Genomic DNA, 121,896 nt, shown 5'->3' with positions numbered 1-121,896 from the left:
GTGTGCGGCCGCAGCCCGTGCTGCTCTCCGCTCCGGGTGCCACCCCGTGCCACCCCGTGCCACCCCGTGTCACCCCGCCCTGGCCGGGGGTCCCGTCCCCGCGCGCGACCCCCGCCCCCATCCCGCGCGCGGGGAGGGGGGAGGCCGCGGGCGCGCGCGGGGGCCGCGGGAGCGCGCGCGGAGCGGGGGCAGCTGAGGACAGGGGGGAGGGAGGGGAGGGAAGGGAAGGGGGGAGGGACCGCGGGGCCGCGCCCGCCCCTCTCCCCGCCCGCCCCCTCCCCGCGTCTGTCGCGTCGCTCGGGCCCGGCCCGGCCCGGCCCCGGCGCCTCATTGTGCTTCGCCTCACGCCGGCCCAAGATGGCGGCGGCGCCCGAGAGCCCCGCGAGCCGCCAACGACAATAGAGGGAGGGACGGGACCCGCCGCCCCCCCGGCACCGGCCGCCCCTCCCCGCCGCTCCCGCCGCCCCCCGCCCGCCGCACCGCGCCCACGCCCCCGGCCCGGCCCGGCCGCCGCACCCCGCCCCGGCCGGCCCCTCTAGCATGGTGCGGGGCCGCCGCCGCCTCGTCCTCCGGCTGCCGACATGGGCGAGAGGCTGGAGCTGCGGCTGAAGTCGCCCGTGGGAGCCGAGCCCGCCGTGTACCCCTGGCCGCTGCCCGTCTACGTGAGTATGGCCCGGCCCCGCACCTGCCCCGCGCCCTGTCAGCGCCCCCGGCCCTGCCCCGGCCCTGGCACCCGCCGGGCGATCCCGCAGCGCCGGCCCTTCCCGGGATCCGTCGGGATGATCGCCCCCCGTGCGGGAGCCCTCCCGGAGCCCCGGCCCCGGGTGCCGCCGCTGCTCGCCTGGAAGTCAAATCCCCAATTTCATTTTATAATTGGTTGACTAAACCGAAGGGCGGGGAGGAGGAGGACTGGTTAATGAAAAGTTTTCGTGTTTTCCTCGCGCTGGGCTCGTGTAACTGGTTAATAACCGGTGCTGCTGCGAGCGGGGTGGAATCCAGGGATTCTGGATGGGGGAATAGCGCTTAAATTATGGACGGCCTCGGGTGGTCGTGGGGACCCCAGGACCAGCCGCAGAGTGGGAATAAACAGCGGCCGGCGGCGCTTGTGGGTCTGGAGGCAGCGCTGGTGGCTGGGGCTGCCGCCGGTTCCCCTCCAGCCGTGCCCTTGGAGCTCCCCTTTTATTTATCCCGAGTAGAATTGGAGCCAGCCGCAATCCTCGTGCTTCCAAATAAAATGTCACTTGTCCTCGCTTAGCTACCGAGCGGCGTTTTTCCTTAACTTGCCTGACTTTCTCCCGAGCCCGGACGAGCGATGTGTGACCTTGATAACAATGTCCATGTTCAAATTAGTGACAATCCCACGAGAGGCGAAAGGCTCCGGGGAGGGTATTTTTGGATGTGTGTAGGCTTCCTATCAACCCTTGAGCGATTTCTCTCCCTGACTGCGTGTAGCCCCTCGGAGCACAGTTTGCAAAGGCAAAACATCTCTCTATATGTTTACTTGGCGCAGGCACTGTTGATTATCCCTGCGTTCCAGGCTGTGCTGTTGTACGTGAGCCGTTTCCCGGCGAGAACACGCTGGGACGCCCAGGCTGGGGCAGCTGATACTGCTGATGTTGTTGCTCGCTTTGGCAATCGCTCGTTGTGTGAGCGATTAGGAATATATCGCTCGTGGCAGGGGGAGACGGCTGCCTGCTCCTATCTGCCGCCTGCCTTTCGGGGCTGCTGCTGGAGCCGTGCTTTTCCAAAACATCCTCCATGCAGTGCTGTTCCCGGCGTGTCTCCCAGCACACACTGGTTAACGCAGCCTTTCCTGTTTGGGCAGCTCTGTCAGTGTTGGCGGGAGCGCGCTCTGCTCAAATTGTCAGAAACTGAAAGTACAAGCGATGACCGGGTTCGGTTTTCCTCGCCAAATATTAACTCGTGTCCGTCCCCCCCCACCCTCCACCTCCCTCTCCGAGCGGGTTGTGTGAAGCGGAGGTTAAAGATTACGCGGGGTAGGGATTGTTCTGGGAGGGAGGGATGGTTTTATGTCCGTTCACAGAGATTCCTACGGGCTTAAAAACCGAATAACCGAACCCCCCGCCCTTTATTTTAAGGGTGAAACGTGTGTTTTGCAGCATGGGAAATAAGGATTTAGTTGATTTGGGAGAACTTGAGCAGCTGTTTTTGAGGATGGCAGAATAAATAGAATTTCTTCTCAGTTAATCAGAAATGCGGATGGTGGTGGGCGGGGGATGTGTGTGTGTGTGTGTGTGATCCCCCCATGTACTGAGAAATACCACAACCCCCAAACATCCTGCTCTTAAACCGTCCGCTTGGCACTGCCAGCCTTCCCAGAGCGATTCCCGAGTGGGTGTTTCACCCGGAGCCGAGCAGCATCGCGCCCCGGGAGCTCCGGGGCAGCGGAGCGCTGCGGCGCGGCCAAGGCGTGCTCGCACACACGCACGCCCCGGCGCTGGCCGCGGCTGCGGCTGAGCCCTGGGGCTCTGCAAACAAATCCCCGTGTCCGTGGCAGCGCTTGGCCTGCTGACATCGTGCTCTGCTGAACTGCAGCCGCGCTTTCCCCGCGCTGGCGCGGCCCCGAGCTGCCGGCAGAGCTCGGCTCGCTTTGACGTAAGCAGAACATTTCTTAGTTTCACCGCCCGTGGTTCCGAGGAAGCAAGGTGGGATAGCTGAGGGAAGGGAGAAGAAAAAAAAAAAACAACAAACAAAAAACCAAAAACACACCACGCTGATTCAAGGAGTTTTATTTAGCAGCGTTCTGGTTGCTTCCTGTTGTACTCTCGAGATGTGCTTTCCGAGGAGGGCTGTAGGGAAAGGGAACGGGAAACTCACGGTGCCGGCAGGTTATTTTTGGTGAGAGCAGCGGCAGTGGCACGGAGTCATCTTTCCCAACATCCGAGGCTCTGTAGTGTGAACCTGCTGCGTGCCCGGGCTCCGCGGTGTGATGTAACCGTGCCTTGAGTAACTTGGCTATTTTTATGCTCTTACTACATCTTAAATTAGCGGCGTCAGTGTTGCTGCGTTGAAGGCTGATCTCTCCTATTAATGGACGCCTGGGTTAATACCGCGTCTCTATTGCTGGGCCGCTGCTTATTTCGTGTATAATAGGAAAAGTGGGGTCTCTCCAGACTGCTGAGTCCGGATAATAGCCCGGCTGACAACCCGGCGCTTGTTGGGATGCTAAAAGAGCCGGGGAGGCTGATGTGAAACATGTATTTCCCTCCGAGTCTAATTAGGGCCGTGGGAGGAGAGAGAGCGGCGGCGGTGGTGCAGCTCCAGCCTCCCACTGGCTTCCACACAAAACTGAAAGTGCGGCTCCTTCCCCCGCCTTCCGCCGCCTCAAAGGAAAGGCCACGGTGCCCTAATGAAGCCGTGGTGAGCCGTGCTGGCCGTGCCACACTGTGATGAGTAAGTTGAATAGTGCATGGTGAGTAATCTCTCCTCATGACTCACAAAATATTTTCTGATGTTGACCTCTGTTTTTGTGACTGCCCCGCTTAATCAGAGCTGAAGTGAGTGTACTCTTTTGTGTGCTGGTTAACTCCTCGGCTCCCACGTATCTGCCCCACTTTTTGCTGGTGCCAGGTTGTCAAGAGACCCAGGGATATGGTGTCAAAATTTTAATTTTGGTACTACGAAAGATACAGGCCTGGATAAAGGAAGTATTTGGGTGAGAGACTAGAGTTATTGGATCTAACCGGTCTTAAATAGGCCGCTACTAGTGGAGGATGGCATTTTCAGTCATACTTCAAGTGTTGCTAAGCATAACTTGGTACTCATCATTTAGATCTGAAGGGTACGAGGAGGAGTGAAGTCCCCTTGTGTAGTTTTAAGACTTGGAGATATTTAGGTTTTTTTCCCTGAGAATCTTTCCTAAAATGGTTCATTCTCTTGTCTCTGACTTCTACTATAGTTAAATTTGAATATGGATTAGGTTTAAATGTGGAGATTTTTCGTTTTACTCCACAGTAAGGCCTGCTGATCTGTGAGATGTCTCAGGTTGTACTTTGAACTCCTGACAAGTTCCTGTGTAGAATGGCAGGCTGTTGTGTGTGCGGGAGGCAGAAAAGGGTGGGGTGTTGTGGGGTGGATCAGCTCTACAGTCTGGTCTGGGAGCGTTCTGCTGATATACTTGTGGCACCAGAGAGAGATTGCTTGCACAGAGAGCTGAGCAACAGGAGGTTCAGAGCTGCTGAAGCTGATAATTGTCCCCAAAATCGATGTTTGCTGGGCTGCCCCCTATTGCTGCAGAGAGTTGGTGAATGTGGAAAAGCCTGTTTGCAGTGTGTCAAAGAGAAGAAGAACACTGTGCTTCATTCATTCGCTCTCCTTAAGGCCCTCACTGCAGGTTGGCAGTGCCAGTGTCAGTGGGGACAGGAGGCACAGCCAGGTGCTGAGGGAGGCCCTGCCCATGCAGGGCTCTTGTGGCACCATGTCCTTGGCCCTGCTGGCTGCAGGTGACTCGCTGCCTGCCGTGTTCAATAGGGTGCAAGTCCCTTCCAGGTGCAGAATGAGCCATCTGCCTCTTGTGCTGTGATCCCTGCTGGGTGGCATTCCCATGGAAGGCCCTGCAAGTGTCTGTGTCCATCAGGAGGTTGTGGGTTGTGTTCCCCTCTCCCAGCTGGACTTGCAAGGGCCGGGGGGCTGAGTTGTGACAGCATCTGGGAACTCCTCCTGCAGCCCCTGGGGATCCCAGTAGGGTTGGGATCACAGAAACATGGAATGGTTTGGCTGGGAAAGGACCTTAAAGCCCACCTTGTTTCACCCCCTTCCACTGCCCCGGGTTGTTCCAAGCCCTGTCCAAGCTGGCCTTGGACACTTCCAGGGATGGGGTAGCCACAAGTGCTCTGGGCAACCTGTGCCAGGGCCTCACCACCCTCACAGGGAACAATTTATCTTCTGCCCTAGTTACCATATGGTAATACCATCTTTTTTAATACACCAATTTTATTCCCTTCCTCCAGCCTTTGACTCTGTCCAGGAGGGGACAGTCCTGGTTGAGCCACTGTGCACATCTTACCAGGGTGAGGTGCCTCTGCCCTGAGCTGCTGGAGCTTAAACCTCCAAACCAGCACCTGCGATGAGACGTCTGGCTTGAATAATTAATTAATTTGTTTGTGTTCCTCATCGTTACTGCTGACTTTCCACTCAGCTGTGATGGCAAGAAAATTCTCATTTTCTAATTGAGTGTTGTCAGAGCATCCCCCTGCACCTGGAGGTGTGTGTGTGGCTGCTACTGGAAGTAATGGGATACAATCTTACTACTAGATTTTGTACAGGTGGGAGGGTGCAGGGTGTGGGGTTTGGGTTTTTTTCCCTTTACTGTCGAGATCCAGCTGATACCATTCTGTCACCAAAGGAATGTGCTGTGCAGGGAGACCTCAAGGGCAGGGAGTGTTAATGAAAATCACAGCCCAGCGGGGATTGTCACCTTTGAAATTAAAGATCAACGGTGGAGATGAATAACAAACCTTGTCTGAGAATGTAATCCTCTTTTTTGTGCCTGTCACTCAGCTTTCCTGGGAAGAGTTTCTGTGATGCCTGGCTTTGACTTCCCAGGCATTGAAGCAGGTGTGGGAGTGCTGTAGAATGGTGCTGTAGGTGATTTTGGGAAGGACCTAAAGAGGACCTAAATTGTTCCCTTGGGGTTGGAGCTGCCCTGCTGCTGAGGGTGGTCCTGTGCATCCTTCCCTCTGCCACAGATCCATCCCCTGGGGTCCTTTTTCCATACCCCACTGCCCTCCTGTGGGATGTGCTGATGGAAAACACGTTTTGCATGCACTCCTGGCTTTTCCCTGGGATCAGCCTGAGCCGGAGGCAGAAGGTGAAGCCCCCCTGATCCTCCCTGCGGTTGGGAGCGTTGGTGCCTGTGGAGCTGCGTGTGAGGCGGCTCTGGGAACAGGATCGCCTGAAATATCTGGGCTGGAAAAAAATGTTGCAGTGTTTTCAGAGGCGGCCCCCCGCCCTGCTCTGTGAAATGTGAGTCAGGTTCTGCCCGGGGCAGCCGGCCCTACAAAGGAGGCAGAGGAGGAAACTGTTGCTCTGCCTTTGCCAGGCAAAAACCTCCTCACCCCCTGAGTAATCACCCAGAAATTCGGCAGCCGTGGCTGAGTCCGGGGGGTTTTCCCTGTTGCTTCAGCTTGTTGGGAAATGCTTGTGGGGATGACTAATCACTTAGAAAAAGCTTGTCTGGGGAAGGAAAGGTTTGAACGCTTGAGCACAGTTCCGATTTCTCAGCACCTCTCTCTCTCTCTGCCTGCTCTCCCCGGTTGTAAAAACACCTGGAGTGGGGAGAGCACCCAGCGTGAGGCTGGGAAATATTGACTCAGTCATTTCAAAAGCACCCGGCTTTCTCTGCTGCCCAGCAGATCACAGAGCTGGCACAGTTACATCATTTTTCCTGCCCTTTTCCCCAGTGCCAGAGGGACTCAGGGATGTGCTCTTGGGGGGCACAAGAGCCCTACAGCGTTAATTGTGCAGCACGTGGGCAGCACAGAAGAGCAGTTTCCTTCTGGGCTTTACCCTTTGAAGTAGAACTTGCCCTGAGTGACAATCGGTGCTTGTTCAGTTCTCAAACTCCTTTGTTCCAAGCCCTGACCCGCTGGAAACAAGATAAATCATGAGTTCAGTTAGCTGACATTTTTTTGCCCAGTTTGAAAAGTGAAAGTTGGTCTCTTGTCTCGCATCTTAAAGACCACACTAGTATTTATTTTTTTATATAACTGATTTATCTGAAAGGCAACTGTTGAAAGACAGAGTAGCTGTCCAAGATTGCTTGTTTTCCCCCTTTCATTCATCAGCAGATGAGTGAGGATTAATGTTCCTGTCCAGGCCAAAGTTCCAGCCCAGGCAATTCAGATTTATCTACCTAAAAATTCACCCATCAGCTCCAGTTGGACACAGCACTGAAAGCTTTCAGAGTGCCAAGGGAAATCCATGCCTCCACATGCAGCTCCAGCTCTTGTCCTTCATGGCAGCCTTGTTATATATGGAGATGATTATCCTTTCAAGTCTCAGATACGGGACTGAATTGTGTTGCCTCTGGGAATTTAGGCAAAATATCTTACCTCTTGGTATGTGAGATTTATGGGGGATTTAATCACCCTTTTCCCCAGGCATCCATATGTCTACTTTTGTACTCTTCCTTCTTTCTTTCCCCCTTTCTCATTGATTTGCTTTTTTTCCTTCCTGCTTCAAGTTAACCTTTAACTGTCTGATTAAAGTTTTGCACTGTAATGATCAACACAAGGACCAGGGGTGGGGTGAATTTTTTTGTCCATTGCAGTGTCTTTTATCACAGATTGATAATCATAAAGTGTCTCAATGTGTTTTTGCTTCAATTATTTTCTCCTCCCTAACAGAAGGATCCACAGAAGGAGGAAAGGTTCATGTTAGGAATTGTGAACATATTTACTTTCATGGTAATTATTAAAGACAAAACTAACTCTGAAGAGGAACAAGAAATAAAACTGAATAGAAAAGTTGGCCAAATGCTACTAGAGCAATCAAATCAAATAGGGACTATTTTTAGAGCATAGGAAGAGGGTGAGTATTTTACAGCAGGAAATGATGGTTTCATAGATAGGAGCAGATCAGTGAATAACGAAAAAGTTCCTGTTCAGAGTATTTTGGTTTGTTTCATTTCACGAGTGAATGAGAGTTTTCTAAAAATTTACACTGAAAGGACTTTGTAGTGTTGGATGAAAAGTCTAAGGATCTACTGAAGACAGATAAATGAAGCATTGGAAAACATTTCTGAACCAAATCCTACAAAAAGTTCTGAATTAAGTTTCTTAGTAAAAATGGAGTTTAATAGTGTTTGTTATTTTCTGTGTACTGTGAAGGCAAATTTCCTGAGGTTTTGCCATTAATGTGTCATTTACTTTTTGGAGCTCAGCAATATTATTAGTATTTGACACTTGTAAAATTCTAACAACTGTGAGCTTTTGAGGCTTCTCATTTATTCCTCAGCTGGATTCCCACTGGGCTGCAGGTGGTTCCCTCTGGTTCCCACATCTGTTGGCAGCAAGACCTGGGAGATCAGGTGCTGGCTCAGGGTGGCCTCTGACCTCTGGAGCTGGGTTTGGAGTCTTTGTGTATCTTGGCTTCCACCCCTGCTCATTACAGCAAACAGTCATTTGAAGTTCTGCAATCTGTGAAGAATGCATTGTAATATTGTAGGGCCATTTATAGGTCTTTAAAATAAAATGGCTTGTGGAAATGGTTGGTGGCTGGAGGTTGATGTCTGCTGTTCAGAACCTCCTTTGGATCACTGCTCTGCTCCACAAGTTGAAGCTTATAAAGGAAGACCTATATATATATATATATATATATATATATATATATATATATATATATACACATACATGCACACATACATATTTTGTACCTAACAAAACTCCATGCCCAGTGAGCTTCAGAAAGAGTACAAAATTTTAATGCTAATTTCTGGTATGTGGAATATTTATGTGTGTTAAGTAGGAGCAGAATTTCTGAGCTGTCCAAGGCTGAGTTATCTGTACAGAATATAAAGTGGTTATTTAAGCTGTTGTCTCTCCAGTTGTCCCTGCAGGAGATGGGGCTCGGGCTGTGCCATGAGCTTCCTCCCTTTCCTTCCCCACTGAGGGTGTGGGAAGACCCTGGGCTTGGGAAGGAGATGGTGGCTGCTTTCAGCACCAACAGTTTTGGGGCTGCGTGTTGATTTCTTGCCTTGGGTTCTGTGTGCAGGGTTGTTTCTGGCAGTGTGGATGATCAGAGGGGTCTGGTGCTCTCCTGTACTGCAGGGGTGGGGTGCCCTGCTAGCACAGCTGTGGCTCCTGGGGAGGTGCAGCTTCACAGCTGGGACATCTGCAGGTGGAAATGACTCTTGTCATCTCTGTTCCCTTGTGCTGAGCTGTTCTCACCCTTGGAGCAGTGTTTGTGAGCTGGGCTGGTTGAAAGGGAACTGAGCCAAACTAAAAGCAAACCTTTGTGGGGTTTCAGGCCTCCCCTGCCTTTGCTGCGTGTGAGCACAGGCACTGCTGGCCCACAGCAAGAGGTGACTTTTGGGGAAGTGGTGGCAGGGCAGGTGGCTGGGTGGGGTTGAACTGGCTGTGAAATGGTGGCAGGGCTGCCTTCCTCTGCTCCAGGGAGTGAAAGCCCAGCAGTTCCCTCTGTCCCAGAACAGGCAGTGCTGGGTTCTTGTGCATGGGCACATGGGATCACCACAGCATCTGCCCCCTGCCTGCAGCTGCCCTGGTGTGGGCGAGGTGTGCCACTGCCTAAATCTCACCTGGGAGGGCAGTGGGACACACCAGTGAATTGCTGTTTTACCAGAATCATTGCATTCCCCTATGTTATGTATTCTAACATAAACATCATTTTAAACTGGCTTTTTGCACAGTGGAATTGCTTCTTTTGTCTGGCTCATCCTGCTGTGCCTGTCCTGTGTGCCTCCAACACTCCTGCAGGCTGATTGCATGTTAATGGATTGACCCAGCCCCTCCTGCTCTACCAGGGGAACCATTCCCTCCTGCATCTGTGCAGTGTCCGTAGCAACAGTTGGGATTGCTGTGTGCAAAGGCAAAACTGTGTGACTGTGCTCGAAGCAGCAGCAGTGAAAGTGTAATCCCTGTTGCAACCATGCTAAATGATTATCCAGAGCAGATTGGATCTTTCTCAATGCCTGTTTCCTTTGTTAGGTTTTTTTTTGGACCTTGGACCAACCTTTTTATTTAAATGTCCTTATGTAGCCGTTAAGGAGGCCATGGTGACCACTATGTTTTCCAGTTGGTTTTGTGTGACAGTAACCTAGAAACTACTGAAACTACCTCAGGCTTGTCTGCCTCCTGCTGTGTGGGAGATGGGCTTCCAAATGCAGTCTTGGGAGCTCTTCCTTCCCTTGTTCTTTCTTCCCTGAAACTGGAGGCAAAGATGGTTACAAGGTGTTCTCTGCAGGAGATCTCTTTTTATACATTCTAATAAAAATGTATTCTTTTGAATGTCCCTATGTTTTCTTGATTAAGGGAATGAGAGTAATTGGGTGGTTCAGGAGAGACTTTTGGTCCTTGTCTCTTGGTAAGAAAGATTGTGCTATGGTTGTTGCTGTGGAAGCTAAAATGGCACCATCTTGTTTTGGGAGAAAATCTGGTAACATTAAACAGAGTCCAGCTATACAATATGGAATACTGCATGGAGCAGGCTTTCCCTTACTCAAGGCTTAACTGGCATTTGAACACGAGGCAAACACCTGAAAATGCAAAGTGGTGGAAGGCAGAGCTGGCAGGACTTGGAGCCTGAGCTCCTCCCTTCGCTGAGCAGCTCCTGGCTGCTGCAGCGGCTGCAAGTGCTTTGGCTTTTCAGAGACTCTCATGACCCTCTTGTGCTCAGGTGTGTTGGCCATGGAGCTGCCCTGGGTAGGGGGACCGTGCTGGTGGGTCTCTCTAGGTGGGTTAAGTGAAATTTAACCCTGTGGGAGGAGGAACACAAACTTGTGACAGGCTGAAATCCCTGGTTTGCGAGGACATCCCTGTGCCGTGCAGAATGCTGGATCTTTCCTGGCTCCCGGGGAAGCTGCAGCTGCAGGGGCTCTTGTTGCCTTTCCTGGTGTCCAGAGAAGCCCTTATCATCCTCCCCAGATGGAAGGAAGCAAGGGGCTTGAAAGAGGCACTTGTCCCACCAGCCTTCTGCAAGATTGATTGGCTTTTCCTAATCCATCTTTTTGATCTCTGCTAACCATCTTGTCTGCAGCTGTAACATCCTCTCCTTTGGATTTATGGACTGCTGCCTGGGGAGAGAGAGCTGCCACTGCAGGCAACCAAGCTGTTGTTTAAACCCAGGGGCTGGTGGGACTGACCTCTTTTGTTTTGCAAGTTAAATGGGTCATGTGGAGATCAGAATTTGGCAAATCCCTATGACTTCTGTTAATCCCTGAGTGGGGTCAGTGTCCAGGATTTGGGAGGAGCTGCTGTTACATTGGAGGCTGGAAGTGTATCCAGACGGGTCATTAAAAGGTGCACAAGGTTGCCATTGAATTATTTGTAACTGGCTTGTTTCAGCTTTGGTTTTCACACATCTGGTAGACAGGGGAGAGCTGTAGGAGATCTGTCCTTCCCGCTCTGCCCCTGCTTGACCACAGCTGCTTTTCACATTTCTGAAGAGCTGCTTTGGTCACCTGGCCTGGTTTTAGGGGAGGAAGCATGGTCTGGTGAGCCAGAAGTGGCTCTGAAAGGGCAAGGGTTGCTTTGCTGCTGGACAGTTTAGTCTGGGCAGCCAAAGCTATGCCCAGAAATGTTCCTGCCTATGAAGAGGAGATAAGGGGTCATAAAAGTCTCTGTATAGTGCTGGGAGAATGAAAGATTGAAGGGGCCTGGGCTATATGTGTGTGTGTATATATATATTTTTTTTTTAAATTTTATTTATTTTTTTTCCACAATAACTTATCCAGGTTTTCAAACCATTTGTTTGGTGCTCAGGTCTGCAGGCTTTTTGGGCTGCCTCTTCACTACCTGTGCTGTGTAGATGATCAGATCTCACAAAGATCCCTCTTTCAGAGAATCATGGAATCCCAGATTTGGGTTGGAAGGGACCTTAAACTCATCCAGTGCCACTCCCTGCCATGGGCAGGGACACCTTCCACTATCCCAGGGTGCTCTGTCTAGGCCCTGTCCAGCCTGGATGAGGCGTAGCTTGGCATATGGGAAAATAAAATTTAGAAAAATATGATGTTCACCCTCAAGCCCCATTTGAGGCTTACCCCTAGGCTAAGCACAGTTTTGTAAGAAGAACTCAAATAAAAAAAGATGTAAATCTGGAAGGGCACTGGGGTGGTGTTTCTTGCCTCCAGGCAGTGCTGGCTGCCCAATTTAACTGAACAAATTCTTTGTGTTTGAGGATGGAAACCAGAACATTGAAAACTGCTGCTTTAGGTTATAGATTCACTTTACACATGGATTGTTGCACTGGGGGTTAACTGTTCTGTACAAACACACCCAGGAGTCTGGGATATGGTACTGGAACACAGAATTAAATCAAAATCTTGCCCTTTAAGTATCTTATGGGATGTTAGTTTGAGGATTTGATGTAACCAAAGCAGCCACACCTGGAGGAGGAGTGTAGGGCTTTGTGTTCAGGAGGAATCACAAACTCTTCCAACAGCTAACTTGTGGCAAAAATGTTGCCAACTCTAATTTGTACCTTACCTTGCTCTTGAAGAGTGTTCTGTAGAAATGTCTGATTGGGCTGTTTTTAGTAGGAATTTGGTGCTTTGTAAAAGAAAGTTGTGCACTCTTAACTGAGCCGTGGCTGGTGCTGCTCGTGTCATGCACACTGTGATCTCTGTGTGCAATGTGTGTCACTGCGGCTGCTTTAGTTTGCTCACCCTGGTGGCAGAGGAAGAGCTGTGGGTGCTGCTGAGTCCTGGAATATCCTGAGCTGGAAGGGACCCCCAGGGATGATCAGCCCAGCCCCTGTCCCTGCACAGGCACCCCAACAACCCCACCCTGAGCCCCCCTGAGAGCTCCTGGAGCTCTGGCAGCCTCAGGGCTGGGACCATTCCCTGGGGAGCCTGGGCAGTGCCCAGCACACTGAGTTCTGGTCATACTGGTGATTTTAAAATTTGATTTAACAAACAAAGAATGTGATTATAGAAAAGGATAATGATTGCTTCAATATACATATTTGGAAAGAGCTTTTGGGCACTGTCTTGTTTGGCTTTCAAATGACGTGTTAGGGCTTCTCATATCTTCAAGATACAAAAGGTCTTTTTTATGAGGAGGTGAAGGGAAAGATCGAACGCTTAAGAATTGCTCTGTGGTCCAGCCTCTGTGGCCTGAAGGGTGACAGGAGTTGGTGTCTGTAGGAGAACTCAGATCTGTGTGTGTGGGACAGGAGCTCTGTGTGCTGGGGGCTCTGGTGTGCTCAGTTAGAGCAGTGGGGCTGTTCCTGGCTCCAAACTCTGCTCAGAGTTGTAGGAATGTGTGGCTGGAGAAACCTGTTGTAAGAATCAGAAGGGTGAAGCTGTTCAGTCCTGCTGCCTGAAACTGTGCTCCACTTTTCCATAGAACTTGTTGGATGCTCTTTGACACGACTTTTGACAAAGTGTCTGCTTTCTTTCTGTTATTTTTTCCAATGAAATATTTTGGCAAAAGCTATCAAACTTTCTCTGGGAACTCACGTTTCAATTTAAAATTCAGCGTTTATGCTGAAGACCAGAACTCTGTGAAAAGTTCAGCTGGAGATGGTTGGCTGCAATAACTCAGTGTGTGTTTAAGTTTGGTTTGTTTAAAACTTGTTGTGAAGAGCTTTGGGCAGTCTCAATAATTACTGCAGACTGCAACTCTTTACTTTAAATACTTTCCACATTAAAGAGATAAGGTTGATTGTGAAAAGCTTCCATTTATGTGGCTCAGAAGATTCCAAGGGCCCCTCAGACAACATAAGTACGGGAACATTGGAAAGTACACCCAGGCTGGGAGCAGCACGTAGTGTGCTCCATCCCCTCCAGTGCAGGGAGGAGGGAAGGAGGGAGAGCAGCCTGGAGCAGGAGGAGGGTGAATGGAGCTGCTCTTTGTGACAGGGAGCACCGTGGTGGCATCATCTCATCTCGTGGCTGGGAACAGAACACAGAGGCTGCTTGAGCCTCGGCCAAAAGGCTCCTGCACACGGGATTCCAGCAGGGATGGAGTGTGTGGGAGGCTCTTCCCCAGGAGCTTCCACTGCCAAAGCCCTGTGGGTGTCAGAATCCAGCATGACACACGAGCACGACCTGCCTGCAACCTGAGTCATGGGCACTGCAGCTGGGAAAAATAATATCAACCCTCTGAACTGAGCCAAAACCCCCAAACTCAGACCCCTGGCTGATGGGGAGAAGCTTCAGGCCAGCTTTGGGGCTGCAGGGGCGGCTGTTGGCTCAGCAGGGTGAGGTTGATCAGCAGAGCAGGAGTCACCATCCATCCTCCCGAGCTGCTGGGTTCAGTGTTCATCATCCCCTGGGGCTCCCAAGGATCTGGGTTAAAGCTGCTGCTCCCAGCTCTGCTGGGTGTCTGCCCTGCACCCCTGCATCTGCTTGGGGTGCTGATGCAGCAGGGTCAGGATTTGGGGGGGGTTCTGTGGAAAATGGATTTGCAGAGAACTTTTGAAGTTTGATAGAAGGTTAATGTAGTATGTATTTGTATGTAAACTTTGAGATGAGAAATGCTGACTTAGAAATGCCATGGGATAGGGCAGACATTGTTAGGAGAGAAATGGAGCTAGAAATAAGTTTTAAAGGATGGCCTTATAAATAAGACTGGATACTTTGGAGAAATAGAACTGTGAAAGATCCATTGTAGTGGCACCCACGAGGGGTAATTTTAGATTGGCTTTAAGGCATTTACAGCATGGTATGACAAAACCTGATAAGTCAAGAAATGTTACTAATAAATTGTAATTAGGAAATAGTTGCTTTCTAATTGTGATGAATCATAACATTTGTATTGTCTCACCCTTCACATGAGACCAAAAATAGAAAAAAAGTTTTTAAAACACCTCTCATTTGTCTCATCTCTGGGTCAGAAAAGAGCATAATCCAATAGTTTCTATCCCATTTGCCTTTTGGTTGCCTCAGACTCCTTGCCAGTGCCATAAGCAGTTGCCTGAACACAGATGTGATGCCTGTTGCTGTTCAACGTCTTTTCTGATTAAATCATACAACCATAATGATGAAATGGGGCTGGAAGTTTCTCTAAGAAAAGGGAAGTTGCTCTGTATTCCCTTCAGATATGTTCCCCCTTCCCTCAATTTTCCGCAGCCAGCTCTGCTTTGAAGAAATGTAGGCAATCCTACTGGATTTTTAAAAAAATATTTTATTTAATTTTTTTGGGTGAGATTTGCTTGAGACCTTGGGAGCTTTTCTGCTCAGCCAAAGTCTGTTAGACAGTGAAGTAAACTTGGGGAGTGTTTCAGCATGGGGGGTTCGGCAGCAGTAGATGTGGAACAGGCTTGGATTTCTTTATTCCTACGTAATGTCACAAACTAAGCTCAAAGGCCCCTTCTGCCTGGAGTTTCCACATGAGGTTGTGCAAAGTCACTTAAATTGGCTGATCTGCAGTTGTAGATGTGAATTGTGACTTATTATTACTAGCTTTTAGATTGAAGTTTTTACTTTTTTAACCCAAGACAGAAGAATCTGTTAATTAAACCAATTTTGTCACTTAGAGGGGTGTTTGCATGAAGATCTGTAGGACAAGGGGTCTCTCATGTGCTCTGCTCTCACTGTAAGTGTCCAACCCCAGCAGTGGGGAACAGAACTTCCTCCCAGGAAATGGTTATGCCAGAATAAGCCTGAATTCACTTTTCTGGTGTAGTGTGCTTGTGTTGATAAAGGAAATTGTGACTCTGCAGGAACACAGTTTACTGGGAGAGCTGGATCAGCCCAGGGGGGCTCTGCTGGGATAATTCTGCATGGAGTGAAACATGAACATTTCTGGGAGATGTTTATGGATGAGCTGCTGTCCTGGGTTATTCTTACACTTGGCAGATAAGAAATGAGAAGAAAGAGAAGTTCTCCTCCCTCCTTGTCCCCTCCTTTCAGTGCAGAGAGAAAAGAGAGCACATTCTCTTTTATTTGTGCACTGAGAGACAGGAGCAGGTTTTAGTTTGGTTGTTTCCTTGGTTTCTAGGCCAACATTTATGAAAAGAATTACCTGACATTCCTGGGAGACTGGATTATGGATGCTGCTGTTTTCTGGAGGGTTTGGGCTGTCCCAGCCCAGGAGACTGAAGGAAGCACAGCCCCAAATCTGTTCTGTGGTGTTTGGGGTGCTGTTTTGGCACCAACAGGTTGTTAAATGTGGCCAGGGCAGTGCTCAGCTCCAGGCTCTGTGTGTTCCAGCCCAAGTGTCCTGGCTACTGTTGTTGGCTGTTCTTCCTTCTCTGTGTTGTAACTGGAATAATTTGGTTTTCTTGGATTAGCCTTCCGTGTGACTTCTAGATTTGGGGTTAACTTTTCGTCATCTGAAAAGAAGAGCTTTTTTTTCTGGTAAAATAGTGTTCTGTCATAGCTTTAGTACAGAATCCCAGACTGGTTTGGGTTGGAAGGCACCTTAAATATAGTTTAGTTCCATCTTCCACTGTCCCAGGCTGCTCCAAGCCCTGTCCAGCCTGGCCTTGGGCACTGCCAGGGATCCAGGGGCAGCCCCAGCTGCTCTGGGCACCCTGGGCCAGGGCCTGCCCACCCTGCCAGGGAACAATTCCTGCCCAAGATCCCATCCAGCCCTGCCCTCTGGCACTGGGAGCCATTCCCTGTGTCCTGTCACTAACTCCCCGTATTAAAATTTCCTCTCCCTTCTGTTTATGAGCCCCATTAAGGCACTGGAAGGATGGCAGACCTCAGAAATTCTTGCCTATTTGTTCTGAGATTTCTAACTTGGCATTGAAAGGGCTGTGTACAAATTTCTTGGCATGAGGACTTCTGCAGACCTGGCTGATCCCAAGTGCATGGAGTGGTTATACAAGGGAAAACGTGTTTCCTCCTGAAAATAGGAAAGCTGAGATAATGATGGAAAACGGCTCCATTTGACTCAGATCATGTCCTTCCATGTCTTGAAAATGAGATAATCCAACCATTTTCTGTTACCAACCATCAGTGGTTTTCTTCTTGCCTTCCCTTCCTTCCCCTGCCCCCAGTCCTCTGCTTTGTTACCTGTCTCTGCCCTTTGCTACAGAATTTCCCCTGGTAACTCTGCAGAAATGACATTTCTGCAGCACAAAGCAAGGGAAATGATTTGAGGGAGCCTTTGCACTTGTATTTCTGGAAGGGCTGTAGATACAAGACTCTTAATTAAAAGGTCAAAGCCACTTGCAGAAACAAATGTCTAAATATAACCCCAGCTTTGTGCAGATGGACTCTGGTAACTAAAGCTGGACACATCAATGTGTATGAGGAACTCCTGTGGCTTCCCTAAAACAGAATGGTGCATATAAATGCAGCTCCAAGAGCTCTTTCTAGCATGAATTTGTAATAATTTGCTAAATCCACTTGTGCTTCTGTTGCTCCTGAGTAAACTCCCAAATGAAATCAGCAAACCTCGGTGTCTCGCCCTGGTGTGGATGTGTAATGCTCAGGTTTGGTGTGTTTTGGCTTTCAGTTCATGAGCAGGGCTGCACATCCAGCCCTTTTGCTGTGTGCTCTGAGGCTGTTTTTCCTGCACTGACATCTGCTCCCACTGTTTATTGGATGCTTTCTTTTGGAAAGCCATTCCCTGTGCAAGCATCTCACTGCCCATCTGGAGCTGGGAGCCTGTGCCAGATGCTGGGCCAAGGGAATCAGCTGTTCATTGGGAACTTGCAGGCAAGTACCTGCTGCATCCCAACAATCCCAGAGGCTTCAGTCCCATAATCCCCAGCCATACACTCCCTGACTGCAGGGAGCGACAGAGAAATTAGTAGAATGGCAATTCCTTCATAACAATCAGAGATACTTGAGAAATTTATTTCCTTAAGCCTTATTTTTCCTTAGAGGGCTCATTTTGATGGCTTTAATGGGTGGAATTCAGACTCCTTTCCCTGTATGTTGGCACCTGTATCCTAAAAACCCCAGTGTGTTTTTAATTTCTGTAAACTCCTGACAAACAGCACCTGATGTGTCTTTTTTTTTTTTGTTTTTTGTTTAATTTCAGGACAAACACCACGATGCTGCTCATGAAATTATTGAGACAATTCGGTAAGTGCTGGGTGCAGCCTGCCTGGGACCCTTCCTGTGCCTCACTGCAGCTCTGGGAAGGGATGGCTGGAGTCAGGGCACACAGGAGGGCAGCAGTTACCATTTAGCAGCTCTGAGTTATTTTTCTAAGCTGAATTTGCTGCAATACAGAGCTCCCTGCCAAAGAGATTTTGTTTTATCTTGCCATATTCCATCCTGTTGTGAACAGAGTTAAAAATGAGTGGTGGTGCTCAGCTTTAATACTTGTGGCAGTTGGTATTTGAGCTGGTTAAGGGAACATCCTTGGCTTGATGTGTTATGTCCTGATCTTGCCTCTGCCCACCCTCTCTGTTTCCCCTTTTGCTGTGATCTTGCAGCATTTGGGTTGTTTGGCAATGATCTCCCTGTAGCATTGCTCCTAATCCTGCTGATAGAGTTGGAGCAGTGTAGGGAAAATGGGAGGATAAAGGTGAAAGACAACTGTGAGGAGCAGGAAGTCAGAGGATTTCCCAACACAGGCTCTCAGGACGTGACTTGCTGTTATTTCAGCAGGATTAGGAGGGCACTTGCCAAAGAACAACTTTTAATAAACGCTACACGAATTCCCCAAACACCTGAGGGATGAGGATGAGTTATCCCCATTACAAAGCTGCTCTTGTTAACTGTTTTAGATCCTCACAGGCTGCCCTTGGCTCAGCTCAGGGCTGTGTCTGCAGCAGGTTTTAGTGCTTGGGTGGTGCAGATACGGGTGAGGGAGGAGGTGTTCTACCTGCTGAACCACCTGAGCTCAAAATCTGGTCACAGATGGCAAAGAAAAAAGTAGCAGTGAGCCTTGTGTGATCCCAGTGTGAGTGTGAGAGAGCCAAGTGCTCGGTAACATCACTCACATGCATGAAATCAGAGCATTTCCCATGGGCTGGGGGGCAGAGGATGTGGAATGAGGCTGGAGCTGAACATTTTTCTCTTAAAGGAGTTTCTTTTTCTATCTACAAAACACTGCCACTGGTGCTGCCAGTTTGCTTGGACTGGTGGAGATAAGATCCTGTGTTTTGGGGCTTTTTGGCATCATTTATCAGTGGGGTGTGGAGAAGGCCCTTTCCAAGGGGATCAGAGGAGGTGGCTGGAGTGGCTGGAGGCAAAGGGAAGCTGCCTTAGGAAGCACTTGGGTCAACAGTTTCACAACTGTTTTCAGCAAGGCTGGAGTGAACTCGGTGTCAGAAGCTCTGGTGCTGCCTTTGCCTTGTGCAAAGTGCCCGTGGTGTTGTGAAAGTGGCAGTGAGAATGCAGGGGAGCCTTTATCTCATCAGGCAGTGGAGTCATGGAATATCCCGAGCTGGAATGGACACAAGGGTCCAGCTGCTGACTGCCTATTCCTGGGATTTAAGAAGTTTGCAGGGAGAGCCCTGGTGCTTTCAGGGGAGATGTGAGATACCAGAGGAGGGCCAGCCATGCATGTCCAAGTTCTGGTTTTCACTGGCATGTGTGTTTATTAACCATGTGTCAATCAGCCAGAAGGAACACAACGGTTGGATCTTCAATATTTTTTTTTCACCATTGTAATGGTGAAGAATGGAGGAAGAAATTCTGTCATTCCTATTGGAATTCATCCTGTGATGTGGGTTTTTCTGATGCTGACAGTGCTTTGCAATTTGATATTTGTGGAGGAAATTTGTGTGCAAAGCTTCCGTGGCTTTTAAATTGCCTTTGAAGGGAATTAATCTTCCTCCATTCCGCAAGTGAAGCTCTCTCCTGTGAGCTGCCATTGTTGGATGCACTGCAAGTGGGCATGTGTTTCCCCTTTCTGATGGCCACAACACACAGGGCTGTGTTAATTCAAAGTATCAAAGGGGTCTTTTATCAAAATAACTTCTAAAAATCTGGTTTGGTTGGGTGCTAAGGTGTAAGAGCAGTTTAGGCACTCCCCAGAGGAGAATATCCTGGCACTGATGGGTTGGTGACAGGGGTTTTGGGCTGCTGTGGGAAATGGCTTCTCCACATTCAGCCTTGTCAAAGCTTCCTGCAGCATCAGAATTCTTTGGAAATGCTGTACTTCTGCATTTTATGTTAGATTAACATCAGACATGCCTTTGAGTATTTTTAGACACGTGAAATGCATTTATCACCTCATTTTGAAGCTTTATGCTCCTGCCAGTGTCTACAGGCATCTTGCTGTTTATTCAGTACAAATGTGAACTGTTGCAGTTTCCCATGATGTCTGCCTTATTCCTAACAATACTGGGAGCTCCCAGGGCTGCTGCAGTATCCTCCCTTCATGTAAAGCAGTCCAAATTGAGACAAACGACCTTATTACACTTAATTGGCAATACCTCTGTTCATTATTTCTTCTCTCCTTCTAGGTGGGTCTGTGAAGAAATCCCAGATCTCAAGCTTGCCATGGAAAACTATGTTTTAATTGACTATGATACAAAAAGGTGAGAGGAATGTTTTTGTTCCAGCAGGAGTTGAGGGTGTAGTGAACCAGTGTGTAACTGGTTATTCTTAGACACTACCAACTGAAGTTTTCTCTCAGAACTGGCTTCAGACTCTGCTGGAGTTATTTTGGTAGGAAATGTGTAACAGCAACATTGGCAAAGGCAGTTGGATTAAGGACATAATTGGAAACTCCATGAGCTCCAGTGCAGCTCTGCTGTACATTGAATTACTCACTGTGAAACAATGATTGGTATCTGCACCCTTGGAGCTGGGCCAGGCTGGGAATCTCAATGGTTCCTGCTCCTGTAGTAGCCAGGAATTCCTGTTCTCAGCAGGCCATGGCAGAGCTGGGTGGCAGAGGGAGCTGCACCTTCCCCTCCTCCCCTTCCTGCTGGCTGGGGGCTGAATTCAAAGGTGAAATTCCCAGGAGTGTTGTGGGCAGTTGGAGGGGTTCTGAGGTGCCTCAGTTCCATGGAGTTCAGAATGAATGTCTCTTTTGGGACATTCCCCTCCTGGCTGGGAGAGGCAGATCCTGACCTGTGGTGTGTCTGTGGAGACTGCTGAGGTTCTGAGCGTGGGCTTGGCTCCACTGACACTGGGAAAAGGGAGGATGCTCAAGCTGCAGTTTACAAAAACCTCCCTGGTTGCCTTCATGGGAAAGACTGAATTTATCCAAGTCCACAGAATGATTAAACTGTTAGAAGAAAGTTTACTGATGAAACTGCATTGCTGTGAGTAGAATCCCAGAATATCCTGAGCTGGATCCCACAGGGATCATCAGTCCCTGCACAGGCACCCCAACAACCCCACCCTGAGCCCCCCTGAGAGCTCCTGGAGCTCTGGCAGCCTTGGGAGCATTCCCTGGGGAGCCTGGGCAGTGCCCAGCAGCCTCGGGGGGAAGAACCTTTCCCAACCTGAACCTCCCCAGCCCTAGGTATTTCTGTCATGATCTGCTTGAGGTATCGCTTCCTCTTCTCTCAGTTTTCAATTGTTTCATTGAATGACTTGTTAGTCCCTGCCTTCCTCCTGGAAGGTTCAAAAGGAGTAATCAAGGTGAAGCATCCCTTGCCATTAAAATCCATTAGTTTGGATTAGTGGATTACTCACAGCAGCTGCATTACTGTATTTCTGTGGTTCTGGCATCCTCACTGGGTGTGTTTCACTGGGAACCATCAATGTGGTTGGCAGCAATGCTGAATAAAAGGGAAACCCCTCTGCTCCCCAGAGTCACCCCCACTATCTTCCTGCAGCTTTTCCAGAAAGTAATGAACTGGAATTCTGGTAATAATTTCAGTCTTTTTCCTTCCTTTGAAAAAAATTGTTGGAAAAATCCCTGGCAGCAGATGGGCTGAGCCAGGGATGTGAAGGGGAAGCAGCAGGTTATGGAAATGCAGACAAACCCCATTGCAGCCTTGCTTTTTCCAGCGTGGAAACAAGCACAGGCAGCTGGGAGAGCTCGTGGGAGTGGTGTCCTGGCCAGTGTAGTGACCCTGAGGATCACAAGAGACTGAAGTGTCCCTTCTGATGTCCCCTGGCCCACCCCCCATCCCTTCCCAGCTTTGGGAATGCCTGTGGTTTAGGGGGTGTCACTCCTGTAATTCCTTGTGTTGTTTTTGCTGCTGCTCTGTGGGTCTGGTTACGTAACCATTGATGTTCCCAGGAATATACTTTCTTTCCTGGCCTGAGATGAATTGATTTAATCCTCTCAGCTTGTGTCATTAGGGCATCTGCCTGGGCTGACCATAATCCCAGGAGCCCATGGAGCAATCCCCAGGCTTTCCTGATGGGTGATGGTTTGGGCTGTGTGCTGGCTCTGTCTGCATTTTCAGTTCCAGGGTGAATTTCTGGAAAAGCATCTGCTTGTCTCAGGACTGATTATTATGGAGAGATGACAGCAAAAAGGAGAAGAATGTACAGAGCTTTTAAATTTCTGTGCAGCTGAAAATATGGAGAAGAGGTTCTGAGAATACAGAACTTTACCAGGAAAAGGGTTGTACTCAAAGTATGACTTAAAATAAAGGAACTAATGTTATTTGTCATGTACTCCTGGTCTACTGGGGATTTTATTTAAAGGAAACAAAGTCTTAAATCTATGTGTGTAATTACATATCCTGAGAGAAGCAAACCCTAAATACCTACTAGCCAAAAAGATGGAAAAGCACAAGGTTTTACCTTCAAACCTGCCTGTTTTGAGCTGCCCCTGTGTTCTCCCCCCAGCTTTGAGAGCATGCAGAGACTGTGTGACAAGTACAACCGAGCCATTGACAGCATCCACCAGTTGGTAAGTATTGAATTTGGCAAACACCTGCCACGGTTTTTGTGTGCCACCTTTGAATTCACAGCAGCAGAAAGTTGACTGACTCACTTCTGCATCATTACTCAGTTCAACATCAGTTAAGTGGGGATAGCAGAGAAAAAAGGAGTGAACAAACCTTTACACCCACCCCAACTCTCTTCAGTGTTGTGCTTTACATTGCCAATTGTTTTTTGCATCTCTTTAAATTCGCCTTTTTTACCTGTGAAATTACCTGTTCATTGAGGTGTGACAAATGGGATGTTCCAGCATGTTCCAGCAATATCCAGCACTTCCAGATTTTGGGGGGCACGAGCTTGGTATTAAACTTATTTTCTTGATCACATCTGGGCAGTCAAGGAGAGAGTATTGGAGGGATAGTCCTACAGAAAGAAAGGGAATTAAACACCACCTTTTGTTCCCAAACTCAGAGCTGCTGCTCTTCCTTGTGCACTTCTGGCACTGTTATTTTGGCACTTGGAAACAGCTGACTTGCCTTTAGGGGGAAGGAAAGGTTTATCTACATTTAACACAGGGCTTTCTCATATAGATTGACTTTTGCACAGGGAAATCTGTGACTTATGGGTACTTAAATAATCCATATGAACTCTCCTGTGTGTTGTGGAAGTGATCCATGGCTTAGGAATTTCCTTGCCACAGTTCAGCTGCTCTGACCTGTGGGATCACTGGCTAAAGTAGAATGTAATCTCTTTTCAGGCCAATTTAATGAGCCTTTTGGTTCCCTTACCCCCAAAAAACGTTGAACTGGAGGAAGCAAAACCTGAACAATGAATAATGTTACTATTCTTCTTAATTTGAAAGCATAGGTGGATTTTTTTCTCTGCTGTGCTTGTGGGAATTATTTGAAATATGCAGTATTATGGCAACAAGCTTTTTTGCTGGGATTTTCTTAATATTTTGGGCCATAAAAACTTGTGTTTATTTGGATTCAGGCACCTTCATGTCTGTGTTGGTTAATAGCTAAATAGTAGCAGCTATTCAGTATTTGCAGTTGCTATCTGAACTGGCAAACCTGATGGGTTTAATTTTTTCCTTCCCATCTGAATCTCACAGAAATGTTTAGGAGGGGTCCTGCAATTGCCCTTTTTTGGTTTGTTTTTATCAAGGGAGAGGTAGACATTTTAAAACTTAAGAACTTTTTTGCTTAGGATGGGTTTTTTTTCTGAAGAAGAAAGGAAGCTTGATTTCCATCTCTTTCCTGCCACTCCCTGTCTGAGTGCATCTGATCCCTCCCATGTGACAGCTCCTGGAGCAAAATTAACCTGTTCTTGTGTTGACAGTCAACATCAGTTTGGAGGGGATAGCAAAGAAAAAAGGAGTGAACAAACCTTTACACCCACCTCAAAGTGCTGTGCTTTACATTGACAATTATTTCTGGCATCTCTTTGAGTTCCCCTTTATCAGCTGTGCACTTCCCTGGTATTGGAGGGATGACAAAGTGCAGAGCATTGCTGCTGTGTAATTTCTGCAGAATCCCAGACTGGTTTGGGTTGGGAGGGACTTTAAAGCCCATCCAGCCCTGCCATGGCAGGGACACCTTCCACTGTCCCAGGCTGCTCCAAGCCCTGTCCAGCCTGGCCTTGGGCACTGCCAGGGATCCAGGGGCAGCCCCAGCTGCTCTGGGCACCCTGTGCCAGGGCCTGCCCACCCTGCCAGGGAACAATTCCTGCCCAAGATCCCATCCAGCCCTGCCCTCTGGCACTGGGAGCCATTCCCTGGGTGCTGTCCCTGCAGGCCTTGTCCCCAGTCCCTCTGCAGCTCTCCTGGAGCCCCTTCAGGCCCTGCCAGGGGCTCTGAGCTCTGCCTGGAGCCTTCTCCTCTGCAGGTGAGCAGCCCCAGCTCTGCCAGCAGAGAAACAAAGCAGATGATTTCAGTCCCCAATTCCTGGTTCCAGCCCTGCTTCCCCAAGGACTGAACACATCTGAACCCATTTCTGCTCTCACTGAAATCAAGGGCACTGCTCAAAGACCTTGGCTTCAAGTCACAGGGCTTGGGATCTGCAAGGGGCTCTGAGCTCTCCCCAGGGCCTTTTCTTGTCCAGGTGAGCACCCCCAGCTCTCCCAGCCTGGCTCCAGGTCCATTCACTGTTGTTGTCCTTAAGCAGCACCTGCAGCCCCAGCTGAGGGCGAGGGGCTGGGAGGGGCCTGTCCCTCATTTCTCAGTGGGTTTGGTGCCAGGTCCTTGTCCCCATGGTGGGTTCACCCCCGTCCCCCTTGTGAGAAACAATTGCTCACTTTAAAAATTTTAAAAAAAGTTTATTAAACCTTGACAAAGATACAACAAAAGGACTATATAAGGAAAAATTTGCAGCACTGGGAACTGCCCTTGTGGATACCACGTGGCTGGTTCATCTTCAAGATGGATGCTCAGTCTTTTATACCCCTGTGGGCTGCATCAGCCAGCCCTGGTCCCTCCCAAAGTCTGTCAGTCAGCTCTTTGCCATTTATCAGTGGAAACTGCTTTCCTGTAACTAGGTTGGAGGTCAGGTGTTGCCATGCTGCACCCCCTAAGCAGCAAGCTTTTCCAATCCCAGCTGCCCCATGCAGGGGACAGATGTGCACACCTTCCACACCTCCTTCTACCTGTCCTAGACAGCCCCGGCTGTCTGATGGTCACAATACAGGGCACGGGGGGAAGGTAACTATGGGGAGAACAGAGGACATCTAAACTGCAATAACATAACTATACACCACTAAAGCTTTTCTTAATAATCACACAATAATTTTGAGAGCCAGCCCTCTCATGATCCACCTCTAACACCCTGTCCCTGCAGTGGAAGGGGACGACGCAGCCCATGAAGCTGAACACGCGTCCCTCCAACGGGCTCCTGAGGCACATCCTGCAGCAGGTCTACAACCACTCGGTCACTGACCCTGAGAAACTCAACAACTACGAGCCCTTCTCCCCCGAGGTCTACGGAGAAACCTCCTTTGACTTGGTGGCCCAAATGATCGATGAGATTAAAATGACAGAGGATGATTTGTTCGTTGACTTGGGCAGTGGTAAGTGAGCAATAATTCATTTTTCTCCCTTGCTTTGCTTTGCTTTCTCTTTTTCTTTATACTTTAAAAAGCCCATATTTGGGAAGCCAACCAGGGTTGGGGCTTGTGTTACAGGATAAGCATATTTTCTAGATAATCCCCAAAGATGCTCCTGCTTTTTATGCCAGGATTAAATGGACCAGACAAACACCCCAGACCTCTTCTCTGGTGGCAGTGAAATACCAGCCTGCATTGCAATAAACCCTTGTTACAAACCCCTTTGTTTGTGTTGGTATTGTTGGATACACTTGTGAAGAAGAAGCAATGTTAAAAATGATGTTTGACCCATCAAGTTGCATTCCTAAGGATTCATCTGTTTTCACTGGATTTGCTTTATGCCCTTCATATCTGAAAATTGGATTTCTTGACCCTTCCCATGTGAAACTCTTGGTGTGGAATCTGAAAATAAAGGGGGTTTTGCCTCTGACTTGTCAACGTGTCAGAACAGCTTTTATAGTTTACTTGAACAGTTGTGAAACCCCACAAAATCTAACCCACATCTGCAACAGAGTCCAGTTTTAAAAGGAAATTGATGTGTCTAGTTGGTGAGGAAACCAGGTATGACTCAAGCACATGGGCAACACTGAGTAAGAAAATGTTCTTTTTCTTGGTAAGTCTGGTTCAGAACAGGAAAGGAGTAATAAGAATTTCCCCTCTTGCTTGACGTGTTCTGAAGTTTTAACACATTTAAACCCAAACAAGTATGGGTGATACAGGACTTCTGGGGAAAAATAGATTAAAAAAACCTATATTTTGAATTTTAAAGTATATTTAAATATTAAACAGGTATATATAAATATTCAATATTTATGTATGTTATACGTAGTAAAACAATAGATTGTAGAATAATTAAATACTAAATAGCATACTATTAAAGGTATAATAATATATTAACATATATGATAAATTTAAAATAGATATAATGTATTATATAGCATATCTATGATATAATATCTTAATAATATAAGTATATATAAATATACATGAGTATATATGGATATATATGAATATATACACATATGTATATACATATGTATATAAATATATATAAAATATAAACAATACATATATAAATAACATATACACAAATTATATATATAAAATATATAAAAATTATATAAAATATATAAATAAATAAAATATAGAAATATATATATAAATATATAAATATAAAATATATGTATAAATAAAATTTATAAATATATACATATAGGCTCTTCAGTGATTTTCTTAGTCCTGCTTCATTTCTCAGTGGGACTGACTGAAATTTCCTGTCAGGGACTGATGCTCAGATGAGACCTTTAGAAAGACATCAGAGCTGAGAAACTCTTTTCCATCTGGAGGGAAACAAAACCTCCACAGATTCTCACAATTGTTTGTCCAGGAAGGTTAAAGAAGATCATATCTGGGAGTGCTGCAGGCTGGGTCCCAGGCCCATGACAGAGACTTTAATCTGCTATCCCAGGAATAAATCAGGTGTTTCTCACTCTGTTCTTGGGGCTGAGCAGTCCCTGGGCAGTGGGAAGCTCAGAGCCCTGCCCAGTCCCCCAGCTCACCTGCTGGTTTTGTGTGCTCTAAAAGCCTCTCTCCCCTGGCAGTGGCTTGTTTCCCTGAACTCTCAGCTCTGGGGTTTTTGTTCCTTCCCTGCAGGTGTGGGGCAGGTGGTGCTTCAAGTGGCTGCAGCCACAAACTGCAAACATCACTACGGAGTGGAGAAAGCTGATATTCCAGCCAAGTACGCCGAGGTGAGCGAGCTGGGGGTGCTGCCTGGGGCAGGGGCTCTGCTGCAGGACAGGCACAGCCCTGCTGGTGTCTGCTTCTCACATCAGCCTGTCCTGGAGATGTGAAATATCCTCCATGCAAGGATGGGCTTGAGGAAAGAAGTGTGTCCAGTCTGGAGTGTTCAGAAGCATCTTTCTGGAGTGATTTCAGGCCTTGAAAGCTCTTCTAACAATAATGCCAGGGTCTGTTCAAAAGGGAGTGCAATGTAAGCTTCACCCAAATACCTGCAGTCACTCCATGCCTGGAATGGCTCTAATGCAGCTCCCAGAGGCCACAGCAAATCCAGGAATTCATTCACCAAACAATTAGTGTTAAGTATTTTAAAGGCCATGTCTCTGCCTGGGGTGGTGATGCCCCTTTTTTCAGTGATTAAACCACCAGAATTCCTCCTGAGGCCTGTGCTGGGTGTCTGCTGTGGAACTGCTTAGGAGGCACCTTAGTGAGGAAAACCATCAAATGGCCTGGAGCTGAAAGAGGGCAGATTTAGATTAGAGATTAGGAAGGAATTCTTGGCTGTGAGGGTGGCACAGGGTGCCCAGAGCAGCTGGGGCTGCCCCTGGATCCCTGGCAGTGCCCAAGGCCAGGCTGGACAGGGTTTGGAGCAGCCTGGGACAGTGGAAGGTGTCCCATGGTAGAGTGTGGAACTAAATGATATTTAAGATCCCTTGCACCCAAACCATTCCATAATTGTTTGATAATGTTTAGTCAGGCTTCTTTAGTAAAGTTTAATATTTATGTTAAGGCTTCTGTAGTGAGGTTTCTTTACATTTCTAATTCTGTGCCAATGGGGCACACACAGATGATGAGGTCAAGGCAGACCTGGGAGGCCACAAGCAAACAGGGATGGTCAGTCATGGCTTACCACAAGAAGTTTGCTTTCTTCAGCAGCCTGAACAGAAACTGATCCATCTGAATTGTCAAAACACAGATTCAGCCTGAGCAGGCTGTAAAGTTATCTCTCCTGGAGGGAGGGAATAAATAAAACTCCTTGATCCTCCTTTTCAGTGATGTGGGCAAAAATGCATAAACACAGTGGTGAGGACCATCAGTCAAGGACCTACAAATCCACTTTGTGTCCCCTGCCAGGACTGAGTGGAAGTTTTTACCTGGAGGGCTCTGCAGTCCCTCTGTGTGAACATCCTGGTTTTGCTTTGGGGCATTTACGAGGGCAGAAATCCCCTCTGTGTTTACCATTAAATTAGAGATCAGCTTTATGAGGAAAAGTTAAATTCTCACTTTCGCTAATGCCCCTTCCTGTCACTGTGAAAACACAAGCTTTGGTGCAAACAGCAAACAAAAGAATGACCCACAAATTCAGAATTAGAGGTAATCACTGCTGGGGTACCTTCATTCTTCCATGAGATTACTGGGTGAACAAAATATTCTGCATTATTTCCCTGGTTAAATCCTGTCAGATTTAACAACCAAGGAGCTGCTGCAGTGTCAGTGTGTGCAGCTGCCTTATGCCTCTGTTAGGGCCCAGTTTTCCTCCAAATATTTGTGGAAGAAGTTGGGTTGAGTTTCCAGTTAAACTGGCTGTGGCACCACATCTGTGGGTACCACGATAATAGATGGATAATAGAATTTGAAAAGCTTCACCTAAAGAGGAAGAATGTTACAGATTTGTTTTAGTGAAGTTGCCTTAATAAATTAAAATGGAACTTCCTACATGAAAGCACTGAGGATTTTTGAGTTATCCTGCTCAGCTTTGGAGTGCCTTTGAGCACAAAACATGCCTGTCCACACACAGAGTTTTGTTGAGCTGTTGAGGGAGCAGCTGCTCAACCATCAGCTTGAGTTGTCAGTGGGATCAGAATTTCTACTGGGCTTCTCATACAGAGCCACAGAGTATTTGGAAGGGACCTCTGGCAGGGTCACCTGGAGCAGGTGACACAGGAATGTGTCTAGGTGGCTTTGGAATATCTCCAGGGAGGGAGATACCTCCAAACTTGGGCCAAATCCTAAAGATCAGCTGGGCCAGGCTGCTGGCAGGGTGGTGTGGGGAAGTGTGAGGCACTGAGCTGCCTGGATATGGAGTTTTGCTCCTTTCTCCCTTCTTTGGACGACAGAAAACAGCAGAGCCCTCCCTGCTCTGCACCCTGGAGTGTTTGGGTGCAGTGTGAAGCACTCCAGTTGCTGTGGGGAGCAGATTTGCTGCACGATTCTCCCTGTTAGCTGCTGGGATGCTCTGCCTGCTGCTTTCTGCCTCCTCAGTGACCCCAGCAGTCCTGGCCTTGTCCTGGTTGTCCCTTTGCTCCCTGGGCTTAGGCTGGGCTCACCCCCCTCCTCCTGGTGGGATTATACACCACAACTTAAGCCTGGGCTATTTTTAGTGCTGAGCAGTGTAAGGGCTTTTCTTAAAACGTGGAACTTCCATGGAAAGGGAGGATGAAAATGCCAGCTTTGCCTTGGCCCTAAGGAAGTGAGAGTTTGGTTTTTTAAGGCAACTGAACAGCAGGAGCTCTGTGTCTGCCTGTCCTTGGAATGTTAGTGGCAAAAAAGCTCCAACCAGACAGAATTCTTGGGGATCAATGAGTGCTTCAGAGCTGTGTCTCCATTGCTGTGATGGAACTGGAAATGTGAGATGTCCTAATGGCTGGTTTTGGTTTTCTTCCCTCTTGCAGACGATGGACAGAGAGTTCAGAAAATGGATGAAATGGTATGGGAAGAAACATGCAGAATACACAGTGAGTGACACTCAGCTGCAGATTGGGATCCACACCCATGTGCAGAGTTTGTAAAGTCCCCTCCAGCCTTTCCTCAGGCACCAGCAGCTGAGGCACAGCTGCTCCCTGGTTCTTGTATTGATCCTGGGGATGGTGTTTCCAATACATCCTCCCAGACCCCTCCCTTTGTCTTGCCTGATGTGGGGCATGGTGTTATTTGGAGCACTTCCAGGTCTTTCCAGAAACTCTTGGAAGATTTGTTCTTCTAAAAGGTTGCTCTGACTGGGGCTGCCATGAGTCTTCTGTTGGTGTTAAATCCTCTTTCCCTTTCCCCTCCCTCTCCATGGATTGGGGTTTCTGTCAGGTATGGCAGCTCCTCCTTGGGGTTCTGAACTCTCCTGCTGGAAATAAAAGCTGAAGCTTTGGTTCTGCAGGCAGGGGAAGGTGGGGCCACCTGGGCCCAGTTCTGGAAGGGATGGGGTGGCAGGGGGGAGGCTCTGGGTGGGTGGAGATTGGAGCAGGAAGCTCCAGGAACAGGTAACAGGCTGGATGGTTCTCAGGGGAGGGTGGTGGGTGGTTCAGGTTTGGAAGGGTTTGGAATTGGATGCTCTGAAGGTGGAGCTGGAGCAGGAGGAGTAATTGGGTCATTGTGGGGGATCTTCCTGCCTGGGGCAAGGGTTGTGTTGAAATTCCATGTTTCTTTATGTCTGAGGATGTTTTGCTGTCCAATGATGGTGTGAGGCGTGTGCAAATCCATGCACTGTCCTGTCCATTCCTTCCCTTTTGCCTTTCTTCACCTTTGTAATGGTCATTAAGAAAATCTGCTCTCTGCTTAATCACTTTCCAGTCAGAAAATGGATGTACAATAGGAGCTCACTGGGATTTTTGAAAACACATCTATTTCTGCTTCTGCCACTTTCCTGTGGTCGGGGAAGAGCTTGGGTGGATCAGGGATATCCCCAAATATCCCAGGGAAGCTAGGTCACTGCTCAGAGGTTGCAGCTGGCCACGTGTCCTGCATCCAGGTGTGAGCAAGGATTGGGGAACAGCCTTCTCCTTCCCCCCCTTCTCCTTCCCCCCTTCTCCCATCCCTGCCATGTCCCTGGGCTGCTGTGATCCATGTGTATCCCAGCACTGTGGGATCAATTGGAGCTGACCAGCCTTTATTTCCCAATTTTCTGTCTGCTGGGACCCTTGGTGCCCTCGTCTTGTAGAGCAGATGCTCCAGCTCTCCCTTGGCTGGGAAGGTGATGGTCCCACCTGCCCCTGGCAGGTCCCTCCTGCAGTTCCTGCTCTGGACAGAGGGATTCCCTTCCAGGGATGCTGGGCCTGCTCTGCAGCAGGATTGATAATTCCTTCCTGCTGTGGAAGCACTGGGAGTGCTTTCCTTTTCCTGAAGTGGCCATATGGCATTTTTCCATTGTGTCACCCAGCTGGCATGACTTGAAAGGAATTGTTCCTGAGGATGCTCTGCTTCTGGGCTGGGTAATTTAAGGAATAGGAGAGGAACTTGGAATAAAATATTGGAAGCATATTGCTTGCCTTAGGCAGCATTTCCATATTGAGCATTCCAAGTGACAGAGTCTGGTGCTATATTGAAACAAAGCTATTTATTTTTGCCAGGTTCTTTAGCTTTTATAACTCTGTTTTCTGCAGAGTTTAGAGTAAAATTCCCCTGAATATGCAATCTGAGGTTTTTTTGGGAAGAGTTAAACACTTGCAGCACTTCTTGTGTGAAGGAAAGTTGGTTTCCTGTCACCTTGGAGTGATGCTTGAACACAGATTTTGGGCTTTTACAGGAGGCACACAGGGCAGACTTTATTTAGGTTTTATTCATCAAACAGACTTTTGCCAGGCAGTTTCTTTTCTTTAGGAACTCTTTTGCAGCATCTGCTATAGGTGACTGTTAAACACAGAGCAAACGTGCTCACGATGCAGCTGGAGGACACAGGAAGATGTGGAATGGAAAGCCTGGCATCTTTGTCTTTCTGGAAAACAGCTTTGTTCCTGCAAAATGCTTTGTGAGGTCCCAAAATTCCAAATGTTGGAGACAAAATAAGCACAAATTGAAATAATCTGTCATCAGCAGAGCTCAACTTGTGAATTCCACTCCAATATTAGAGGCAGTCATATGAAAAATCAATGTTTTCAGAAGAATCAAGTGCTGGAGGATGTGGTGGGAGTTCAGTGGGAAGAATTTTGGGTCCCACCTGCAGCTCTGGCTGAACTTTGTGGGTGGTGTTTCTCTCTTGCTGTAAAAGTAAAAACTGTGGTGCATTAGGCAGCAATGAATCCTGGAGATGGCCCTGCAGGGTCATGCTGGGTTTTTAGGTTGTTTTAACAGCCAAGATCCCAGCACAGTTAGAGATTTCCAATTCAAATGGCTGGAGGGTTCTCCCTGACAAGTGATCTGCTGTGAAGTTGACTTTTGCAGAGTGTTGCATGCTTGTTTGGGATTGTGCATGTCAACAGTTCCTTCTTACTTGGGAAATCATGATCTCTGTAGCTTTTCACCACCTGCAGCCTTCCCACCTGGTAGAATCTTGCTGAGAAATGTTTTCTGTCCTTTCTGCCTGTTGCAGCAGTCCAAGGCACTCAGAACCTCGTGATGTTTTTGTAACCTGCCCCAAATCCTCCCAAGAGGATTTTTTCAGATTGCCATGAAAGGGAAGTTGCTAGGAATGTAAACCAAGAAAACCCCAGGACCCCCAAAACTCTGCAGACAAGGAAGTTGTGTTTGAGATGCCTTGGAGAGAAGGGCAGTCAGTGTTCCCTCAACCAGATTGTTCTGCAGCCTTGAAATTCAGCTTCTGGCCTTCCCCATGGGATTGTTCTTGTTAGTGCTGGATGTTCTGAGCTTGGACATGAATTCTGGAGAGCAAGGCCCAGTGCCTTTATTTAAGATAAACCCCAGTTGTCCAGGTGTGTATGTCCACAAATTATATAAAAATATATATTTTGTCCTCAATTGTACTAAAACAGCCTCCTGAGCCATATTTCCACACAAAGTTGCAGCCTCATTTGTTCTGTAGTCACTTGGTGAGAAAAGGACATTAAACTTCCCCAGCTGCAGGTGGCAGAGTGTCCTGGGGGTGTTGGATGCCCAAGGCTGCCGAGCCACAGCTGGAGGGGGGAAGATCCATGTGGGGCATGAGAGGAGTGGGAGGGATTTGCTCCTCATGCTTTGCCTTGGGAGGCTCCTGATCTCCAGCTGTTGTTGGTCACTGAGTCTCCTAATCCTCTTAAATGAATTTTACATCCCCTGCTCTTTGGGAATGTGCAATTCCTGCTCATTTAGGGAAAATCAGATTCTTTGTTGCTCTTCTCTCCTGCATTGTGGAGCTTCTCAGCATCATCATCTGCCTCCTTTTTGGACTAGAAACTTCCAAATGTTCCTTTGTTGCTCCTTTTATCTTCTTTCTCTTCCCATTCAGGTTTCCAAGTTTCACAAAATTTGTCTGAAGGAAGCACAAATTGAACGAGTCTTTCTTGGGGAATCTGCAGCCATCCAATTAAAACCCTCATGGCAGCAGAGCTCTGTAAATACATGTGGCCTCAGAATGCCATCTCAATTCAGGAGGCACTCCAAAATATCTTCCTGGGCTCCCCTTGGAGGAAGAGGCAGTGCCTGTGATATGCAGGAAGATGTGGAATCAATGTTTTGCAGGAAGCAAAATCATCCCAGTTGAGCTCAGAGCAGGATGTGCAGTGGGAGTTCAGTGGGAAAGAAAAGCTTCTTTTGGCAGTGGGCATTCCCACTGCTGCAGGAGCTACTGGCTGAGGATCAGGGGTGAGTTTTGAGCATCAGTGGTTTGGGGGCCTTTCTGCCCTGCTTCTCGTTCTTACAAGCAGGGAGCTGTGTGGGAGTTCAAGGAGCTGCTTTGTGAAAATCACTGTGAAAACCTCCTGCTCTAGGAGCTACTCTCAGGGCAGGATAGGACCTCCCCATTTCAGCAGGAAATTTGCTGTTTTGGTGTTTGAAAATCCCTCCAAACATCCGATGCCACATTTTAGAGATTCGTGCCCTGCAGGTGTACTTTTCCAGGCAGAAATGCTGGGTTTTTGGGAGGTGTTTTGCAGTGAGGCATCCTGAATTTGTGAATTTATGGCTCCAGCCAGAGATCCCCCAGCTGAGAACAGTCCTCCCCAGCACAGACCTTCCCAAATTCCTGCTCTGCTTTCCATGGGAAGTTATTAAGCTTTTCAAAGCTGGTGAATCTTGCTGAGAATTATTTTCTGGCCTGTTCAGTCCCTCAGACAAGTGAGCTCTGCTGTGAAGTGTGATGGTGTTTCTTTTGCAGACTGTGATGCATTGCATGCTGGAGATTGTCATGCTGGGATTGTGCATGTCAACAGTTCCTTCTTACTTGGAAAATCATGATCTCTGTAGCTTTTCACCACCTGCAGCCTTCCCACCTGGTAGAATCTTGCTGAGAAATGTTTTCTGTCCTTTCTGCCTGTTGCAGCAGTCCAAGGCACTCAGAACCTCGTGATGTTTTTGTAACCTGCCCCAAATCCTCCCAAGAGGATTTTTTCAGATTGCCATGAAAGGGAAGTTGCTAGGAATGTAAACCAAGAAAACCCCAGGACCCCCAAAACTCTGCAGACAAGGAAGTTGTGTTTGAGATGCCTTGGAGAGAAGGGCAGTCAGTGTTCCCTCAACCAGATTGTTCTGCAGCCTTGAAATTCAGCTTCTGGCCTTCCCCATGGGATTGTTCTTGTTAGTGCTGGATGTTCTGAGCTTGGACATGAATTCTGGAGAGCAAGGCCCAGTGCCTTTATTTAAGATAAACCCCAGTTGTCCAGGTGTGTATGTCCACAAATTATATAAAATATATATTTTGTCCACAATTGTACTAAAACAGCCTCCTGAGCCATATTTCCACACAAAGTTGCAGCCTCATTTGTTCTGTAGTCACTTGATGAGAAAAGAACATTAAACTTCCCCAGCTGCAGGTGGCAAAGTGTCCTGGGGGTGTTGGATGCCCAAGGCTGCCGAGCCACAGCTGGAGGGGGGAAGATCCATGTGGGGCATGAGAGGAGTGGGAGGGATTTGCTCCTCATGCTTTGCCTTGGGAGGCTCCTGATCTCCAGCTGTTGTTGGTCACTGAGTCTCCTAATCCTCTTAAATGAATATTTACATCCCCTGCTCTTTGGGAATGTGCAATTCCTGCTCATTTAGGGAAAATCAGATTCTTTGTTGCTCTTCTCTCCTGCATTCCAAGGGGAGGATCCTCCTTCTCTGGAGCTTCTCAGCATCATCATCTGCCTCAGCTTTTTGGACTAGAATGTCCCACTTCCACCACATGTTCCTTTGTTCCAGCTCCTTTTATCTTCTCCTTTCTCTTCCCATGGAACTCAGAAGTTTCCAAGTTTCACTTTTCCCCTCCCTTTCCAAGTAAATTTGTCTGAAGGAAGCAGGAGACTTTGGGAAGGTCATTAGGCCTGGCTAATTAGCGAGTCTTTCTTGGGGAATTCCTGCATATGTGCAGCCATCCAATTAAAACCCTGCATGGCAATTAAGAGGCAGATGGGTTTTCATGGTTTCTAACTGTAAATATCCTCATGTGGCCTCAGAATCTGAGCCATCTCAGGTATCTGGGGCAGGAGGCTGAGATTGCTGAGTGGCACAAAATTCTCTTCCTGGGCTCCCCTTGGAGGAAGCTTTTGGTATTTTTTTGGTTTTTGTTGAGTTCTCAGTGCCTGTGGCCTCTTGTTGCCTTTTCCTGAGAGAAGAAAACACAGAACAGACTTGCTGGAGGACGCAGGAAGATGTGGAATGGAAAGCCCAGCATCTTTTGTCTTTCTGAAAACTTTGTCCCTGCAAAATGCTTTGTGAGGTCCCAAAATTCCAAATGTTGGAGGCAAAATAAGCACAACTTGAAGGATCCCAGTTGAGCTCAGAGCAGTTGGGAGTTGGTGCAGTCCCATGTTGGACTCTGCTGAGAACCAGGCTCAGTTTTGTGTTTATTTACTCAGGGTTGTTATAACAGAATTCCTGCCCTGCTCCAGAAAAGCTTCTTTAAGAGGTGGCAGTGGCTATCAAACTCAGCATTCCTAAAGGTGGAATTTGGGCTGGATGGATGCCTCTCTCTGCTCCCAGGAAACCCCAGGAGTTTCTGGTGGCTACAGGTGGTTCAGCCCTGAGGATCAGGGGTGAGTTTTGAGCATCAGTGCTAAGTTTGGGGTGCCTTTCTGCCCTGCTTCTCCCGTTCTGAGTACAAGCAGGGAGCTGTGTGGGAGTTCAGTGCCCAGGAGCTGCTTTGTGATGGTGACTGACATCACCTGCACCTGAAAACCTCCTGCTCTAGGAGCTACTCTCAGGGCAGGATGAGCCAGCTGTTTGCTCCTGGTATTTTTGACCTCCCCATTTCAGCAGGAAATTTGCTGTTTTGGTGTTTGAAAATCCCTCCAAACATCCCCTGTGGCTTTGAAACGATGCCACATTTTAGAGGTTTGGATTCGTGCCTCTGGTTATTTTTGAAAAGAACAAGGACCTAAAAATAACCATGTGTACTTTTCCAGGCAGAAATGCTGGGTTTTTGGGAGCCAAGTGTTTGCACGGAGGCGGCTGCAGTGAGGCATCCTGAATTTGTGAATTTATGGCTCCAGCAGCAGAGAGCCTCCCTGGCCAGCCCTGGGCTGAGAACCCAGCCCTCCTCCCCAGCACAGGGGCCTGACCTTCCCAAATTCCTGCTCTGCTCCTTCTTACATGGGAAGTTATTATCTCTGTAGCTTTTCACCATCTCCAGCCTTCCTAGCTGGTAGAATCTTGCTTGAGAATTATTTTCTGTCCTTTTTGCCTGTTGCAGCAGTCCAAGGCACTCAGAACCTCGTGATGGTTTTGTGTTTGGGGAAGAATCAAGAGCTGGAGGAGAAGAGGGCTTGGTGGGTGTTCAGTGGGAAGAATTTTGGGTCCCACCTGCAGCTCTGGCTGAACTTTGTGGATGGTGTTTCTCTCTTGCTGTAAAAGTAAAAACTGTGATGCATTAGGCAGCAATAAATCCTGGAGATGGCCCTGCAGGGTCATGCTGGGTTTTTAGGTTGTTTTAACAGCCAAGATCCCAGCACAGTTAGAGATTTCCAATTCAAATGAATGGAGGCTTCTCCCTGACAAGTGATCTGCTGCAAAGTTGACTTTTGCAGAGTGTTGCATGCTTGTTTGGGATTGTGCATGTCAACAGTTCCTTCTTACTTGGAAAATCATGATCTCTGTAGCTTTTCACCACCTGCAGCCTTCCCACCTGGTAGAATCTTGCTGAGAAATGTTTTCTGTCCTTTCTGCCTGTTGCAGCAGTCCAAGGCACTCAGAACCTCGTGATGTTTTTGTAACCTGCCCCAAATCCTCCCAAGAGGATTTTTTCAGATTGCCATGAAAGGGAAGTTGCTAGGAATGTAAACCAAGAAAACCCCAGGACCCCCAAAACTCTGCAGACAAGGAAGTTGTGTTTGAGATGCCTTGGAGAGAAGGGCAGTCAGTGTCCCCTCAACCAGATTGTTCTGCAGCCTTGAAATTCAGCTTCTGGCCTTCCCCATGGGATTGTTCTTGTTAGTGCTGGATGTTCTGAGCTTGGACGTGAATTCTGGAGAGCAAGGCCCAGTGCCTTTATTTAAAATAAATAAATTTCCCACTGTATTTTGAGTGTATTTGCACTCTATTTTGTCCACAATTATAAATATAAGAACCCCTTTTGAGCCATATTTCCACACAAAGTTGCAGCCTCATTTGTTCTGTAGCCACTTGAACTCACACCCTCTGTGTTCCTCTGGCTGCCTCCCCCAGGCTGGGACCTGCTGCTTTCCATCCAGTTGCAGGAAGAGTTACATGAATCACATGCTGCTGAGTGTATTCCTGCAGTGGCTGTTTGAAAAACCTGAATAAAAACCTGGTCTGGTTTCTAAATTTAGAAGCAATGCAGGCAGCAGCTCTGGAAGCGATTTCTCTGAGCTAATTATCCTGTTAGATAAAGCATCTCCTGCATTGTCTAATCAGATGAAAATATCTGTGTTACAGATGGTCCCTTCCATTCATTATTCACTAAGGAGATTAAGTTTCTGAGAGAGGAGGAACGGGGTGAGGGAGGGGACAGTGGAGGGAGAGATTGAGTGTGGCCCTGTGGCTGTCACTGTGTGGATGTGTCCCCTTCTCCCTGAGTGACCAGCATGGATGCACCACTTCTGCTGCTTCAGCAGACTGGACTTTCCTTAATCAGCTGGATTTTCCTTCCCAGTTCTTGTTTCACTCTCAAAGTTACTACAAACCACTGAGCTGAGTGGGATTTTGGGGGGATTTTTTTTTTTTTTTTTTTGGATTCTCTGTGTCAGCTGATGGGTGAAGAGCTCCTTTCCTTCTTTTAATGATCATTTATTGGTCAGTGCCCCAGCACAGTGTGCAGGAAGCTGGTTACAGGGTCAGGCAGCTCAGTCCCTGCTGCAGGGGAGCATCCAGCAATCACTGCCTTGCTTCCAGAGGGAAAAAAGAACCCATTTTCTCCCAGCCACAGTTGCTCATCTGATTATTTCTGAACTCCAGTGTTTTTCCTGGTGAAGTTTTTCCCTTGACTCTTGGCTAAGCATGAGCTGGGGAAGCAGTGCCACACAAAAATAGATGTGTTTAAGCTGGGCTGTGCTTCATTTGAATTGTTAAATGGCTCTGGCTTGCAAAGTCTTCATCCTCCATGGGTGATATCAGGTTAAAACCTGGAGATTTTGGTTATAAGTGCTCTTCTAACCACACAGAAGAGCAAACACACAATGAAATGGGACCCAAGTGAGGCCTAACAGCCACATAGGCTGGATTTCAAGACCTTTTATGAAGTTCAGCATTGCAAAATTGTTTCATGTTACACTGCTTCTCTGTTCTCCTGCAGACTGTGATGTTTGTGGTTCCTGGTTTTCCCAATGTTTTTCTTTCCCTGTTAGCGTAGGAAAACCCTGTGGAGACTTTAGAAACTGGTGGTGTGGAGGATGCCATCGAGAAGCTGACTTGCAAAAGCTGTTAGAAAATAAACACAGTTGCCTGTCATGTGGGTTTTCTTTGACTTTGTCTTGGTTACTCAACCATGGAACTGTTCACTACAAGAATAGATGAGGCTGAGACAAAATTATCTCTTAAAGTCGATCTAGAGGCGGTGTCCACATATAGGCATCCAAAAAAAACCATCTCTCCTTAGATCAGAAAAACTCTTCTTAGAACTTTTTTGGTGTTGAGTCTCTGGTTTAGATTCTGACAGTACCAGCAAGATGTCCTTGGGTTGGATCTTTGAGTTCAGCTTCCAGCTTACCCTTTGGTTTTATTGCAGCAGGGATGTCAAAGGTGCTTCCCCTCCCAGCAGGTGGGAGATCACAGGTAGCAATTCTGCTTTAGCTCAGATTTCAGCCCAGCTGGTGGAACAGGTATTTCTGAATAATTTGAGCTACTCTTACCTGCTCTCTTCAGTTTCTAGCACTTCAGGCTCTTGACAAAGTTCTTGATCTCTTGCTTGAGAACCCTGAATGTCCATTTTTCTCAGCCCTTTTGTGCAGCAGCAGGACATTTTGGTGGTTTTCCCCTTCCTTTCCTCCTGGAAGCAGCCCCATTTCTGATGGCACCTGTGGCTCTGTCCTTCACAGTGGCTCAGGCAGGTTTGTCACCCTCCTCTCTGTCCCTGCGTGGCACCAGGAGCTCCCTTTGCATGTTCCCAGCCTTGAGGGATGGAAGTTATTCCAGTGTCTGCCCTGCAGTGCTGGCACCTTGGAGTTGTCACTAATGAGAATTAGTGCTGCCATGTGAAATCCTCACTCCTTCCCAGACAGAGAAATCAGTGCAGGAAAAGGATCCTCAGCGGCTGCTTTGATGTTCCTGAGGTTCTGGCACAAACCATCATCTTCAAAGGGTGTCATCAGCATTAATTAGAGAATTACACCTAATTTTTTCTCTCCTCCTCTTATCTTCCTCCCCCAACCCTCCTCCTTCCTGGCTCGTGGCCCAACAGAAGAGTGTGGCCCATGGGCTCTCCTCTCATTTCCAGAGCACTGAGGAGCCATCAGTCTGTGCCAGAGCTCTGTGCTCACCTGGGGCTTGATGTGGTGTCACCAGAAAGGTGCTCCACAGCCACTGAAGTCATAACTGTACTTATTTTTGAACAAGGCCTTTATGTTACTTCTTTTCCAACTTGAACGTGTTAGAAGTGCTCAGGGTTTATATTTAGAGCACAGAAATCAGATTGTTGTTTATGCAGTGCAGCAAGAGCCTGAATTGGGAGCCAGGGCTCCCGGCAGGAGCTGCTCTCAATCCATGCTCAGCTCCCTGTGCTCAGGGGGGATCACCAGCCCTGGGGGCCTTCAGGAGGCATTTCCTGGGCAGTTCTGCAGTGAGTGCCAGCACTTCTGGCTTCTCCATGGAGCAGAACCCTTCCCTGCTCTTCCCATGCCGGCGAGCAGCCGAGGGTGGGAGCAGGGAGGGAGAAATCTCAGGGTCAGCTTTTCCTGCTCCACCTCTGGCTTTCCAAAAGTTTCACTCTTCCCTGGTTGTTGTGGGGTCAGGGAGCTGGTGCAGCCTGTTTGTCCCTCTCTGGAGGGAGCCCTGTTAACCCCTCTGTATTTCTGTTCTTTGTCTTGTTTTCAGCTGGAAAGAGGTGACTTCCTCTCAGAAGAATGGAGGGAGAGGATTGCAAACACAAGGTACAGTGCAGCACTTGAATGCTGCTTTCTGAGCTGGATATTTGGGAGTTTGTATAATGGAAATTGGGAGGCTGGCCAGCTTTTTATATAGAATTTCCATAGCAAATACCCAAAGTCTATCTGCCAACTCTTACACTGGCCTCTTTAGATCCTGTTTTCTGACTAGAAGAATGGCTTGGAGTGCACGTCCCATGATATTCCACGCAAGGGTGTATCCAAGATAAATTCTGCTTATAGGAGGAGCACAAACCTCCATTTGTTTTGCATATCCCTATAGTTCATGTCAGGGATTCTGGCAAAACACTCCTTCTCTTGGCTATTGGGGCACACAGGCTCACTTTCCCTCTAATGAAAAGGAAAAGACCCAAGTGGGTTTGTTTCAACTTAAATTGAAAGTTCATTTAAACTAATTGTCTTGAAGATTTATTTATGTGGAGTACTGCACAGAGGGTTGGGCTCCTTTCTGAGGGAGCAGAAAGGGAGTAAATTTGTGCTTTAAAAGCAATAAAAGTCGTCTGTATTTTTAAAGCTTTACATTCTTTCAGCCTTATGGGTAGAATAAACCTCTTTATTTTTATATGACCTTCTGGGCCACCCTGTTATGTGGGGGAATGGAAGGCAGTTGTTAAAGAGAGCTCTGAAAGCCTTCAGAGTTGTGGCAATTTCTGGATTGCTCCCAAAGCTCTGGTGTGAGAGCCTGGAGGAGGCGTCTGCCAGGCTGGTGACTCCTGCAGGGTTCTGTCCCTCACTTTATTCTGGAGGTGCCTTTTAATTTGTGGACAGACTTATCCCAGCCTTGCAGCACACTTGGGTTTGGCTTTGTTGCTTGTTGTTCCGAGTGCACGATCCTCTGCTGCCCGGGAAACTTTCCTCGGAATTAATTTAAATTTTTTTGAGAAATTTTTGGCTGCAGGAGCTCTGGCTGCACCCAGAAGTGCTGGGAGATGTTTGGTTTGTGTGGCACGGCACTCACTGTGTGTCTCAGTGCTGCTTCACCTCTCTCTGGGGCAGGATCAGGGAATTCTGGAATGTTTTGATTTGGAAGGGAGCTTAAATTCCATCCAGTGGCACCTCTGCCATGGGCAGGGACAGCTTCCTGCACCTCAGGCCCTGTTCAGTCTGGCTTTGGGCACTTCCAGGGATGGGGCTGCTACCAGGACATGGTTCCCTGTGCGTTCCAGGGGATCCTTGTGCCTGTGGCTTGGCAAAACCTCCTGGAAGGAAGGCTGAGCCCAAGGGGCTTCGGGGTTCCTGTGCCCTGCACGCACTCACAGAATCCTGTGCCAGAGTGAACACTATAAAAACACATCTGCAGGCTCTGGCTTTCCCCCTTCCTCTCCTGGATGTTTTCTAGTCCCATTAATATGCTTGGCTCTTTTGCAAGGCCTTTTTTTTTTTGGCTCATGGGAAGGAGGAGGAAGAAACCCCTGCTAGCTTTACTTGCCAGGCAGGGTTTCCCAAATTTCCAAGAGCAAGGCGTAGCAAGAATAACTTTTTTTTCCCTTGGTGCATAAACATTATTTTCATTCGTGGTTTTTAATAGCTTTGAGTGCTGCTCTTAAACTCCCTGTGTCCTTGTTGAACATGTTTCATGTGTGGAGGCGCTGGGAAGGGAGTTTTCCTGCAAAGAAATCAGTTCTTCATGTGGGAACAATAGACCAGGATGGCTTTTACACTTCCCAGAATCCTGGAGTATTCTGAGCTGGAAGGGGCCCCCAGGGATCATCAGTGCAGCCCCTGGCCCTGCACAGGCACCCCAACAACCCCACCCTGAGCCCCCCTGGCAGCGCTGCCATCGAGGCTGGAGAGGGGCTGGGAACACAAACCCTGTGAGGAACAACTGAGGGAGCTGGGGGTGCTCAGCCTGGAGAAAAGGAGACTCAGGGGTGACCTTATCACTCTGGAGAAAAGGAGACTCAGGGGTGCCCTTATCACTCTCCACAGCTCCTGGAAGGTGCCTGTGCTCAGCTGGGGCTGGGCTCTTTCTCCAGGCAGCACTGACAGAGCCAGAGCACACAGCCTCAAGCTGCCCCAAGGGAAATTTAGGTTGGATATTGGGAAAAGGATTTTTCCAGAAAGGGTGACAAAGTTCTGCAATGTTCTGCCCGGGGAGGTGGTGGAGTCACCATCCCTGGGTGTGTTTAACACAGCCTGGATGTGGCACTGGGTGCCAGGGTTGAGTTGAGGAGCTGGGGCTGGGTTGGACTCGATCTTGAAGGTCTCTCCCAACCCAGTGATTCTGGGATTCTGTGTCCAAATGCTCCTGGAGCTCTGGCAGCCTTGGGGCCGGGAGCATTCCCTGGGGAGCCTGGGCAGTGCCCAGCAGCCTCGGGGGGAAGAACCTTTCCCTGAGCTCCATGGCAAGCCCTAACATGTTCATTCAGCAGGGAGCTCAACCACTTCCGAGAGGTGTTGAGGACTCTTGTTGCAGCCTGGGCACCCAATGGATACCAGGGACAATTAGGCCAGGCTGATTAGACCTTTAAACTAAAGGGGTGTTTATTTTTAATCTGTGGCATGTTCTGTTTCTTTCCCAAGCCCTTTTATCATTTGTGGGATTCTACCTCTGTGCACATTTCTTTGTTTCCATATGGTTGTTTTTTTTCCTGGAACAACCCTTCCCCTCAATTAATTTCTTAACCCAGAAAGAAAGCTGCAACTCCTCTGTGCTGGGTTTAGGACAGGGAAATGTCCTAAGATGTCACTTTCTTCTGGCATTACAGGGAATTTGGAGCTGGAAGAGAAACAGATTGCCCAGAGCAGCTGGGGCTGCCCCAGATCCCTGGAAGTGCCCAAGGCCAGGTTGGACAGGGCTGGGAGCACAGTGGAAGGTGTCCCTGCCATGGCAGGGCTGGCACTGGATGAGCTTTAAGGTCCTTTCCAACCCAAACAATTTTGTGATTCTAAAATACATTTTGATATTTTACTGTAAGATTCTAAGTCCCCACCAAGAGGTAGCAGGATGAAGAGCTGAGTGTTGCTCTCCTTGTTTTGGGTGACAGGAGCTGTGGAGTTGAGGACAAGCAGGTTTGTCCATGATGGGAGTGGCTGGGAAGGCTCCAAGTGGCTGTGGTGTGACTGGGGGTCCTTGTGGGGTGTTCCTGGCTCCCTGATCTTAACGTGGTCATTGTTTTGCAGTGTTATTTTTGTGAATAACTTTGCCTTCGGGCCCGAGGTGGATCACCAGCTGAAGGAGCGCTTTGCAAACATGAAGGAAGGTAAATCCAACTGGAAATGTTTTCCCCTTCTTTCCTGATTCCTGTGGGAGCTGAGGTGGGAGGGGGGCTCAGTTCCAGCTGGCAAAGCCAGGCTTTGGGGTTTGTTCTGTGCCTTGGGGCCAAGTGGCTGCACCACAGGGGAATTTCTACTTCCCTCCTTTGTGTCTGCCCACACCTGCCTGGCTCCTTGGAGCATCCCCTCTGCTGGGAGAACTCTGGAGCAGGGCTGGGGTGGGAGGAGCTGCTGGCCCATCCTTCCCTCTTTTGGGAGCCCTCAAAACACCCAACAACCAAGGCCAAACTTTCTGGATCCCTGGCAGTGCCCAAGGCCAGGCTGGACAGGGCTTGGAGCAGCCTGGGACAGTGGAAGGTGTCCTTGCCATGGCAAGTGTGGCACTGGGTGAGCTTTAAAGTCCTTCCAAGCCAACCCATCCCATGATTCTTGGCTGCAGAGGCACAGCTTTTGAAGGCCAGTCTGTAATTCCATGCAGAATTCACTTCTCCTGTTCAGAGTTGGCTCATTTAGAGCTGGGTATTGACTCCTGATTTTGGAAACGCTCCAAACCTGTGGGGATGTGGCACCTGGGGACAGGGTTTAGTGGGATGGGCTTTGATGGTTGGACTTGATGATCTTAAAGGTCTTTTCCAACCTTAATGGTTCCAGAATTCTGGGACACTGTCACTGGGTGCTCCTGAGAAGCCACACTGCAACCTGGGGACACTCCCTAACCCCATCGTGGCCTCTCCACTGCCCTGGGTGTCTTTTCTTTGTTCTTAACCACTGGGAAAAGTAACAATTTTACTTGGTTGTGGCAGAAATGACAGAAATAACAATTTCTGAAAAGAAAAATATGTGGTGTGAACAAAGCAGCTGTGGCTTCCCATGGCACAGCTTTGTGCTGAAATAAATAATGTGACTTTTGGGCTCTGCTGCAAACCATAAAACCCCCAAACTTAAGCTGTTTTCTTTAATTTAACTGGATTGTTATTTAGTTTTCAAACTTGTTTAATGGTGGCTTGAGAGCAGTGGGAAGGTGGACATGTTTCAAGAACCCTTTACCATGATGAAACCTGATTTCTCTTCCCAGAGTGTGCTTCAGGCTCTGCTGAATGACCCCAAATACCCATGAAATGGAGATTAGTGGCCTCTAAATTAAAGGGCTTTGGGGGCTTGTGTATAAAAGATCCCAAGTAGGATGGAGATAATTGAAATTTCTTTAGATTGCCACTGAGAATTAACACGCTCTTTTTTTTCCAAGTGTTTCAAATGTGTCAATTTAAATGATCCTTGAGGTGTCACCTGGCAGGAATCATAGATTGGCTTTCGGGGGCTGTCAGAAGGAGAATTAAGGGATTTATTTATTTTTTAATGCTATACCAGGGGCAGTTTTATAGGACTGCTCTTTAGGGCTCTGTATGGGTTATATTTAATAAGTAGTTACTTCTAGAACAAATAATGGAGCTGACTGTGCTCTTTGTTTTGTTTTTTTTTCTCCTTTTTCCAGGTGGGAGAATTGTGTCCTCGAAACCTTTTGCACCTCTAAATTTTAGAATTAACAGTCGAAACTTGAGTGGTATGATTGCCCTTTTTATTGTTCATTACACTTGTGGATGTTCATTATCTGAAAATGTCTGGGGGGTGTTACTGCTTTTTAGAGTTGTTAAAGTAGAAAATGCTGTTGGATTGTTAGGGCACACCAAGTGACAGGTACTTAAAATCAATTTAAAAAGAGGAGAGGACAATTTAAAATCAATTTAAAATTGATTTAAAGAGAGGAGCAGACACTTTTGATGGGGTTTGTGCTGCTGTGTTTTGGTGTTGGTTCCATCAATGTGTCCCTGAGCTGCAGAGAAATCAGGAGTTCAAGGGTGTGATTCATTCCTTCAGCCACAAAGAGCAGCCCTGACTCACAGGGGAGTTCCCTACACCCTAAATCCAGGCAGGTAAATCCCACCAGGCAGGATTCCTAAGGCTTAGAGGCTCTGGAGCCAGGCTGGCAGAGCTGGGGCTGCTCACCTGCAGAGGAGAAGGCTCCAGGGAGAGCTCAGAGCCCCTGCAGGGCCTGAAGGGGCTCCAGGAGAGCTGCAGAGGGACTGGGGACAAGGCCTGCAGGGACAGCACCCAGGGAATGGCTCCCAGTGCCAGAGGGCAGGGCTGGATGGGATCTTGGGCAGGAATTGTTCCCTGGCAGGGTGGGCAGGCCCTGGCACAGGGTGCCCAGAGCAGCTGGGGCTGCCCCTGCATCCCTGGCAGTGCCCAAGGCCAGGCTGGACAGGGCTTGGAGCAGCCTGGGACAGTGGAAGGTGTCCCTGCCATGGCACTGGATAGGATTTAATGTCCCTCCCAACTCAAACCATTCCAGGATTGTGTGAAATGTTCAACTTTGAACATCTCCTGTGCTGTGCATTGAGCAAACAAACCTCTCCCAGACACACCCAGGCCCTTGGTCTGGTTCATTGCCAGCACAGGGTCGTGGTTTCCTTCTCCTGTGAACAGCCAGACTCAATGTTTGGCAGCCTTGTCCTTTGCAAGGACATGAGCTGCAGTTTAAGGAGGTTTTGGGACATTCCATGTGGTTTGTTTTGACCTTTTCAGACTTTCACCGTTGAAACTGGGGTGTCTGTGCAGAAGCTGGACTGATGTTCTTTGTGGGTTCCTTTCAGTTCAGATTTTTAATGAAATTTCTCAAGCAGAAAAGCAGCCCAAGCTGGGCTTTACATGTATTTACTGTGTCCAGTGTTAAATTTTCCTTAAATCAAACCCCACTCATTCCCTCCCTGTGCAAACATGGGGAGCAACTCTCTGAGTTCCAAATCTCAAGCTCTGCTGTCTAATTTTGGCCTAAACTTCTTTTGAAGAATAGTCATTTTTGGACTGCGTTGAAGTAAATTGTGCCCTTGAGAGTTATTTTTAAGCTGAAATTCTTGTGGATGTCCCACACATCAGGCACCCAAAGCTGCACTTTTCTTCCCTGTCTGAAATTCTGTTCTGGGGTCCCATTTGGTTTGGAACCTTGTTAAACTTTGGGTACTGGACTGCCAATTCTTTGGAGGTATGAACTTGAAAATAAAAGGGAAAAAAGATGGAATGGTGCTCCTGGAACTCCTCAAGCCCTGGGAGAGCTGGGACCAGACTGTCAGTTTGCTAATGAGGCAAAGAGAGCCTGAGTGAAGCCTGGGCCCTCTTGCAGAGCCCACCAGAACTTGAGGAAATCCAAGAATGCATTTGGGGATGTTTCAATTAGACCTGCCCACAAAAATACAGGGCTTTGGCCTCTCAGTTGGATTATTCTCATTCCCTTCTCTCTCTGCTGCATTTGGGAGACTGAGGCCAGCATGTGCTGCTCTTTCACTCAGAAGAGCCCTGGCTACCTCTGCCAGTTGAGCCAGACCTTTATCCCATCCCAGCTCTCAGCCCAGCCTGGATTCATTGGGAGTGTTTTCTAGGATGCTGAAGTCTCAGATCTCAGCTGTTATTTAATGCTGAATGGAAATGCTGATGTTAAAATTATATCGAGATGATTAATTGGAGTTTGGATGGGTGAGAGGCTCTAGCAAAAGGAGAGCCAACAGCTTCCACCAGTGGGAAACTTCCAAGGATTCAGATAAAAGGCCCTGGAAAGCAAATTACTTCAGTATGCTACAAACAGGAAGGATTGTGTGAGTAAGTTTTAGGGCTTAATCCCTTCCTGAGACCAAGTTATGTTGAGAAATACCAACATCAAATGAGCTTGTGTGGGATGTGCTGGGCCAGGGGCTTGTTCCAGTGGCCTGTTCCAAGTGACACTCCCAGGGAAATGCCATCCCCAGCATGGCCAGGGTCCTGCTCATGGAGCAGGGAATGTCACTGCTCTGCTGCCTCTGTGCTGCCCCAGAAGATTTTCCATAATACTTGTATTCATCCAGGCTTTTTTTGGTGCCTGAGCATGCCTTGAGTCACGTCTCACCTGTCTGTCAAATACTCTGATCTGGAGAATGAACATTTAAATAATTTATACAAAACCCTGGGAAAGATCAAGCTTTAAGAATGAGGCACCAGTTTGCTCTACTTTGGTCCTTAGTAATTCCATGTGTAGGAAGAAGTGGAAATGTGGAAAGAGTTGGGACAAATGAAAACAAGTATTAAAATGTGGTTAAAATAGTGGTTGAGGTTGCTGAATCCCAAACCTTGCTTTTGGCCTCTTCTGGGTCATTTTTGTTTAATTAGAAACGTGCCATAATTTTTCCTGCAGCCCTGCCGCTCGCTCAGTGGTTGTGGGAATGTTGAAGGCACATCCCCAAGCTATTAATTCTGAAGAACAAAATAAATATAGACAAGAAAGCAAACGCAAAACATGTTTGTGCCCAGTCCAAATATGGGGCAGCTGCAGCTGACAGGGGCTGGGCTGGTGACGTTCTGGGACTGTTTATTTCATTCCTGTCACACACATGTGTTGTTCCTTGGCAAAGTTGTCTGGGACACAGTTCTGCTGGCCAGAACTAACTCCCTCTGGGGTGGCTGGCTGAAAGGTACATGTCCCACATGTTGCTGTCCTGTGGGGTGCACCTAGCAGAGAGTAAGGAATTCCCTTTCAACTCCCAGCAGTGTTTTCCTGGAGGATCTGCAAACCAGATTTCTCTGTCTTGGTTATTGTAAAATCAGGGCACCCCCGACGAAGGAAAATGATTGGCCTCTGACTCCATGGCTTTGGAATGTTGAATACTCACTTTATTAAAACTATATTATCTTATACTCTAATGAAAAGATATCTATTATATTGTATCATACTTACTTCTAACTTTTAACTGCTGTTGAAAACTTGTGACTGTCAGCAGACAGTCTGACACACATACGTGGATCTAATTGGTTAATAAAGTAAAACACTATTAATAGAATCTAATAATTAAATTTTTTTTAGGTAAATAATCTTCTAACACATTCTATATGTTCACAAAATAACAGGAACAGTAAATGAGATAAGAATTGTTTTCCCTCTGTGCTTCTCCAGGAAAAAACCTGAGAGAGAGAATTTTGTCTCTCTCTGTTCAGAGGGCATGTGAATGCTGCAGTTGGTGCCTGGCTGGTCTCAGCTGAGTTTCCCCTCTCCTCCCACAGATATTGGCACTATCATGAGGGTTGTGGAGCTGTCACCACTGAAGGGCTCTGTGTCCTGGACGGGGAAGCCAGTCTCCTACTACCTGCACACCATTGACAGAACCATAGTGAGTACCAGGGCTGCCAAGGGGCCAGAGCCAGTGCCCTGCTCCTGGCAGCACTTCCCAGCTCCACATCCTTCTGCCCGAGACCCGTGTTCCTGTCCCTTTGTGGATTTACACACCTGAGTGTGCAAACTGCCTGCTCCAGGGTTCCACACTCGCTGGGGTTAAGGGCAGTGCTGATTTACTGAAGCTGCAGAGATTCCCTGATAGAATTCCTGCTGCAGCTGCTCAGAATTGGGCTCTCCTGCTGTCCTTTCCTCACAGGGAAAGACTCAGTTGGGCTTTGAGTCCTCTGTGGTGCACAGATGAGTTCATTCAGTCATACTCAACCAGTAAATCTCAATTTTAGTAGAATTCTCATCTGCTGTAGAAGCAGCCCAAGCTCCATAACAATGATGATGCATTCGCTGTTTTTTTTTTTTTTAATTAAAGAAAGCTAAACAAAAAAACCCTCAGAACCAACCAACAGCAATAAATAACCCATGCAACAGCCCGCCCCCCCAAAACCCACCAACCCCCCACCAAAAAGCCCCCAAGCCCCTCATAAAGCCCAACAAACCCTTTGGAAATGCAGAATTTCGCAGACAAATCATTCATCCCACCCCAAGGTTTTTGCAGTGGGATAGTAATGCTGTTTTCCTTACTCTGCTGTAGTCTAATAAAGCTTTTGTTCAGGAATGTGCCAGAGTGCAGATAAATGGTGGAGTACGAGGGTGCAGCAGCTTCAGTGCAAATAACTTCATTGAAAATCAGCCTGTGCTGAGGGGAGATATGTGACACAAAGCTTTAAAACGAGGCCAGGCAGTGGTGGGGATGATAAAACCTTGTAGAGGTTGGATTATGTCCTGTTACACAACAGGCTGGGTGTCTGAAAAGAATGAATGTAAATGGCTTCTTGATGTAGCTTATCAGAAGCAAAGCAGTCAGAATTTCTGCAGTGCTGCACTTGTTTTAAGCTAATATTTTATTCTTCTGTGTTCATCTGTCATGGTTTTGAGGATGACTCTCTTCTCTTTCTATTTTCAGCTTGAAAACTATTTTTCTAGTCTCAAAAATCCAAAACTCAGGGTAAGTTTCAATCATTTTCTGTAGAAAACTCCAAGTAAGGGGGGGCAGCCACTGTGAGGAATTTAATCACAGGTGGACAGAATTGATTGGAAATCAGATTTTCTTGCTAGGCAAAGAACACGGAGCTAATTGAAGGGAAGTCTCAGATGCCATCAAGCACTAATTCAATCATGTCCAAGGGATTTCTAATAGAGAATTAATGGGGCAGCCCCAAGGTGCTTTTACCTTGCACTGGAGGTCTGTAATGAGCTATTTCTTCATTAAAGAACTGGAATTAAAGAAGGGAATGATGGTTTGAATCTGTCCCCGTGCTCAGCTCCTGAAATGAAGCTGAGCAATGCTCTGAAATGTTCCTTTTGGGACGTGCCATTGGAGGCTCAGAGTGAGTTGTCATTTGCTGCAGTCGGGGCTGTTACAAGTGGAATTCAAATGCCAGAGAGTTTTTGGGACTGTGCAGGGCTGTGTTAACCTGAAATAATCAATGGATTCCCAGGAAGAGAATTAAGTGAGGCCACTTAATTTAAAACTCCAGGTGAATGTTCATCCTCAGGCTGACTGGCTCTGTAAGAACAGCCTCATGGGGCTCTGAAAAAGGGAATTATTTCAGATTGCTCCACTCAAATTTGGGGCAAAAAAGACTTCCTAGATTTAAAAAAAAAATAAAAAATGAGGGTACTTCTGACCTTCCCTGCTTTTTACACTTAAACCTGCCACTGGTTTGGTTGATAATGTGCTTAAATCAAAGGAGTGTTGGAATTGCCAGAAATCTCATGCAGATTAAACCTCACCTGGAAGGTGCAGGAAAGGCTTTGACTGAGCTCTTGGAAATTTCCTGTCTGAAAGAAGGTTTTATTTTTTTTTTTTGTTCTGAGAGAAAAAGAGATTTTTCTCTGAACAGGGAAATTTCCTGTCAGCCTGGGAGAAAATCAGCCTGAAAAGTTGCTTTTGTTTTTTTATTAGCCACCTCAATAAGCTTAGCTGAAGTCAATGAGATGATGATTAATGGCTTTGCCATTTCCAGTTGTGGAAGATTTTTGAAGAGTCACCATGAAATGCTGGGGGTGTGGGGAAGCTATTGAAATGTATGTTATTAGTAGTATCAGTATTATTACTAGTATTATTATTATTATTATTTAATAAGAATCATTTATAGATACAATAGTTTTAGATGTATTTTACTGTATTATTTACATATATATTTTAATAATAACAACATTAATACTATTAACAACATTAATATAATACTATATCATTAAAATAACAATAATAATAATAATAATAATAGTAATAATAATAATAATAATAGTAGTAGTAGTGCAATGATGACAAATAAATTATTTAAAATGAAAGCTGGTACAGCAGTATGGGGCTGGGAGGGGAGAATATGGGAAGAGGTTGAGTTTTAATCCCCCTGGAGGTGGAAAAGGATTTGTTCACACCTCAGTGTGGCCTGAGCCAAGAGGAAGTTTGCTCCCTTTTCTCGTGGAAAATGAAGCTGGGAAGGAAGGTGATCTGTATTAAAAAGTGATAAACACATGAGCAGATGGTGAAATGTCCCCTCCCCTCTCCCCAGGAGGAACAAGAGGCAGCTAGACGTCGTCAACAAAGAGAAAACAAAAGTAACACAACAACTCCAACGAAGGTCCAAGAAAACAAGGTGAGCATCCTGCATCTCTGGGTGCTGAGGGTTTCCTGGGGCTGAGCTGGTGCTCTGAGGCAGGAGGAGCCTGCCTCTGTGGGAAGGCTGCTGGGTTTTACTCTGGAGCTGTTGCTGTGCCCAAAAATATGATGGAGTGAGTTAATAAAAGCTGCTCTTGGGAGTTGCACCACTAATACTGGAAGGGAAAAAAAAAAAAAAAAAAAAGGTGTTGAAAGCTGAATAGATGGTTGTCCACCCTCGCTTGCATCCAGCAGGAGTTTGCAGAGCTGTCCCTGAGTCACAGCCCACTGAGGGGAGTTCAGAGTGTGCTAAGTCTTCTGCAAAGGCTCATTTCCTTTCTTGGGTAATGCTGTGAGAAATGCACTGCTTGTTCTTGGCCAAAAATATAAAGTATTGATTGTGCTCTGAGTTTTGAGTGAAATTCAGTTGAAGAATGTAGTCAGGGAAGGATGAATAATCAGCTTTTGTTAGACAGCAGGTACAGATTTAAGAGAATCACAGAACTCTTTGGCTGGAAGGGACCTCAAAGCCCATCCAGTGCCACCCCTGCCATGGCAGGGACACCTTCCACTGTCCCAGGCTGCTCCAAGCCCTGTCCAGCCTGGCCTTGGGCACTGCCAGGGATCCAGGGGCAGCCCCAGCTGCTCTGGGCACCCTGTGCCAGGGCCTGCCCACCCTGCCAGGGAACAATTCCTGATTCCCAAGATCCCATCCAGCCCTGCCTGAAGTTCCCTTCCCTCAGCATTTTTTTTTCTTTAATTAATTGTTGGACTAGGCTTTTTTCTGACTTAGAGATGGGTCAACTGAGAGGTGCTTTAAAAACTTCTATTCTATTTTTAGTTTTATGAGAAGGGTGAGACAATACAGATGTTATAATTCACATCACAATCAGAAGCTGTTTTCTAATTACAATACATTATAGACATTTCTTGGCCTAGCAGTTTTTGCCACACCGTGCTGTAAATGCCTTAAGCCAATCATCTGAAATTACCCCTCACGGGTCCCACTACAATGCATCTTTTGTAGTTTAATTTCTCTAAAGTATTTAGTCTTTTTTGTAGTACTACCTTTTAAAACTTGTTTCTAGTTCCATTTCTCTCTCAACAATGTCTGTCCTCTTCCATGGCATTTCCAAGTCAGTATTTCTTATTTCAAAATTTACATACAGATGCACACTCTGTAAGCCTTCTGTCAAAATTTAAACATTTTCTACAAACCCATTTCCCACAATGAATAAGTCCAGAAGAGAATGAGCACAGCCCCTTGGGAACAGCTCTTATCCCACACAAGTCCACAACGTCTACAGTGCATCAGTTTCCTTTCAGAAACATTATTTCTGATATGATATATCATATGTATATAGATATAATATCAGAAATAGATTTCATTAATAATAATGAAACATTATTTCTGATATGATATATCATATATTTGTATATGTACTTAATATCAGAAATAGATTTCATTAATAATAATGAAACATCATTATTTTTGATATGATATATCATATATATGTATATGTATATGCTTATAATATCAAAAATAGATTTCATTAATAATAATGAAACATCATTATTTCTGATATGATATATCATATATTTGTATATGCACATGATATCAGAAATAGATTTCATTAATAATAACAGTAATAAAAACCACTATTATTTCTGTTATATATCTTATATGTATCATATCAGAAATATATTTCATTAATAATAACAAAACATCATTATTTCTGATATTATATATCACACATATATATATATGTATATGCTTATAATATCAGAAATAGATTTCATTAATAATAATAGTATAAAAACCACTATAATTTCTGTTATCATATATCTTATATGTATCATATCAGAAATATATTTCATTAATAATAATGAAACATCATTATTTCTGATATGATATATCACACATATATATATGTATATGCTTATAATATCAGAAATAGATTTAATTAATAATAATAGTATAAAAAGCATTATTATTTCTGTTATCATATATCTTATATGTATCATATAAGAAATATATTTAATTAATAAAAAACCCCACCATTATTAATGTGTGCTGAAAAGGAATGCTGCATATGGAGGTAGAAATGACCAAATTTTTTCAAAATCTCTCAGGATTCTGGTGCTGAAGATGAAAAAGCTGCAGCAAATTCTGTTAAAAAGCCATCTCCCTCCAAGGCGAGGAAGAAGAAGCTGAGTAAGAAGGGCAGGAAAATGGCAGGGAGGAAACGAGGGCGCCCCAAGAAAATGAACACGGCGAGCACTGAGCGCAAGACCAAGAAGAACCAAACTGCACTGGAACTTCTGCATGCTCAGACTGTCTCCCAGACATCTTCATCCTCTCCTCAGGGTGAGTGCAGGGCTGTGGAAGAGCCTGGATAAGTCTCTGAAGCTCTGGATGTGCTGGTTTTTCCTTTGTTGCCAGGTTGAGTTGGATTTTGTGGGATAACTTCCCTGCTGCCACCAGAGCAGGGCTGCCCTTGGGGTGGTGCTGATGGGATTGGTGGTGATGGATGTGTTCATGGGGATGTGGGTGGCATTGATGCGTTGATGGTGATTAATGTGTTAATGGTGGTGGCATTCATGTACTGATGGTTTGGGATTAATGGTGATTGATGGTGATTAAGGTATTGATGGGGCTGGGGGTGGGATCTGTCTCTGGGTACTCAGCTGGGAGCTGGGGCTGCTGCCTTCTCTGAGCTGCTGCTCTTAGGATGGATCACAGAGAGCCTTCCAAGCACTTTGGAGCAGTGTGTGGATGTTTGGAGCTCTGTGTTGATGGACTGAGCTGCTGGATCTCATTTCAAATCCCCCTCTGTGCCCCACCTGGCAATGCTGACTTAGAATCACAGAATCCCACGATGATTTGGCTTGGAAGAGACCTCACAGCCCACCCAGTGCCACCTGTGCCATGTCAGGGACACCTTCCACTGTCCCAGGCTGCTCCCAGCCCTGTCCAAGCCAGCCTTGGACACTTCCAGGGATGGGTCCCTCCCAGCCCAAACCAATGCCAGGATTCTGTGCCATGTTTTCAGTGGGTGAGCTCCTGTCCTTGTCCCAAACACTGAGTGCTGACCCGAGGTTGTGTTTGTGTCTCTCCAGATGCCTACAAGTCACCTCATAGCCCATATTACCAACTACCTCCTAAAGTGCAACGGCATTCGTCCAACCAGCTCCTGGTGACACCCACCCCCCCTGCACTACAGAAGCTGCTAGGTAAGGCCTGCCCACCCCCTTTGGGGCTTTGCATGGGGCAGGAGGGGGATTCTCTCCTCCCCACCTTCCCCTGCCTGCCCCACATCCTTTGGGATCACCACAAGTCCCCCTCTCCTGCTGAAGTTGGTGCTTCACTCTGCATTTATTCTCTGATGTTGTTTCAGCTCTCCTTGGGCACAGCAGGCAGCAAGCCTGGATTTAGTCAGAAATAGCTTTATTTGAAATGAAACCATTCTCTTAATCCTGGGGAACACCACTCCAATTCCCCTGCTGAGCTCAGAGCCCATCAATGAGGTCCTGCCTGAGAGGCTGAGGTCACAAAGGTGGGGTTGGAAAATGCAGGAGGTGATTTAAGGAAAAACCTGGAGACTTTTTTTTGTTTTATCTTCTGCTGCCTGCTGTTTTATCTTCCCCTCCCAGCTGTTTCTGGCTTTTGGCATTGGGCAGGAGCCGCTCCAGGATGCTCTGGGGATGTGGCAGAGGGATCCTGTTTGGGGACCAAGGGGATCAGAGGTGTCCTTACCTTGGGCTCTCCTGCTGTTGTGCCAGTCATGGCTGATTCCTGGTGGAAGAGAGAGAAAAAGAGTGATTTAAACGGATATTTTTTGGCAAAAATAGGGATTTTTGAGGCAAAAGAGTAATTTTGAGGGATATTTTGTGGCAAAACAGAGATTTTTTTTTTTGGGCTATTTTGTGGGATATTTTGTGGCAAAAAATTGATTTTGAGGGATATTTTGTGGCAAAAAGTTATTTTTTCAGGGCTATTTTGTGGCAAAAGGGATATTGAGGGATATTTTGTGGCAAAAGTGTGGGTTTTTTTTTTTTTTTGGTTTTTTTTTTTTTTGAGGGATATTTTGTGGCAGAAGTGATTTTGAGGAATATTTTGTGGCAAAAGAGTGATTTTTTTGAGGGATATTTTGTGGCAAAGGAGTGATTTTTGTGGAATGTTTTCAAGCAGGGTGGATGGGGTCATGGCTTGTGTTGGACCTGATGGATGCTGGAGTTCCTTTTGTGCCAGGAGAGGCATTTTCAGCATGTTCCTAGATCCATCCTCATGGGCTTAGTCAGAGTCCAAATCAAAAGCAAGGGACAGACAAGTGAGGAGAGGTGGCCAGGGAGGAAATGGGGTGAACAGGGACATGGCGTTTACCCTGCTGAAATTCCTCATCTGATTTGTTTTGCAGACTCATTTAAGATCCAGTACATGCAGTTCATGGCATACATGAAAACTCCTCAGTACAAAGCAAGCCTGCAGCAGTTACTGGAGCAGGAAAAGGTGGGTCTCACTTTTTCACATTTCTAAACAAAATTACCAGGCTCTGAAGTTCCTCGGATGTGGGGAAGAGTGCTGGAGATGGGAATTGTGTGCAATTACACCAGTCCTGCTTAGGCCGAACAACTGCCAGGGGATTTTGTTGCTAAACTCATTTTTTGTGTGTTTAAATCACACAAAAATTACAGAGCTGCACCTCCCCGTTCCCTGACAATGCTGACATAAAATCACAGAATCCTGGAATGGTTTGGCTTGGAAGAGACCTCACAGCCCATCCAGGGCCACCCCTGCCACGGCAGGGACACCTTCCACTGTCCCAGGCTGCTCCAAGCCCTGTCCAAACCTGCCTTGGACACTTCCAGGGATGGCTCCCTCCCAGCCCAAAGCAATTCCAGGATGCTCTGAACCACAGTTCATAGAATTATGGATTAAGAAACCCAAAGGGTCATCACTGGTTGTGGGGATTTAGCACAGCATCCTTGGTGTTGGTATCAGAATGGCTTGGATTGCGCTGATGGGCAAAGTGTGAATGTCCCAAATCGTGGACAGGGAAATGTGGAAAGGCAAGGAGGGTCCTGGAGCTGTGCACTGGGATGTTTGTCTGCCATGGAGCCACCAGTAGAGGGAGGAGATCTCCTGCCTGAGCACCTCCTTGTCTTGCTTTGTCGCAGTGATGAATGATTTCATTGCTGTATCAATTAGCCCTGATGAGCCTGTTCTGCTGCTTCTGTCGAGGAGCTTTCCCTGTAATGCTCAGAATTAAACTTGAACTTCCACATAAAACCTTTCGGGGCCTGAAGGGGCTCCAGGAGAGCTGCAGAGTGACAAGGGATGGAGGGGACAGGACACAGGGAATGGCTCCCAGTGCCAGAGGCAGGGCTGGATGGGATCTTGGGCAGGAATTGTTCCCTGGCAGGGTGGGCAGGCCCTGGCACAGGGTGCCCAGAGCAGCTGGGGCTGCCCCTGGATCCCTGGCAGTGCCAAGGCCAGGCTGGACAGGGCTTGGAGCAGCCTGGGACAGTGGGAGGTGTCCCTGCCATGGCAGGGGTGGCACTGGATGGGCTTTGAGGTCCCTTCCCACCCAAACCAGTCTGGAATTCTGTCCAGGTCCAGCTTTTGGCACTCCCTGTGGAAGCTTTCCTTTGCTCTGTAGTCTTTGTGAGAGTGTCAGAAGAAGGTCACAGGGCTTTTGTATCGTGTTTTCCACATTGGGAACTCTCCAGAGGAGAGAGATTAACTTTTGCCACCCCATTCCTTACTGCAAAGTGGTTGGTGCTGGTCTGGTGTTCATGGAAACCTCTTTTTCTGTGCTTATTTCCATTTGCTTTCACAGTCAATCAGCACTTAAAACTTTCATCTTTTCCCTTAAGCAGCAGATTTTTTTGCTTGTTCTGCACTTGTCAGGAAAGTCAGCATGAAGTGAACTTGTCTCCTGCACAAGTGAAATGATGGTGTGCAAGGGTTGTGCCCTGCACAGAGGATGAACTAGGAGTGTGGAAAAGTCATCACTTGGTGGTGGTGTCCAACAGCTGCTCCACACTTTTAAAAGTTAAAATGAGGAATTCAGTATGAAAATATTTTTTTATGGAGTGTTACATGGCAAATTAAACCTGACAGAGGCAGAGCTTGGCTGGGTATGGTCTGTTCAGTAACTCTCTCTTACAGAAAGGTTTTCAAGTACAATAAAAATCTCTCTGTAATAATGATTTTGAAATCAGCTGCTGCTTCCCAGAGTGCCCTTAGATGGAGCTGTCAGCCCCTGCAGTGCCTGGGAAGGCTGAATGAAAGGCCTGGTGTTGAAAACAAAACTGATTTTCCAGCATCCCCCAGAGCAGCCCCTTGAGCATTGCAGGGACTGTTTTCCCAAGCCAGGTCTGTGTGCTCCTGCACGTGGGCGATTTCCAGCACTGCTGCTTCCCTGCTTGGAAGATCAGTCATGGAATTATTAGGGTTGGAAAGGATCAAGGTGCCTCTTTCCCCTGTTCCCCACTTTTCCTGGAGCAATGGCTCAGTCTGTGCAACCCCTGCTTGGCCTCAGCAGCACAAAGTGGAGAACAGAATAATCCCAAAGCTCCCTGTGCTTGCTGCACTAATCCTGCATTTGGGGCTGGGTAAAAGAGGCTCTTCAGCCAGTCCTGTCCTGCCCTTTGCTGTGCACGGCCATGGACTGAGGGAGCAGGGACCTGGTTAAGGAATGTTCTGGGCAGGGAATTGCTGTGAGTGGCTCGTGTGACCTGAAATAATGGTGGCACAAGCAGGAAAACTGGTTTGGCTTATTTAGGACTTTGTTCCTGCCTCCTGTCCCCCAGTGTATTTTCATTTGCTGCATCTCTTCCATGAGTATTGCCCAGGGAAGCTCTGAGCTGGGGCTCTGGGGATTTAGAGCCAGTTCCCTGTTTGGGAGCAGATTTCATGCAGATAATCTTTTCCAGTTCTATTTCTGCTCTGTGGGATGTGATTATTGCTGCTGCTTCACGATGCACTAGGAGGATAAAAATGAGTTTCTAAGACTGTCCTGATTGTATTTTACCATACAGGAGGAAAAACCTACTTAAAAGCTCTTTTCAGCTGACTTAACTCCACCGGTACCACACCCCAATAAATCCAGGCTCTCCGGAGTCTGGGGCAGGGCTGGATGAGCTCTCCTACATCCAGGATCTCTCCTAAAGTGCTCCACAAATCTCCTTGAGATGGCCCTTGCTGCAGCTGGTGCTAAAAGTGTGGTTTTTCCCTCTTCCAGGAGAAGAATGCTCAGCTGCTGGGGACAGCCCAGCAGTTGTTCACCCACTGCCAGGCCCAGAAAGAGGAAATCAAACGCCTGTTCCAGCAGAAGCTCGATGAGGTACCTCCGTGCTGGGGGGATGTTTCTGAGCCAGCTGCATGCAAACTTTTCTGGTCCAGCTGAGACCAGAGCAGTCTCAGCTCTTCAGCCTCTGCTTTGCAGCAGATCAGGCTCAGAAAGGTGCAATGTGTGTCACCCTCTGGGGGATGTTTTGTGTTTGTTGCTGGAATTGTTGTGTGCCTGGTGCCCAAGAAAGGGGACACACCACAGCCAGGTGGTGTTTGGTGGAGGATTCTTCCTCTGCTGCTCAAACAAACTCTGTGCTGCCAACCTAGCTCAGGAGCACAGGAGGAAAATGTGGAGGCTCTCCACAGACAGTTCTGTTGGCTGGCAAAGCCTAAATGCCAGTTTTACAGTTGAAGGGGTGGAACAGCAGCTCCAAGGTCCTTGTGTCCCTCCTTATCCCCCAGCAGCCACAAAGTGCCTTGGAGAATGCTGGGGGAGGTCCTGAGAGCTGCAGAGTCCTGCAGATCTCTCCGTGTCACTTGGGAATGGGACCATCACCAGGAATGAGGGTGTCAGTACCCCAGTGACTGATCTCACCCTTCACCTTTTAGCTGGGAGTTAAAGCTCTGACGTACAACGACCTGATCCAGGCTCAGAAGGAAATCTCTGCTCACAACCAGCAGCTGAAAGAACAGACAAAACAGCTGGAGAAGGACAACAGTGAACTCAGGAACCAGAGCTTGCAGCTGGTGGGTCCAGCCCCTGGGAACAAGGGATGCTGCCCTTGGGCTCAGGACAGGGTACAAGCTGGGGGTGAAACATCACCCAGCTGCTCAGGGTCCTTTGGAACAGAGGGGTGATGGGGGGAAACCTGCAGGGAGTCCTTTTTTACTTTTGATTGACCCCATAGCAAATCCTGAGGTGGTAGTTGGCTCTGGCCTCAGCTATGTCCCCAAACAGCTCTGGATGTCCCTGGGTCTGGGTCTGGCTGGGCAGGAAGTTTGTGCAGGTGCTCATCTTGGTAACTCAAACTTAGAGAATCATGGAACTGCTAATATGGGAAAAGACCTGTAAGATCTTGGACCCCAACCATCAAGGAGCACCACCACCATGGTCACCAAAACACCAGGTCCTCAAGTATCACAGCCACTTCTTTAAACACTGCCAGGGGTGGGGACTCCACCACTGCTCTGCTGTGCCAATGCCTGACCACCCTTCAGTGAGGAAATTTTGCCCATCTAAACCTCCCCTGGCACAATTTGAGGCCGTTCCCTCTCCTCCTGTCCCTGTTCTGGGAGCAGAGCCCGACCCCCTGGCTGTCCCCTCCTGTCAGGAGCTGTGCAGAGCCACAAGGGCCCCCCTGAGCCTCCTTTTCTCCAGGCTGGGCCTCCTCAGGAGGTAGGTGAGGGGAATATCTGGACGTGGAAGCAGTGAGGGTGGGTGATAACACTATTTTAGAAGTGCCACACTCCCTAGCACGAAGCTGGGAGGACTCAGGGGGTTAAGGGGTTTCTGTACATTCAGTGCAAAGTTTCTGCTTTCAGCTGGGACTCCAGGTGGTGTGCAGGGGTGAGAGCTCTGTTCTGACCTCTTTGTCCCTGTCCCTGTGTGTCCCCGCAGCTGAAGGCTCGGTGTGAAGAGCTGAAACTGGATTGGTCAACGCTGTCACTGGAGAACTTGCTGAAAGAGAAGCAGGCCTTGAAGAATCAGATTTCTGAGAAGCAAAAGCACTGTTTGGAACTGCAGGTAGAGATCAAAAAACAAATGCAGAGTCACCAGTTTGGGGTAGCTCTTGGGCAACAGGCCAGTTGTGGGTGTTACACTAAATATGATGGGAAAGGATGAGCCAGGAGCTGCTTTTGTGTTTATTCTTTTTTTATGCCTCCAGAGATTGAGCTTTTTATCAGACGATTTTGCTAAATCGGGATTTGGGTAACTTGTAAAAGCAGTAGATACCATGACCTGACTCCTTGGTGATGCTGTGGAAGGAGGAATCATGGTTCATCATTACACAGAATTAAAAATCACAAGCTGGTGATTTTCATGTGTGCTCTGATGTCTCAATTCAGGAATCATGGAATCCCAGACTGGTTTGGCTTGGAAGAGACCTTAAAGCTCATCTCATTCCACCCCTGCCATGTGCAGGGACACCTTCCACCATTCCAGGTTCCTCCAAGCCCCATCCAGCCTGGCCTTGGACACGTCCAGGGATAGGGTGGGAATCATTTCCCCCCATGACATTTCTCATAGTGACAGGAAATTGAACTCCTTTGTGTGAAGAGCTTTTCTTTCCCTGGGAGGTTGGCTCCAGAGCTATTCCAGCCTTTTGCTGGATGCCTTGGCACAGAGTGACTGTGCAGCATTGAGGTACTCCACACTCTCTCTGTCAGTTGGAGATATTTTCCTTTTGGTTTTAAGATCTGAAGTGTTCTTTCTCAGGGTCTCTGAACCACTCCCCTCACCTGGGCCTTTTGGTCTTAAGCTCAGAGCAGAAATTTTCTCTCAAACTTTGGGGTCCCAGAAGCAGAGACACCTTTCCTTAGAAGAATTTGGAAGCAAAGCTCCATAATGTGACAGAGTTATTAGGTGTAGTCTTTAATTTTTGTTTTTTTTCTTCATTTAAAGATCAGCATCGTGGAACTCGAGAAGAGTCAGCGGCAGCAGGAGCTGCTGCAGCTCAAGTCCTACACGCCCTCAGAGGAGCCCCTGTCAGTGCCGCTGCACAACAAAAGCCACCTGAGCCGTGAGCCCGAGGCTGAGCAGGGCAGGTTCCAGCTGGAGCTGGAGTGCTCCAAGTTCCCCATGCCCCACATCAATGGCATGAGCCCCGAGCTGTCCATGAACGGCCACGCCACCCCCTACGAGCTGCAGCACGCCTTCAGCCGGCCCTCGTCCAAGCAGAACACCCCCCAGTACCCCAACTCCCACCTGGACCAAGACATCGTGCCCTGCACCCCCAACCACAGCAGCAGGCAGAAGGCAGACAAGGTGACAAGCCTGGCCCTCCCTGACTACACCAGGTTCTCCCCTGCTAAAATCGCCCTGCGCAGACACTTGAATCAGGACCACGGAGTCAATGGAAAAGCCACAGCTAATGAGATACAGAGGTGAGAGGGGTGGGGAGGGAGGGTGGATATCAGAATAAACCACATGGACTCCATTTTCTTCATGGTGGAAAAGCCCCTTCTTTATTCACATAACTCATTTTTATACAGTTTTATACATTTTTATTCAGACCTCATGTGTGACTCCGATTGGTTAGTAGTTTTCTTGCCAATTATTATTAGTCAGTAACAAGTTGTTACCCTGTATTAATTGATCATTCAAACCCCGGGTTGTGTACATGCAGGGAAAGTTGTTTGTGAGAGATAGTTTTCATTTTTCTGTCTAAAAACAGTTTCTAGAGATGCTGGTTGTTTTTCACCCAGGAATAGATTGTTGTGCTAACGAACTGCTCCCACCAGGATTGCTTTCACACGGGAACTTGCAGAGTGCTAGCTTGACAAGGCCAGCCACAGATTGCAGGAGAGCAGGCCTTTCTTTGTAATTTTTCTACCTTACTGCAACAAGTAGTGTTAGTAGCGCTGGTAATTTACATTGGGAAAAGGTGTTTTTCAAATTGGAGGTTTATCTGTTTAAAAACCTTCTGTTGCATGAAAACGAGCTGTGAGAGCTAATGGGGTAAATAAGGGGGGACAGTGCCTTGAGTGTGGTACAGGAATTCCTTGGCACTGGCTTTTGCATCCTGACAATTGTACATCTCTCTTCCAGAGCTGAGCATGTCAAAGAGAATGGCCTTACATATCCAAGCCCTGGAATTGCAAATGGCATAAAGCTGAGTCCTCAGGAAACTCGGCCCTCCTCCCCCGCGGCCTTACCCAGTGCAGGAGAGAAGGTAAAGGATGTGCTGCTGCTCAGTGCTGCTCCTGGGGCAACAAAGGGCACGTTGGCCAGGCTGGAAAATGCAGGGTTGACCAGGCTGGAAAATGCAGGAATGGCCTGGAAAATGCAGGAATGGCTTGGAAAATGCAGAGTTGACCAGGCTGGGAAATGCAGGAATGGTCTGGAAAATGCAGAGTTGACCAGGCTGGGAAATGCAGGAATGGTCTGGAAAATGCAGAGTTGACCAGGCTGGGAAATGCAGGAATGGCCTGGAAAATGCAGGGTTGACCAGGCTGGGAAATGCAGAAATGCTGCATTCTGTGGCCAGCTTGGCATGGGAAATGACTCAAAATACAGTGGGTGTGATGCAATAAATCAGAGCTGGTCAGAGGCAGAGAAAGATGTGCTTCTTTCTGAGCGCCAGTAATGCACAGAATGCTGTTTGATCTGGCACGTGTCTGCTTGAACTGGGAAAGGAGGCTCTTTCATAGTTATAAAAATAAAGAGCAAAAAATCTGGTCCACGTAATTGGTGCAGCCATGGAGCGTATTGGGGCTCACAGAGCAGCAGGTGCCCTGCACTAGCAGGTTGCCATGGAAATGCATCTGGCTGCTACAGAGGGCCTCAAGATACAAAATCTGACATCTGAGTGCTTTTCACAGAGCTCTAACCAAAACCCTGGGAAATGAGCTTGCCTAAGGCTTCCTTTTCCTCCTGCTGGGGGCCAGCAGTGGCCTTAATTTACCCATTTCTGTGCTGTGGGATGTTGCTGTCCCAGGAGCCTGGTGCAGGTAACCAAGCTGCTCCATGCCTGCCCTGCCTGATGTGCAGTCATTCCTTAAAAAATTCCTTAAAAAAAAAAAAGGAGTGGGGGAATGACACACACAAAGAAACAAGCAGGTTATCATAACCCTAAAAACCTTTTCAATACCCTGTGTAAGAACTTTGCCTTCTCTTTTGATTTTGCAGGTTTTGAGAGAGAGAACCTCTGTGAGTAATGGAGAAACTATCACCAGCCTCCCTATCAGTATTCCTCTGAGCACAGTGCAGCCCAATAAACTCCCTGTTAGTATCCCTCTGGCCAGCGTAGTCCTACCTAGCCGTGTTGAGAAGGTGGTGAGTAAGGGATTGTCAACACTTTCCATCCCTAACTAAAATCCCAGTGGGCAGGAGTGGGGTGCTGTGCCCCAGGAATCCTCCGTGGGCTGCTCATCCTGGAGGTGTGCTCCTCGGGGGAGGCTGCTGGGGGATGCATCCTCTTGGCTCTTGGGTCCTGTAGATTTTTCCTCTCCTTTCTCTGTGGGGTGGAGGGGGGTTCAGCCAGGAAGGAGAGTAAAATAAAAGCCTCAGGAGAACCTAGTCTGGCACGTGTGTCTGGGTGAAAAGCCTGAGGGTTTGTGGCAGTGGAAGCAGAGAATTGCACGTGTCAATTAGCTCTGCTTTCTGCAGGAACCTGGGGAGAATTCTTCTGTCTCAGTCACCTCAAAGCTGCCTGCTCTCCTCACATGTGTGCAGGGTGAGCTTGAACAGCCCCTTGGGGCTGTGATACCTCACATGTGAGTGACTGCTCTGTAGCAGAAAGCTTCTGGGGCCATCTCTTTTGGAGATGTGACAAGTCCCTGCCTCTCTGAGTGGAGGAGGAATTCAAAAAGGCCTGGTCCAGTTTCTCCCACCAGTTTGTCACAGAAGTGCTGCAGCAGAGAACTGAGAAGCATTTGCTGCTTTTCCCAAGAGCTCTGAGTTAGAACCCATCCATGGCTTGTCTTTCACTCCCATATTGGGAAAGCTGCAGTTGGTTCACAGTATTGAACCCATTGCATTTTCCAGCTGAAGACTTCTGGCTTTAGCAGAACCAGAGTCTGCTCAGCTCTGGGTGTCCTTAGGGCAGTGCCAGCCCTGCGTGGCACCTCCCTGTTTATTCAGGCTGCCATTTCACTGGTGTTTTCCAAGTTTAGGAGAACATCCTCAGAGAATGTCCCAGAGAATGTGGCCTGCTGCACTTCATGTTCCCTTTGGGGGTGTTTTGGGGAGCTTTGTGAGCACAGGCCTGGGGACATGATACAGCCATCAGTCTCCTCCCTGCTGCAGCAGTGGGCTGAGCCATTCCTGCTCCTGGCAGAGCTGTCCTGAGTCTGAATATCCTGTGATGAGGAGCCTCCCTCTCTGCACGGTGCCTGCTGTGTGTCAGATACTACTGCAGTATAATGAATCACTACATTTGGGCCCATAACGTGCTGATCCATGCTTTCCTCTAAACAAGCTGAATCTGGGGCATACAGGAAGCAGAGCCACTTCCCAGGCAGATGTACTAATGCATGATAAAGCTGGAGATTTCTGATGCTGTTTCCTGAAATGCCTTTTTCTCTCCCCAGAGAAGCACACCCAGCCCAGTTCACCAGAGCAGAGACTCATCGACACTTGAAAAGCAGATTGGTGCTAGTTCTCATAATGGCATAAGCAATGCTGCTGGAAACAAGCCTCTGGCTTTGGCTACCTCAGGTAACAGCCTCACCTGTGCACAGCTGCTCCTCTGTTGGGGCAGCACCCAAATGCACCCAGCTGAGTTTTCCAAGCACTTCTTGCCAGGTGCTGCGGGCCCTGGAGTGCTGGATAACTGTGGGTGAGACCAGAAACTCATGGATGATGCTCTGATGTGTCTCCAGCTTGGGTGCATCTGGCATAAAGGGTTGGATTGATGTGCCTTTACTTGTAAATAAACAACTGCTTCTGTGAATTCTGTGGGGATCCAGAGAATCCCACGGGTTTACAGTATGGCAAACCTGCAGAGTGTCTGCAGCTGGTGACACAGCTGTGTCCTGAGCTGGTGATCTGGCTCTAAAAGTTTTATTTTACAGGGTCTTTCAATAGCAGAATGAATTTTTTGGGGCAGGTTATGGAGATGCCTCGTGAGCAGCTGTAAAGGCACAACAACCTGGGTGGGAAAAGTTCAAATGGGAGAGGATGGGGATCCCTTTAGGTGCAGACATTGCTTCCAGCTCACTCATCCGTGGAAATCATGGTCTTTAGCTACTTTGGGAATGTTGTGGGCCAGGAAAAGTAGGTTCTCCAGCTGATCCCTCACCAAAGAGTGCTTTTGTTCTCAGTGTTTACCACCCCAAGAGGCTTGGGTTGTTTCAGTATCTGTTTTGCAAAGGGCTTGGCTGCATTTATCTATAAAGCAAATGAAGTATTTAAAAAAACCTTGTTGTAAACCATTACCATGTTTTTCCCTTCTGCCCTTCTCATTTAGAGAGCCCAGGCCATCCTAGAGCCCTAAACCCATTTGTGATACCCCGTGCCAAACGCTGAATTCCCTTCCCAAGATTCCTCCCTTGTGGAATTTTTCTGCCACCATGTCTTTGAAGGTCCCCTGCCACTCCCTAAGTCCCGGCCTTTTGCTGAATTTGGAGGAGGTGGGCTGTGTGGATGCCAAAGTCCTTCTCTTTTTGGGGAAGGGAAGGACTGAGTCTGGCCATCCATCTCCTTGATGAAAGGAAGGAGTTGAGAGTAGAGGAGCCCTGATTTCAAAAGGGGTAATACTTCAAACAAAGCTGTAACTTGAATTCCATGTAAAACTGGGAGGAGCACACATTCTGTGGGTGCCTCCATATACCAGGTGAATTTTCCTGAACTGCAAGAGAGCAGTGGAAGTCCCTGAACCCCAGCTGGTACCTCAGCACCCAGAGAGCCACGTTCTCACTGCCCCGTGGAAAAGCAGCCCTGTGTTTCCCGTGTAATCCAGGGCCACTGGCTGTTCTCCAGGCAGAGCTGGAATCCCTCCTGGCCCTCCCAGCCCTGTACTCAGTGACCTCTCCCTCGCTCAGCCCCAGCAATGATCTATACTTTCCCTCTCAACAGGTTTTTCTTACTCTTCTGGCTCCGTGGCAGTCAATGGAAATCTTACAAACAGCCCAGCCCATCTTAACCATAGTGTTGATCAGGCAGCTCTGGACGACTCTGGGAGTCTCTTTAACTCTGTAGGGTCTCGGAGTTCCACTCCACAACATCCTTTGCTAATGATGAGGAACTCTGGGCAGAACTCCCCTGCTCAGCAGCACTCGAGCCCCCGCTTAAGTGGCCCGGCCCAGAGCCTGGCAGGGGGACTGCAGAGTGCAGAGGCTCAGAAGATCTTTGCCGAAGGAACAAAGGGGGACCCGCAGTGTGATGCAGCGTTTTCAGATCCTGAGAACGAGGCCAAGAGGAGAATCATCTTTACAATCTCTCCTAATACAGGACATGTAAAACAATCCCCTTCCAGCAAGCACAGCCCCGTGCCCGGCAGCGGCCGGCCGGAGGGCGGCCAGGCCCACGGGCAGGACGGGAAGAAGCGGGGCCGGCGGAAGAGATCCAACACTGGGAGTGCCAGCGGGAACGCCGCCGTCTCCCCGAAACGCAAATCCCTGCCCTCGGTGGCCGGGCTCTTCACGCAGCCCTCGGGGTCGCCCCTCAATATCAACTCCATGGTAAGGGCACGGGCTGGGCTTTGGGAGAGCTCTTGGAGTCAGGATTGCAGCGTGGCTTTAGAGGGGGGTGGCTGTTACCTGTTCCCTGAAATAGGGGTCTCCTCGAGCCAGGTCTCATGAGCTCTTGGAGATCTATTTCACACCCAAGATAGCTCAGCTACCTTAGAAGGCATCAAATCAGTAGGATGGCTTCTGTGGTAGTGTTGGAAATAAAAAGGTTTTAATAAAAGGCAAAATAACAAAACTCTTTACAGAGAGAAAACCCAGCCAGGTGCAAGAGGTCCTTTCCCCTGGTACAACACCTCACAAAAGCGATTAGTTTCTTTGTTCTCTTCTTTTTCTAGTAAGTTGCTCAGGCGGGACTTTTTGGCTCCTGTTCAGTTAGCCGTCCTTAAGTTTGAGGTGAAGCCCCCCAGGTCCTATGAGATGTCTTTTCACCTAATTAAAGAGAGAAACTTCTGGGCTTATTTCTCCTTTTTAAGGGGACTAAGGATAGTTTTGTCACTCTGTCAACAGGGGGCACATTCCTCTAGTGCCCCAGTAAGCATCTCCTGTGGAAAAGCTGTCTGGGTGAGCATTCAGGCAAGGCAGCCAGGTCCACACACACCACACTCACCATGGCAAGCTCAGCAAAGAGAGGCAGAAGGGCCTTTTGTGTGGTGTGGAAAACACCTTCACTCTCCTGGGAAAGTTAAAGTTTAATAAAGGGCAGTAGGAGAGACAAGGACCATAGAGCAAAGGTTATTTCAGCCAGGTGCATACTGGCACTCAGATACCCCTTAAATACTTTTTTCTTTACATCAGCCCTTTGCATATTCCTAGACTTGTATGCATATCCACAACCAGTTTACATATCCCAGGAACTATTTTACATGGCCACTCCTTGGGTCCTCCTTTTTTAGAGCATGCATGTTTCTTGGCTGTGGTTTTGGTTCCTTTTCTTTATCACCTCCAGTTTTTGGGCCTTGGTCCACACTTTCTTCAGACAGCAGATGCTGATGGCTGGCAGATCTGTAGCAGGTGGCCTCATCCTGTGTTCATTGGATGTTATCCCATCCAAGCAGGCATTTTAACACATACAGCTATTTCACTACTCTGTCTAAGCTTAATTAATAACAGAAATAAAAACTATATCTTTATAACAAAGTTACTTTAACATCACACGTGTAAAATCCATTTTAATATTTGTGAAAAGCCAATGTTGTAATATGTATCTATAACATAGGGTCAGTTCCAGCAAGGTTTATTTTAGCACGCCAAAGGGAAACCAGAGACAAAAGACAAACCATGTGCTCTGCACAGGGTTAAGTAGGGGAGGGCATGGGGGTGGCACAAAGGGCAAGGCAAAGGGCTTTGGCCTTTCAGGGAAGGTGGGGTTGGCCAGCAGGGGTACCACAACCAAGGAGGAAACAGGGAAAGGAGAAACCAGGGGAAATTGGGACTAATGGGGAAAGGAACTGGGATGGATCAATGTTGGGCAAGAGTCCATGGGGAAATCTTTTCTGTCCACCCAGGTGGGGTAAGCTCTGTGGTAAGAGTATAGAAAGACTACGGTAAGCCTCTTCAAGGCAAGGCTCTGGGGATTTCCCTGAGGGGGAAGGAATCAGAGGATTCCACAAGGGATGAGCTCCAGGCTCCCAGGCTGGAGCTGGAATTGCCATGAAGGCTCTTTGCAGCAATTCTCCTGCCTCTCGTTTTCACTAAGTTGGTGAACAGCTTGTGTGTAAGCAGAACATCTTCAAAGAGCTCTTTGCTGTCAGAGCATTAAAAATAATCTCTTCCCTCATGACAAAGAGCTTGTTTCTGCAGTGAAGTTGATTTTTGAGGCTGTAGATTCAATATTTTGAAAATAGTTTAAGCTAAGATTGACTAAACAGCAGAGGAGTGCCAGAAGCATATGGCATTCTTGCTAATGAAGCCAGCTAGAGAGTTGTGCATGTGATCCTGCAGTGAAGTTTGAGAAGAAAAGGTTTATCCCAGGTCGTCATTTCTGATGTCAAACATAAATCAAAGAATGAAAATTAGCTATCTTTCCAAGTTACATTTAAGCTTTCACCCCAGGTTCTGATGCAGGAGGCTGAAGACAGCAGAGCAATGCTAAACAAGCATTGGATGTCTCAGAGCAAGTTAAACCTGCATTGAAATCCTTAACAAGATGCCTTTCCAGGGATACTCTCATGTGTAACTGCTTTCTTTTCTTCTCACCCAGGTCAATAACATTAACCAGCCCTTAGAAATAACAGCCATTTCCTCTCCTGAAAACTCCCTGAAGAACTCTCCTGTTCCTTACCAGGACAATGACCAGCCCCCAGTGCTGAAAAAAGAGAAGCCCCTCGTTCAGAGCAACGGTGTCCATTACTCTCCCCTGACATCGGATGACGAGCAGGGCTCTGAGGATGAGCACAATAGCAGCAGGTGAATGCACAAACACAGTTTCAGGATAGGGTTTCTCTCAGGGCTGATAACACTGCTCTCAGCAGGAGGGGTGTGTTTAAAGCCTCTTTGTTCTCCTTGCTTAAAGGCCCATCCCATTATCCCAAACCTCTTATGTGGCTGAAGCTGTGAACAGGGAAGGTATTCAGGCAGTAGAATGTGGGAACCTGCTGTTGCTGCTGCCGTGTTTACAAGGCTGGCAGGGTCTGGCCTTGGAGATAACAGCTGGAGAAATGACTGAGAAATGGAGGAGGCTGAGGGGAGGCTCCTCGGGGCTGCAGCTCCTCCCCAGGGCAGGCACAGGGCCAGGGGCTGAGCTCTGCTCTGGGACAGGGACAGGAGGCCAGCGAGGGCTGCAGCTGTGCCAGGGCTTGCCATGGAGCTCAGGGAAAGGTTCTTCCCCCCGAGCTGCTGGGCACTGCCCAGGCTCCCCAGGGAATGCTCCCGGCCCCAAGGCTGCCAGAGCTCCAGGAGCGTTTGGACAGCGCTGCCAGGGGGGCTCAGGGTGGGCTTGTTGGGGTGCCTGTGCAGGGACAGGGGCTGGGCTGATCATCCCTGAGGGTCCCTTCCCATTCAGAATATTCCAGGATTCTTGGATTTATTCCCTTGACCAGTGGGGCCAGCATTTCCCAGCTCATTTTCCTATCCTGGCAGCTGTGTGGTTTCTGTTTGCCCTGCTAGTCCAGGAAGGTGCTGCTGGCAGCCCCCAAACCAGCCTGGTTTGCCCCTCTCCTCCTCTCAATTCATTAGGAATCAGGAGGGGGCTGAGCCCAGGGAAGGCAGGAGCCCAGGAGGGCCCTGGCACAGGGTGCCCAGAGCAGCTGGGGCTGCCCCTGGATCCCTGGCAGTGCCCAAGGCCAGGCTGGACAGGGCTTGGAGCATCCTGGGACAGTGGAAGGTGTCCCTGCCATGGCAGGGGTGGAATGAGATGAGCTTTAAGGTCCCTCCCAACCCAAACCATCCTCGGGTTCAGAGAAAAATAACCACTACATTAATGTGGTTCTGCTTCTTGTTTTGAAAGAAAACAAAGTTCTCTGAACGTGCAGTAATCCTGTCAAAGAGCAGGAATTCTGTAATAGCTCCTCCCTAAACTTTGTGGTGGGTTTTTAGATGCTTATAAATTCCTTTAATGACACAAAACTGTGGGACTGAGTTGTTTTTTAACACTCTCTCGTCTGATAAGACCTGATTATGAGGTGTATAGATTTTGAGGGGAAATGTGCCACAGAAGGTTTGCTATAGGTGCTATAACCTTTCTATTTTCCCACTAGAATTGAGAGGAAAATTGCAACAATATCATTGGAAAGCAAATCTCCACAGAAGACTGTTGAAAATGGTACGTGTGAGGAATGGGAATTGTTTGTGGGAATGGCTGGGCCTGGGGATGGGTGAAGCTGACAGTCAGTGGGATGTTTCTCTCTGTTGCTGGACCAAGTGTCATTCTTAATCATCATTAAGCCAGGTGGCTGCTAATTACAGATTTTGGGTCACTTCTTTCTGTAGCCACAGGTCAGCAAAGATCTGACCAGTTTTTTCACTGACTCAGGGTTTGAGGAGGGATCTGTAGTACAAATATAGGGGGAAAAAGCAGATCAGTGTTCTCAGATTTTTCCAGAGTGTTAAACTGAATTTTACTTAAAGGACTTTCAGGTGACTTCACAAATATTTCTGCCTTTGATTCAGAAATAGAGTTACAGACTGATAAAAGGTGGGTTTTGAAGGATAAAAAATGTGGGTGCTGCTCAGAGAAGGCTGGAATCACCAGGAGCATCTGAGGGAGCAGGAGGAGCTCTGCCTGGAAAAAAGGAGACTCGGGGAGTCCTCACTCTCTACAACTCCCTGACAGGAGGGGACAGCCAGGGGGAATCAGGCTCTGCTCCCAGGAAACAAGGGACAGGACAGGGAAAAATGGCCTCAAGCTGTTCCAGGGGAGGTTTAGATTGGATATTGTGAGAATTTCTTCACTAAAAGGGTGGTCAGGCATTGGAAGCGGCCGCCCAGGGCAGTGGTGGAGTCCTCATCCCTTGAAGTGTTCAAAAAACCAATGGATGGGGCACTTGGGGGACATGGTTTAGAGATAGCCATGGTGGTGGTGCTGGTTGATGATTGGACTCGATGGTCTCAAAGGTCTTTTCCAGCCTTAGGGAAAGGCTGATTCTATAAAACCCCGTCCTCAAGGGGCAGTTGAGTGAATGCTGTTCATTGACATTTGTAAACCTTCCCCCCCCCAACCAGGTGGCAGCATATCGGGGAGGAAACAAGCACAAAGCAACGAGAACATGAACAGCAGCAAATGGAAATCGACTTTTTCACCGATATCTGACATCAACCTGACCAAAACCACAGACAGCCCCTTGCAGGCCGTGTCAGCTCTGAGCCAGAACTCCCTGTTTGCCTTCAGGCCGCCCTCCGAGGACGGGCTGCCCATGGACACCAAGGTCCCAGGACACCCCAGGAAGAGCCTGGCAGTGCCCTCGGATGGACTGAGCCCCGGCACAAACCCTCCCAACGGCTTCAGCTACAACGGGGGCCTGTCCTCCGAGCTGGGCCTGCACGGCTTCATGGACAGCGCTGCTCTTCCACACAAAGCCGGGGATGGCTCGGCTCCCAACTGCTCCCTGGGCTTCCCCTCGCAGCGAGGCAAGGACCTGGGCGTGTCAGACACCAACCTGTTCCTGAACAAGAGGCAGCTGGAAGGTCTGGGCACCAAGGGAGAAGAGCTGAGCCGGCCGGGGGCGAAGGGCAAAGAGCTCGGCGAGCTGAGCGCCCGAGCCGGGGGGGCTGTGGAGAAAAACTCTGTGCAGCACAACGGAAAGGTCGGCAAGGGAAGGGACCGAGACGTGGAGTTTAAAAATGGCCACAACCTTTTCATTTCTGCTGCTGTTTCGTCTGGTGGCCTTCTGAATGGTAAAAGCCTTTCTACTGCTGTTTCCTCAGCAGGGAACCCAGCGCCGTCTGTCCCGACGCACCATCCTTTCCTCAACACTCTGACCACTGGATCACAGTTCCCCCTCGGCCCCATGGCCTTGCAAGCAAACCTCAACTCGGTGACAAATTCCTCAGTATTGCAGTCCTTATTTAATTCAATGCCAGCTGCTGCCAGTCTGGTCCACGTGTCATCAGCTGCAACCAGACTGACTAATTCTCACACTATGGGGAACTTCTCTCCTGGGGTTACAGGTGGAACAGTTGGAGGTAGGCAGAACTCTTTCTCTGGTATAAGACAGGGCCTAAAGGAAAGTCTGACACTGCCTCTCCAGGGGTGAAACCCTTTCATTTCTACAGGATGCGAAGCAGATCTGTCCCACATTACCAGTCTCCTCTCTCTCTCTTTCTCTCTCTCTCGGAATTGCTAGGATGATTTCAGTTCCCTACAATGAAATCTCATGAGCTTTGTCTGCTAGATGAGCTTGTTGTACCACCTTAATGAAACAATACACCCAGACTTTGTGATTGATAATGTTTGCTTGTTCAGATGTTGCTGTGTTGGAACCAACTTAGGTCTGCCTGCAGGTAACAGATTTGACTTGTCCTGGTACCATGTTAAGGATTTCTAACTTGTCAACTTGAGTAAAGGTTGAGTTTAGGCCTTGAATGGATTTAGCATGATCCAGGAGGAGCAGAACATCAGAGGAGCTGGTGTTGGGAGTTCTGTAGCATTCTGGCCCATGAATGGACATGAAGAGCATTTCTTGGCCAGGAAGGGCAATGCCATATGCACCTTGCACTTCTGGGATTCTGCACAGGCTTGGCTTCTGTGGCCCACACCGGGGACAAGCTGGCAGGACCAGAAGATAGGCTGAACCTGCCATTTCTAAGTGTCTAGGGCAGTTTTTCTTATCTGTCCATAATCATTCAGGCACCATGTCGGGAAATCCTAACTCTCACATCTCTCAGCACGTAGATTTGCTGGAATTACACCTCCCCTCTGCTGCCCTGTAAGTGGGGGAGCAGGAGGGCAGGGAGGGAAGAGCAGCACTTGAGTCTTCAGATAAGCAACTCTAAAGATCACTTCTAATCTCATCAAAACTCTGCCTGTGTGGTATAGAAGTGACAGTTCTTGGGTCTGACCATTTTTCCTCGTGGCATTTAGAGGTTGGCAGTAGGAAAGGTAAGTGGAACCTTTTGTACCTCCTGGCCTGCACCATTATCTCTTCATTGCTTGCTGCCTTCTCACGCTGCATATTTTTGTATGGGGCTGTAACTTATTATAATTTTGCTTTTGTTTGTTTGTTTATTTTCTTTTTTTTCCTATTTTTGTTTTGTTTCTCTTGTCACTTGAGACTGTACAAAGCCCGTCTGTTGAAGCTGAGTTTTTCTCTCCTGTTTGCAGGTATTTTTAACCATGCGGTGCCTTCTGCCTCCTCTCCTCATCAATTTGGAGCCAGTTTCAGCAGCAGTGCTGTCTCTAGCAGCACCGTGCTAAGCTTAAACCCTCTGCAGGCTGTTGCCAGCACCTCATCCTCATCCTTCCCACCCTCTTCCTCTAATTTAGTAACATCTAGTGAGACTAGACCTGCTCAGCACCTCAACAGAGCTCCAGTGCAATCTGTCTTCCATCCCCCTCCACCCCCTCCTAACGTGTCCTTGCCTCCCCCTCCTCCTTTACTCGCTTCTAACTCCGAGCCTGCTCTCCTGCAGAACCTGCCCTCCATCCCTCCTGGCGAGACGTTCCTGCCCTCCTCCTCCTCTGCTCCTGTCCAGTCTAACTCTTCTTTGTCTCTTAAACTGGCTTCTCTCCAGCACAAACCCTCCCGCCCCTCCTTTACCGTCCACCACCCGCCCCTGCCCCGCGTGCTCCCGCAGCCCAACGCCGCTGGCACGGCCGCTATGTGGGTGACCCTTGGCATGCAGCCTCCTTATGCTTCGCACCTTTCGGGGGTTAAGCCACGATAAAGAGCTTGCTTAGCTAACAGTTCTTGTTTTGTAAGGTAAGGCCAGACACAAAACCAGAGGAGTTTGCGTGCGAGATGCTCACTGACGCTTCTTCCTTTGCAGAGAGAGGTCGGGGCCGGGCTCCGTGAAACAGGAACCTCTGAAACGGGGAAAATGAGCCCTAAAATGGGGGAGAGAAACCTCTAAAATGGGGAGAGGAATCTCTAAAATGTGGGGAGCAAATCAGCTGGTGGCAGAGGATGGGAAGTGTCGGTGCTCTCTGTTCTGGGAGTCAGGATTTCTCGACAAGGAGTGCTCACAGGGGTAACCTGCTCTGCCTCAGGGTTATGTTCAGGCTGAGGTCTCTTCATAGAAAGAGAAAGTGTTCTTTCTGGAGGTAGTAACAGGAGGAAATGTCTATTTTCCTTGTGGTTTTATACAGTTTTGGAAGTGGGTGTTGCCCATCTGATCCCCTCTCCTCTTGCACAGCCTGTTCATCCCAAACCAGTCCTTGTCTCTAGCATTGAGATGCCCAAAGGTGCCTCTTCGTGACTCTGTGTGACAATGTGGTGGGCAGTAAAAACTGCCAGTCAACAACAGCTGCTCTAAATAGTCATGAAGTTAACAATCTCTAGGTTAAAAGCTTCAGCTTTGCTTGGAGAGCAAATTCCTTGGGCCTGCAGTGCAGTGTCCCCTGCATCACTGGAAACACAACCACAGGTAGCAGAGAAGGGCTGTGACTCCCTGTCACTTCCCTGTGCTGGACTTGCTGCCAGGGCCAGCAGGAACAGCCCCAGCAGATGTTTAATTTTTGCTCACAAGCCCTGGGGGCACAGGGAATGTGCAGGGGGAAGTGGGCTCCACTCTCCACAAAGGCTGTAGGAGAGGAGGGTTCTGGAGGCTGTGTGCAATTCTCCTGCAGCAGGTATTTATTGAACTGTCTCTAGAATAAACTGTACCACCACAGAGCTGGGTCCTGTGGTTCATGCAAACACTCTGTGGCAATCCTGCTGTACCAACTCGTGCTTGCCAAGTGCATCCAGCGTGCCCAGCCCCAGAGCTGGCTCCGTGCTTTCCTTGTAGGTCTGTGATGTTGTTGCTGTCCACTGGTACCAAAGCTACGAACGTGGTTGAACACACTTTGCTGCTTATAAAACTCGATTACAACATACCTGAGAGAGCCTCTGTGCATTGTGTGTAGTGTTTTCCTCATCAAATTCCTCCTCAGACACCACAAACCCCTGGTTAGGCTTTTGGGAGGCACGTAAGTATTGCCAGGTCCTTCCCTGCAGCAAAGGGAGGCTGAGGAAGGGCTTTGTGTGCTAGCAGAGAGGTGGGCTTGGAAAACCCCAAACAGAGAGAGGATGGGGATGAAGGAAGATGGGGATGATGAGGAGGGTCAGTGTGTGAGGGCAGTGTGAGAGTCTCTGTTGGAGTTACCTGGAGCTGAGACCACGCTGGACTAGGATCAATCAGGTGTGACAGTCCCTGTCACTGGAAAATACTGAAAATAGAGACAAAGCACAAAAGGGACTTGTAGAAGAGTAGCTGGGTGTCAAAGCTGGGTTGTGGAGCACAGGAGCAGAACTGGTGGTTGTGATCCCAAGCCCTGTGACTTAAAGCCAAGTTTGAGCAGTGCCTTTGATTTCAGTGAGAGCAGAAATGGGTTCAGATGTGTTCAGTCCTTGGGGAAGCAGGGCTGGAACCAGGAATTGGGGACTGAAATCATCTGCTTTGCTTCTCTGCTGGCAGAGCTGGGGCTGCTCACCTGCAGAGGAGAAGGCTCCAGGGAGAGCTCAGAGCCCCTGGCAGGGCCTGAAGGGGCTCCAGGAGAGCTGCAGAGGGACTGGGGACAAGGCCTGCAGGGACAGCACCCAGGGAATGGCTCCCAGTGCCAGAGGGCAGGGCTGGATGGGATCTTGGGCAGGAATTGTTCCCTGGCAGGGTGGGCAGGCCCTGGCACAGGGTGCCCAGAGCAGCTGGGGCTGCCCCTGGATCCCTGGCAGTGCCTGAGGCCAGGCTGGACAGGGCTTGGAGCAGCCTGGGACAGTGGGAGGTGTCCCTGCCATGGCAGGGGTGGCACTGGATGAGATTTAAGGTCCCTCCCAACCCAAACCAGTCTATGATTAATAATGTCCCTCCCCCACAATAATACCAAAACTCAAAGCAGATTAACTTTTACTAGAAAAAGGTGAAGTACTGAGGGGGGAAATACCTTTTTTACTCTTTTCCCCTCACTTGATTTCAGTCCCATAGGCCAGAGTTCAACACAGCCACAGCCTGAAAAACTGCAGCATTTGGAGGGGCCACACGTCCCTCGGAACATCCGTCCTTTCCTCTAATTGGGATTGGGCCAAGGTTTGCTTCATCTGAGGAGGTCTTGGAGCAATGTAGGAATGATTGACACATCTAACAACACAGCAGATTTTTGCCTTTTATTTAGATGAGTCTCTTCCTCTCCTCCTGTTGTGCAGGTAACTAGGATTTCTACCTCAACCCAATGTGACCTATGCAAGGACAACGTGGACCAACTTCACTCGGCTTCCACTGAAAGGTGCTCACCTGGCCTGTGCAGGGGTTTCTACTCTTACTACTGGACAAAATAAAAACCATAAAAAAGACCTAAACAACAGAGCAAACATTTACTGTGAATCTGACTAAAAAAAAAAAGGAAAAAAAAGGAAAAAAAAAAAAGGCAAAAGAAATGCTTAAAGCTCCAGTTTGTATTGTTGATAGTTTAGATAAAGTATTTATCTTTTTTTTTAAAGTGAAAACAATTTTGACTTATTTTATTCCACCTAGATTCATAAATACAAGTTATTATTATTAAATTCTCTGATTACTAAAGGACTGGCACACCAGCAGAGATGTAAAAGAGCCTCCTCGGTGCTATTTTGTCCGTCAGAACTGTGCCTCTGGTTTGAATCCTTGGTGCTGATCTTAGGGGGTTGACCAATGCCAAACCCAGTTTTTAAAGGCCTGCAGATTATTTATTCCCCTGACTGTTCATATCCCAAAATCCTCTTGGTTGGCAGCCGGGGCTGACAGAGGAAGGAATTCTCCCCCCGGGGCTTTGGTTCGGACTGAGCCAGGCCCGTTTGAACCGGGTGGGTTTTAATTGACTTTGTGACTAACGAGGGCTCTGTGCTCCCCTCTGGAGCAGCCTGGGCTGGCACAGCCCACGCAGGCACAGCTGGAACAGGAGAAATCCGAGTCCTGCCCCATCCAAACTACTTCCCCGGGCCATTTGCAGCTGCTGCTGGCACTGGGGTCACTGTGAATTTTGGTAGCTGGTCTGGTAACTCGCTTCTTGGGGCTGGCCTTGGTGTTTGAACAGGGTGTGTGCTGGCTGGTGCTGGTGCAGCCCTTTCCCCAGCTTTGGGAAGACTGAGCATTGTGTTTCTGTCCTGCTGCAGGCTGCAGAGTTTGCTCAGCTCGTTGTTCTTTCCTTCCAAGCACGACGGGTTTCGTTGGTAGGGTTTTGATACTTGACTCCGACCCGGCTTGGCCGTGTTCATGAATTAACAAGGTGCATTTTGCTTTTGTGTTCCTTTGCTTTTGAGTAGGTTCTTGAATGGTAGTTCACAAAAACACCCTGACCTGGCTGCCTGTGCTGTCACTGTCCCCCTGGGGCAGGGACCTACGTCGTGACTCGGTGTCGTGTGTGCAGGAAGGGCTGATTTTATAGAGCTGTGATGAAAACTTCTGAGCTTCCTATGCTTTATTTCCTTTGGTTTTAGTTTGTACAATGCACAATGAACCTGTAAAAACCTATTTATTCAAGTGCACAAAATGAGGAGGAGAAGGAGGATCCATTTAAGTAGAAATCAGGCTGGTCTGAGTTCAGGCTGGGCCAAGCACCAATAAAGAAAACTACAGTAGAAAGGGGATTGCAACAGCAAAACGACTGGAAAAAATCACATTCAGGCTTTGGAAAACACCTCCCTGCTGACCCTGGTGCTCAGAGGGGCAGCACTGTCTTTAAATCCCTTCTGGTGCTCCCTGGTGAGTCTCCCACTGCAGCAGCCAGGCATGGACAGGGGCCCCTCTGAGCACCCCAGGGTCACAAAGAGCTGCTCTGGCTCTGGGGTTGTGAGGTCCCCGTGCCCTCCTGGGCTCTCCTGCTGCCGGGGAGTGTTTAGGGACGGGCTCAGGGGCTGCAGCTCCCTCCCTGTGCAGGGCTCAGCTCTATGCCTCATGCTGGGCACTCTTGGGGACGTTTAGGACCAGGTGCTGTTGTCCTGTGGATTCCTGGCCGTGTCTTCCATGGCAGCCTCTGGGGTCTGGCTTTGCCTCCTTATCCACTGGGCAGGCACTGAAAGCCCTGGCAGCTGGGGGCATCTTGGAATGCTTTCTGCTTTGTGTGGGACAGGGAGTGTCCTGCTGAGGGTCTGGCAGCACGAGGAGAACCTGGAGAAGGGCAGGAATGCTCAGAGACTGAGAGGAACATCCAGTAGCTTCTCGTAGGAGCCAAACAGTGTATGTCCTGGAATCCAGGAGCACAGTAACCCAGATGTTTTGCAGCTGGGAGTTGGGCAGCTCCAGCTTCTGCTCCAGCATGCAGCAGAGTGCTGGGGCCTCTGGAGACTGTAAATGAGTGATTGCTGGAGGGGCAGCAGCCTTAATTAATTTCCTAATTACCTCTCCCCCATCGTTTATATCTCTGGTGAAAGAGAGAGTGGAGGAAATTCAAGTAGAAGCTTTTCATCCCCCTGCTTTGATCAGATCCTTTCCTGCTGAGGGAGCAGGATACGGTGCCCCTTGGAGCTCTTGTGCCTCCCTTCACCTCCAACCACACAGATCCAGGAAGAAAACTCAGCTGCCATCCCTGTCCTGGCTTGGGTGGTGCCCAAGGCTCTCCCAGGATTCCTGCAGGAGAAGGAACCAACCCACAGACCCCATGGAACCCTCCAGGCCAGGGTCACCTGTGTCACCCACCCTGCTGGCACCTGGCACTCCCTGGATGGTGAGGAGGGACAGATCCTTGTGGGAATGATGTGCTCTGCATCCAGCAGCTCTGGGGAGCCAGGCTGAGCTGTCAGAGAGGTCAGGGTGGCCTGGCCACTGTCACCTCACAGCTGGACTTGCTGATCTGAAAGATCTTTTCCAACCTGCACAATTCTGTGCTTCCAGGACCCTTTGGAGCAAAGGCCTGGGCTGAGGAGTCTGTCCCCTGCTCTTTGCTGGGTGCTGTGGAAAAGCAGAGCCTGTCTGTGCCTCAGTGTCACCCTCGGTCATGCCGTGGTGGCCAGCCAGTGCCCAAGGCAGGGCTGGCTCAGGAGCAGCCTCAGGGATGGGCAGCACAGCCCCTGGAGCTCAGCACTCACCTGTGACTGAGCCACTGCCACCCCCAGGATTTTTGACTTTGTGACTCCAGACACATCCAGGAAGACCCGAGGGAAGCAGACCCAGGAGTGAATCTTTGGGGTTCCTGGAAAGGATCCAGTCTGCCTGAGCACCCCCCTGCCTGTGCACCACTGCCTGCTGGCACCCCAGTGCCTGCTGTTCCCACCCTGTCCCCCACTGCTGGCATCTGGAGCTGCTCCAGCCTTGCTGGTGTCTTCCCCCCACCCCAGGCCCTGCACTGTCACTGCTGCTGCCTGTGATTCCCAGATTGTGCTTCCACAGGAGCCTGCTCAGCACTGAGGGAAGCCAAGGGGACAGTTTGGAGCTGGTGCCTCAGCACTGGCTGAGCTGGGAGATGTTTTTGCCAAGAGATTCCTGGTTTTGTCTTCCCTCTCCCTGACCTTTTATTGCTTTGCCATGATCTGGGGCAAGCTCAGCTTAAAATCTGGGACTCGCAGAACATCCTGAGTTGGAAGGGACCTGGAGGCTCCTGGATCCAGCTCCTGGCCAGTCTCTTGCTGCTCTGACTGCACATTGAGAAGAGCTCTCACCTGGCTGGAGGCAGACCTTGGAGCTGCTGGGATCTGATCCATGTGGCCACAGCTGTGACCCCCCTGCTGGAACACTGAGCCAGGAGCTGAAACCTGTTTGCAATAATTGAAGATCCTCTGGAGCAATCAAAGGCAAACTGTTCCATAAAAGAGAATTTCTCCTGCTGGTGCTGGGTCCAGTCCTTCCGGGGCTGTCCTCCTCCACGCCCCTGCTGCCAGCAGAGGACTCGCCAGGAAGCAAAAACACATCTTGGAGCAAGTCTGCTGCCAAAAAAATGGAACTTCCTGAGTGCTGTGCTGAGGAAAACCTGTCCCTGCTGCTGAATGTCAGCCTTGAGGAACAAGGCTTGCGTGGGCTCTTCCTTTCTTGGGCAGTTGCCACCTCTGGCTCACCAGGCCCAGTCCCCTGGGACCCACGGTGCTGGGAGGGCTCCAAAGGCACTGGCCCTGAATTTGGGATTTGCTGCAGATGAGTAATTCAGCAGCAATGCTTCTTCCACCAGCCAGGGGTGTGGAGACACCCAGCAGCTGGGCTGCTGAGGGACAGAGTGGGAAAGCTTTGCTGAGGATGTGGAGGCTGGATCCCAGCTGGTGCAGGGGACAGTGGGGATGGGAGCTGTCCCTCCATCCCCTCTCGGCTTGGCACAAACGAGGCCACTCTGCAGGAAGGTGTGGATCAGTCTGGACAACCAGGGAGCATCTTCACCTCACGGCAGTTGTGGATGCAGTGGGAGAGAGCAGGAGGGAAGCAGCTTTTTAGGGAAGCAGCAGGGAGTGCAGCACATCCTCACTGTCCTGCCATTCTGGAATGAGCTCATCTCCAGCTCCTTCTGATCACCAGGAATTTGTGTCTCCTTGACCAGAAATTCTTGTGCTTCCATCTCTTTGCCTTCCTTGCTGTTGGGACAGCACTTTACCTTCTGGTGCAGGCTTTGTGCTCCCTCTGCTCCTGGCAGGGTTGGGCTCTGGGCTCAGCCTGGCACGGGAAGTGGGATTCCCCCTCATTGCTGGGATCAAGCTGAGCTTGGAGGGTCTGAGTCTGGGATCACACCCACAGTCCCTGAGGTCCTGCAGGCAGGAAGGTGACATCACTTGCTCATGAATGGATTTACTCATCTCTTTTGAATCCAGAGATTCCCATTCCCCAGGACTTGACACTCCTTAGCGTGAAACTCGCCCAGCTCTGGGTCACACTCAGTTCAGCTGAGTCACTTTCTTCTTTCTTTAGTCAAATTTAATCCTTGAGGAAGTCAATTGAGCAATTGCAGCCTGGGAGTGGAGAGGTTCCCATCTGATCAGCTCTTCCATCCCACCTGGGAACATGTCCAGCATTGCTCCAGGGCTGCCTGGGGCCGTGTCCCTGCCCTCAGCCCTGGGGACAGGCTTCCTTCCTTTGTGCTGGGGTCACTTCTTCAGCCTTCTTTGGGGTTGGACTAAATGACCTTCAAAGGTGCTTTCCAATCTTCCCAAACTGTTCTGATTCCCTGGACAGACACACCTGGGAGGGGATGCTGAGAGCCAGACCTGCCTCACCTGCTGCTCCTGCAGCTTCACCCCAGCTCTGTGGGGTACTGCAGCTCAGGTGCTCCCCAGTGAATTTACTGCCCGTGCTCGTTGTTTCCATCTCAGCCCAGCCTTCCCTTGGCCCTGCATCTTCCTGCTCTGCCGGGCTGCCCCTTCCAGGTCTTTTCCTGGCCGTGGGCAGGCAGCCTGGGCTTTGGTTCTTTCTGTATTCAGAGAGCAGCAGCTGCTGCCGGTGGATGTTTTTCCGCTTGGAAGAGAGTCCAGGCAGAGGAGAGGCCGAGGGGGTGGTGGCAGGGACAGGACAGTGCAGAGCTGCTGGGGACACCCAGCCCTGGCTCAGGGAGGGGACAGTCAATGCTTCCAGCTGCTCTGAGTCCCTTCAGGGCCCACCTTGGCACTGGGGCCCCGTGGGATCTGTGGCCCCTGTGCCCCCTGTGCCCTCGGGATGCTCGGGCTCCCCTGCCCCGCTCCAGCTCCTGCTGATGGCTGCCAGAGGGGACTCTCAGTGCTGGGGCTGCTCTCAGGCTGCTGCTGCGGATTCCCCTCCCTGCTCAGCCTTCCCTGGGCCCTTCCTTCCCTCCTCAGCGGGGCTGGAGCTCCCTGAGCCCTGGGGCCACCTGCACTGCCTGGCCCAGGGTCACTGTCCCCAGGGTCACTGTCCCCAGGGAGCTGCTCCTGGAGCTGCCATTCCCCAGGCTCTGGGGTTTCTGCTGTCGCCAGTGCCGAGGTGGCTTCACTCTGTCACCTCCTGTGTGACCCCTTTGATTTGGGTGCTGGATTCACCCTCTGCTCCAGGCCTGGAAAGCTGAGGGGTCTCTGTGTGTTTGTCCTGGATAACCAGCCTGGAACGATCCCGACTCCCAGGGGTGCCTGTCGTGGAAAATTCTGCTTTTCTTGTTTTGCCTGAGCCAAAAGCACAGGGAGGAGCAGGGGAGAGCCTTGGACAGGGCTGTGAACCCAAAATGCTTTTGGGGAGCAGAAACTTCACAGTGTTTTTGTGAACTATCTTTGCAGCACTGAGGAAAATTCACAGGAATTTTGGGAGTAGAGATGTGCAGTCAGTGTATGAATATTTGAAGTCTTACTGGTTTTAAAGGGTTTTTTATTTTTATTTGTTTTTGCTCCATTTCCATTTTCCGCTCCATTTGCGGATCAGGTTTTCACTAAAAGCTGTTTCAAAATGTTGTTGTGCCATATTTTATTTATCCTTATACATTATAAATATATAAATATATATTTAGACTGAATATTGCATTGAAAGATGCTGTTATTGGGAACTTCAGGGTTTAAACCCGAGACAAAAAAAAAAAATTGGAAAATAATTCTCCAGTACTTTTACTGTTTGGGAGCTTCTTCCTGAAGAGGCTCCTTGAGTTCTTTATGGTGTAAAAACAAAATCTCATCCAAAAATTCCAAGTTTGACGATGCTAACCCTGAAGTTCTCAGGTTTGTGATCCTTTGGTTTTCTCGAGGTACATCTGGTTGCTTTTCTGGTGCAGTCAAATAATTTTTTAAAAGGTTTTGTCTCTGGAGTTATTGAGGAAAAGGTGGAATGGGTTGATCCATCCTGCTTGGCTTTTTTAACCTATTAATCTTTGAAGTGATCGATTTCCAATTAAAACCCAACTTTATAGGTCTCTGTTCTACTTAAACTTTTTAGGAGTGAGAGCCTGCCCTCGCTGAGTGGGACTTGGATGGGGAAAGCAGTAGATGATGAGGTTGCTGTTGCTCAGGAATTGATTAGTAAACTTTTAACTACTAATAAAAATCCATTTCTCAATGGATTTTTAGAAAAACCCATTTTCTTAGGACAGTGATATGGGATGTTTCCTAGTGAATAGGAATTAGTTTATATAGTTTAGCCTATTGAACTGAATTATTTAAGATTCAAACTTCCCCTAATTTATCTCTTTTTTTTGGGTTTTTTTTTTGGTTGGTTTGTTTTTGGATTATTTTTTTTTTATACTGGTAAGTTGTTCTGTCATTCCTTTCATTCCTGCCTAGCAGTAGTGTGAATTCTGGTGTGTATATATGTATGTATAATATATATATTTCCACCCGGCCTTTCTAATTCTCCACAATGTAAGAGTTAGTTTTTGCTCCCCTCCCTCCACTTAATTTCCTGTGTCTCCCTTGATTTGTAATTGAAACGATGCTTTGAAGTTTTGTCTTTATATTAAAGTGTCTGTATTTTAATACACTGAGCTCGCGTGGACTGTCACTGCCTCAGCAGAATCAGGAGGGAAATGGGATTTGGGGTTTTGTGGGGGCACAGAGGGACGGGGATCCCTGACCCAGGCAGCACCTTCAGCTCTGGGGTTTGGGGATCCAATTGAGGGTTTGGGGATCCTGTGCTGGGCACTGGGGAGGGACAGCAGGGCCTGGGGGTAGCTCTGGGCCCATCAAGGGACACTGAGGGGCTGGAGCGTGTCCAGGGCAGGGAACGGAGCTGGGGCAGGGTCTGGAGCACCAGGAGAGGCTGAGGGAGCTGGGAAGGGGCTCAGCCTGGAGAAAAGGAGGCTCAGGGGGGACCTTGTGGCTCTGCACAACTCCTGACAGGAGGGGACAGCCGGGGGGGTCGGGCTCTGCTCCCAGAACAGGGACAGGAGGAGAGGGAACGGCCTCAGGCTGGGCCAGGGGAGGTTTGGATTGGAAATTGGGGAAATTTTCTCATGGAAAGGTTTTTGAAGCATTGGAAGGGGCTGCCCAGGGTAAGAGTGGAGTCCCCAGCCCCAGGAGCATTGGAACAAAGTGTGGAGATGGCCCTTGGGGACACAGGGCAGTGGTGGCCATGGCAGTGCTGGGTCATGGTTGGACTCGATTTTTTAGAGACCTTTTCCAACCTAAACGCTTCCATGATCCCAACCCATCCGAGCTTTGTTCCCTTTTAGGCAGCAGTGGCACCAGTGCAACAACCCCACAGGCAGCCAGGGCTGTGCTTGAACCTCGGAGCTGGAGGCCACAAACACTTCCTGAGCCAATTCCCTGCAGGATTTAAAATGAGACACAGCCCCAGCTTCACCCCGAGCCCCCGGCCCTGGCTCTGACACCACAGCCTGACCCAGCTCCTCCTCCTGCACAGGTTTGGCACCTGCCCCTGGCCTGGCTCCAGTACCAAGATCAGCTGGATTAGCTGACCTTTAAAGGCTCCTTTAAAGGCTCCTTCCAACCCAGAATATTCTGATTGTCTGGAAAAGCCTCCCCGAAGCCCCCCCGAAGCCTCTGGTGGAGCCGTCCCCAGCTGGGTCCTGAGCAGGAACCACACCTGGTGCCCCTGGGCTGGCCCTGAGCTGGCTCCAGCCACCCCCCCAGGAAGGTTTTGGTGTTGTAGAACAGTTCTGACCATCACAAAGATTAAAACAAGATTTATTGGGAATGTTCACTGTACAACACAGAAATGGCTCTCAGGGAGCCTGGAACTGGCTCTAGCTGAAACACAAGTCAAGTCATCAGAATGTGAAAAATGAGCAATTGTCTTACAAAGAGTCTACAAAGTACCATCCTCCCTCCCTCCCTCTCCCACCCCGTGTCCCAGCCCTGCCCTACAACGGATCTGAGTCCCGGGCCTGGCCCCGGCCACTCTTCACAGCTTCTGTTGTACATTCAGTTGAGAAATGGCATTGGCGATGAGCATTCAAATCAGTGCTGGGCTTTGCTCCTGCTCACCCGACTGTTCCCTGGAACAGCAAATGAAACACCCATTTTCTGCACAGTGACACTGGGGGGGTGGCAGCTCCACCTGGGGAACGGTGTCCACCAAGGCACAGGTGACACATTTGCTACAGTGGCAGCTGAGAACTCAGCCCTGGGCAGGATTAAAATGCCCTTTGGAGTCATCCAAGGATACTGGCTCCCTAAAGCACAGCTCCTGTGTGTTCCTGCTCTTAATCCCTCGCTGCTGCTGCCCCTGGAGCTGCCATCTGTCTGCAACCCCCCCTGGATTCTGCTCCTTCCCTGCTGCCCTCGGCTGATCCCCAGGGCAGCTGCCCTTCAGCTGATTTTGGTAATTTCTGGAGCAAGCACCTGGAATGATTCAAGGGAAAGGGAGGAGCTGGGGAGGGAAAAGGGAAAAATCTCAGCTTTGAGCTCAAAAGTAAAGCATCAGTGACAGCTGTCATCCTGCTACTCAGCTGCATGAGGTAAAGAGGGAGCACCGGGATACCAAAGGCTGCAGGGTGGGCTCTGCTTTGGGCAGTAATTCCCAGTCAAGGGGGAAAAGGCACCAAAAGTCCCTTCAAGCCCAGCTCAGAGGCTGCTCCAGCCCTTCCCCGGGTTGGGCAGCTGGAGGGGAACAACACCCAGAGCTGCAGCTGCCAAAGCCCAGGCCAAGTCCCCGCCCTGCCCCAGCCCCAGCCCCGTTCCTGCTGCCAGCAGCCTCTGACAGTGACTCCTGGGACCTTCCCAGAGGCCTTTCCTGGGAGTTTTCCAGGGCTGGCTCCAGGGAAGCTGCTCTGGCAGTCGAGAATCTGGGTCTGCTGCAGCCCTGGGTGTGGGAAGTGTCCTCCATCCCTCATGTCGGGGCAGTTTTCCTTGGTGCAGCCAGAGCCAGGGCTGATCCTATGGGGATGTTGCTCCTAATCCTGATCTCTTCCCTGCAGGAGCTCCAGGACAGGCAGCCCTGGTTCCCTGGCAGCTCACTGTGACCTTGGCAGTTTTTTGGTCTGTCCCTTTGGACAAAGGGGACACACAGAGGGGAGGGAAGCTGCAGCAGTGGCTCGGGGAATGAAGGGTTAATGCCTGGCTGTGCTGGTGCATGTCCTGCAGCTCCATCCTCCAGCCAAAGGGAGCAGCTCCTGCCTTTGCCATCTTCCCCATCTGCCTCTGCTCCCTGGGAAGCTGGATCACTGCAGAGCTCTGCAGGCAGGCAGGCTCACACAGGGATCCCTCCCTGCCTTTGTTCCCTCGTGCTCTGCAGCTTTGTTCTTTTGGATGGGCTTATCCAGCCCCCAGGAACTGCAGCTCCTGCCCAGGGGAGGGAAAAGAACCCCCCAAAAGGCTGCACAGGGCTGCAGATGCCCCTCTCCAAGCTGGAGCTGTGGCTGAGCTGGAGGAATTCCCACTCCTCCCTGGAGGGCAGGAGGGGATTAATTTGGAGCCCAGAAATGCATCAGTCACATCCTCTTACAGCCAGGGATGAGCCCGGGGCTGCTCCTGGGAAGCAGAAGGGTGGAGCTGGCCCTGGTGGCCCCAGCATGGCCTGGAAGAGAGCAGGGGCTGGCAGCTCTGTCAGCCCCTGCCCACCCCAGGGCTGGGGGCTCTGCTCCCACTGCAGCACCCATGGAGCAGCTCACCCCCCAGCTGGGGCACTGGGAATGTGCAACGAATTCCCTTAAAAAATACAAAACGATTGGGGTAATAAATAAAAAAGTCCCGTGGTCAGTGTGGGGAGCTGCTGTCCCCAGGGGCTGGGGTGGAGCAGCTGCAGCCAGGTGAGGGTTACTGCCTGTGTGCTCCCAGCTGGAAACGAGCTTCCTCTGAGATTCCATACTGCTCCAGGGGGTCCTGTGGGGAGCACAGGGAGGCACCAGTGAGATGCAGATGAAGCCCAGCAGCCCTTGGGACACACAGGACACAGCAGGGAGCCAAGGTCCAGGGGAGCCATAGCCACCTCCCTCCCTGGAGCAGGGATGCTCCCGGCACTTGGTGGGGGGTGAGCAGCATCTCCACCCCAGAACCTGCCCAGGGCTGCTGTGAAGTGTTCCAGGGACCCCCGGGAGGCCAGGCCAGCTCTGGACCCGAGTGCATCAGGGCTGGAGTGAGGGCAAGGTGCTCAGGTCTGGCAGCGGAGACCACAGCCCCCCATGGTATCTGGGATCACACACAGCCCAGGCAGGACTGGCAGCAACAGCCCCTGCTGCCACCCAAAGCCACCAGTCACACCTGAGCAGAGCCCTGCAGGGACTCACTCACCTTCCCTGTCATCTTCTGGATCTCGTTCCTGTAGAAAATCAGGCTCCTCCTCAGGAACTCGTAGCTGCAAGACAGGAACAGAGCACGGGAAGGGCTGAGCCGAGAAGGATGTGGGGAAGGTTCAGATGCTATTTAGAGCTGGAGGGAAGCTTGTCTGGGAGGAGACAAGCACTGCCCTCCCAGTGTCTGATCCCAGAACACTGCCCTGGCCTGAGGGCTCAGCCCACCTGGCTCTCCTGAGTGCCTCGACCCACTCCTGGCACTGCTCCTCCGTGGCACACTCGAAGCAGTATTTCCTCTCTGGCTCCTCGATGAAACCTGCCAGGGACAAGGAAAAGGCTCCAGGCAGGGCCTGGCAGAGCTGCTGCTGCTCCCCTGACTCTGCCAGGCCACAATTAGCAGCTCTGTTAACCCAGATGAGCTGGGAATGAGTCTGCAACCCCCACCTCCAGCCCCTCTCCCATTCCCTGGGTGGCTCTGGGTGCCTGGGGCTGCTGCCCACAGCATTCCCCAGCTTACAGCAGCCAGACACCTTGGGAAGAGCAACTTCCCACTCTGAGGGTGACCTGAGCTGGACCAGCATGGCCAACAGACCCAGGACCGACTCCCTGAGGCCCCTTGCAAAGTCACCAGGACTTAAATCCAAGTGGGAAAGAGCCCTGAGAGAGGAACTGGGACACCTGCAGGGAGCAGCCAGCCAAGGAGCTAAACTGCACTGGGAGAAGGCCCTGAGCTGCCTTTGCTGGAGGCTTTTGGGAATGTGGCACTCCCACCATGGAGAGCGGTCCTGGTGCCACTCCAGTTCCTGACCAGGACACAGCCAGGACGTGCCTGCAGTGCCTGTCCCCAGAGCTCTGCTGAGCAGACCCCAGGGCTGCAGCTGCCCACACCCGAGTCAGGCTGCACCAGCACCTCGGCACGAGCTGGGACACACCCCAACACCAGCACTGCTGGGTTCAACCCTGCCCAGGAATCCTCCTGACCAGAGCTCCCAACACCCCCAAAGCCCAAAAATCCAGCAGTGGTGCCGTGGGCTCAGTGTGTTCGGGCTGTCTGAGGGGCCTTTGGAAGCACAGAGCAGAGCCACAGCTGTGCCTGGCAGCCAGGCCAAAAGATACAGGGATGGCCTTGGAGAAACATCCTGTTATTGTGGCCACATACCTCTGGCACAGGGGAGAGCTGCAGGATGAAAGGCTGCTCCCAGGGGAGCTGGCCCAGCCGCAGCTGCACAAGGACACACAGAGGGGAGGATGGGGCTGGAGCAGCTTTATCTGAGCCTCTCCAGGGTGTTTTTTGGATAAAATGCAGCAGCACAGAGCAGATCTGTCACTGAGCAAGCTCCCCCTGCCAGGGATTCCACAGGCACCCAGCGGGGCCTGGCTGCTCTCAGTGCAGCTGCAAACCCCACAGGCTGTGCCATGGAATACCCCTGAGGTCTCCTCACACTGAGGAACAGCTGGCAGCTCAGGAGGCAAAGGCTGAGGAATTGGTTAAGCTGGAAAAGGCCTTTAAGATCATCAAGCCCAACCATCAGCCCAGCAGCACCAGGTTCATCCCTCACCCCTGTCCCCAGGTGCCACAGCCTCTTCTGAACACTGCCAGGGGTGGTGACTCCCCCACTGCCCGGGGCAGCCTGTGCCAGTGCTTCCAAACCTTTCTGGGGAGTAAATTTTCCCCAGAATCCAACCTAAACCTGCCCTGGGCACAACTGGAGGTCATTTCTCTTGTCCTGTTCCCCGGGAGCAGAGCCTGACCCCAGAGAGGAGAGGAGAGGGGCTGGGGCAGTGCCCCCACGAGGAGGGGACGGGCTGAGCTGACCCCAGTCCCCCAGCAGAACAGGGAGAGCAGGAACTGAGCAGCCCAACATTTCCTGTCCCACGCGCCAGCAGGGGAAGGCAAAGGGTGCACAGGCAGCACTCACTGATGGAGAAGACGTTCTCCTCCTCTTTGGTGACCTTGCAGTGCTCCAGCAGCAGAGCTCCAATGGGCTGCAAAACACATGGAGAGAGGGTTTGAGCACTGAGCCCCCAGCACCACGAGGGCTGAACCCACACTGCTTCCCTGGAGCCTTTCAAGCAGCTTCCACAAGCTGGTGCTGCTTTTAAATGATTCAGTCAGATTGCACCATATTTCACATTCTTTAATCACCCTTCTCATGCCAGTGCCACCTGCAGCACTTGGCATTTGTTAATTAGGTGTTAATCACCTCTTCTGGCTCAGATTCAGGCTGCTCTTCACCACTCTGCCATACCAGAGAAGAATTTCTGCTTTTAAAATCAAAGATGAAACGTTTACTGTGACACCCAGAAGAAGCAGCACCGAGCTGTCCAAGGGCTGTCCTGGGGCCCTTAGGGGTGAAACAGCGTCAGGGGAGCTGCAGCAGCTCAGGATGAACAAAACCCACCTGGTGCTGCTGAGGAACGTGGGGACAGCAGTGACACGAGACATGAACAAGAGCAACCACAGGACATCCTTGTCCACGTGAACCAAAGGGTCAGAAGCAAATTAGAAGGGAAGGGATTGAAAACCTGAATCTTGTATTTCACAGAACTCTTTGGGTTGCAAGAGGCCTCAGAGCCCATCCAGTGCCAGCCCTGTCATGGCAGGGACACCTCCCACTGTCCCAGGCTGCTCCAAGCCCTGTCCAGCCTGGCCTTGGGCACTGCCAGGGATCCAGGGGCAGCCCCAGCTGCTCTGGGCACCCTGTGCCAGGGCCTGCCCACCCTGCCAGGGAACAATTCCTGCCCAAGATCCCATCCAGCCCTGCCCTCTGGCACTGGGAGCCATTCCCTGGGTGCTGTCCCTGCAGGCCTTGTCCCCAGTCCCTCTGCAGCTCTGGTGGAAGAGGGAAGGTGAACCCTGCTCCAGCTCTGTGCCTGCACCATCCCCCCAGCCCACACAGTCCAGGCACAGAGAAAGAAGAGAGGAGGAGGGGAAGAAGCCCACGCAGAGCCCAGGCCCTACCTCGGCCTCATCGGTGCGGAAGTAGAAGAGAAAGTTCACCACGAGCTTCACCAGGCGCTTCTTCAGCACTGCAGGGACACGAGGGAGCAGGGCCGGGCTGAGGCAGAGGGCACGGGCAGCAGGGAGGACCCTGCCAGCCCCACCCGGGCCCAGCAGGGCGCTGAGCCCACCAAAGCACCCCCTGCGCCCCCCAGGCTGCTCCCCCAGCACTGCCTCGGGGTGACAAAGTGGCTTCAGGGTGACAGGGCCCTGAGCAGCTGCCGGGCAGCCAGAGCTCACAGCAGCACCCCAGGAAAAGCTCCCGATCCCACGAGCCCTGCCCGGAGCTGCCAGCACGGGCGGCACCTCCAAGGGACAAAGTCCAGCAGCTCCTCAGAGGAGGAAAGGCTCAGGACGAGGCAGTGAGAACAGCACTCCAGGGCTGGCTTGCAAGGGCACTTGCTGGGAGATCTCAGGGAAGAGCTTCTTCCCCAGATCCCCTGGAAACGGGGAATCTCCCTGAGCCCAGCCCAGCCCCAGAACCTCCCCCCCAAACCAGTCTGGACCCCACGGCTCGTGCTCCCCAGTCCCACAGCCCAGCCCTCCCAGGCTGCCCGTCCCCAGTCCTGCTGCCAGCACTCCCAGTCCCACCCACCCCCTGTGCCCAGGGCTCCCAGGTCTTCCCTGGTTTCCCAGCCTGGATTCTCCAGCACCCTCAATCCTCCCACCCAGCTCCCCCAGTCCCTCTCCAGCCTCGTCCCCCAGTAACTCCAGTCCTGACCCTGCAGTCGGGGCCCCTCAAGCACCCCCAGCCCTTCCCTGGTCCTACCCCAGTTTCTCACCCGTGATTCTCCATCCCACCATCCATGGCACCGAGCCTCTCTCTCCCAGTCCTGATCCTGCAGTCAGGGCCGGCATCCCCGGTCCTGGCCCGCCTTCAGCTGCTCCCCACACCGCCCCCCAACCTCGCTCCCCCTCCACCCGCCTCCCCCAAAGCTCCCAGTCCTCACTCGCTCCTACCCCAGTTTCCCACTGGTGATTCTCCAGCTCTCCCAGTCCCTCCTCGCCCACCGCTCCCGCTTTCCCAGCCCGGACTGTCCAGCACCCCCCGCTCTCCCAGTCCCTCTCCAGCACCCCCAGTCCCTCTCCAGTAACGCCAGCCCGGACTGTCCAACACCCCCAGCCCTCACAGTCCCTCTCCAGTAACGCCAGCCCTGACTCCCCACTCGGCCCCCCCCTCCTCTCACCGCTGCCCTTCTTGGGGACGCTCATGCGGATCTCGGCCGCTTTCTCGGCGGGCTGGCGGGCCAGGGACAGCAGCTCCCGCTCGTTGTAGCGCATGGCGGGCCCGCCCCGGCCCCGGCCCCGGCCCCGGCCCCGCCAGCGCCGCCGGAAGCGCCCTCAGCGGCACCGGAAGCACCCTCAGCGGCACCGGAAGCGCCCTCGGCGGCACCGGAAGCGCCCTCGGCGGCACCGGAAGCGCCCTCGGCGGCACCGGAAGCGCCCGCGGGGCGGCGGGAGCGCGCATGCGCCGGGACGGGAGCGGGGCCGCGCGCAGGTACGGAGCGGGGGGAGGGGATCGTGAGGGGAGAGGGGAACTGGGAAAACTGGGAGAGCTGGGTGAGGAGGGACTGGGAGTGCTGGGAATGAGGGACTGGGAGTGCTGGGAATGAGGGACTGGGAGTGATGGGAATGGAGGGACTGGGAGTGCTGGGAATGAGGGACTGGGAGTGCTGGGAATGGAGGGACTGGGAGTGATGGGAATGGAGGGACTGGGAGTGCTGGGAATGAGGGACTGGGAGTGCTGGGAATGAGGGACTGGGAGTGCTGGGAATGAGGGACTGGGAGTGCTGGGCAGCCTGGGTGGTGGGGCTGAGGGAACTGGAGAAGCACGAGTGGAAAGCTGGGGCTAGGGCCAGGGCAGGGTTTGGGCTGCTGGGAGGATCAGCGGGGCAGGACCGGGGGCACCTGGGGGGCCCCGAGTGCAGAACTGGGATGGAGTTACTGGAAAAGCACTGGGGGAGCTGGGTGCCCTGGGTGGGAGAACTGGGGCTGCTGGACAACCTGGGCTGGAAAGCCGAGAGTGCTGGAAAAGGAGGCCCTGGGGGAACTGGAGAATGACAAGTGAGAAACTGGGTAGGAGCAGAGCAGGACTGGGGGTACTGGGAGCATTGGGAGGGCAGGACTGGGGGTACTGGGAGCATTGGGAGGGCAGGACTGGGGGTGCCTGGGGCCCCTGGCTGCAGAATCAGGACTGGAGTTGCTGGAGGAGGACTGGGAGAACTGGGGGGGAGGACTGGGGGTACTGGAGGCTCAGGACAGGGAGACTGGGGGTAGGACTGGGAGGACCAGGAGAAGCAGGACTGGGGGTATTTGGGAGGCCTCGAAAGGAGAATCAGGACTGGGGAAGAGGCTCTGGGAAACCAGGGATAGGATCAGGACAGGACTGGGAGTACGGAGTGAGGAGGGACTGGGAGAACTGGAGAATCACGAGTGGGAAACTGGGTAGGACCGGGGAGGACTGGGAGTATGGGAAGGAGCACCTGAGTGGGAGTCAGGGGGCCTTGACTGGAGCGTCAGGACTGGAGCTGCTGGGGGATGTGGCTGGAGAGGGACTGGGGGACAGACACTGGGAGAGCTGGGCGCTCTGTGGGGAAGGATTTGGGGTTCCTCAAAGGTCTTTCCAGTATTTGGGCTCTGTGGGGGGAGGTCTGGGTGGGCTCTGACCTTGCTGAGGGCAGGGGGGACTCCAGGACCACCCCTGGGGCTTGGGGACACTGCTGAGAGCCCCTGGCCTTGCTGGGGGGCTCTGAGCCTCCCGTGGTGTTGGGGCTGGCAGGGGGTGGCCCTGGGGCTTTGGGGGGTGTTGGGGTGGTGGGGGAGCAGCAGATCTGGTGGTGGGCGGGGGGAGCTCTGGGGCTGTTGGTGCCTCAGGTGAGGGAGGGAGGCTCCTCCTGGGGGGTCTCTGGTGGGGCTGCTTGGCCTCAGCGGAGCCTAGCTGGGCTTGGGAGTGGCTGGGGAGATGGGAAGGACTCCGGGGGGATTTTCTGTGTCCTTTTACTCTGCTGTCCTGCGCTGCTGCTGCCAGATGTGCTCCGTGTGGGATTGCATCCTGTGGTGTGCCTGGGGTGTCCTCCCCATCCTCGCTGCTGGGGCTGCACGGTCCTGTGCTCCACTTGTCCCTGACAACTCCTTCCTTTTCCCAGATCCGTTTCTCCGGGAGGAGCTGAGGGCCAGGAATCCCCACCATGGATTTCCAGCACCGGCCCGGGGGTAAAACGGGCAGCGGCGGCGTGGCCTCGGCCTCCGAGAGCAACCGCGACCGGCGGGAGCGGCTGCGGCAGCTGGCCCTGGAGACCATCGACATCAACAAGGTACAGGCACCCCCCAGCCCCGGGGACACGGAGCGGGGTCACGTCCGTGGCATCGTGGGGTGGTTTGGGTTGAAAGGAGCGTTAAAGCTCATCCAGGGATTTCTGCAGCTCTCCCAGGTTGCTCCAAGCCCCGTCCAGCCTGGCCTTGGACACTTGCAGAGGTGCAGGGGCAGCCACAGCCGCTCTGGGAAATCCATGCCAGGGCCTCCCCACCCTCACAGCCAAGATTTTATTCCCAATATCCCATCTAAAGCTATTCTTGGTCTGTTTGAAGCCATTCCCCCTTGTCCTGTCCCCCCTGGCCCTTTTCCAAAGTTCTCCTCCAGCTCTCTTGGAGCCCCTTTAGGCTCCGTGGTCACCCCAGAGCCTTCTTGTGTCCAGGCTGAGGTTTGGATTGGGTTTAAATACTCCTGTTTCTGGTCATGTAGGGCTTGAATAAGGAATATTTGGGTGAGAGTGACAGGGAGGTGCCAGCTCTTGTGTATCCATCTATTTCCAGTCTCCCCAGGGCTGGTTTGGGTTGTGGTGTTTCCTGCTGCAGTTGGGGATTCTGTCACCAGTGCACACAGCTGCTGTTGGTTCTCTCTGTTTCCTCCTCCTAAAGCTCTCTTCTGCTGTTAATTTAAAACCTGAACTCAGCTACAGGATCCTAGAATTTCCTGAGCTGGGAGGGACCCTCAGGGATGATCAGCCCAGCCCCTGTCCCTGCACAGGCACCCCAACAACCCCACCCTGAGCCCCCCTGGCAGCGCTGTCCAAACGCTCCTGGAGCTCTCTCCTTGGACTGGGAGCATTCCCTGGGGAGCCTGGGCAGTGCCCAGCACCTTCAAGGGGAGGAACCACTTCCTCCAGTGCAGACCTCTGCGGTATTTTGGTTATTCTCTTGTTTTGCCAATGGATTTTGCTTATAACCTGTCAATCATTCTTTTCCCAGGATCCCTATTTTATGAAAAATCATCTGGGCTCCTACGAGTGCAAGCTTTGCCTGACGCTCCACAACAATGAGGTGAGGGGAACACCTGCCTGGCCTGATCCCAGCAGCAACTTGGGAATAACAGGAGCTTCAGCACCTGGGCAGTGACTGCTGAGACATGAGGGGTGCTGTCTTGGTTTGAAAAGACAGGTGTCTGCTAAGGAAGGCAGGAGCCTCCCCTGAAATGGGGAATGTAAACCCCCTCTGTCCAAATTGTTATAAATTTGAAATTAAGGGGCTCTCAGGCAAGGGTAAGGGAGCAGGAATAACAGTTCCTTATTAGGGAAGAAAACAAAAAATAAAATAAGCAATGCAGTAATTCAAAACAACCCTGCCAGAGTCAGAGCAGGCCCTGGCACGCTGTGTGTCAGGGTGGTGGCAGCAGTGCCATTCCATGGTGGCTCAGCCCTCCTGCAGGGCCAGCTGTGCTTCTGCTGGAGCAGGGATCCTGCACAAGGCTGGAGTTTTCCTCTGCAGCTCCAGGGCTGCTGGAGATGGGCCTGGAATTCCTCTGGGAATGCAGGGCAGGAGAAAGCTGCTCCTCTGGGAATGCAGTGGCAAAGGCTGCTGTGCTGTTCCCAAAGCTCAGATTGTATCCAGGTGGGAATGCTTGGCTCCTGCCCTGGGCAGAGCATCTCCCCATGGATGATGGAATTTGATCAGCCATGCAGGGACACTCAGTGGCCATGGACAGCAGAGATCTCCTGGAGGGAGGGTTGGCTGTGGGAGAGATAAAGAAAACTGCCCCATGGACAGAGAGAACTGCCCCAGCTCTGACAGGTGGGAACAGAATTGTCTTGCAGTCTGGGACAGGTGGTTAAACTGACACAGTGTGTGCTGTGATCTCCTTGGGGGGTGTAGTTTTCTTCTGAAGGTTCAGTAGTGGTGTAGCTGAGCTTAGTCTTCTGAGAATCCAGTACAAAAGGAAGCTGTTCTTCTTAGAATCTAGTAGAGAAAGACTGCTTCTAGAGTTCTAAATCTCAGATTATATCTAAGTAAGTATGCTTAGCTCCTCCCCTGAGCAGGACATCTCACAAGGAGATGATGTAATTTTCTCAGTTACGTACTGAGATTCAATGGTCCAGCAACACAAGATGTCTCCCAACTAATCTTCCCAACAAAAGAGGGAAGATTACTTGTAGAAAAGATAAAATAAACTGCCCAATTAGCAAAAAATAACTGCCCTACTTCTAACATACAAGAAATAAAATACACAGATATCTTATAACACAAGACATTGGGACAGCTGAGCAGCTGAGAGCAATCTGCACTTGGAGTGAGAGTCTTCTGTGCTGAGGATTAAAACACCCTTGTCAGGGAGTGCTGCAGTCACCCCGTGACAGGAATGTTGCAGTCATGGCTTCATTTAACTTCTACCTTGCTTTTCATTTCAGGGGAGTTACTTAGCACATACCCAGGGGAAGAAGCATCAGACCAATCTGTAAGTCATCCTCTACCATAACTTTATTCTCCATGACTGAAGCACTTTAATATGATGATGTTGGGTGTCTGTAGTCCTTTAACTGCACTGTTACTGGGGTTCTTCCTGCAGCCAGGAGGCACAGCCTGGATCTGCTTGAAAAACGGTGCAGAGCATCTCCATTTTAAGCTGAAGTTCAAATCCAGCTGTGAATTTGCTGAAGGAAGAGGGAGAGAGAGTTTTAAAAGCAAATTGTCTGAGTCTAGTTAGAGGGACCTCTGCCTGCCAGAGCTCCAGGAGTGTTTGGACACTCTCGGGGTGCCCAGGGTGGGATTGTTGGGATGTCTGTGCAGGGACAGGGGTTGGATTTGATGATCCATGTGCGTCCTTCCAACTCAGGAGATTCCAAGATTCTGTGATCTGGATTTGTCAGTACAGGTTTGGAGAAGTTTGTAAGTTTTCTTTTAAGGAATCCAGTTTGCTTTGCTTGATCTGTGGGTTTGGCTTTTTTTTTCTTTCTTTTTTTTTCATGTTGATTTCAAGAATTAAAGTCTTTTCAAATCCATCTGTGGAGCCTGGCCTCAAGGTCATGGTGAGGGTGGATCAGATGGTTGAGTGGCAGCCTTTAGCTAGGGGGAGGATGGATACAGCTGGGGAAGGGAAATAGGATTTCCTGGCATGACTCCTGTGGAATGCTGTGCTGAGGGATTCAAACTGCTCCTGGGTTTCCTTTAGGAACAAGGGCAGGTAAACCTTAAATTCTGAATCAATCCCCAGGGCCCGGCGAGCTGCCAAGGAAGCCAAGGAAGCCCCTGCCCAGCCTGCCCCAGAGAAGGTCAAAGTGGAAGTGAAGAAATTTGTGAAAATTGGGCGCCCAGGCTACAAAGGTGAGTCAGGGGTGGCCAGGAGGTCCCTGCCTGGCTGGCATGTGAGTTATTCATTATCTTTTGAGCAGCTCTGCCCATGAATAAGATAAGGGCTCTTTCCTGGAGTTTTTTTATTGTTTAAATTGCTCATGGAACATCTCTTTATGGCTGACAGGCAGGGAGAACCACTTCAGTAATAGATGGGTGTGTCTGAGGCTGCCAGGGAGATGATGGCATTTCATCTCCTCCTTCTCTTGTGCTGCAGCACCTTTCAGTAATGCTGTAAATCACTCACTCCATGCAGAACTCATGGGTCTTTTTCTGTTTTTCATGGGTTTTTTTTGGCCTCCAGTACAAAATTTGGCTTTTTAATCTCACCAGTGCTTTGCCCCACAGCAGCTGAACTTCATTAGAGGAGAATCATGGAATAGTTTAGGTTGGAAAATACCTTTAAGATCATAGAGTCCAACAGTAAAATTAGCACTGCCAAGGCCACATCTAAACCATGTCCCCAAGTGCCACATCCACTGGTGTTTTAACACTTCCAGGGATGGTGATTCCTGGGCAGCCCCTTCCAATGCTTTACAGCCCTTTCAGGAAGGATTTTCCCCAATATCCAACCTAAATCTGGCCCAGCCTGAGGCCGTTCCCTCTCCTCCTGTCCCTGTTCTGGGAGCAGAGCCCGACCCCCCGGCTGTCCCCTCCTGTCAGGAGTTGTGCAGAGGCACAAGGTCCCCCCTGAGCCTCCTTTTCTCCAGGCTGAGCCCCTTCCCAGCTCCCTCAGCCTCTCCTGGTGCTCCAGACCCTTCCCCAGCTCCATTCCCTGCCCTGGACACGCTCCAGCCCCTCAGTGTCCTTCTTGGGGTGAGGGGCCCAAACCTGCCCGTGGCAGTGACACGATCCCAGAATGGTTTGGGTTGGGAGGGACCTTAAAGCCCTTCCAGTGTCACCCCTGCCGTGGCAGGGACACCTTCCACTGTCCCAGGCTGCTCCAAGCCCTGTCCAGCCTGGCCTTGGGCTCTGCCAGGGATGCAGGGGCAGCCCCAGCTGCTCTGGGCACCCTGTGCCAGGGCCTGCCCACCCTCCCAGAAGTAGCTTTGGTTAAATATAATGTGACATTTTGTTTGATAAACAGGAGAAAAATCTTGTCATATTTAATTGTTGGAAACTTTGGGTGTTTCCCAGGGCAGATTAAAGCTGCTCTCACCCTGCTGGGGCACGTTCTCAGCTTTCTTTTTTTTCTTTTTTACAGTCACCAAACAGAGAGACCCAGAAACAGGCCAGCAGAGCCTTCTCTTCCAGGTAAGAGCAGGGTTAAAACTCTCCTTGTCAGGGTTTTCCAGGTAACACTGCTGCTGAATGCAGTTCTTTGCAGGATCCATGAAATCAATAATAACAATAAGGAGGCCTTGTCTTCCTCATTGCTGCAGCTGATTGTGTCGAGCAAATCCGTGAGCTCAGCTCTCAGGCTGTGTAGTGGGAGAGGAATGTGGAGTCTGAGGTGGAATGAGATGAGAATCACAGGAGAGTTTGGGGTGGAAGGGATGTTAAAAATGATCTATTTCCATCCCCCTGTGATGGGCAGGGACACCTTCCATGAGACCAGGCTGCTCTAACCCTGGCCTTGGACACTTCAGGGATGGAGCAGCCACAACTTCTCTGGACAACCTGTGCCAGGGCCTCCCTCCCAGGGAGCAATTCCTTCCCAACATCTAAATTTCCCCTAATTCACTTTGGGGTCTTTAATCCCAAACCATTCTGGGATTCTCAGCCCTTTCCTCCACTCTTTGTTTCCTTTGCGTTGTGGGTTGCTCTGGGTGTGCTCCACACTGGGGGATGTGTTTGGAGCATGGCTGGGGGTGCAGAGGGGGGGTGTTAAAGCTGCCCTGTCCCCCCAGATCGATTACCCTGAGATAGCTGAGAGCATCATGCCCCGGCACCGCTTCATGTCGGCCTACGAGCAGCGCATCGAGCCCCCGGACCGGCGCTGGCAGTACCTGCTGATGGCAGCCGAGCCCTACGAGACCATCGCCTTCAAGGTGAGGCCTGGGAGGGGAACCCCGGGAGAATGTAGTGGTCTGATGAGGCAGGGGTGTGCTGAGGAAGGCAGCAGCCTGCCCTGAAATGGAAAATGTAAACCTCTCCCTCTGAGTTGTTATAATTTTGAAATTAAGGGGCCGTCAGGCAAGGATATGGGAGCAGGAATAACAGTTCTTTACTAGGAAAACTGAAAATACAAATGCAGTAGTACAAACAAACAAACACAGCCAGAGTCAGAGCAGGCCCTGGCACGCTGTGTGTCAGGGTGGTGGCAGCAGTGCCATTCCATGGTGGCTCAGCCCTCCTGCAGGGCCAGCTGTGCTTCTGCTGGAGCAGGGATCCTGCACAAGGGGGGAGTTTTCCTCTGGAGCTCCAGGGCTGCTGGAGATGGGCCTGGAATTCCTCTGGGAATGCAGGGCAGGAGAAAGCTGCTCCTCTGGGAATGCAGGGGCAAAGGCTGCTGTGCTGTTCCAGGCTCAGATTGGATCCAGGTGGGAATGCTTGGCTCCTGCCCTGGGCAGAGCATCTCCCCATGGATGATGGAATTTGATCAGCCATGCAGGGACCCTCAGTGGCCATGGACAGCAGAGATCTCCTGGAGGGAGGGTTGGCTGTGGGAGAGATAAAGAAAACTGCCCCATGAACAGCAGAGAACTGCCCCAGCTCTGATAGATGGCAATGGAATACCCCTGTTTCCAGCCTAAGACAGAGAGGAATCCTGGGAAAGCTGGGAGAGTTCCCTTCCTGCCTTTGCCAGGTCAAGGGAAGGGATTGTCCTGCTCTGCTCTGTGCTGGGGTGGCCTCACTGTCAATGTTGTGTGTGCTCATCGTGATGTGAGGAAGATACTGAGCCATTAGAGAGTGCCCAAAGGAGGGACACGGAGCTGGGGAAGGGGCTGAGGAGCAGCTGAGGGCACTCGGCTCGTTCAGCTGGAGCACAGGAGACTGAGGGGAGGCTCCTCGGGGCTGCAGCTCCTCCCCAGGGCAGGCACAGGGCCAGGGGCTGAGCTCTGCTCTGGGACAGGGACAGGAGGCCAGCGAGGGCTGTAGCTGTGCCAGGGCTTGCCATGGAGCTCAGGGAAAGGTTCTTCCCCCCGAGGCTGCTGGGCACTGCCCAGGCTCCCCAGGGAATGCTCCCGGCCCCAAGGCTGCCAGAGCTCCAGGAGCGTTTGGACAGCGCTGCCAGGGGGGCTCAGGGTGGGGTTGTTGGGGTGCCTGTGCAGGGACAGGGGCTGGGCTGATCATCCCTGAGGGTCCCTTCCTGCTCAGGATGTTCTGTAATTAATTCCTAATGAACCCTCTGATGTCTGTGCTGACCCTCAGGGGTTAATGGAGTGGAAGGGGGGGATCAGGAGGACATGGCTGGAAGTCATTAAACCCCACTGAGGTTTGGTGGAGGACTCTGGCATGAAAACCAGACTGTGCTGAGCCCTGGGGAGCTGTGAATTCCCAGTGTCTGGCGCAGACAGGAGCCTCCTGGGCTTCACTCCTTGGCCTCTGTGCAGATGTTCAGGGAGGGATTTTGCTGGTTGTCCTTGACCGATAGGGAAGTAACTTAATTCTTTCCTGCCCCCACCTCTGTCTAATAACAACCCTGCAAGGCCTGGAATAACTGTGCTTATCTCTCAGGCTCTGGGGCTAAAAAGGGCCTTTGAGCTAATCTGGTGCTGCTAAGAATAGCTCTGTGTTCTCTTTTGGTGCAGGTGCCAAGCAGAGAAATTGATAAAGCAGAGGGAAAATTTTGGACTCACTGGAACAGAGAAACCAAACAGGTACCTGAGGTTTTGTAATGTCTGTCCTTAAGGAGAGCAGAGCAACTTGAGAGAGTGACATCAGTTCTGTCCTGCTGCCTTTGCTGTTCAAATCTCCATTCTCTCAATGCACCTGTGCAGTGAGAGCTGACAGAGATCCTCCTGTGGGGGATCTTGGAGAGGATTCAGCTTCAGCAGCAGCAGCAGGATGGGGCATAAATACCCAGAGAAAAGGAGGCTCAGGGGGAACCTTCTTGCTCCTACAACTCCCTGACAGGAGGGTGCAGCCAGAGGGGGGTCAGGCTCTGCTCCCAGGGAACAGGAGAAGAGACCAGAGGGAATGGCCTCAAGCTGTGCCAGGGGAGGTTTAGGTTGGATTTTGGGAAAATTCCTTCACTGAAACATTGTCAGGCGTTGGAACAGCCTGCCCAGGGTAGTGGTAAAGTCACCACCCTGGAAGCGTTCAAAAACTCGTGGATGTGGCGTTTGTGACCATGGTTTGGTGGTGGATGTGGTGGTGCTGCTGGGCTGATGGCTGGACTTGTTGATCTGAGGGTTAGGGTTAGGTTTGGCTTTTCCCAGCCTAATGATTCCATGGTAAATGTGCAGCACCATCTCCTCTCCGTGGCTCTGTGCCTTGTGTTCCCTGCACACACCTGCCTGAGGGGGCCTGGGGCTGGGGCTGCTCCCCTGGATCCGGGGAGCAGTGCCTTGGGGACCTCCCACCCCTCACAGGAACCTCAGTGCTCGGAGTCCAGAGGAGTTAAAATCTGGGGCAAGACTGGCACCAGTCACAGATGCTGCCAGGGCTGGGGCATCTGAGGGTAACAGGAGGGGCCTGAGCTGTGCTCTGGGCCAGAGAGCAGCTCCTGGGTGCTGGCAGAGCTGTCGCCAGGATGCTGGCACTGCCCAGGCTCCCCAGGGAATGGTCCCAAGGCTGCCAGAGCTCCAGGAGCTCTCAGGGGTGCTCAGGGTGGGGTTGTTGGGGTGGCTGTGCAGGGACAGGGGTTGGATCAATGATCCCTGCGGGTCCCTCCCAGCTCAGGATACTCCAGGATTCTGTCAACCTCTGATTAATTGTTCCCTTTTCTCTCCCATTCCCAGTTCTTCCTTCAGTTCCACTTCAAGATGGAGAAGCCCCCGGCCCCCCCGAACCTCCCCCCGGGGCCCCCGACCGTCAAGCGGCCGCCGCCCCCTCCCCTGATGAACGGGCTGCCCCCCCGGCCCCCCCTGCCCGACTCCATGCCCCCTCCTCCCCCTGGGGGCATGGCCCTGCCCCCCATGCCCCCCTCGGGGCCGGTGCCACCCCCGCCGGTGCCCCCCCCAGCTGCCCCCAGCGCCCGGGGTGCCCCCCCCTGCTCCCCTGCCCCCCATGATGCGGCCGCCGCTCCCCACGGAGGGGCCGGGCACCATCCCCCCCCTCCCCCTCCCTCCAACTGAAGCCCCTCCTGGACTCCATCCCCTGGGATTTGTGTCTTTTTAACTGCAGCTCACCCCCCGTTCAGGGAGCAGATCCTTTTTGTACCTCTGGAAAGCTGACTGAATTCTGTGGGTCCATTAAAAGGTTTTTGATTCTCCTTTCCCTCTGCTTTCCTGTGCTGCTGTGGGTTCGCTTTCCTTACCCCCTAGGTACAGGAAACATTCCCAGGCTGGTCATATTTTGGAAATAGGTACAGGAAACATTCCCAGGCTGGTCATATTTTGGAAATTCTCCAAAGAGGAGGCAGAGGATTGGGAATCTCAAGGCACCCCCTCCATCAGCTGTCTTGGCCTGAGGGATCCCCCTCAGGCTGCCTGATGAGTGTCCCATTAATTACCCCCCATTAATCAGTTTTGATTCAACCAAAGCCCTTCATCTCTGTTCATTCACCAAGGGGAGACATGGAAAGGCTCCTGTTGATATTAAATCTTAGTTTATTATTATAATTCATTAGGTGTCAGTACCATGGTGTAGCACTTGCTGTCACATGATTTCATTGTGTGCCCTCCTCCCACTGACAGCTCTGTTCAGGCAAGCTTTTAGTTCTCTGTGGGTTTATTTATCCTGGGTGTTTCCTTCCAGCCATCACTTGGTTCCCATAAAAAAGCAGCAGCAGTTCTGCTCTTTCCCAGGTCCCTGTCCCTGAACTGGGGGGTCAGTGGGGGATCCTGGGGGGCTCAGTGGGTGAGGTCATGGCCAGGGCTGGGGCTCCTGACCAGTTCTGGTTGTTTGAGGGGCCATGGGAGCCCTGCAGCTGCACCCCCTTGATGGGGGAATCAAAGCCTTCCTCTGCTGCTGGGCTGGGATGGTCCCAGTCAGTCACAGAATCCCAGACTGGTTTGACTGGGACATTAAATCCTATCCAGTGCCACCCCTGCCGTGGCAGGGACACCTTCCACTGTCCCAGGCTGCTCCAAGCCCTGTCCAGCCTGGCCCTGGGCACTGCCAGGGATCCAGGGCAGCCCCAGCTGCTCTGGGCACCCTGTGCCAGGGCCTGCCCACCCTGCCAGGGAACAATTCCTGCCCAAGATCCCATCCAGCCCTGCCCTCTGGCACTGGGAGCCATTCCCTGGGTGCTGTCCCTGCAGGCCTTGTCCCCAGTCCCTCTGCAGCTCTCCTGGAGCCCCTTCAGGCCCTGCCAGGGGCTCTGAGCTCTGCCTGGAGCCTTCTCCTCTGCAGGTGAGCAGCCCCAGCTCTCCCAGCCTGGCTCCAGCCCTGGATCAGCTCCCTGGCCTTTGCCAGCCCCTGTTGAAGTGACCTCAGACTCCTCCAGGCCTTGCTGTGTCCATGTCCTGCTCCAGTTTGGGTGCTCCATCCTTTTCTGATGATCCTGAGCTCCAGACTGCAAATACTTGGAAACTCAGGAAGGGTCTGGAACTTTTTTTGTCGTGACATTTCCCCTTGCCAAAATCAGGAACTCTCTTGGGATGGGTTTCCAGGATGGTTGAGGCAGGTGGCATTGGCAATTCCAGCTGTTCCAGTGGGTCTGGGCATCCCATGGAGGGAAAGGTCTTTACAGTGGCATGTGAGACTCTAAGGGAGACACTGAGTGCTCAGAGTCTTCAGGCTGCTGCTGCCCCCCATGATTCCCAGGCCCAGGATGAAGCCCTTTTCCAGGGCAGCCTGTTGAGCTGCAGGGTGAAGGTTTTCCAGCCAGAAGAAGGAATGCTTTCCGTACATTTGCTTACTTCAGCCCATTATCTGCCCCTGTCCCCCTCCTCCTGCTCTGGCTCGCTCTCCCCTCCCGGTGTTTCAGTGCTGATGGGGTCGTACGTGCCAGACCCCATGGGGATCCCATTCCAGACACTCATCCTCCTTTAGAAAACATCCAAAGTCAAGGCCGTGCATCCCTACCAGCGAGTGCAGCAGCTTCGATCTTTGCACGTTTCCAAAAGGAGCTGCAGACCCAAAAATAGAACAAATAAAGTTTCTTTGCCACCTCCCTCGCTGCTCCGCAGCGCGACAGCCCCGGGGCGGCTCAGGGGAGGTGGCCGTGCCTCGGCCACTCAAGGCCACCCGTGGTTAAAAGGGAGAGCTGTCCTCCCTCTTGCTGCCGAGGGCTTGGGATCCTGAGCTGCTCCAGGGAAGAGCTGAGGTGGGACCATGAGCGCTCTCAGGGGGCTCCTGCTGTGCCTGCTGCTGCTGCTCCCCTCTGCAGCTCGGCCCAGCAAAGAGGGAAGGGATTCCCTGCTGGAGCCGAGCCTGCTGGGAGAGCCGGGGCTGGAAGCAGAAGGGAGAAAGGTGGGAAATGGAAGTTCGCAGGAGACGCCCAGGTCCAGAAGGGCTGCTGCCGCTCGCCTCTTCTCCAAGCCTGAGCCGGGAGCCGAATGCCCGCAGGGGGTGGCTGAGGAGGAGGGCCCGGGCTGGTCCCGCTCCAGCCTGCAGCCCTGGCCCCTCGGGGGCCTGGAAGGGCCCGTGTGCAGGGTGAAGATGGAGCAGGACGGGGCCACCCCGAGGCAGCTGGAGGTGGTGGGTGTGCTCAGCCACTACGAGAGCACCTTCATCAAACTGCTGAGACGGCGCCGGAGCTGGGACGGGAACTTCCCGGGGACCTTCGGGCTGTGCCGGCCCGGGGAGGCAGGGGCTGCTCCCCATCCCCTGCAGAGGATCCACGAGCACGTGCTGGAGCCGGGGCTGGAGAGATTCCTCGTCCTGCACCTGGAGGAAGGTTGGTGGGAGAGCCCTGAGGGCTCCGAGGTGGAACAGGAGGGGAAGGATGCAGGGCTCGGGGTGGTGATGCTGTTTGCTGGCCCGAAGTCAGGGATTTAAACAGAATTAAATCCGGGGGTTGGGTTCCCTTTGAAAACAGAGAAATGGTGGAGTGAAATGTTTCTGGGTATGTTTTTAAGGAGGTGAGGATGAGGTGAGGATGGCAGCGTGGCTCTGCCATCCGTCCCCGCCTCTGACCAACAGCCAGGTGCCACATTCCAGCCATGTTTGGGACACGCTCTCAGGGGTGCACAGGGTGCGATTGTTGGGGTGTCTGTGCAGGGCCAGGGGTGGGACTGGTGATTCTTGAGGGTCCCTTCCAGCTCAGGACATTCTGTGGTTCTTGGTGGCTTCTGCTCTGCTCTCACCAGTGTTTCTCACTTTCTGTGTTTGGGTCCCATCCCAGCTCGGCAGCCCGGCGCATGCTGCTCTCCACTCTCGGGGCTGTGGAGCAGCCCGGGGTCCTGGGCTGCTGCTGTAGCTTCAGCCTTATGGGAAATCCTCTGCACACATTCCCCTGTCCCGTTCCGGGGTGATCCCGGTTCTGGAGAGGGAGTTAAGGCCTCCAGTTTAATCTGGAGAGGGCGGAAAGGGCGGTGGTTGTTTCTTTCGTCCGGAAATCTTCCGCCTCTCCTGGGCTTTGGATTTTCAGCTGGCCTCAGCCGTGCCGGGCAGTGGGGAAGTGGCTCTTCCCCGGGCAGTGGCCACAGCGTCCCCGAGCCACTGGAGAGCAGATTTCCATGGGCTCTGGGGAGAGGCAGCTCCCCGCTCGCCGGGTGCAGGGTGTGTCCCGCTCGCCATCTCCCTGGAGCCCGGGACAGGATTTGCTGCGTCCCCTCTCCCCTGTCGGCTCCTGTGCCGGTGCTCCGGTCCCTTCATGGGGACAGTGCTCGGCCCGAAGCCCCTTCCCCACCCCCGGAGCCCCGCGGCGCCGGAGGGGATTCACGGCCGTGTCTCCCCCGTTCCAGTGCAGTGGGAGGCGCAGGTGAAGCTGCGGTTCCAGCTGGTTTTCCAGGCGGAGGTGGGACGGGCTGTGGGAGAGCTGCAGGCGGCCGTGATGCTCTTCTACCTGGGCCGCCGGGAGGGCCGGGGCTCCGGGCAGCCGCAGGAGCTGCTGGCCAGCGGCCCGGGGCTGCCGCGGGACCAGGTGGGTCCGGGCCTTGGTGGGAGCGGGGGGCGGGAGGGGGTGTCCCGGCTCTGCTGCCCTGTGCCGCTGTCACCCCTCCCAGTCCATTCACCAGCCCCTCCAGCTCCCTTTGCTATCCACTCCCAATTCATTCATCGTTCCTCCCAGTCCATTCACCATCCCCTCCCAATCCAACTCATTCACAATCCCCTCCCAGCCCCTTTGTCACCCCTCCAGCCCCTTGGCCAACCCTCCCAGTCCCTTTGCCGTCCCCTCCCGGCAGCTCCGCCCCGTCTCCCGCTCCCGCCGTGCCTGAAGATGGAGCTCTGCCCCTGTCCGCAGCTGCCGCAGGGCCGGCGGGGCTGCCCCGGCACCCAGCCCGCTCTGGGGTCCTGATCCCCGCTCCTCGGGTGTTCTCTGGGTTCCCTGCACCCCGCGGCCCCCAGAGCAGCTCTGGGGCTGGGGACGAAGCTCCCAGTGGTCCCCACCCTGCCTGTCGCTGCTCCCTGGGCCACCGCGGGCCGGGTGACCCGCAGCCAGCAGGGACCGCGGCGGGGGCTCAGGTGAGTGTGTCCCCCGTGATGTCTCACTCACGCCATCGGGCCTTCTGTGGTTTCTGCCTCGGTGCAGAGGCTCTGCCTCTCCAGGGACACGCAGTACCTGGCCCTGGCGGCCGCCGCAGCCTCGGTCACCCGCAGCGCGGAGCGGCTCCGCTTCTCGGCTTCCCTGGCCATCCACGGCGGCGCGGGAGGTAGGGAGGGGGGACACCATGGGGACTGCAGCGTCCCTGCCCTCGTGTCCTCGCTTGGGCTCTTGGGGTCCTCTCAGGCCCGCGGGAGGTGGTGGGGACATGCAGGAGACCCCAGACCGACGTCCTCTCCTCTCGTGGCCGCAGCAGGTGCCCCCCTGCCCCGCACGGAGGTGCAGCAGCTCCTGTTCGGCTCCGATGACAAATGTTTCACCCGGATGACCCCGGTGCTGCTGCTGCTGGCCAAGTCACGGCAGCAGGAGGAGGAAGAGGAGGCTTTGGCCCCATCCTCCTACCTCTCTGCTGAGGGGGTGGTGGACACGGCTCCGTACCCGCAGCTCAGGTCCGTGGCCGCCACTGTGGGCACGGGAGAACACAGGGGCTGGGAGATGAAGTGGGACAGGGGCAGCCCCAGCTGTGGGACCAGGGACGGCTGTAGGGCATAGCTTGGTGGGACCCCCGAGCTGCACGGGCACCCCGTGACTCTCCCTGTGTTCTCCTTGCAGCCCACCCCAGGCCGGCACCGAGGAGCTGCCGACCCCCGCTGCCCCGGGCCAAGCCAACGCCTCGTCCCCAGCTCCCGGTGGCAGCGCCCAGTTCCTGGCAACCCTGACCCGCTTCATCCGGCAGCTCCTGAGCTCCTCCAGCGAGCCGCCCCCCCAGCCCAGTGCCCACCACTGGCTGGACTTCGAGATGATGGAGACCCTCCCTCACCAGCTGCTCAACCTGTCGGAGGAGGCGGCGCTGGAGCGGCTGGTGCAGTCGGAGGAGCCCTCGGTGCTGCTGCTGCCCCAGGACAGCGGGGCCGTGCTGGAGCAGCACCTGGGGGACTGGCAGCCGGAGGGCACCGTGCTGCAGCTGCTGATGGGCAAACTGCAGGCGGTCATCCAGGAGCTCAGGGACATCCCGGCTTTCCAAGCCAACGCGGCGCTTTTCCAGCGCCTCCTGACCTTCTGCTACTACCCAGCAGAGCCGGGGCAGGCCGAGGCGGCCGAGCGGGACCCGGGCTCTCGGAAGCTGCGCACGCTGCTGCTGCTGAAGGCGCTGCAGTCGGTGCGGGCGCGCTGGCAGGAGCGCAGGAAGGTGCAGCGGCAGAACCGCAGCGCCCGGCAGCAGGCGCACTGCCGGCTGCAGGAGCTCACCATCGACCTGCGCGACCGCCACTTCGTCATCATGCCCACCATGTACGCGGCCAACAACTGCGAGGGGCCCTGCCGGCTGCCGCTCTCCGCGCGCATCCCCAGCTATTTCTCGCACACGGTGCTGCTGCTGGGCATGCAGGACCAGGGCTCGCCGCTGCGCAGGGCTCCCTGCTGCGTGCCCGTGCGCTACTCGGACCAGCTCATCATCAGCCTGTCCTCGGACGGGCTGGAGATCCGCAAGTTCCCCAACATGGTGGCAGAGGAGTGCGGCTGCCGGTGAGGCTCCCGCCGGCCTCCCCGCTCGCCCCACCCCGGCCCCTCTCCCGGTTTGCCCTCCCGGCTCGGGATCCGGTGCTTCTCCCGAGACGGGAGCTCCCGTGTGTCCTTCGCCCATGGTTTGGCTCGTCGCTCTGGTTCTGGGTTCGTCCATGCCTGTCCCTGGCGCTGCTCCGGGCTCCGCTGGGCATGTCCCCCTGCCGCTGCTGAGGGTGCCCGAGGTGCCCGCGGGCTCTGCCTCCGCTGGGCAGGGCCGTGGGGAGGACAAGGCTTGGCAGATCCAGGCAGGACCGTTCTTGTTTACCCCTCACTCTCTGCTCCTGTGGTGGCTGGGGAGGGCAGCTGCTGCCTCCTCCAAGCCTTGCAGCATCCTCTGGCCATTCCCCAGCCCACGGCCCATCACGGGACACCCCTGGCCACACGGCTCCACCTGTGACAGCAGAGCAAGAGGCCAAATCCCCTCGCAGAGACCAGCCTTGCCCTGGGGACACGGCTCTGTGTGAGCCGCGGCCGCGAGGAGCCGCTGGCCGTGCCTTGGGGCTCCCGGCCAGGTCACATCTGCGTCACCCCGCGCTGACCCCGCTGCCGGGGCGAGGGGAGGAGGGAGGGAGCGATCCCCTTACAGCTCCCGGGCTGCTCTCACCATTAATGGGAGCGGGAGCAAACGGCTGCCAGAGCACCTGCTCCGTGTCCCCGCCGGCGTCAGCACGGGCTGCCTGCCCCAGATCATCTTCCAGCTGAGCCCGGCCCCCAGCCGGGGAGCCAAACCCTTGGGAGCAGCTCCTGGGCTTGTCCTGGCTACACCTCCTCGGGCTTTGCATTGGAGGGGTGCACGGCTGGGGGTTGGTACCCACCAGTCCCACCTCACAGCCCTGCAGGATTAACCCTGGAAACACACACGCACATAACCAGGGACAAAACACATAACCAGGGACAAAACACATAACCAGGGACAAGGGCTTTTCTCATTTTCCTTTGGTTTTTTTTTTTCCTATTTTTAAAAGCATCCAGTTGAATACCTTATTAAAAATGAAAATAGTTTATTTTAACCGCTGTTGATTTAGCAAATACTGAAACCTGCCTTGGGTCGGGGCTGTGAACATCTCTGGCTGTGTGATATTGCTCTTGTGTTTCCTTCCTAAAAGCGACTCGGAGAAGGCGAGGCCTGCAGGGATCCCTGGGGGGAGGGCTCCAGCCCTGCTCTGTCCCCTGCACCTTCTGGGCCACCCCGCAGTGATGGCACTGGGCTGGCTGAGGTCGGGGGGGTCTGTCCCTGATGTCCCTCTGAGGACGGCTGCAGCCTGGTTCCGTAACCCAGAGTATTCTTCTCTCTTGATTTGCTTTCAATAAAACCATTAACCCAAGAGCTGCACAGTCTGGACACAGCTCTGTTCACTGGGATCCCCGCGCCGCCCCGGAACCACGCGTGGAGGGGAACTGCAGAGGGGTTTCGGGTGGGGGTGGAGAAGGCAGGAGGCCCAAAGAAGCTCTTTCCATGAGTCATTTCAGGTCTCCTTTGATCCAGGGGGGCCCAAAGTCCCCGGTGAAGCTCGTGCCAGGCTCCTGGGCTGCTCTGCTGCTGCTCGGGGGTCCTGGCGTGCTGCCCGTGCCCGGGGGTGTCTCTGGAGGGCAGGCAGGGGCGGGGGTCCCTTGCCAGGGGCAGTGGTGGGATTGGATCCCCCTGGATCCAGCGCCATCGAGCCCCGCGCCCACCCCGGCCTCAGTCGCGCCTCTTGCCCTCCCTGGCCCTGCCGTCCCTGCCCGGCGCCGGCTCCCAGGGCTTCCTGCCCTTCTGCTGCTTCCAGTCCCGCCTCGGGCTCTCCCGGCCGCCGTCAGCCCTGCCGGGACGGCCCCTCCTGGACTCATCCCTCTCCCGCCGTCTCTCCTTCCTCTCCTTCCTCTCCTTCCTCTCCCGGTCCCGCTTCTTCTGGGGCTGCTGCTCCGGTTCCCTGGGAGCCCTGGGGGCTCGGCCAGGTTTGTCCCCCGCTGTCCTGTCCTTGGCTCGTGCCTCCCTCCGGCTGCTCCGCTCCACATGGACAGCACGGCCTTCCCGGGACTTCTCCTTCTTCTCCTCCTTCTTCTTGTCCTCCTTCTCCTCCTCCTCCTCCTCATCATCATCATTCTCCTCTTTTTCTTCCTCCTTCTCCTCCTTTTCTTCCTCCTCGTCCTCCTCCTCCTCCCTCTCCACCTTCTTCTCCTGCTTCTCCTGGCTCTTCTTCCCCTCCGTCACAGCCACTGGCACCTCGGGGACATCTGTAGGTTCTTCATCCTTGTCCTCATCCTCATCCTTGTCCTCATCCTTGTCTTCATCCTTGTCGCCATCCTTGTCCTCATCCTCTGGTGTTGTGCGGCCAAACCACTTCTTGAAGATCCAGGGTTCTGCCTGCGGGGACAGAGGGGACCAGGAGCTGATGATGCAGCCCAGGGGATGGGACCCCTCTCCATCCTTCCCCCTGGGGACAAGATGCTCCCTGCCCTGGGAGATGCCACCCTGACCCGTACCAGGTTGCTGTCAGCTTCGCTGTCATCGTAATCGTCACCGTCTTCGTCATCATCATCCTCCTCCACCGCGCTGCTCTCCGGTGGCGGCGCAGGCTGGGCAGTCACCGCCTCTGGCATCTCCAGCTTGGGGCTCACGACCTCTGGGAGGAGAGAGGGACAGGCCACCGCCAGCTGAGGATGAGGCTGCTTGGGCGGGACACCCCAGCCAGGGGCTCCCAGGGCCACCCCAGCCAGGGATGTGGCCGCGTCTCAGGCTGGCCCCGGGGGATCGGGGAGGGACGGAGGGTCGGACCCACCGGGAACGGGAGGGGGCGGAGGCTCCTGCCGGCCGCGGGCGAGTCCCTCCTTGGAGCACGGCGCTGCAAGACAGGAGGGGACAGGAGCCAGGAGGTGGCAGCACGGGCTGGCCCCCCCTTCCCGCTCCGCCCGGCTCCCGACTCACCTTGGAGCACCTGGAAGGTGACGCTGAGCAGGGCGACCACGGAGGCCACCAGGATGCACTTGTTGAGGGTGAGCCCTTCCCAGAGCAGCGGCTCCTCCGCAGGGTCCGGGCTGGGCGGCTCCACCTTGCTCTGCACGGGGAGGGTCCTGGGGACTGCGGCCCCCAGGGAAAAATGTTACTGGAGGGAACTGGGAATGCAAAGGGCTCCGAGCTGGGGGGTGGGAAGAGCTCTTAACATCCCTCTGCATAGCCCACTCAGGGCAGGGACAGGGACAGGGACAGGGACAGGGACAGGGACAGGGACAGGGACAGGGACAGGGACAGGACAGGGACAGGGGCAGGGACAGGGACAGGGACAGGGGCAGGGACAGGACAGGGACAGGGGCAGGGGCAGGACAGGGACAGGGACAGGGACAGGGGCAGGGGCAGGGGCAGGACAGGGACAGGGACAGGGACAGGGACAGGGGCAGGGGCAGGACAGGGACAGGGACAGGGACAGGGACAGGGACAGGGACAGGGACAGGGGCAGGACAGGGACAGGGACAGGGACAGGGACAGGGACAGGGGCAGGGACAGGGACAGGGACAGGGGCAGGGGCAGGGGCAGGGAACAGGGGCAGGGACAGGGAACAGGGGCAGGGACAGGGCAGGGACAGGGACAGGGGCAGGGACAGGGACAGGGGCAGGGGCAGGGGCAGGGAACAGGGGCAGGGACAGGGCAGGGACAGGGACAGGGACAGGGACAGGGACAGGGGCAGGGACAGGGACAGGGGCAGGGACAGGGGCAGGGGCAGAGACAGGGACAGGGATGGGGACGGGGACAGGGACAGGGACAGGGCAGGGAACAGGGGACAGGAGCTGCTCCCGCCACGTGTTTGCACTGCAGGAGTGGGGACAAGAGTGTCCCGGGGGCTGAGACCGAGGGGTTTGGGCCATGGTGGCATTAGAGTATCCTGGCGATCAAACTTGGAAAAGCTCTGTCCATGCTGCTCCTCCAGCAGCAAATCTGGGCAGGATGGAGAGAGGAGGAGGAGGAGGAGGAGGAGGAGGAGGAGGAGGAGGAGGAGGAGGAGGAGGAGGAGGAGGAGGAAGAAGAGGAAGATCTGGCAGGCGGCTGAGGAGCCCCATCTCCATCCCCATGTCCCTGATTTCCCCATTGATTTCCCCTGTCCGTGGCCAGACAGCGCCTCCGGGGCTGGCCGGGGACAGGGGCTTGTGCCTCTGTGGCCACCTGGGGCCGGGGTGGCCATTCAGGGGCAGGGAAGGGCTTTCCCACACACCCACCTGGCGGCCCGGCAGCGCTGCCCTTGGCTCCCACCTTCTCCACCCGCTTCTTCTCCGCCGCTTTCCTGTCCCCGCCGAGCGGGGCTGGCTCTGGCATGTCCGGCTCCTGGCTCTGCCTCGGGCTGGTCCCGGTCCTGCTCGGAGACACCGCGCCGGGGGCTCCCCTCCTCTATTCCCTGCGGGGAGGGCACGGAGCGGGGCTGGGGGGACAGGGACAGGGACACGCTGCTCCGGGGGTCCCCGGTGCTGCCCCAGCGAGAGGAACCAGCCCGGCTCCTGCAGCACCTGGGGCGGGTGCTCACCTCAACAGCCTTAAAACCGGGGTGTATTTTACGTTATTTAAGCTGGATTTAGCCACGAGTTAGCCCCGGCTAACACACGGGTGGGCTGGCGACTGGCGGCCCCCAGGCTGTGCTTGGGATCCCCCCGGAGCAGCCCCCGGGGCCGGACCGGGGCTGCAGCACCCCCCGAGGGCAGGCTCGATGTGCGGGGAGCGGAGGGAGCCGCGCCGTGCCCGGGCTGGGCGCTGAGCGGGGCTCTGGTGCCGGGCTGGGCGTTGGTCAGTGGCACCAGAGAGAGCTGCCCACGGGCACGGATCAGTGACAGCGACAGCTGGGGGACCTTGGGCTGCCCCGGGATGGACGTGCTGCAACCCTGCCGGGCGGAATGTCACTGCGGGACAGCCCCAGCCCGGCCCCCTGACCCTGACCCGGCACAGGGATCCATCCCTGGCACCCCCTCCCCTGGCACAGGGATCCATCCCCAGCATTCCCTGCTCTGGCACAGGGATCCATCCCAGGCACCCCCTCCCCTGGCACAGGGATCCATCCCAGACACCTCCTCCCCTGGCACAGGGATCCATCCCCGGCACCCCCTCCCCTGGCACAGGGATCCATCCCCAGCATTCTCTGCTCTGGCACAGGGATCCATCCCAGACACCTCCTCCCCTGGCACAGGGATCCATCCCAGACACCCCCTCCCCTGGCACAGGGATCCATCCCTGGCACCCCCTCCCCTGGCACAGGGATCCATCCCAGACACCCCCTTCCCTGGCACAGGGATCCATCCCCAGCATTCCCTGCTCTGGCACAGGGATCCATCCCAGACACCCCCTCCCCTGGCACACAGATCCATCCCAGGCACCCTCTGCCGTGCCCTGGCACACAGCTCCATCTCTGGGACCCCCTGCCCTCCCCTGGCACAGGGATCCATGCCAGACATCCCCTGCCCCTGCACAGGAATCCATCCTCAGCACCCCCTGCCCCTCCCCTGGCACAGGGAACCATCCCAGGCATCCCCTGCTCTGAACAGGGATCCATCCCCAGCACCCCCTGCCCTGCCCTGGCACAGGGAACCATCCCCTGCACTCCCTGCCCTGGCAGAGGGATCCGTCTCTGGCACCCCCTGCCCTTGATTCATCTCTAGGACCCCCTGCCCCTCCCCTGGCACAGGGATCCATCCCAGGCATCCCCTGCTCTGAACAGGGATCCATCCCAGCACCCCCTGCCCTGCCCTGGCACAGGGATCCATCCCTGGCACAGGGATCCATCCCCAGCACCCCCTCCCCTGGCACAGGGATCCATCCCCAGCATTCCCTGCTCTGGCACCGGGATCCATCCCCAGCACCCCCTGCCCTGCCCTGGCACAGGGATCCATCCCTGGCACTGGGATCCCCCCAGCACCCCCTGCCCTGCCCTGGCACAGGGATCCATCCCTGGCACTGGGATCCATCCCCGGCACCCCCTCCCCTGGCACAGGGATCCATCCCCAGCATTCCCTGCTCTGGCACCGGGATCCATCCCCAGCACCCCCTGCCCTGCCCTGGCACAGGGATCCATCCCTGGCACTGGGATCCCCCCAGGCACCCCCTGCCCTGCCCTGGCACTGGGATCCATCCCCGGCACCCCCTGCCCTGCCCTGGCACAGGGATCCATCCCTGGCACTGGGATCCCCCCAGGCACCCCCTGCCCCTGGCACTCACATGGGCTCCAGCGCTCTCCCGTGGCTGTCGCTGCTCACCCGAGCGTTGGCATCTGTCACAGACAAGCACAGCTCAGCTCCTCAGGTGACAAATCTGGGGAGGTGGGATTCACCGGGGGCTGGGGGGTGTGGGCCCCTCGGGGACACCCCCAGCCTGCAGTGGGGTGACATCTGGCTGTGCTCCCGTGTCTCCCGTGGATGGACCGAGGTGTCCCAAGTCAGGCAAAAAGCCCCCCCAGGCAGCGAGAAGGGGCAATGGGAACTCTGGGACTCTGAGTCCCAAAAGGTCACCAGCCTGGATATCACAGGGCAGTGGCAGCCAAAGGGACAGTGACCTCCCTGCCAAGGCACACGGGGGGACCAACAGTCCAGGGTGTGCTCAGACACCCCGAAAACACAAGGCTGGACACTGGAGGGCCAGAGCCTGGCAGCAGGAGAAGGCCCAGCTACCACGGAGCCACCAGACCTCCAAAAGGAACTCACGGGACCTCAGGGAGGGCTCTCAGGGCTTTTCCCAGCTGGGAAGTGGCAGAGCAAACTGAGGGTCCCCAGGGCTCCGACACCAGGAAGGGCTGGGGAGGGGGCTGGGCTCAGGGGGTCCTTGGGGTTTCTCTGCCCTGGGAGAGCTGCAGGGTGGGAAGGCACCACAAGGTCCCAGCAGCACTGGCCCCAGTCCTCTTGGCATCTCCGAGTGCAGTGCCTCAGGTGCCACATCCTCCCCAGAAGGAAGAATTCTGCCCCCTTTGAGCCAGATTTAGTTGGTTTCCCCCCTGTGGAACACTGAGAAAAAGATCCCAGTACCCAGGATGAGACCTACCACTCAATGTTGGAAGCAGAACAGATAAATAGGAGGAATCCTTTTGGCCATTATGTGAAAATCTTTGCTCTCAAGAGGAAATAAAGTGAGTGTTTGGTTTGCTTAGGTGATGTAAGTCTGGCCCTTTCTCTGCTGGGAAGGGCTGGAGCTGCCCCAGGACTCTGGGGGGATTTCCAGACCCAGGGAAAGCACAAAGGTGGAGAACTTTTCCTTAAAGTGTTTTCCCCCCATGTGCTTGCCCTGGTTTTGAGCTTCTCAATCATTCACCCTGGTTTTGGGCACAGATGAGCACCAGGAAGGTGGAGGAGGGCCTGAGCCTCTGTTCCTTTCTCCCTGGCTCGATCATGCTCCCATGGAGCTGGCGTCACACAGGTGTCCCTCAATGCCTGAGGTCACCTGTGAAGTGACACCACCAGGAAGAACCATCTCTGCCAGGCTGAGCTGTGTCCTGCAGAGTCTCACACACCTCACCAGTGGCCATGGCTCGTGGTGAGAACAAGGAACCTCTTCTCCTGTCCTTCCCAGGCCACCTCTGAGCTCTCCCTGCCCACCTGGACAGCCCTTCGGTGGCCTCAGGGCATCCCAAGTCCTTCTCCAATTCCACACAGAGCCCATGTCACCTCGAGGGACCCTCACTAAATGGAGAGGGATCAAACACTGTGCCCACAGCACACCCCTGCTGGGGTCCCCAGAGCCCAGCTGAGCCCAGTGCTCTGTCACAGAGTGCCAGGCTCTTTCCACACCTCCACCCCTTTGGCTTCACCCTGAAGGAGGAGCCCAAACAGCCTCCAGACCCGGGGGCAGGCGTGTGTCCTTCCCTGCCGTGTGCCCCAAAGGAATTAACTCGGCCCCAGAGCTGACCACATCCATGTCCAGCTCTGTCCCCTCTGGCCAGGAGATGGGGGTCCGTGCCCTGGCAGGAGGAGGATGCACTCTGAGGCTCCACAGCCCACGCAGGATCCTTGTCCCCAGGCAGGATGGGCCGTGTCACCTGCAGGAACAGCTGTCCTGGGCTGGTGACCCAGGCACAGCCACTGCCAGACCAAGCAGGGCAGGGATGGCCACAGTGCCATGTGAGGCCATCAATGCCAGGGGTGGCCATCAATGCCAGGGGTGGCCATCAATGCCAGGGACACTTTGCCCATGGCAGCACTGGTCACCTGCAGCCCCCAAGTCCTTGCTCACAATGCCCCTGCCCAGGAGCCCTCCCATCCATCCATCCATCCATCCATCCATCCATCCATCCATCATCCATCCATCCATCCATCCATCCATCCATCATCCATCCATCCATCCATCCATCATCCATCCATCCATCCATCCATCCATCCCTATCCATCCATCCATCATCCATCCATCCATCCATCCATCCATCCATCCATCCATCCATCCATCCATCCATCATCCATCCATCCATCATCCATCCATCCATCCATCCATCATCCATCCATCCATCCATCCATCCATCCATCCATCCATCCATCCATCATCCATCCATCCATCCATCATCCATCATCCATCCATCATCCATCCATCCATCCATCCATCCATCCATCCATCCATCCATCCATCCATCCATCATCCATCCATCCATCATCCATCCATCCATCCATCCATCCATCCATCCATCCATCCATCCATCATCCATCCATCCCTCTCCCCTGCCCATCCCTCTCCGGGTCTCACGCCCCGCACTCCAGATCCGCCCATAAAGGCTCAAAATCGCGGGCACTTAGCAAATAATCAGCTCCGCTCTGCTGCCGCTGGGGCTCCTCCTGCACGGGCTCCCGAGGTCGCCTTCACCGCTGACTCACGTCAAAGAAACTTCCAAAAATAGTCCCCTCGCCTGCCCCGCTCTCCCTGTCACCCTCGCCCGGGGATGAGCCCCGTGGCTCCCGCTCCCTCGCGGCCACAGAGAGCCGGGCTGGGGCCGGGGCTGGCCAGGGGCTGCCCCTCACCAGGGTTTAAAAGCCACAGAAATCCGTACCTGGGGTCGGCGCCGCCTCCTCCTCGGCTGCAGCCCCCGGGCGGCCCCGGCTCTCCCGGGTAAAGAACAGCAACAGCTGCCGGAGGGAGCGGGAGCAAAATAGCGCCCAATCACCGGGGCCCGAGCACCACAAAAGGCAGCTCAGCCCCGGCCCCCAGCGCAGGGGCTGCCCCGGGCACGGGCTGCGGCTCTCGGGGCACCTGCGAGGGGTTTGTCCCTCTGTGACACTCCCGGAGAGCACGGGGAGGGGACAGGCCCCCGGCCCCGCGTGTCTGAGCCAGCTGTGCGAGGGATGGATGGAGGGATGGAGGGATGGATGGATGGATGGATGGATGGATGGATGGATGGATGGATGGATGGATGGATGGAAGGATGGATGTGGGCACTGGGGGTGCAGAGGTGGAGCCAGGCACAGGTAAGGAAAGAGGACGAGAAATCCCCCTGGCGGCAGCAGTGCTCAGACAATCCCAATGAAAATCCCATTTTGCAGTGTTTGGAGAGGTCCACTGCCCTCCCACTCCTCTGATGTCCCCGTTCCTGTCCCCAGGAGCCCTGTCACAGCCACAGGTACCTCCTGGGCAGGTGGGAGCGGGGTTGTCCCATCCCACCCACCCCAGGATACAGGGAAGAGATGAAGAATCCCATCTGGGGAGCAGCAAAAGACCCTGGGGCTCTGGCCCTGCCTGTGGGTGTTATCCTGAGCCCCCAGCTCAGCACGGGCAGGAACAGCCTCAGGCAGAACCTCCTGTGCCAGGGATGTGGTGCAGCGGTGCCTGGGACCAGTCTGGCTCATCCCACTTCGAGGACGCTGCTCTTATGGAGAGGCTTCAGCCTCCAGAACCCCAAGTCCTTGAAACTGTAACATTTCCCACCTGCAGTATTGACATTTTCCTTTAGCAAGATCTAAAGGAGGAATAACCCGGGCACTGCCTTATCCAGGTGAGGCTGGATCCAGGTCCTGCTTTAGGGGGCTCAGGAGCAGCGTCTGCTCCCCAGGGCAGGGATCTGCCCTCTCCGGCAGGGACAGGACTGAGCACACGGAGGGATCAACAATGTGCCGCGGAAGCCGGATGGGAATGGGCTGCAGGAGGAGGAGGAGGAGGAGGAGGGATGGGGCTGCACACAGCCCCCACACCGGCCAGGGCAGTGGGCACACCCTCCGGAGAGTTTTCCCGGTTGTATTCCTTATTCCAGCAGGGCCAGAGCTGTTCACTGGCATGGCATTTGCTTTATAGGGAGGTGATGAAAGAAGAAAATCATAAGCAGGCCAAATAAAATCCCTTTTCCTCCCAGTTAATCACGTTTGCCATGCTGCCCCCAGGTTTGTTCCCTGCTCCTGCCTCCCGTGGGTGAGCTGGTCCTTCCAGGAAAGACGCCAGGGGCTGAACCGGCACCGTCTGCACTCGCAGAGCTCCGGCAAAACACCCTCCCACTTCATCCTTACATGGAGCCAGAGGACAGAGAGCTCTCCTCACCCTTCCGAGGACCTTTCAACACCCCGTTCCCGCAGCGGGGAGGGACCGGCAGCGGTTTTTGCCTCCACACGTGTAGCTGGGAGCAGTTCCCCGTGGAGCTGCAAAGCCTCCCCCTCCATCGCACAATTTATCCCAGGCAGATGGAGGAAAGAGATTCCCGGAGGCAAATTCTTTCCTAATCTCTTGAACCCCCCCCAAATCCCGGTTTCTTCCGTGCCCTGAGCCTGATAAAAGTGTCTCTGGGAAGGGGTGAGCTCAGGGAGGGGGAAACCCGATCCGGCGGGGAGAGCAGGAGGAGAGAGCCAGGTGGGGGAGCAGGGGAGGGCAGTGGAGCAGCGTCCAGGCCAAAGAGTGACTTTGGATTCGGCTGGATGGCACAGCCCCTCTTCCCTGGCTTCCCGGGCCATCCTCTAGCCTCTGTCCTCACGAATTGTGGTCTGGGCTGTGCTGCAGCATCCCCTCACTGCCATGGCAACGCTCACTTCTCCTCCCACCAGGATATCATCTCCCTTCTCCCCGTTTTTAATAACTCACAGTTAAAAGGCAATCAGAAAGGCATAAAATTAGTCACTGAGTATTTTCGGCACAGGTTGGTTCTGGGGATGAATCTTCTCTCAGTTCTCACAATTCCCTCTCTCCCCAGAGCTCCCAGCCCCTGCCTGACTCTGTCTTGTCCTACCACAGGTACAAGGGGTGGCAGATGCTCGAGCTGGCTGCTCAGGTCACTTTCCCACTGCTCACTAGGCTGGCTGCAGGTTTTTTCCCCTTGGATTCCATCCCTGGCTCCATCAGAACCTGCCTGACCATGTTCCCAAGGCTTGGGACTCCAAAACACTTCCCAGCCTTTGGAGCCATTACCCTCTAACCTGGGCAGGGCTGGGCTCTTGGCCAGATTTTAGAGACGGGAATTTGGATGTTGTCTGCCAAGCCAAGTGCCCTGGGCACAGCACAGCTCTGCAGGTGATTCCCAGCTCCAGCTGTGTCACCCCCATGCTGGTATTGTCCCTTGGGGGCCACAGATCTGAGGCTGCACAGGGCAGGTCTCCCGCTGCTGGCACCAAAGTCCTGCTGGAGATGCACGTGGAGCTCACCTAGGTGTTGCACGGGCTTGTTGGAGGAGCTTGGTGTCTCCCAGCCCTCCACCCTCCCCTCAGATGTGGTTGGGGATGCATTCAGAGTGGGGCTGGTGGAAGAGAGGATCACAGAAACACCAAAATTCTCCAGGAAATGGGGTGAAAGAGCACCTTGATTCCCTGCACAACCCAAACCCCAAAGGCACAGGTGTCCCCATGGCAACCTGGGCACAGCCCAGTGCTGACAGCAATATTCCACTGACCCAAAATTCCTCTTTCAGCTGGATCCACCAGCTCCAGCTGGGGAGGTTGTGCAATGGCTGTGCTGACGCACAGCTGCTACCTCCTTCCCCTGAGGAACCAAACATCCACCCAGGAGATGATTCCTGCAGGAACCACAGAGCTTTCCGAGCACTGCTGTTATTGAGGAGCACTTGGGAAGTTTCAGGAAGGGGAAGGAATGTCTCCTCTCTGCCAGCTGTGCTGCTCCTGTCAGATCCCATCTGTCAGCATGGAGATTTCAGATCTGCCAAGCTGAGCCAGCTCCTTGCGGTGGTGTGGATAATGGAAGGCCTGGGGCAGTTTGGATGCTGGATGTTCCTGTGGCTCCACATCCCCAGGTGTTGCAGCAGGGCTGGAGGGAGTCAGCAGGAGATGGAGCATCCTCTGCATGAGCTGATACCCGGACAGGCTCCACGTGCCCAGGAGGGCTGACTGCACATCATGGGCCTGCAAAGCTTCTGATGACAGTTCTGATCAAGAACTCAGACCTGGGCCCTTCCTCGTGGCTTCAGGGATTTGGTTAAGCTGGAAAACACAGCAAGGGGATCTTCTGTCTCCTCTCCTGGGTCTGAGGTGGTGTGGAACTGGTGAGGGAAGATGGGAGCTCTCTGGGCTGGTACCACCTTGGTTTAATAAAACACAGCTCGGAGCATCGACGGGACAAGAGGAAATGACCTCAAACTGCTCCAGGAGAGGTTCAGGCTGGACATCAGGAGGAATTTCTTCATGGAAAGGGTGGTCAGGCATTGGAAGGGGCTGCCCAGGGAGGTGGTAGAGTCACCAAGGAACAACTGGAGGTGGCACTCAGTGCTCTGGGCTGGTGACAAGGTGAGGACAGGTTAGACTCAATGGTTTTAGAGGTCTTTTCCAACATAAATGAGTCTGGGATTCTGGGATCTTGGAGGATCTTCTTCCTTCTACCCTTTTAGCCTGGAGGGAATGCAAGCCAGAAAAATGATGGCTCTTTATTTAAAGGGAAGGGGCCCAGGAAGAGAGGACACCCCACCACAAGGTTTTGGGAGCAGATGCTGCAGCTTAACACATTCCTCCAGCTGAGCATGGAAAAAGGGATCACATCTCTTAAAAAACTCTCCCATGTCACCTCTGGCTTCCCAGCCCCAAGCTGGATCCATCCATCCATCCATCCATCCATCCATCCATCCATCCATCCATCATCCATCCATCCATCCCTATCCATCCATCCCTATCCATCCATCATCC

General features: G+C 52.1%; 5 protein-coding genes across 13 annotated transcripts; 3 read left to right on the top strand and 2 right to left on the bottom strand.

Annotated features, from left to right (window-relative positions):
• Positions 1 to 276: 276 nt before the first annotated feature.
• On the top strand, positions 277 to 77,530 carry DOT1L (DOT1 like histone lysine methyltransferase). 6 transcript variants are annotated; one of them, XM_038163542.1, is made up of 29 exons: positions 277 to 662; positions 17,643 to 17,686; positions 20,023 to 20,097; positions 22,316 to 22,379; positions 25,186 to 25,414; positions 27,104 to 27,198; positions 29,860 to 29,922; positions 40,508 to 40,563; positions 43,702 to 43,781; positions 45,287 to 45,355; positions 48,877 to 48,983; positions 50,007 to 50,048; positions 51,622 to 51,705; positions 53,841 to 54,075; positions 54,828 to 54,941; positions 56,126 to 56,217; positions 58,955 to 59,056; positions 59,614 to 59,751; positions 60,623 to 60,748; positions 61,628 to 62,109; positions 62,774 to 62,897; positions 63,854 to 64,000; positions 65,257 to 65,383; positions 66,743 to 67,347; positions 69,557 to 69,762; positions 71,052 to 71,116; positions 72,016 to 72,975; positions 74,114 to 74,711; positions 77,130 to 77,530. In XM_038163542.1, the coding sequence occupies exons 1-28, from the start codon at positions 582 to 584 to the stop codon at positions 74,674 to 74,676; spliced, it is 5,175 nt and encodes a 1,724-aa protein (XP_038019470.1). In that variant the 5' UTR covers positions 277 to 581; the 3' UTR covers positions 74,677 to 74,711; positions 77,130 to 77,530. The 6 variants fall into 6 exon arrangements, with proteins under 6 accessions (XP_038019470.1, XP_038019472.1, XP_038019476.1 ...); XM_038163544.1 differs by lacking the exon at positions 77,130 to 77,530 and having other exon boundaries at positions 69,641 to 69,762; positions 74,114 to 76,280; XM_038163548.1 differs by lacking the exon at positions 74,114 to 74,711 and having other exon boundaries at positions 278 to 662.
• Positions 77,531 to 85,425: 7,895 nt separating this feature from the next.
• PLEKHJ1 (pleckstrin homology domain containing J1) lies at positions 85,426 to 92,345 on the bottom strand. Of its 2 annotated transcripts, none has more exons than XM_038164066.1 (6): positions 92,177 to 92,345; positions 90,951 to 91,018; positions 89,908 to 89,974; positions 88,214 to 88,304; positions 87,987 to 88,050; positions 85,426 to 85,753 (listed from the first exon to the last, which is right to left on the bottom strand). In XM_038164066.1, the coding sequence occupies exons 1-6, from the start codon at positions 92,268 to 92,270 to the stop codon at positions 85,739 to 85,741; spliced, it is 399 nt and encodes a 132-aa protein (XP_038019994.1). In that variant the 5' UTR covers positions 92,271 to 92,345; the 3' UTR covers positions 85,426 to 85,738. The 2 variants fall into 2 exon arrangements, with proteins under 2 accessions (XP_038019994.1, XP_038019993.1); XM_038164065.1 differs by lacking the exon at positions 85,426 to 85,753 and adding an exon at positions 87,413 to 87,578.
• A 79-nt stretch (positions 92,346 to 92,424) lies between these two features.
• Positions 92,425 to 102,936, top strand: SF3A2 (splicing factor 3a subunit 2). The gene is given in 11 exon segments (XM_038164064.1): positions 92,425 to 92,487; positions 94,136 to 94,303; positions 95,238 to 95,309; positions 96,671 to 96,717; positions 97,474 to 97,583; positions 98,815 to 98,864; positions 99,461 to 99,601; positions 101,306 to 101,374; positions 102,458 to 102,670; positions 102,672 to 102,767; positions 102,770 to 102,936. Coding segments are annotated over 10 exon segments (948 nt in total). The 5' UTR covers positions 92,425 to 92,487; positions 94,136 to 94,177; the 3' UTR covers positions 102,794 to 102,936.
• Positions 102,937 to 103,956: 1,020 nt separating this feature from the next.
• Positions 103,957 to 109,883, top strand: AMH (anti-Mullerian hormone). Of its 3 annotated transcripts, none has more exons than XM_038164118.1 (5): positions 103,957 to 105,501; positions 106,511 to 106,689; positions 107,299 to 107,419; positions 107,567 to 107,759; positions 107,923 to 108,977. In XM_038164118.1, exons 1-5 carry the CDS (start codon positions 104,937 to 104,939, stop codon positions 108,836 to 108,838), a joined length of 1,974 nt encoding a protein of 657 aa, XP_038020046.1. In that variant the 5' UTR covers positions 103,957 to 104,936; the 3' UTR covers positions 108,839 to 108,977. The 3 variants fall into 3 exon arrangements, with proteins under 3 accessions (XP_038020046.1, XP_038020045.1, XP_038020047.1); XM_038164117.1 differs by having other exon boundaries at positions 107,564 to 107,759; XM_038164119.1 differs by lacking the exons at positions 107,299 to 107,419; positions 107,567 to 107,759 and having other exon boundaries at positions 107,923 to 109,883.
• LOC119712635 (cilia- and flagella-associated protein 251-like) lies at positions 109,818 to 117,949 on the bottom strand. The gene is made up of 7 exons (XM_038164120.1): positions 117,846 to 117,949; positions 115,043 to 115,094; positions 113,096 to 113,237; positions 111,779 to 111,931; positions 111,633 to 111,695; positions 111,337 to 111,476; positions 109,818 to 111,217 (listed from the first exon to the last, which is right to left on the bottom strand). Exons 6-7 carry the CDS (start codon positions 111,451 to 111,453, stop codon positions 110,555 to 110,557), a joined length of 780 nt encoding a protein of 259 aa, XP_038020048.1. The 5' UTR covers positions 111,454 to 111,476; positions 111,633 to 111,695; positions 111,779 to 111,931; positions 113,096 to 113,237; positions 115,043 to 115,094; positions 117,846 to 117,949; the 3' UTR covers positions 109,818 to 110,554.
• Positions 117,950 to 121,896: the final 3,947 nt, after the last annotated feature.

The sequence above is a fragment of the Motacilla alba genome, chromosome 28 (assembly GCF_015832195.1).
Source record: "Motacilla alba alba isolate MOTALB_02 chromosome 28, Motacilla_alba_V1.0_pri, whole genome shotgun sequence".
NCBI lineage: Eukaryota > Metazoa > Chordata > Aves > Passeriformes > Motacillidae > Motacilla > Motacilla alba.
This window is presented reverse-complemented; position numbering and strand designations above follow the sequence as displayed.

Bases quoted from the DNA above. Each gene is read 5' to 3' on its own strand.
- DOT1L (XM_038163542.1), top strand. From the start codon at position 582: ATGGGCGAGAGGCTGGAGCTGCGGCTGAAGTCGCCCGTGGGAGCCGAG. The intron at 20,098-22,315 runs GTGAGAGGAATG...TTCTCCCCCCAG, and splicing joins ATTGACTATGATACAAAAAG to CTTTGAGAGCATGCAGAGAC. The intron at 65,384-66,742 runs GTAACAGCCTCA...CCCTCTCAACAG, and splicing joins TCTGGCTTTGGCTACCTCAG to GTTTTTCTTACTCTTCTGGC.
- PLEKHJ1 (XM_038164065.1), bottom strand. From the start codon at position 92,270: ATGCGCTACAACGAGCGGGAGCTGCTGTCCCTGGCCCGCCAGCCCGCC. The intron at 89,975-90,950 runs GTAGGGCCTGGG...TGTGTTTTGCAG, and splicing joins TCCGCACCGATGAGGCCGAG to CCCATTGGAGCTCTGCTGCT. The intron at 87,579-87,986 runs GTGAGTGAGTCC...TGCTCCCCACAG, and splicing joins TCCAGAAGATGACAGGGAAG to GACCCCCTGGAGCAGTATGG.
- AMH (XM_038164117.1), top strand. From the start codon at position 104,937: ATGAGCGCTCTCAGGGGGCTCCTGCTGTGCCTGCTGCTGCTGCTCCCC. The intron at 106,690-107,298 runs GTGGGTCCGGGC...GCCTCGGTGCAG, and splicing joins CGGGGCTGCCGCGGGACCAG to AGGCTCTGCCTCTCCAGGGA. The intron at 107,760-107,922 runs GTCCGTGGCCGC...TTCTCCTTGCAG, and splicing joins GCTCCGTACCCGCAGCTCAG to CCCACCCCAGGCCGGCACCG.
- LOC119712635 (XM_038164120.1), bottom strand. From the start codon at position 111,453: ATGCCAGAGGCGGTGACTGCCCAGCCTGCGCCGCCACCGGAGAGCAGC. The intron at 111,218-111,336 runs GTACGGGTCAGG...CTGTCCCCGCAG, and splicing joins GCGAAGCTGACAGCAACCTG to GCAGAACCCTGGATCTTCAA.